This window comes from Osmerus eperlanus, chromosome 2 (assembly GCF_963692335.1).
Source record: "Osmerus eperlanus chromosome 2, fOsmEpe2.1, whole genome shotgun sequence".
NCBI lineage: Eukaryota > Metazoa > Chordata > Actinopteri > Osmeriformes > Osmeridae > Osmerus > Osmerus eperlanus.
In genome coordinates this window covers 8606818-8745219 of record NC_085019.1, presented here as the reverse complement: position 1 = coordinate 8745219, position 138402 = coordinate 8606818, and the positions used below count along the sequence as shown (strand labels likewise).

Here is a 138402-nt window from a genome sequence, read left to right as displayed (position 1 = left end):
ATTTATCTAATTATTTCGATAGTGGTTTTGAGGTTCCATGCTTTGGAGGATTCCATAAAGTCCACACTCTTCTCAGACTCTTCTCCAGTAGTCTGCTATTAGTTTTAGTGGATTAGAATATTCTGTTGTCAACGTAATTTTCACAAAATTAGCTGTAGGCCTATAATCCTGTCGTTTTGTTTCAAAGGAATAAACTACATGTGTCCCGTCGATATGTTAGTTGACTGTATCCATACAACCATGGAATGGAGTATAACCTCTTTGTAACTAGATCGTAAATAAAATGGGAGGTGGTGTTTTAGTACATGCTATGCTTACGTGTTGGATCGAGCCTGTGAAAAACAGCAGGTTATACCCAAATCATAAGATGCGCGCTGCATGATCCTATAAACAAAGTCAATTATGACGTGTTATTTATGGCATGACTAAATTGCAGGTTTTCCTCTACCAAAGAACTTATATTGATAGTATATTATAGTGCTTCTATACTCTTTGCCTCTACTCGTTGTGAAGTAAGGTCCTCCATATCAACTAGTCTGTGACATCACACATTCCCCTTTAGAGCCAATGCCACAGACAATGTTTTTACAGTTTTTCTCGATTGCTAACACACAAAAATTGTATGTGTAAGCCATCCTCATAAAACCATTTAGCCAATCCCCAGCAGAAAGACCATGTACCCCAGTCAACACAATTTATCCTTTTTGACACATTCAGGTTCATTCACACTTATTTGAAAAAGTCTAAACACAACTCTCACTTTAAGACACAATTGTCACCATTATGTCATTTAGAAAACACTGCAGTTTGATAAACTCAAACCAGCGCAATTATCCATGTGTAAGCACTAACAAGCACAAATACTCAACAAGCAATCAGGGGTTTGGAATGAATACAAAGGTAAACTCATCTGTACTTTGAAATCATGGATGCAAATATCAGAGGAAGAGGCATAATTGTCAGAATGAGAGGAGGTGGACAAAGGAGAGGAAGAGGCAGAGGAAGAGGAAGAAAAACAACAATCTCAAATGAGATCCATGCCACACTATGACAGAAATCCCTATGACAGAACAACCTTCTCCAAGCCATGTAAGAAGCTTGTGGGGACATTGCTGTGGATTCTTGTCAGGGTTGGTTCAGGCATTTAAGGGCATTTTCCCCTGCTGTTTGGCTAGACAAAACATTGCCTGATGTTGAGGAAAATCTCTGGCCTGACCCTGGTCAGAGACAGGATGCTGACCCAGAATGAACAGTACTGTAGCGTACTCAAGCCCAAATCCAGGTGAAAATGTTTTGTTTATTTCCTTGTTTTCTTAGCCTTTGTTACCCAAATTACAATTTACAGTAATAAATTTGTGTTGTTGACTAACAGTACTACTATTTGTACACTGTGACCACTATGAGAGCTCAAAATGCAATTGCTGTATAATGTTAGTAATAGAAAATAAACAGCCTGTAAGAAGGACAATTGCAATATTTGTGAGTTTTATGATTTACATCATGTCAAACTCATGAGGTGGAACATATCCAAAATTCAGGGACATGTTATTGTCAATGGTTCATGAAAACCTTTTTATAATAGTGTTTTCAATTCCTCCCAGCAGTGTGTAAAGGGTATTCAGAATGTTGAATTTATTTGAGGGCTTTGTGTGTATTTTGAATGCAAAGTTTGGTTTCTACAACAGATAATATGGTTTTGACTACAGTGTTTGATTTTCGGTCAAAAGTCAAGGGTTTGGCCAAAGTATGAAGATGTGTGTTTAGAGTTTGGAGAAAACACAGTACACATTCAAGAAATGTGTCTTAGCAATTGAGGAAAAACTGTAAAATAGATAAAAACATGATAAAGGCATGATAGAGGACGATGAATACAACAGCATAAACACTTATAAGAACAGCACATGAATAAACAAATATAGCAAAACAGCAGCCCAGATCTGCACAACTATAAGCACATTCTCAGCCTCAGTTTTCTCCGATTGCTTAGACACAAAAATGTCAAATAACACAGTTAGTGAAACCTGACACTCAAGGAGCGAACAGCAGCCCAGATCTGCACAACTATAAGCACATTCTCAGCCTCACACTATTTGCAAAATACTACACACAATGTTTTGCAAATCTCTAAACACACTTTTCTACATTAGACACAGAAATTTAAAATGATGTCACTTAATTGCCTTTTTTAGACACTGCCTTGTAAAATGCCACACATGTGAACGAATGGATCAAACACGGGCGTCAGGTGTACAAGCACTAAAGTGCTAAACTGTAAACATACCAATCAGGTGTAAGCACTATAAAAAGGCAACAGGTCAATGTACTTGTCCTCATCAAAAATGGAAGGCAATGTTGCAGGAATAGGGAGAGGTAGGATGAGAGGGGGAGCCCGTGGAGGAAGAGTTGTAGGGAGAGGGAGAGGTAGACCTGAGGCTGTGGAAGAATAGGGCAAATTTACAGTGTCTAATGACATTCAAACATTGGTTGACCATGTTGTGAACCATGGGGCAACATTGAGAGAGGCTGGACAGAGAGTTTAGCCCAACCTCAGCAGATATACTGTTGCAACAGTAATTTGGACATTTCGACAAGAGCACAGATGAAAATTACTATTCTCTCCTGTCTACAGTACAGTAACATGTAGCCTACTATATGTACTACATCAGTACTTTGTACACATTCACGGCAGTCCATGATTGAAACAATGTACTGTATTTCATTTGCTGAATACTTTCATTTGTCTCCACAAATGTATTTGCTGTGTTTACAATATGTAGCCATACAGTTTTCAATTTTAAATATGTTATGATTTTCTGCACAAAACTTTTACGTAGACAATGTGGAGAAATACAGTAAATATTTTCAACAGTGTGCAGTACTAGTCTTGTGTGTTGTGTTTGGTCAACATATTCATGTACTTGTACGTACTCTACTGGAACAATATCTCTGACAAAATCAGACATCCGCGCGATATGCACCTATCTCTACCAGAAATGACCATTAGTCTCTCGCTCGCTCGAATTACAAAATCCCTGGGCGGACCAATGAAATTGCCGCTGCAATTTCAGATCTCCAACTACCGCTGGAGATCTGGGATGTTATGATTCTGCCATCGAGTCTGTTTTAGAAGACATCGACAGCGCATTAATTTTGAAAGAGGAACAGAGAAACGCAATCAAGGCATTTGTCGATGGAAAAGATGTTTTTGCCGTCCTTCCTACGGGATTCGGTAAAAGTTTAATTTATCAGCTGGCCCCGATGGTCGCGAAGAAGATGGGACACAACTACTACGTTGCTCTGATTGGTTGTAGATCTATCCAATTGAGCTAAGAGGCATTTGTTTTCCAGGTTCGTTTGAAACACGCCCCATAGTCACAGCCCAACGGAGAGTTCTCAGACTAGAATTATGAGTATGACAACGTCAGGCTAGGCGTCAGGGAGCCGCTATTGAAATGCGGGAGACTCCCGGACCTTCCGGGAGACTTGGGATGTCTGCAAAATCAAGCAGGTTATATCATTAGAAAAGAATAGTTAGTGTAAAAGTGTTTAACATTTTTCACTACGGTGTGTAACTGATTCAAACAGAGTCCAATTTTATGAACCATGTGTGTGGCATAAGGTGACAGAAATGGGTTTTTAAACATGATTGTATAGTTTTGAACGAAGTGTTTTATTTAGCAAAAGATTGGAGGTGTTCTGCTACTTGTGTGTCTAGTTGTGTAAATCGTGTGTTGTGTTTTGACAAAGTGAGCCCTGTTTTCAAAATTGTGCTTAAGCAATTGGAAAAAACTGTAATATAGCCTATTACTTTTATAGTGTATAGGTTCTGTCGGTCTTTTTCCTCACTACGACCCTTTGATACGATGAACTGTAACACACTGAAGGAGGGGCGTGCCACGCCATTCACCATTTGTTTACACGACTCTGTGAGCATTGTGCTCCTTCCTTGTTTCGATACTTTGAAAGAGCATTGAGGGCCTGTTTATCGGATTTATCAGGTAGCCTAAATTATAGAAATAAGCCCTCCAAAATTTCGAGTGTTTTAACCACATCTGGGGCTGTCGTCGAGGCTATAGCTACTTGGATACGGAAGTAAGTAATTCAAATCCACATTCTCGAATTGACCTTGCCTTTTCGGCATTGCGATTGAAATGGTAAACAATGTCTTAATAACAATATTACATTTCAATAGAGATCCTACTCGTTGTTGTTTGACATTTAAAATGCATAGTAGCCATTAATATACAATGCATTGTTTGAAATATCTTAACCAACTTTCTATTGCACCAACTGCCTGTTTGTAGTGACACGAGTTATTCAGGATTAGTTTTCCAGAGTGTTTTAAACATATAGAATAGTAACAAAATGCTTTTACTTCTTTCAGATAACAGAATGGTGGTGTTATCCAAAGATTATGGATATGTGGCAATCACTGGTGTTGCCAGTATGATCATGATTGGTCACCTTGCCTTAAAAGTTGGTAAAGCACGCAAGAAGTACAAAGTTCACGTAAGTTGTGGGCTCATGTAGCTTCTCAATACACTGCATCAAACAAATGAAGGTGTGTCTGCTACACAAAGCAGACACCCACTCATTTGACCAAGTGGTTGTATTTTATTTACTCATTATAAGAATGGAGAGTGGAACAGCACTTTATTGATCATAGGGGAAATTGCACAATAAGGTAGGAACAGGTATTTAAATGATAATACCTGGCCTGATGCCCCTGTTGTTTTGAAACAGTCCCTTTTTAATTATATTGATAATGATCTCCTGGTTCCTATCTGACCATCCTGTGGTGTAATACTGATTATTTACCTCCCAAAATGAAATGCCAATACAGAAACACCAAATACGCTACTAATTCAGAACTTTGAAGGTCTGTGTCTTCACCATCCATTCACTTGAAAACGTGAATTCAGACTGGTCTGCACCTCTGTTTCTGGAGAAGTGGATCCCTCACTGAGCTTCACCTCCCAAGGAGTTTTTCCTTTTCTTCTTGAAGGTTTAGACTGGTTATAGGCGCCAATCTGTGGGCATCTGGGAAGCCCTCTGTGACACTGTTTCAAAGGATTTTACAAATACAATTTGATTTGATGATCCAAGCCCATTCACAAACTGTTCTGTGTTCTGTTTTGAGCAGTATCCTCAGATGTACAGTGACGACCCAGAGACTGGAAACATCTTCAACTGTATCCAACGCGCACACCTAAACACGTACGTCACCTATGGTCGTTCACTGAACGTGATAAAGAATATGGATATTTTGTCGTCCCAGTTTAGAATGATCTAGTTCTTAATCGCTCTCTACAGTTTGGAGTTGTACCCTGCCTTCCTTTTCTGCCTCGCCGTGGGTGGTCTACATAATCCTGTGAGTTGACATTTGTTCCGTCATCGTGATGTTAGATTGACTTCTCTAATAAGACAGAGATCTGTACTTGTGCTATGAATGGTGTGTTTCAGAGGCTGGTCAGTGGTCTTGGGATGGTATGGGTTATAAGCAGGGAGATCTACGCACATGGGTACTCCACTGGAGGTAAGGGCTGGCCTGGGATGCAAGACATTATCATCATTATACGGTTGTCGTATCTAGTTAATTAGAAGGCCCTTTTTCTCCACCTAATTCACCCAGATCCCAAGAAAAGGATGAGAGGCTCGTTTGGTAACCTGGCCCTTTTGGGCATGATGCTGACCACAGTCAACTTTGGCAGAACCCTTTTGGGCTGGAGTCGGCCTAGGAGATTCCCTGGGATGAGCGGCGCTCCTTTAGTGTCTGTGGCCTGAAGGTCCCAACTCAGAGAGAGTGCTACTGTCTCAACAAGACAGGAACTTCATAGAGGTGCAGAATGTCAGTTATAACCCTATTTTTTTATGTTGTGTTTTGTTGCCATTGGTAGAACTCCAGAAGGTCCAAATATTGGAAAACTGACTATTGCAGTGTAATCTTTATTTAAGTATCAATATCAATATTCATTTTAATACTGACACTTGAAAATGATTACAATTATAATAAATATATGAATGTACTACATGAGTGACATTCCATATGATACTTTGGTCTTGTTCAATCAGCTTTGACTTGGGCGGGGTGTGAGCTGGGTGGAGATGGAATGCAGACCTGTTTGAAAGGGTGTGCAGGGAGGCTTGTGTTTGTGGTATGTGAGGGTGGCTGTCCTCACCAATCCAAGCTGCATTGTCCAAAGTCCACTTTCACTTGTTTAAACACACTATGCAGGCATTATAAATATATACAAATAATCAAAATACAATAAGACAAGGAAAGATATGAATTGTGTTTATTCATAAACACAATGAACACACACATACAGAGCACTTCCATTTTATTCTGAAAAAGGAAATAATCCTGTACCCCTAAACCACAAGGAACACATTTTAAATAATGTAAGCATAATTTGTTTCAGCACGTGCATCACACAACATCTAACCAAGGAATGTGTCATAATTTCACTTCCCTGTTACTGCATGTCTACTCTTTCAAATTCAAACGAAGTAGTGAATAGCGTCATTACCGCTTACCCTCCACTAGGGGTCAATGTGACTGTGTGTCACATTAGGTGTGTTAGACTTCATGCGGCGCCGACAGCCGGCTGCAGCCGGTTGCCTTGAATCTGAGAATGCCATTGGCTTCTTCAAGTCAGCCGGGCTGCAGACGACGCCGGCGCTGCATGAAGTCGAACGCACCTATTGACTCTGCGCATTCATAAGGAGGTGATCTCACAGAATAAAACAGTTCCCCATTCAGACAAAACATCCCACTTATCGAAGGGAATGATTAGATAGCGCTAATATGGAAACCATCCAATGAAACAGGTCTCAGTATAGGTTTGAAGATCCAGGCCTCGAGCAGGAAATCAGAAATCAGTATGTATATCTGGAGAGTGGCGTGTCCTCCATCAAGGACAAACAAACAAGATAGTTAAAGACTGATTTGCCAATCTGAAACGTTTTTTCACCTGTTTTTCACATGAACACTCCTCTAAAAACGTGACAGACTCGACCAGTTACTGTCAACTCACCATGGGTAGGTCCTGCAGGCAACGGAACTCTGGGTGGTTGGTGCGTTGGCGGAACCTCAGGAAGAGGACGACCGACATGATGGCGGTGGTCACTATGAAGATTGAAACCAGCCCAGCCAGTGGAGGGCTCAGAGGAGAGCTTGGGTGATGTGACAGTTTGGCATCTGGGAGGGAGAAATTGAAACGTGATGCCGTTGTTTTCGGACTTGACACGCATATACGTCTAGCTCACACAACAGCAGCAACAGCTTGGAAACAACCTCTGCCAAGTGCATCAACTCACCTTCGTCTCCAACGTTGAGCTGAGATGGCGCCTCCTGGTGGGAGGGTCCTACGGGGGTGTGTGGCTGGATGGAGATCTGAAAACTGGTGGTCGTGGGGGGTTGGGTGGGGGCTGGGGTGAGGCCCAGCGTACTGGGAGGGGATGAGGGCTAGGCGGGTGTTACAGCATGGGATGTGGGGTTGAGGAGGTTAGCTGAAACGGATTGCATGCAAAAGAATGAAGTCTGGACGGTGTTATGTCACGTTGTGTTATTTTTGGGGCAAGTGAGGAGGCGTTGGGCAGGCACCCGCGCAGCAGTGACAGAGAAAGTTATATTGGTGTCTCCAATAAAAAGACACATTCCTCTTTACACTCTTACCACCCAAGCCCCATGTGACTTCCCCCAGGTGAGAGGGGGTTATGACATTTGACGTATACGGCAAGGCTAGGCATAATGGGGAAACTACTTGGCCCACGTTTTGGTGCAGTTCATTTTATTTAAGTTAACCAAGAGTCCCAACTTGAGACAGCTTTAGATGCCAAGCTCAGAAATCTGACAGAAACCTCAACGTATCAAACACGCCCACGATCTTCTTTGTCCAGTGCCCTGAGAGTATAACAGTACTGTAGCCTTTATCCACTGGGATACAACTCCGTTCCAGTAGACGGCGCTACTTCTCAATGTTGAAACCGTATTTCTTCAATTTCATCATGTGACCGTATTCAGATGTGCTATTTCAGAACATTGATGGCGGCGGTGGGGAGCTATTTTAATCCATCCATCCATCATCTGCCGCTTTTCCGGGGGTCGGGTCACGGGGGCAGCAACCTAAGCAGGGAGGCCCAGACTTCCCCCTCTCCCCGGCCACTTCCACCAGCTCTTCCTGGGGGACCCCGAGGCGTTCCCAGGCCAGCCAAGAGACATAGTCCCTCCAGCGTGTCCTGGGTCTTCCCCGGGGCCTCTTCCCAGTGGGACGTGCCCAGAACACCTCACCAGGGAGGCGTCCAGGAGGCATCCTTATCAGATGCCCAAGCCACCTCAACTGGCCCCTCTCGACGCGGAGGAGCAGCGGTTCTACTCTGAGCCCCTCCCGGATGACCAAGCTTCTCACCCTATCTCTAAGGGAGAGCCCGGACACCCTGCTCATTTCGGCCGCTTGTATTTGCGATCTCGTTCTTTCGGTCACTACCCACAGTTCGTGACCATAGGTGAGGGTAGAAACGTAGATCGACTGGTAAATAGAGAGCTTCGCCTTTCGACTCAGCTCCTTCTTCACCACGACGGACCGATGCAGAGCCCGCATCACTGCAGACGCCGCAACGATCCGCCTGTCGATCTCGCGCTCCATCCTTCCCTCACTCGTGAACAAGACCCCGAGATACTTGAACTCCTCCACTTGGGACAAGATCTCCTCCCCGACCCGGAGATTGCACTCCACCCTTTTCCGGTCGATAACCATGGCCTCAGATTTGGAGGTGCTGATTCTGGTCTGGGACAGTGCCAGAGCTCCTTTGGCTTGGCAAAACGCCTGGAGAGCCTTGGACAGTCTATCCTCAAGAGCCAGTTTGTTCACTTCATGATATTTTTCAGTGTCCACTAGGATGGCCTTGACCTGGACCATCTCAGTCTCAGTCCGGGTCTTGGTCTCTGCTAACTCTCTCTCCAAGTTAGTGGACCTCTCCCTCTGCAGGCGCATCCTCTGACAAAGGCGCCTGGTCTTTTGTCCAGAACGTGCGCTCTCTTTTCTCACGTTCTGCTTGAACTGCTTGTTCCGTTTAAGGAGCCTGCGCATCTTCTTCTGCATCTGGGAAGTCTTCTCCTTCTCACAATGCACCTCCCGTTCCTTCTCCATCCTGTACAGCAACTGCTCTTCTGCTGCCCACTGCTGATTCTCCTCCATCTCAAGGCTGCTCCGTGTCATCTCCAGGAGAGAGGCCTTAGCCTGGGACAGCGACTCCTCAGCCCTCCCCTCCCCAGCCACCATGCTGACCTTGGTCTGCTCCAAGAGGCTCTCCAAGCGAGAGTTGCTCTCTTCGGCTGACTGGGCTTTTGTAACTGCCTCAGTTAGCTTTTCCTGGAGAGATGGGGCCCTCTGCCTCTCTTCCTCAAGGCTCTGTTCCAATCTCTCCGTTTTGGCATAAAATGTTGTTGTGGGCAGTGTTGGTCTGATTTTCCATCCATAGGGGTGGTCGGGGTGGCACTGGACCCCCCTGATATCGGACTGGCCACCCCAGGTGCCACCCCAAAATATCATTCGATATCCCTGGCAATTGGATGCTGATTGACATTTAATTTATCGGCAGCGACCAACAACATGAGCATCATATTACAGTTATCGTTTGAAGGTTTAGCGTTGGGGATGAGGCTTCCTGAACAAGATGTTATGAAAGTTGAGTTGCTGGGCCACCGAGCCATAGAAAAAAGATGCATATTGGCAATTTGGTTCCATAACAGATTCAGATATGAGAAATGTCTCTGTTTTTGTTTAGCACTACCTTAGTAGTTAACAGCAGTGGCGGAACTAGAGTTTTATACATGGGGTGGCCAAGGCTACTTCAGGGGTCCAGAGTCTTGGGTAACTGTTTTCATTAATATATACAGTATAATCTAGGTCTGGAACATCCAAAATATTTTTGGGAAAAAAAGCTCAAGCACCAGGGACTTATAATAACATTTCTGTGTTACAGAAATAACACAGTGCATAGTTTATTTACAAAACAAAGTGAATTTACACACCCAAAAAAACACTGCAATTTGACTTGACAGGTAGCAGAAATCAAGCAGAAATTGACTTGAAAAATATAAATAACTTGGTGCCCAACAACATTACAAATTTACAGTGTAATATTTATGTTCATATATATTATGTTAACTAATAGCAAAGAAAAGTTTTGGAATTGGCCTAAACAAGACCAAATTAAATCTGTGTGATAAGAAACCTTTTGGATGTATAATTTTAGAATGTCAGTGTACAAGCTAGTACACAGTGCAGGTATTATTTATTATACCTACTAACACAGATGTAAACACAATAGGTGCGTTCGACTTCATGCGGCGCCGGCGTCGCATGCAGCCGGCTGCAGACGGCTGACTTGAAGCTGAGAATGCCATTGGCTGCTCCAAGTCAACCGGGCTGCAGGCGACTGTCGGCGCCTCCAGTGCTGCATGAAGTCGGACACAGCTAATGATAGGCTAAATTGGGAACCGATCTCTCGTCTCTTGTCTATCTGATTACCGTATTTTCGGAAAATAAACCCCATCGTGTATAAGGTGCACCCCTCCAGAATGACCACTTTGTGTTTGTAAATCAGAGTATAAACCGCACTGGAATATAAGACGCACTTTGAAAGCAAACAACGTTACTGTTGAGCGGACAAATGCTCACGATTGATTACTTGCCATCTAACTAGACAACATTCCCAATCAGGGTGAACACTCAAATGATCTAAAGACCATAGCATTACACATATCAAAACAGAACGAACACAACAATAGAACTCCAAACAATGCTTATTTAACTAAGCTAATGCCCTTAACTTACTATCTTTTCAGCTTGCCGCAGGGCATTCTGGGTCCCAAGAGCAATGCACGAGTATAGGCGATCTTACAGCATTGTGTAACACACTTCGGTTGTGGATATACTGTATGTCCAGAAATAAAGCCAAGTCACTCATTTAGTGGCAGAATCCATTGTTATGTTTACACAATTATTTTAGATATAGTATAAGTTTAGCTAGCTTGCAAATCCTGAGGATAGCCTACTGTAGCAGACCTTTCTATGTGACAACGGTGTTTTGTCCCTCGGGAGTTGCCGTAGGCTTGATGCTGAAAGCATATGTGAAATCAGTGAGGGCTGTTCGAATAGCGATGTCAAGAAGAGCAGTGGTAAAATACAAGTTTTGAAAAGAGACCGCGTCCGTGTCTTATTGTCCACACGATCATATACAATTAGATCTAAAACGAATTTACAAAGAGCTTGGTTACACTACCAAAGTTGAATTAGTAATGTTGTTAGCGATGCTAGCGTTATTTTGCTAGAGCTAGCTAGCCTATAACATTTCACTGGGTCTTGCAGCTGTTTGATTAAATTATTATGAAATGTTATGTTCTACTTTAGCAAGTCAATGTATTTCCAAGCCCTGATAGTGTAACTGAGACGACACAGTAGCCTAAATAATTCCTCTTTCAAGTAATAAGCCCCCGTTCCAGTGTTGAGCATTAGCTGCACGGTCTGTAGAGATCTTGAGAGGAAGCCACTTTTTTGTTCTAAAACCGGATTATAAACTGCTTCGAAATATAAACCGCACAAGCACAAAACTGTAAAATCGGAGTACAAGCTGCGGCTTACTTTCCGAAAATTATGGTAGCCTACTGACTGTCTCAGTTTGTCTGTTATTGGAGTCAAAGTTCTAACATTAACTTACACAGCTAGTCTAATCAACATTCGTAAAAAAATGTTCAGGAAACCTAAAGCCAATGCAAACCTTAAAACTTACTTCAAATATTATGCCTTTTTCAATCGCGAAAAGAGCTTGTGGAGCTGTGGAAATATTCTCTATTCTGCTGTCTGTTCTTCTTATTCTTCTGTATCTCGCAACAAAAGTCTCTCTTCGATTTGAATAATGCACCGCAAATAAATGCTTCTTTCAACAAGAGGTCAAATGAGATGTCAATCAGCATCAAATTTCCAGTAGCAAATTACATTTTGGGGTGGCACCCGGGGTGGCCAATCAGATGTCAGGGGTGTCAGGTGCCACCCCGGACACCCCTCTGGCTCCGCTACTGCCTAGTAGGCTATCTATACTTCTACTTGAGTAATGAATGTGAATACTTTTGACACCTCTGGCCCCCCAATTTGCTAAATCTGCCACTGAGCTCATTTGTATAAGAGGTCCTCCAACTCTACTTCAGTTACGATTCCTGCTGTATTATTGTAGGCTAGCCTACATCAGCTAGCTAGCTTCAGGATGTCTCCCTCCACCCGCAACTGCATCTTACCTGGATGCAAGAACTTCAGCTGCGCTGCAACGCTATTTAATTTCGGTAGCGATGAGGAAAGGAAAAATAGATTGATTTTGTGAAGAGCCACGCCGATGGAAAGCTTCGCATCAACTCCAACAGCCGCCTCTGCAGTGACGATTTCACGGCGGATAGTTTTAACATGGACCAGAGACGAACGGGGTTCACGGGCACACGGCTTCTCTTGCAGCGCGGAGCCGTACCGAGCATCGCCCTCCCGGCCGTTCCTCCTCCGGTCGCACCTGGATCCACCGCCGCCAGCAGTTCATCACTCAGTTCTGTGTGCTTGTTATAATTAGGATACTAGATAACTTTGAGTTGGTGCAAACCGCTAACTTGATATTAGGCTACTCGGTGTAGAATTATGGTATTTTGTTGAAATGGTAGCCTATAATGTGCTAGAAGTTGGAGAGCTCATTGTCTGCTGTCTCTGGTGTCCATTTTTACTCCAATGGAACAAGCTTCATTTATATGCATCTGTATGTTTCACTCATTGAACAAATACATTATCTGGGTAGTAGGTAGGCTGCTTTAGACAGGCGGCGCCTTCCAGCGAGGGGGCGGAGCTTCAGCTCCTTCAGGCGACACGCCCTCCCTAGTCTCAAGCAGAAAATATCGTGATTTTCTCACGATTTCAAAGCCTAATTTAACATACTTGTCGGGTTTTTTGTCATTCAAACTTGGATGGGTAGTTAACAACACATTCTTCTGTGGTGTGATGAACTTAAAACTCGTTTTCAATTCCACTTTACAGGATATTTAACAGCCCCCCCCCCCCCCTCTGTTTCTTGTGTCAAAAAAATTACCGCAAGGATGGTGTACTGGTGGTTGGTGTCCGACCGATTGTTGTGGGCCGGTCTGAGCAAAAATGCCAGGGCCATTTTTTTGTCCCAGTCCAGCCCTGTATATGTAAATTACAAAGACTGTAAAAAGGTTCCTGTTTGGGGAAAAATAAGAACCAAACCAACTCAAATGTTCCAAAAGCAGTGAAACTATTTTTTTATTGTTTCCAAAAATATATTGTTGCGATCAATAAATTGATAAATATGCCTGATGTATCAAAGTGATACAAATGAAATATCATATATGTAAATGACAATTTTGATTTTTTTAAATGTTTTGACTAAAGGTACAATAAACAATATAATAACAAAAAAACAAAATGATCTGGATATTGTTTGATATGTCAGGCTTCACAGGGTTAAGCATGCTTTTGGCTAAACGATCAATTGATACTGTATTTTTATTTTAGTCATGTAACACCTTATTAAAAAACGAAGAATTCGAATTCGAACAAATTCGTTGTTAATGCAATCGAATGTAAAAGCAAACAAATAATAGATAAGAAACGGTAGTCTCTGCAAATATTTTTTAAACATTTAACGAATGAAAAAATAAAAAAATAAAACTCTTATTCCATTATGCAAGAGTAGGAGTCGCTGTTTCGGCCCCGGAAGAGGTAGATGAAGAGGACCATTTGAGGCAAGTCTGAGATAAGAAGCATTGCTCGTTTTCATTCTTTATCCTGATAATGAAAACAATTTCAGTGTACCTACACAAATAACCACCACCACTTTCCATCGCCATTTCCTAATCACGATAGGATTATATTTCCACCGTGTGAGGCACGTCAGAAACCGGTGTGGTGAAGAGGAGGGGATGGGCTGGACTCAGGCTGCTAGCATCAACCGTCATTCACCATCTGGGCACAGCAGTACCAGGCAGTACAGCAAAGCGAGTAACCTATTTGTGACCAAGCGGGTAAGCATACCGAACAATTAATTTTCATAATTAGATTAGGTGTCTACTTGATATATTTAGCAAAAATAAAGTCAGAGACTAGTGAGTGAGAAGGGGCGATTTTCTGTAATTTACAGTACTCAGTCTCTAGCTAGGATAATTAGCTAGCTACAGTACAGTACTGTACACTGAATAGTTTGGTCTGTTGCTAAGTAGCACTAGGCTACCGTAAATGTAATACCGTATTGTAATTTTATTTTTCAACCAGACATTCATGCATGCCTTGACGTATGTGTCCACTGGTCTCAAATACATTCAAAGCTTGGCTCTCCTAAATACTCATTTACCATCATACCAAGCCATCACGCTTTAGTTTTAAGTTGTTCTGAAGCTAATGGTATGATACTTCTCTAAAGCATTCCTGGAAAAGCAACACTATTGATCAGACGTACAATTTCCTATCCACTCTGAGTGAACATGGAAATGGGAGCCTCTCACTGCCCTTGCCTCTGAGAATAGAATGGATGGAATGTGATGAGTGCGATTAAAACAGTAACTAAGGACAGACCCTCTATTGTTTGTTTCGTCTTGCTCTTCCAGTTGCTGTGTATATCTTTATGAATCGGAGGATAGATACCTAGGGCAACCGACCCACGCCTTCATACACACAAACACACACGCACGCACACCCAATATTCCACAACATTAGAGGCTTCTTGCTCACAGTAGCCAGCCTCAGCCTAAGCTCACCTGCTTTGTGAAATGCCAAGCTCAGCAGCACCATTGGTTTGGCTTTGTTGTTACTTTTGCATTTGTGTTGTGTTTGGAGGTGGGAGCCTAAGGATGGAAAGCTATGAAGAGTTCTGTCAGAGGAGTCTGGCCATACTGCAGGCGGAGGGACAGGCCATGAGGACAGTTGGTGTGCCACACCCATCCCAGGATCCCCACTCCACCATTCGCTTCCATGGAAGGGCAGTACTGCCACCTCTGGTAAGTATCTAGTCCAGAGGATCAAAAAGCTATATGATTTAATGCAGGACTGTGTTGAAATAGACAGCAGTGTCTAATTCTATTAGATATGCATACTTGTTTGGAAAATTCAAAAGCTATATTAAGTTATGGTTTAGAGTAGTTTGACGACAAGATGGATGACTGCTTTCTGATAACAACATGTTTTGTTTCCAAGGAAACTTTGCATATGTATGTGTTGTGCAGTCTTGACCAGCGACTAGTGTTTTATAACTTTCAGTTGCATGGTTACCGGAACCTAATGAGCCATCGTTTGTTTGGTTAGAGTGTATCACACAGACAACACCACCATAGAACAAAACCATTGGCTGAGATAAAAATGTGTCAAAGAGTGCTGTGGCAACTTTTTGGGGCTGAACCCTGTTGTTCCGTTTTCGAAACATGTAATTGGATGAGCAGCTGGACTGAGAGATGGGGCAGAGAGCTAGAGTGGAGGAACAACAAGAAGGATTGATTTCAGTCAGGCGGATTCATCTGCTGCTCCTGGTTGACAGCTGCCCAATTGAGTTGGCTAACTGTTAGCTGAGAAGCCAGCTGTGTTGAGGAGGATGGTGGGGGCTCACAGGCTCAATTATTTTCCAAATGGATTTAAGAAGTCATTCAATGTTTTCCACGTTCTCACTGGGAGTTCAGGCTATGAATAGACCAGGAATACAAGTGTTATAAACTTAATTTATTGGATAGATACATTTATATGATTCCAACAAATGTGTGTGTGTGTGTGTGTTCCCCCTACCCAGTTGCGCGAGGAGCAGAGGAGGGAGATGGCAGACCACAGACAGAAGGCTGTCCAGCTGGAGGTGGACAGACAGACACTCAAAAGGTCCAACCTTCTGATCCGGGTCCAGAACATACTGGACCACGTTCAGGTCAGTCTCACACCCGCCTGAACACAGATAGGTCACCAGGCGTACGTTGATATGCTTCGAAAAGTTTTACACAGTTTGTCAGAGATACAATGATCCTGTATTTCCCAGCAGATGCACAAAGTGCCTGACGTGGAGATAAAGCAGCTGCCTCCAACGCCTCAGTACTCTTCTGCCCCAAAACCTGAAACTGTGAATGGTTATACCCTGGTCACTGACCCCCCTGAGTTCCCCAGGGGGGGTGGAGCGAGAGCAGGTGTGGGTGAGAGACCCATCACCCCCCACCCGGAGCATCCGCCAATACACCTCAACGGTTACGGGGGAGAGATGGAGGTGGGGGAGAGGAATGAGCTGGATGGAAGTCTGGAGAGCCTGTTGAGGCGATCCAGGGAGTATGTGGAGAAGGAGAGGGGTCAGAAGGGGTCAAAGGTCACCGGTAGGATGGTACAGACGACCCCACCGCCTCCCCCACCCGAGAGCCTATCGGACAAGGAGAATGAGGGCCGCAGTCTGCTGGGAGAGACCAGTGTTGAGCGGGGAAGCATCCTGCGTCCTCTCAGCCCACACCAGACCCAGAACCAGACTCAAAATATGAGCCATTATCAGACCCAAACCAATGCCCAGTACCAGGCTGGGTGTGACTCCCACGACCGCCAGTCCTGCTGCCTCTCTCCAAGCCCCTCTGACCTCTTCGCCAGCCTCCCCAGCCCGGAGCCCAGCCTCAGTCCCCGCCCCCACCGACGCAGACCACGCCCCGTCTCCGCCGGCAACATCCACATCTCCTTCCCCATTGGCCCGGCTGACCTCATCCCCAGAGGGTTGGGGAGGTCTGGGGAGGGTGGAGCTATGGCAACCTGGGAGGAGGCCTCCACTGGTGGGCTGAGGATACCTGATCACTGGGGGCTGGTGGGTAGCAGTGGGGGCAGCGGGAACAGTAGCCGGCGGTCGAGTCACTGTGCTACCAGCCCGGTCAGAGAGACCAGCAGTCCTGTCAACGGCCACGTTCCTGGCGCACTGGCCCACGACATCCTCAGCTCTGGTTTCCGCCGGCGTTGCCACACCCTGGACAGTCATCTCCACAGTTCCTCCCCTCCTCCCGCCCCCGACCGCAGTCAGGAACGACTGCCGAGATTCATGGGAGGTGTGCCACGCCTGGCCCCTAGCCGCCGCCCCACCACCGCCCCTCTCAACCAGTCGTACGAAGTGGAGAACCCCGCGCCATCGCTGCCGAGGCCCCACGTCACCTCTGACCTCTCCCTGGGCCACGTGAGGATGAGGCTGGAGGCTGAGGGCACAAAGGGGCCACAAGATGGCCGACAGACTCCTGTGGCCCTCAGCCACACCCTGGAGGAGCAGGACAAGACGGGTGAGGTGGCTAGTTCACTGAGAGAGAGAGTGGACGTGTTTGTCCTGTGTATTAGTCTGTTCTACCTTAAATTCACTAAAATGGTTTCTTCTACTTGTATATAAACTGTTTGTGTGCGTGTGTGCATGTATGTGTGTGCGTGTTTGTGGGTGTGTGTGTCAGAGGAGACCCAGCGGCGCATGCAGGCTCTAGGGGACATGCAGCGGCGTCTGGAGGAGGAGCATGTCCTGCAGATGTCTCTGCTGATCGCAGAGCAGGCGAAGGAGCAACAGCGCCTCCATCAGGTGGGTACGAGGAATTACACCACAAATGTGTTCAATGTGACACCACAATTAGTTTTTTTCCGGATGGTGTGTTTGAATCAGGGCTGGATTGGGACAAAAAAATGGCCCTGGCATTTTTGTTGAAACCGGCCCACCACAATCGGTCGGACACCACCCACCAGTACACAAAAAGAGTTAAGAGATGTGATTGGGCCAGCCCAATGAACCAATGAATATAAAGCAGCTGTCCCTGCTTTATGGGCCGGTCGTTGGCCAATTTTAAGTTTATAAAAAAAAAAATTATATAAATATTTATATATACATTAAATATCATACCGGCCCCAAGTGAGTTGGCCCACCCGACATTTGCCCGGTATGCCAGATTACCAGTCCAGGCCTGGTTTGAATTGCCCCTTATACGGCCGATCCATTTGTTGCATCACTGTGGATTATGAAATGCAAGCACATTGAAGTATGACAGTTTTCATAGCTAGTAAATAATGCAAGTCTTGTGCAATGTCTCTTGAAGAAGAAAAACGTGTCACTTTTTCTCTGGTAAAAAGATGGGAGTGTACGGAGAGTTATTTGAAAGTCACAGATGGAATGTCGTGGAAAATTGATGTACTGACAAAGAATGAATATTATCTTGTCTTACTCTTTGCCTAAGGAACAAAGCTTCACATTCTTTGGATGGTCAGTAGGGAGTGTTGATATTCCTCCTTGAGGGTTTAGGTTGGTTGAGGGGCAGTTCTATGGGCGTATGTGAAGCCCTCTGTGACATTGCTTGTAAAAAGGGCTATACAAATACATTTGGATTTGATTTGATTCCTGTGTATGTGCGTGTGCATGTCCGTGTTGACAGGAGCTGGAGGTGAAGGAGAGGAGTCACAGGCAGCAGGTCTGTGACCGGAGGTCTGGGATTGACAGCTATCCTGCTGTCAGCCCTGTCTGCCCTAACTTAAGCCCTGCCCAAAGCCCTGCTGATAGGTCACCAGGACATAGTATGACAAGCATGGGTAGGGTGTCCCCATGGTTACTTGTATATCACTTACAAGCTGTTGAGCAATTGTATTTGTTACCTTTAACTGGTGACTTGAATACCTTTGTGGCCCCCCTCCCCCTCTGTCTCTATCTGTCTGTCTCTGTCTCTCTCTCTCTGTAGGTTTCCCCTCTCCTCTCAGCTCAGGTGTGTCCTCCCCCTCTCTCCAGACCCCTGTCTACTTGTGGGGGCCCACATGGGGGAGCAGCAAGGCCCGGGGAAGGCTGAGTCAGGTGTGTTTATGTGTCTCTGTATGTATGTGTGTGTCTCTGTATGTGTGTGCGTCTCACATGCGTGTCTGTGTGTGCACGTTTGCAAGTGTTTGCGTTGCAATATCTGTGTGTTTCTCTGAGCTCCCACCCACTAATTCAATATCGTCTTTGTGAGTCTGTGTGTGTGTGTGTGTGTGTGTGTGTGTGTGTGTGTGTGTGCACGCATGCGTATACAGTCTGATCTGATAGGTCTCCGTTTCCCTCCTCAGGCTATGACATCTGGACAGCAGAGGGCGCTGTTTAGACTGGCTGCCATCACACGAGGCTTCCTTACGCGCAGGCTGCTCCAAACAGAGAAGGTCAAACACCTGCGCCAGACTGTGCAGGTGATTAAACGTACTGTGTACTGAAAGTATATCTACCCATGTGTATTTATTTTACGGAATGTCCTTGTTGATTTTCTGATTCATCAGTTGCATAATTTTTGCTTGACTGTTGTGTGTGTGTGTGTCTAGGTGTCTAGGTGTGCAAGTGTTTATATTGCATAATATGTATTTCTCTGCACTCCCATCCATTAATGACTTACCTTCTTTGTGTGTGTGTGTGTCCCCAGGACACACAGGAGTTCATCCGCTCGTTCCAAACCGAAGCTCCTCAGAAGAGAGGGCCAATCACACCGCAGGACCTCTCCCTACAGGAGAGAGTTAGAGCCCAGGTACCAAACACACACACACACACACACACTCACGGACAAACGGACCAACAATAAAAGCTTGAAGAGAGTCATGGGACTGTGTGTGTGTGTGTGTCCGTCCACTCTCTCAGCTGCGCGCGGCTCGGTACGATGTCCACGACATCTTCTTTGAGATGCCCCTGGAGGAGCGTCTGGCTCTGCTGCAGCAGGACCGAGATGTCCGCACAGAGAGGAAACTACGAGAGATGGTGACCTCTTCCTCCACCTCTTAGTTGCTCTTGTGCGATTCGGTCGTAAAACATGACACAGTGAACGTGAAATAGATCTGTTCCTGTTATTCCTAGATTTAGTGAACAAGTATCTTGCATGACATGAATGTGCTAACTGTGTGTGTGTGTGTGTGTGGACTGCAGGAGAAAGCCAAGAGCCCCAAGGAGAGGATGACACTGTCCGCTGCTACGCAGAGGTCCCTGGACAGAAAAAAAAGGTGAGAGGGGGAGAGAGATGCATAGAGAGGCACCATATCCACCGAGTTGATGGAATCTAGTAGCCGGCTCCTGTGAGGTATGATGTAGCAGCTCACATCGAATGGTGTGGACGTTTCTGTTTAGCTCCTCCAGGGTTGGTGAATCTCCAGGACCAGCCAGAAAGTTGCATCAGAAGCCAAAGAGCCCCCCAGCCAACAGGTACCCAGCACTGAGGCTGTTTCTTCAGCCTTTTCTGCCCATGGCTATTTGAAGGGAGCGGTATGCCGCCAACCTCCCTACATGCCTCTCTCTCTCTTCTTTGTTCCTCTGTCTCTCTCTCCCAAGGATCCTGAAGCCAAGCCAAGGCCAAAACGCCCCTGTCCCTGGCCAGCTCAACCGCCAAGGGTGAGAACAGAGCCTTCTTTCCTCCATTTCCTACGCATTGATCAAATCACAGTTCAATACCCATACTTGTTTGCCTTTGTTTACGCTTGTTCCCCCCACCACCTGTGTGTGTGTGTGCTCCCCCCCCCCCCTGCTGTCTGTCCCTCCTGGCTGTCAGGAGCTGGTACAGGAAGACCCCCGAGGAACGCGTGAGGCGCTCAGACAGCATGAAGAAGCACCACTCTCTAGGCTAGCAGGACGAAACCCCCCATCACACCCCACTCCAGAAACGTAACCTCCAACACCTCTCCCGGCCCCTGTGCTGCTCTACCGCCAACAACCCCACTGCTGCTACCCCCCCCCCCCCCACCCCCAACTCAAAACCAACGCTGGCTAACTGCGTGGAATGCAGCAGACTTGGGCCCAATGCTATTTGCAAAGAGCTGCCTAGAACTTGGGGTGTGCTTGATTTGGGGTACAGTGAAACTGCAGTATTTCAACAGTCCCAAAGTTCCATACCGTGTACAGTAACAATTCAAATGCACCTAGGCCACTATCAAGTGGTTCATGTATTTGACGGGTATGTCTGATTTGTAGTCTAGTTAGCGCAGCACATACTACCTGAAGGATCGATAACTTTAATGCCATTGTTTCGTTTTTTAACATTGAATACCACTAAACTACATATTATGAATGTATACCAATGTACCTATATACTCTTTTGCCAAAATGATTACAATGTTTCTGCTTAGTGAGCCTTATTTGCTAGATGCCTTAGTGGAGTGTGTGAAAAGTAGTAATCTTTTAAACAATGTGTAGTTGACAGTCACCAGTGTGTATTTGTATAACAAAGTTCCAGTTCCATAAAAGTGCAGAACATATTTCACTACGGGTGTGACACATCTCAACATACACAGAGTAGGATATTAGCACACACACACACAGGTTTAAGCCTTTACAGTACATGCCTTTGTTAACTCCCGTTCAATGGTGCTAAACATTTTCAATTTGTCTGAAACCTTAAAAAAACTTGTGTGTTGTGTACACAGGTTAAAATGTTATCGTATCGTGCTGAAAGCAAGATGCCAAACCAGATGGAGATGTGCAGTAGAATCCTGTTTTGTTGTCTTACTTGTTCATGTTGCTCTGTGAAGTAAACCATGCTGCTTTACCAACTGTATCCTCTGGATGTACTTGTTTTACCTGTATTTAAATATTTAAACCTGAGTGAATAGGTCAAGGACAATGGTTGTCCAGTTCCTGAAATATAAACTGTCGGTTTATGGGGGGGATGAAATGGCAATGGGAAAAAGCTTTTTTTTTCTTATTATAAAACAAATCTTCAAGAAATTGGTGTACTTGGCCAAGCACTGGTCAGAGGTTTCTTGTAGATCACTTCAGCTCTTTGTTTCTTGTGTTGAACATTGTTAAACTTGGCAAGGAGCAGCTAATGTTGACATCCTTTCTTACTGTAATTGGAAGGGGAGACATTTTTTGACCAATGGTCAAATAGCTAGCAGGGCTGAATAAGCTTGCCAGCTGACAGTTTAACACCAAAGCATAAGTTCACAGATACATGTAAATAGGAGTTGCATGCAATCTTTTATTTAATAAAATCATCTATTACAATATACAGTATTTGTGGTAATAGTGGAAATAAAGGACAGAAAAGGTATCGTACGTGTGTATATAACATTTATTTATTGCACAGGCAATGGATTAAATGATCAACAAATTGTATATGTTGTATGCATCTCAAAATAGTTTCTGTTAACACTTACTGGAGTCATTTGTTCAACAGTGGAATGACTATTGGATTCACAGGTAAATCATCAGAACACAAGTGCAAAAATATTTGATAAATAAATAAATACCAACATGTTGCAGACAAGACACATTTAAGGAAAAAACTTTGGAATGAACACATAAAACATCCATTACCTTATAACTGAGGCCTTTCCATTTTGCTGACCATAGTGGAACTGTTTTCTTTGTATTGATTTGTTGGTCAAAGCACAACTTCACAAAATCAGTCTTTATAACAGCCGGACTATATGTCATCTAAATATCACAATATTATATAATTAGTGTTAACAAGTGGTGTTTTACACCTAAAAGAGAATAAGGAAAGGGGTTGTAAGTAACAGGTCACCTGCCCTCAAACGATGTACTGATTAACAAAAAACAAGTAACTTATTTTCATTCTTCCTCATTCAATACAATAGGAAAAAAATACATTCAGTAAGAATTTGCCTATTTAATTTATAAGGAGTTCAAGTAAGACATTTTTAACAAGACCTTAACTCAGATTAGCACAGACAGCTAACACGTGGTGGTCCCTACAACCATGGAAACACTGATGGATAGGTTCATGCAGCATCTTCTGTAAATCAAACACTTCACCACTTAATTAACAATGATTCAATTTGAAACAAAAATAGTAACATATAAGTGCTGAACAACAATATAATCTGGATATCCCTTTTATATAGGTCCTAATTCAGGATTGGTATTCACATAAATGCCTTGTTATTCCAATGGCCAGCAGTAGATTAGAAGGGTCTGTAATTCCAGAAACTGGAAAACACCGAGATCTGACAGTAACAGAAATACATGCTGTTAAATGTGACAATCCTGAGTACAGACTTAGTAAAGATTAAACTGTACATAGACAAAGTCTGTCATGTACTTTTACATGTAATATTTTTCCATCTAATGTCTTTTTTTACTGAAAGTATGATGAGTGGAACGTTTGCTTCTTCAACCTCCTTGGGGTACAAATGTTCGACATCATTTTTATCCTACAGGTTTACATTTTTCTTACTACCCACCCATTTTGTATTAACTAAATGTATAAAAATATCTCTCACACATTTGTCGAAGACAAACCAATTAGCCAGCTTATCTCTACCCACAAGCATGACTTGCTATTTACACAGGAGAGACATGTATATCCTATGAATCAGCATACCACAACTGGACCACAACAAAAATGTACACATACTGCCCTTTCTCAGGAACAATACTGGCCATTCATAAGTGTGGCAGAACATATGTTATATGACTATTATCAAAATGGCTGCCGGTGCCTATAGTGCTCAAACATGGGTATAGGAGGATATTACCCTAGCAAACATCACTTTCAGACTGGGATCACATAAGGAATAAACAATCAACTTTGAAATTACCTGAAATATCTACACTCGCTAACATTATGCCTAGTCATACTTTGCCAGAGTACCTACCTTGTCCTTGAGCTGTTGGCAGAGCTGCAGCGAGATGGTGAAGAAAACCAAGGTGTCGTTCAGCCATGGAACCACACACTCCACCTTATGCACGTGGCTCACCTCAAACCTATTGTTGTTGAGCTCACTAAGGGAGACAGGAATGGAAAGAGATGTGAGTGCTCCATGTGTTTGGGCTGGTCTTAGGAATCTACTCAGCAATGAAAACAGTCAAGATGTTGTTTTTGCAAAGAGCATGTCACTTCAGAGCACGAAACTTGGATCTTTGAGTGATGCACGGAGAAATGTTGAATATGGTCTTAAAGGGTTAAGATATAAAAATGTGAGAATTGGTAGATGCTAGTCAAATATTTAGGAAAAATTAATGGGAGTAGAGTAGAACTTACAACATAGCTCCAGGGTTGTGCAACACTGAGCTTCCCGCTGGCTTGTAATTCTGTGAAAACACATATTATTCAGACACTGTATAGAACACTCCCTTCAGTGGGTGTGTCTTTATAAAGGTAAAGTAGCATTCAGGTCTTGCCTTGGTAGTGTTGGGCTGCACCACATGAAGCTGGTATACTGTTAGACACAGCTTGCTCAGGTTGATGTAGAAGTTCACCATCACGTCCCCCGGCATCGGAGGAGTAAACATTTTCTGGGTCAAGAGGAGGGGGCAGGAAGAGTGTGAAAGAAACAGAACAGAAAGACAGAGACAATATTATGAGAAGAAATTAGTGTGGTGAAAAATGGAAATGGAAGTTGAGAGGATTAGGAACAAGAGGTTCAGAAGCCAGCTAACATTATTTTGATGCCTTTGCCTTATCTTGACTTGATCAGTACTGAGGGAGTCTTGAGGGAGTATACTATGAGTATATAGTGAGTCGGCTGTCTGATTTTACTGTGTAGAATTCTGTGGCAGACTTACCATCAGACCGCTGGTTGCTAGTTCAGGCAGGGTCATGGTTGCTGGGGTGGTGAGGCGGTTGCGTGCCCTAGTCAGCTGCAGCATCACAGCATCCATCAGCTACAAAAACAAGAAATAAACTTGAATTTAGTCATGTCAACCAGGACATGAATACAGCTTAACATATTTTCCTGTCTCAGTAAGACTTGTTGCTTGCATAAAATTCCCAGTTTAATTCGCCCTCTTGCACCTAATTACCAGCACCAGAGGTGGAACGGAATGAGTGTAGTTCTGGTAGCAATTCTCAGAAGGGGGGTGGGGGGTGGGGGGGTGGGGGGGGGGGTGTTTGGTTCTATGGTGACAGACCTTGTTAACCTCAGCGCCAGTTTTAAAGTGGTAGCTGCTGTCCCTGCTGCTCAGCAGCTGCAGAGCCTGGTTCACATGGTTCCGTGCATCCTGGATCTGAGAATGAGGCAGGCAGGTTCAGGAAAAGAAATATTGCAAGTGTATGTATATGTACAGTGTGTGTGATTGTAGGTGGTGGTATCAATTACGAACAAAAAAAATACTTATTATAATAAAACGGAATTATTAAATATCATATTATGATTTAAAAAAATATATATATAATATGAAAGAGGGAATTCCTCAAATATGCTGAAGGATGAGAATCCATTGGTATAATGACTTACCTGCTGTAATTTCCATTGCTTATCGTCCCTGAACGCAAAATGCAGTACTTGGCTGCTTTTGGGAACTTTAAGATTGATGTCCTAAAAAATAGATATTGTTTAATAGGGAAGGCCTAACGTGACCAGACATTCTGTTACGAAAGGTTCAAATATCACAGCACAAGTCACTCACAGCTTGAGTCAGAGCCTCTCCCTGGAGGGTCAGCACTCCCTTCACTTGATCCATGCTGAAAAACAGAGCCTCCATCAATACAAAATGCCAGTTGTTTTTTCAACCTAACTAAAGCTTCAACCAGGTTCAACCAAGTGTCACTAAGATAACAGACTCTGAAGTGTGTGTCTCTTTAAGGCTCAAGTGCACATGCTGGAACATACGTTGAGCTACCCAAGATGAAATTTTCCTGCTTGAGTTGACTGTCTAGACCTGACACAGGCATTGAGAAGCGTCTAGATGCCTCCTGTAGACAAGAATGCAAATGTCCATATTAGACAACGATAGGATCAGTTTTGCAAAAGAAGGAAAAGATCTATGTCACAAAAAAGTAGGAGATTCTGAAATATTGATCAATGTGTGACAAAACTATGTGGGGAATGAGAAAAGGTTAACCGTTTTGAAATGTCTAAGATAACCTCTGATGTCTAGCACACAAAGGTCAACAAAGGTCAGCCACTTAAGACAATCTAACAGTATATTGATTTTATACTGAACCCTTGGTCCAAGAGTCAATGTTTACCGAGTAGGCAGGAAGAGAGAGGGGAAGGAAACACGTCTCTGTGTAAATTATGAGTGTTTACAGAAAATGGAGGAGAGGGACAAAAGGAGATAAAAAAAAAGAGACAGTCTATGTAATAATTTGTACCTTGAGAATATCCTGGAGCTGCTTTAGAACTGCATGGACCTCCTCCTTAAGCAGCCAGTTGAACTCCTCCTCCTAAGAAGTTGTACAAACAAGACGATCAGCAATATAGGCCTACAGATGTATCGGATACAAATATACATGATTATTAAATATGGTGAGTATACCAAACACCTGATAAACCTGCATGTAATAGACAAGCATGCCGTAATGTATTTGTATTATCCAAATCGATGCAAAATATAAACAGCTTTATATAAGGACCTCGAGTTTCTTGGAAGCTGCTTCACACTCCCCGGGCAATAACAATACACACCTTCACAATTCAGGAAAGATGTGAACTGTGCAGTTGTTTTTAGCATCAGACCGGGAAAACTGAACAGGAAATTCCTAAATTAAAATTTGGTAGCCAAATTACAATAGGCAATAGGTTACCCGTCTATTAGCTTATATTAAACGATTAACAAAATAACAGCTTTTAATTATCAGTATTGAAAAACTAAAACATCCCTCCGCCTGCTTCAATCTACAAACCAGCCAGCAAACGTATTTAAAGTGTGCGAAATCAAACATAAATTTCATAGTTTAATTGCAGGCTAGCTTGTTGTGTTAGTTGACCAGTGAGCATCGTTTACTGGACCGCTATCTATGCATGGGTCAGTTATTCATTTTAGCTTGAAGAATATTCCTGCGGCACAGCTTACCAAAACAGCTCTCTCGGCTTGACTTGCAGCTGACATCTTTGGGAGTTCAGATAAAGATCGCTGTGAATTCAGCATCGCGGATGATGTAAAGATCCAAGTTATATGTAGAGTGGTACCAATCTTAGGCTTGACTGTAGGTTGCAAGAGGTTTGACACTGTGATTCTGTCTGAGCTCCTCCCACTAATCCTCTATAGAAGAGCACATCCGCTTTATCACACGTCACAGTTTGCCGCCGGATACAGTTAAAAATTCGTTGTTCGCGGCGGTTCAAACAGGGCGTTTGTGTACAAAGATTTATACGCATATTACTCCTAATTTAGCAAACATACGACATTACCAAACGTTTATTAGCCATGACAGAATTACTTTTTAATTCGTTGTTGCAAGTTCGCGTGAAGTGCAAAGACTGTGATGACAGGAAGACAGATATTCGAGTCACCGTTGAGCAGCAATTGACATTGAATCCAGTCCACAAGCGGGAGCTTCTGGTAAGACTAACAGATGACAAAGATCCCTGTTTTCTGTACAACCTTGCCATATCAGAAGAGGATTTCCAAAGTTTGAAAGTTCAACAAGGTCTACTTGTAGACTTTGTGTCCTTTCCTCAGAAGTTCATAGATCTACTTAATCTGTGCATCGCGGAACAAGACAAAGATAGCCCAAGGTTTTTGCTTGAGTTGTCATGCCTATCCCCAGTGTCAAACGGCAGTGCAGCAAACTTCAACGTTGTGGAGACCAATGTATTCAAACACTTAATGCATCTCTCTCTCAAGCTTCTTCATGGTACCGATTCAGAAATTAAAAAATTCCTGGCTGTTTCCCTTTCCTCTTTGAAGGAAGAGAAGCAGTTGTTGGAACAGAGGTTTAAGAAGGCCGAAGATGACCTCTCTAGACAGCTTAGCTACACACAACAGACCCTGTCTGAGAAGAGTACAGAGTTGGACAAACTGCGATCCGAATGGGCGTGTCAGACCACCTCACTCTCCAGTCGCCACACTCAAGACCTCACTGCAGAGAGGGAGAAGGCTCTGGAGACACAAACCAAGCTTTTGCAGCAGAGCGAACAGCTGCGCAAGGACCTGGAGAGCACTCATACGAGGAACACACAGCAGCTACAAAACCAGCTGGCCGAGGCAGAAGCCTCCAACAGGGACCTAACCGAAAAGAGATACAAGAACGAATCGACCATCCGAGACCTGAAATCCAAACTTGTGGGACTGGAAGATGAGTCACATCGAGCAAAGCAGCAGGTTCTGTCTCTGAGGAGGGAGAATAGCACACTGGACACAGAGTGCCACGAGAAGGAGCGTCTCATCAACCAGCTACAGATGCGCGTGGCTGTGCTGGAGCAGGAGGTCAAAGACAAAGAACAGCTGATGTTCCGCACCAAAGAGGTCCTTGAAGCCACCCAGCTGCAGAGGAGCAGAGCAGAGGAAACCGGAGAAAGCAGGCAACTCCAGATAGGGAAACTGGAGAGCACTGTCAAAACCCTGTCGGAAGAGCTTATTAAAGCCAACAGCATCATCAAGAAGCTGCAGGGGGATCTCAGAAGCCTAGTAGAGAAGATCAAATTGAAGAACGCGGTGACCGTGGCACAGGAGAAGGTGCTCCAGGAGACCACAGAAAAGCTGCACACGGTAGAGAGGGACCTGCTGGACACTCAGCAGCAGCTCAAACACAAAATGGAGGAGGCACTAAAGCTGAAGGAGCAGTTGGAAACGACCATTCAGAAACTAGATCAGAGCAGGGAGGTGCTGAAAACCAACGAGAATGTCATCAATTGGCTGAATAAGCAGCTGAACGAGAACCAGCTGGCCAGAAAGCCTGACAGCCCTGCCGCGTTTCAGACCCCTCCAACTGTCTCGGCTGCTGCAGGGGGACCGAGGATGGGCAGCGCTCCTCACGGCTTCGTCCAGTTTAACCCCGCGTGTCCCAAGCCTGTCCTGTCACCAGTGGGGATCCAAGATGGCCGCACCAGTGCACCACGTCCTATGCATCCGTCCAACAAGGAGAACGGGGAGCCAGTTGGATTGGAGTCCAAGTACTTTGAGAGGCGAGAAGACAGCATCCCTCTCCATGGACTGTTGGCTAATTACAATCCTCGAGAGGTCCCTAGGCCTCCACTGAAGCACTCTCTGTCCTCAGCTTACTTCACTGGCTGAGACGTGAAGAGCAAAACTTTAGTTTACTCGACCACTCCTCTTAAAGTACAAAAGCGCTTTCCTTTGGGAGTTTGGACCTCCACTTTGTGTGTTTTTCAATGTTTGTTGTCATCGTTATACATTATATATTAAAATATTGTGTTTTTAAAGGTATTCTGTTGAAGTACTGTTGTTCATCTAAAACTTTGATGTGTTCTGTATAAATAACTGAAATGGTTGTGCTATAATAATAGGCAGAGTCCACATTATCATTCCTTTTAGGTTGATTTCTTAGAAGTGTGTAAAAGTGTCAAGTTGAAGTCAGTCTGGCAAACGGAATCTCTTAGTACTTGCAGGGATTATTGCCTTGACATTGTATTAAAATCCACATGAACACATGTTCTCCATATTCCTTTACGATTATGTAATTGACTGGCTAGACGATCCAGATGTGACATTCAATGAAATATTGTGATAACATTTAGTAAATAAAATCCAAGCTTATGTCTGGTTAGTGATGCCTTCTAGGAAGGAATTATGTATTTCAGAGCATTGACATCTGTTTGGGGGACATGGATCTCATAATCATGCTTGAATTTCCTCAACCCATTCCATTATCCCAACACTCCATTTACAGACAGTTAATGTATTAAAGTCTAAATGATCACTTCAATCAGGAGAAAATTTATTAAACTGCACAAAAGCCTTGACTTTTCCACATGTACACAAAATCATAAATATCCCAAATCAAGTTTTACCCTTCCTACACAAAATGTGATTTGAATCATTGTCATTTTATCGCCATTGTAAGCCTGGTTGTATAAGCCACTTAATAAACCATTTACACTTAACAGAACAATCTACATTATTAAGACACTAGATTATAGACGGTCTGTGGAGTCTAACCAAAATTATTTTTATATTACCCCATATGCATTTATAAAGAAAACCCACACAAACAATTGGGCTATTTACATTTCATTTGAATGTTTCCTAAAAACGGTTCTGTACACTACATTGTGTACCAACGTCTATAGAACTAAAACTTCATTCACGTGTTTGGCAAAGAATGTTTATAAAATGGGAAGTGAAATAATGATTAATCAATTAACTGAAAACAGGTTTGCACAATCAAATAGATGTACAATTTTAAATCAATTCAACAATTACTCCATTATATCTGTGATTTTCTTTTGCTAGGATATAAGGCTGCATGGGATATTTTGATATTCTCTTTTATTCCCTTAAAAGTAATGCAGTTTATTATTCAAATTTTGTTTTTATTGACAAATGGTCTGTATCCATTGGTCACTGTCATTGACTATGCCTTCACAGAACCCAATTCAAGACCAACTTAAAACGGTTGCATATTAGAGTAATGGCCTTTACGAACCTCTGGGTGTCATAGTTACATAGCTCAACCGTGTCTACTTGCAACAATAAACATGGAACTGACTGAAAGAGAGCGAGTGGAAAAATGGATTTAGGTTAAAATGTATTACAACAACAACCTCTTGCCAGTATGTGAACCATTATCTTGTTGAAAATAAAAACAAGTAAAATGAACTCTGTTAAAAGTTAGCTATTGAAGGTATGATGATGACCGTAAGTCCCAATAAGAACTAAAACAAATTACTGCATATTAAGGCCTAAAAATATCCTTTTAACTATAACTTGTTACAATTTGCCTCCCCCCACCAAAAAAGACTTCTTTGAGGACAACAAACCATGTCCAACTGCACCAAAACAGACAAGAGATGTAGAGCGGAGAAAACTGAAATAAATAAATACATCCATCGTTCATAGACTCATGGATTACAATATTAAGGCAATGCAGTGGCATTTTCTTGGTGCTTTTCTAGCCTTCTGTCTGTTTTAGATAATATATCGATAGCTTTACAGTTCACGGAATTCTGGACATAAAAAAAAAAGAGGTGACATTTCACAAAGGAATTAAATAAACTAATAAGTAAAGTGTGTGATAAATAATATGCATATCAATCCATGACCAGCGCACCTTAAAATCTCCTGGGATGCAATAGAAGCAACAAGCTGCATTAATTCCCTACTCCACACCCTTCTGTACGCAATGGGGCCACATTCTAAACCCATTCAGAACACCCTGCATTTACCTTCAGAGTGACCTCCCCACAAGACGCTCTAGAACCTTCTGTTGAGCATTCTTTCAGGATATATCTATTTTCAGTCAGTGCAATGCTCAACATTGGCTAACTTGGGTTACCCATTTCGGAGGGGGAAGGGGGGGGGGGGGGGGGGGGGCGGCATCACTGGTGTGAGGTAAAACAAACACAATAATAAACTGTAAATCCAAAAGGGGGTATTGTGGTCCAGAGGATGGGTCACGTCTTCACATTTAGTGAATGTAGGCTCTGTAGACAGCCGACATGTCATTGTCTGATTGGTCCAGCGCCTTCGCCCGCTTGTAGACCTGTATACAGACAGAGGGTAATGTTCACAGGACAGCAAACGGAATGTTGCAATGAATGTCATTCAAAAAGTGTCGACATCCCTCTGACTATGACATCTGTATGGAACTTGCTTTGTTTAATATCCCTGTTTTTAGACAGGAACAAATGGTTTAATCCCTTTTCAGGGTCATCAAAAAACATTGAGTCTATTAATCCTTAATTAATTTACCTCGTTGGCTGCAGCCGCCATTGGAGTTGGGTGGTTGGCGGTATCGCCCATGGAAATGGCTAGCCTCAGGTCTTTCTGAATGTGTTTCAAATAATAGTCTGGCTTGAAGTTGCCTTGTAATATATCTAAAATGAACAGGTAAAAAAGTCAGTGTAAATCAAAAAAAGAGATTGAATCAATTACATTATGCAAAAACTGTAAACTTGAGACTGAATGTTTAAAGTGTCATTACAACTTACAAACTAATATCAACTGCTTTCATTAATGTCATACATTCAATTAGTTATGTCAAAGTTTAGCTCCAAAAGGTATACTCCTCTTACTTTGGCATTTCTGGTCCACAAAAGTGCTTGCCATTTGACCCTGGCATAGGATGTCCAAAAAGGTCTGTTGTGATTGGCCAGTGGCCTGAGCCAGGGTCAGCCCCTCAGCAATGGTTGCCATGAAGCTGCCCTGCACCATGTTGAGGATCAACATCATTCTTGCTGCATGCCCTGCCTCACCTGAGAGAAGACATACACGTCAGCTGTCCCACACACAAGTAATGTCCAGCATAACACTATGAAAGACAAGAAAAACAACCTACCTAGAAAGAAGGAGGTCTTGCCCATGGCCTGGAAGCAGCTGCTGCAGTCTTCATACACCGTCCTGTCTCCAGCCGCTACGATGACCAACATCCCGTCATTGGACAACTGCTGGCTTCCTGCCACAGGAGCCTCGAGGAAACGGCCACCCCTTGACGTGATCACCTAGTCATTTGATGGACAGAGAAAGGCGGCCAAAAGGACTAAATGAAAACAAAAATGAGACGCGTTTCGTGTGATTCCAACGTTGGGTGTGTGGCTATATCGTAGTGTGTGTAAAGAGGGCGTCAAGTACCTGAGAGAGTTCTGTGATGGTCTCTGGGTCCACGGTGGACATCTCTACATAACACTTCCCTGGCCTGATCCCCTGCAGCACACCACTGGGACCAAGCACCAACTGAATGTGTGTATGAGAGAGACAGGGAGGGAAAGGGTTAGTGAGTGATCATTCTTAAATTTTTTGTTGTAAGGATTCAATAAAGAATGCAGAATAGAACACAGATAATTCCTTCCCTGTATTCTAGAATACATTCCCAGGAAACATTCCCTAAACAGACCAAATCACAGGTCAGCGAATACCTACATCTCTGGCGGCCTTGGGGTCTGACACACAGGAGAAGGTGATGTCACACATGGAGACCACCTCAGCTGGGGTCCTCCCTAACCTGGCACCCTCCTGGATGAATAGATCACACTGCCACAGGAAGTAAAAAAAAAAAAAAAAAGAAGAAAAAAAAAGGATCACATTTACAGCTTATGCTGCACTATTGTTATGCCATAACAATGGTTTGCGCGCTTGAATAACCAAAATACAATGTCTCAGCAAATTTGACTTTAACCCTAACTCCTACAGCTTCAGAGTATGGTCTTGCAGTACCTTTTCTGCAGTGCGATTCCACACTGTGACCACATGTCCCATCTTCAACAGGTTAGACACTATTCCACTGCCCATAAGCCCCAGACCAAGGAACCCTATCCTATTGGACAAGAACAAGGCAGAAAGAGTGTGTCAATAACTTGGAAAGGATGTTTTTGACCACTTCTGAATTTTAAACATAGGAGTCTTATATTAAAGTACTACACACTGCAGATAAATAAACCAACCGTTTATCTGTGGGGATGATGCTGCCATTGATGGCTGTGCTGTCCGCTGCCTGGATAGATGTTGTTGTGTCCTGTCCCCCACAATAACAACAACATGTTAGTCACATTATTTCTAGTACACCGAGTTTAAACAACATTTTCATCAAGCAGACTGCAAGCAGTAAAAAGTTAATTTCAGCACTAGCAAACGCTCTAATTGCTATAAAGGGGGCAGAATAATTAGACTCCTTCACCTCTTCAATGATCTTCAGGCGTTTGCTGATGGGTTCCAACGATGACACAGGCTGTGGACAGAGAAGAGTTAGGTTAGATGTACGTTTATAACACAAATAACCACCACTGACATTCTCCTTTCGTCAACATACTGACTGGACAGAAATGCTAATCATTGTTCAGGCTAGCCTACCGTGAGAGCTAGCATGTCACATACTTGGTCCTCATTGGCTTCTCAATGTCAATTATTTGGTAGCAAGCATTAATTCATCTAATACCAGTCATTACTTTAGTGCATTATTGGGTCTCTCTTCAGAGTGCTACAGTTTTTAGTGTGTGACAAGTGTCTTTGGTGTCAAAGATGGGACTGTTTGGATTTGTAAAGAATTTATCATCATAACCATATGCTGTTACGGTTTAACGGTTACAGTTTCACTTGCGGGTTGTTTATCTGTACATGATAAGAGAGACAAGAGAGCGAGAGCGAGCGAGAGGTGTCTAAAATAAGTAATCTAGCTGCCAGCTGAGATTCTACCATGTTGGCTCAGGGAGAGGTGTTGTCATTAGGTATAACCTGTAGTAGCACCCAACGCTCAGAAAAGCCACATTCAGCAAGGGAAGCAAGGAAGTCTTGGAAAGTGCATGCAGAAGTGACAGAAAGGGGGTAGGCAGGAGATACAGAACATGGTGCTCCTCGAAGACATAACTTAAAACACAAATTAGACTACTAAAGCTTTCCAGCCAGTAGAACTGGAAATGTTACTAGCCTAAGGAACAATCTGAATAGTATTAAATCAAATTATTTCTAACATTACAAATAAGCAAATCGTAAGAGAGAAAGGTTAGTCTACCGCAAGCAACAGGTCTTCTTGTTTCTAAAATCTCAAGCTATGCTCCTGCAAAACACAAAAAAGCAGTGTGCAGTGGCAAATCCCAAGGAAAAACGTTCAGCAAATGTTCCCTCTTACCTTCTCAGACTGGCTGAGCAGGAAGTGGTGGAAATGTGGGTCATCCTTTACTGGCTACAATGGAAAAGAGTTCAATTGAAACTATTCCCCATGGAGACTCATTGACCTGATAGTGTGTTCATGTGCAGCTAGCAAGATTATAGAAACATATGGAATCATAAAGCCTCAGACTCCTTTTGAAACCAATCTAATATTTAAATAAAAATGTATAATCAACAAACAAAAACCTTGACTGCTTCTAGAGGCAGGTGCCCTTTTGTCAGTGCATCTTGTACAATAGTTGTCACTAATGCCAGTTTCTATAATTTTGTTAGCTGAATGACCCCCAAAAAAACGTGGCTTTCAAAGACGTTTGTTTATGACTACTGCTCTAGCGTCTCTCAGCCAAAATATGGAATTGATGCACTAGCTCAGAGAAAGATTCTGCAATTGGACTGCAGTAACGTGCAGAAGGTAAAAAGGTTCAGGTCAGTTAAGGGAAAAGCAAGGCAAGGCAGGCTGTGGGAAGTGGTTCACCTACACTGCTCTCCCACTTGAATCCTGAGCCAGGTCCTGCCCCCAGCCTCTCAACAGTGGACGGCTCAGGGTCAGAGTCAGTTAAGTCCTTCAGGGGAAAGAGAGACACATTCACCTTTGGATTCAAAGCTGAACTTACTGACCAGAACTGCCAAGGTCCTACTAGGTGGTCGGGGTGCATTCTGTGCTGTCAAGCAGTGACTGGAGATTAGCTTAAGAAGTGTGCTGTACATGACAAAAACCAATGTGATACTAAAATTTTACTTCAAATGTAGACAGCACTTTTTTTACATTGAAGGATAATATGTCTGCAATGGCACTTACGGCCATGTTACATGGCCAAGAAAAGGTTTAGTCTACTGTACCTTGACAGTGGGCCTGAAGTAGCAAATGCATACCAGTGGCACAGCATTTTTACTTCCATTTAACTATTTTAGGGCCTTCTTTTACCAGCTTTTAAAAGGAGCCCTCAACTGATCAGCCATCTAATATGTCTCATGTACTTCAATACCAGCAAAAAGTGAATGGGGCTAAAACTTGTTAGGGTTTCATTTAGAAGTATTCAGACTCATGTACAGAACATGTGGGCTTGGATACAGTATACCTTCTGAACATAGAGACCTGGGAGAACTTTACAAGTTATCAGTAGTTCCTGAGATTGAGGTCATGAACACAATTTCTATGACAAGATTGTTATTTAGGAGTTTCTTCTATTATTACGGTGATACACTGTAACCACATTCATTCCCTGCATTACAACCTCATACAGTATCATAAATTTGATTTGCTACAATTTCACAGTATGACTGACCTTCTCAGAAGGATCCTTGAGAGCACTGAGATCCTCGTCATCTTCTTCTAGAATTTTAAGAGGCTTGGTTGGAGTCTTTTTTCCTTTAGAGTCCCCTTTGCTCTCAGAGTTCTGTAAAAGTACAATTGGATGGATTTAGTCCTGTGGCTTTTGGATTATGATGGCTAAAGTCTTACACTGCTTATCCATTTTTTACCCTGTGTGCTGCTGCAGCAGTCCCTTTTCTATGAAGCAGCAGTGATTCTTCTGTGTAGAAAAGTCTGTATTTAATTGGGCTGCAAATCTCACCTGTTCTTTCCCCTTTGCCTTCTTCAGGAAATCCTCTACTGCATCCACTGCCTGTTGGAAACGCTTGCCTTTGTTTATCTTGATCATCTCCTCTTTGTGTGGGTGGTATGGCTTCAGCTGTTCCACTTTAATCCAAGCACTAAACAGATATGGAAGCACACAGTTTAGTTAAACTCACACCCAGGGTAAGAACCATGTGAGCAGATCAGTAGTGTTGTGGAGCCGTTTACTTACTGGTCTTCAGTTCCAAAGAATTTCACAAAATGGCATTTTTTGCCTCTTGGTTTTTTCAGATCCTTTGGAGGACTCACAACCTGGGTAAACAGATCATGTAACTTTGTTATACAATTTGAATTACCATGTCAAAATATTTTGTTACATTCTAATAGGGTCCTTTGGAGATTTTTTACCCCTTTAATCGTACAGTACAGAACTGTTAGCTGTTTAAACACTTCTTACCTTTCCCGGCCACGGTGGATACCGTCCAAGTTTCCCCCTAAACATGAACAAAATGATCAGACTTCTTCGGTTAGATCGTTTAGAAGTTTATGCGTCGTCCAGATAAAAAAAACTATCAAGATAGGTATTCTAGACTTTCGGTAGCAATAGATTGCACTTGATTGATAGACTAACGTCATGTTAGCTAGACAGCTAGCTACAGTCATTGCTAGCTAGGGAGCTAGCAGTACAGTACTAGTAACTTCAGAATTCTAGCAATAAGCAAAGCAGATCCAGAACCTAGTAGCTTGCTAGTTAGTGCTAGCTAGTTCATTTAGGTAACCTCGACAAACATAAATAGTTACACTGTGCAATAAAAAACATGTAAACAACGTTGCCAGTGAGTGCACTGAAAACGTTTACATGATCAAATCAAGTCGCGTCCGGTTTCCCTTCTGGGTGCGGTAAGCAGCTAGCTGGCACGGCTAGCAGCATTTGTTTGGGTTGGATCAACTGAACTACTACGTAGTTATTTAGTTATATTTTTAAGATCTCATGAAGTAAAATTGTGCAAACATAAAACACGACAGAGTTGGACGATGGATTAAACAGTGACGATGTTCCAACGTTAAAATTATTTTCTCACCAAACCAGATCCCCGATTCTCAGATGCACAGTCGCCATCTTACAACTTCACTGAAACGTCGCACTGAATCCAGTGAGAGGACTGTAGGGCTAGAGTGGAGAGCACACCCACCAGAAAACACATGCGCCACCACGACCCTCTAAAGTACCCAAACATACTTTTAATTCCCCTTAAAATGTAATGTGCTAATTGCTGATCACGAACATCCTTTGATATCTGTATCAAAATTGTATCGAACTATTTAAGCAAAATAATTCTAATTAATAGTTGGTCATTTTAATGTATCTGTATTTGAATAATTAATATTACTTTATATTAATATAATATCAGTACGGAAAGTATTTGAGGACCTCAGGTAGGTTGTTTTTTTCAGCCTATTTTTCATAGGCTACAAAAGTCTGCACTGTTTGTTTTGGTTTCACAAGAGAATGACAACTTATCTGACATAACACAAGAATACATTAACTGTCAGACAGTCGTGCAGGATCGAGCAATGTAATACAATTACTGTAAAATATATCGTGCTCAATTATTTGATGGTAATATGACCTTCATAAAATAGAGGGTAACAACAAAATGTAGGTTATTATATCTGGTAAAGATATGTAGCTGTAATCAGAGATATACATGTCACCACTGAATTGCCTCTGATGAGTAGGCCCTACAGCTAGTGTAGCCTACTACTGTACTTATTTTCAGAAAAGTAAACGAGGATGCATATCTTCCCATTAATACAAGGTTCTTTTTATTAAGTCAGACTTAATCAGTACAACAGTTAACAGAGCAAGTAGCTTAACAAGAACAATGCACATTATTCAGTATGTGTAGGCCCTATGTGTAATTCAGCAGCAAACTGGAAATATATTAAAATATTTTCTTTACCCCTGTACCCAGTAAGAAATCCAAGCTCATATTAGGGACAGAAACCCCTTCCCCCACTTAAATTCACAGTCAAAACCAGAACCACATCCGCCCTCATTTAAAAACAGAAACTTCAGGTTAGATATTTCAACTGTATTAGTAAATAAATATAACAGTGCATGACAGATACATGAAAAGAAAACACCAATTCAATGTTAGATGAATGGCAGAATCAACATATTTTCATTGAGTATACTATATATTCATTTTTTGGACCTATTTTATTGGATACAAAAATAATTGCTTTTCTGGTGCGCTTTTTCAGATTTCTCTCCTCATTTGGTCTTGCCTGACACCATAACACCAAATTCCTGAATGCTGATTTCTTTGTTTTGGTACTGCTGCAGCTGGCGGTTTGTGATGTTCCCAACTTTCAAGGCATCCTCGATTGAGAACTTCTTCCCAGACTTCCTGTCATGGAGAACAGAGGACTCTCCGCTGGGCCCCTTGAGTGTGATCTCTTCCCAGTCACACTCTTGGCTCTGCAGGTTGACAAACATCTTCCAGTCGATGAGACCAAGCTTGTAAGCCTCCTCTGGTCGCATCTCCTTGCCTGAGTCGGGGTCAATAACCACAATAGACCTACGGAGGTGACTTTCTCTCTGCTCTCTCTTGGTCTTCACAGTTGACAGACCCTTATGGAGCTTCTCAATCTCCTCGTCCTTTTGCCTGGTGATGCTCCTCAGCTCTGCCAGCTCCCTCTGTAGCGAGTCAAGCCTCAACTCTAAGTTCTTGCCATTCTCCATGGGTGCTGTCTGAGTGATTTGTCTTGTCTCCTTAGAAGTAATCTGGATCTCAGACTGAAGCTTGCGGATCTCGTTTTGCAGACGTTGATTCTCCAGCTGCAAGCGGTTGCTCTCGTCACGGATGTAATCCAGCTCCTTGGAGGACTTGGTGTTGGTGAACTCCATGTCTGTGAAGCGGGAGGTGAGCGTGGAAAGCTCCAGATCCAGATCACGCCTTCTCCTTTTTTCCTCCTCCAGAGTCCTCTTCAATCTCTCAATTTCGAGCATCGCCTCGGGATCCTGCTCCACCTGCACCTTTTCTGTGCGCACAACCTTCTCCTTCACCTCAATCTTCTCCAAGGTGACCTGCTGCTGGATCAGGATATTAAGCTCCTTCTCCAGCAGGGTGCGCTTGTGCCTTTCCTCCTCCACCTGGAGCTTGAGGATGGAGTGCTCTTTCTCCTGTTGAGGGTCCTGCTGCAGCACCACCTTCTGTTTCACTGTCACCTTCTCTCGGTTCTCCTTGTCTCGGATCTCCAGCTCATTAAGTCTGACCCTCAGTCTCTGGATCTCCAGCTCAGCATCACGTCGGGCCCTGCGTTCGCGTTCCAGCTCTTCCAGCTGAAGTTCCAGTTCAGTTTTCTGTCGCTGGAGGCGGTAGAGCTCCTCTTTGAGGCTCTCTTTCAGCCTCTGTTCGTTGTTGATGTTTTGAGTGAAGGTGTTACACTCGGCCTTCAGGACCGGATCCTCCTCCATCTTGACAACCTCCTGCTGAACAATCTTCTCCCTCACCTGAGACAAGTCAATCTTCCTCAGCCTGATCTTCTCCTCGTTGCAGGACCTCTCTCTCTCCAAGTCCAGGCGTTTCTTCTGTTCATCTCCCAGTTTTCTTTTGAGGGTCTCAATCTCCTCCTTTGTCTTGGGGTCCTCTCTGTACTGCAGCACCTCATTGACCACCTCTTTGGTCTGCACCTGAGGCTTGGTATCCTTCCATCTTTGAATCTCATCTCTAAGCTGCCTGATCTCCATTTCTGACTTCTCCGTCTGGTGGGTTTTGTCCACAATTTCATTGCGCAGTTTCTCCAATTCTCTCTCTGTTTGCGGATCAGTCTTGTACTTGATTACCTCTTTGATAGTCTCCTTGATCTCCACTTGAGGGCCTCTGTTTCTCAGCATAATAAGCTCTTCATTTAGGCTCTTCACCTGGGACTCTTCATCTCTGAAACGCCTTTGCTGCTCCACCAGGTCCATTCGGAGGGTGGCAACCTCATTTTCGGCCTTGGGGTCAGGTCGGACAATTTCACGCACCTTCTCTTGAACTATGACCTTGGACTTTTCCTCTTCCAGGCTGACAATCTTCCTCTGGAAGTCAGCCTTCTCTCTTTGAGATGACCTACGTTTGGCCATCTCATCCTCGTGCTGCCTCCTCAGGTTCTCTACCTCCCTCTCAAAGGCGATGTCCTTCTCCACCTTCAACACTTCTTTGATAGAGATCTTCTCCTCTGCCATGGCTTTCTCCTTCTCCAGCCTACGAAGCTTTTCTTGGAGGAAGCGCAGCTCATCTTCCAGCTGCTTCCTGCTCTCAACCTCCTTCTGCTTCCGGTCCAGGAGCATACGGTATTCACTCTCCAGCTGAGGGTCATTCTTGACCTTGATCACTTCCTCCTCAGTGATCACTTCCTGTTCTCTGGATTTCTCTGCAGACAAGAGGGTCACTTGTTTCTGGATTTGGATCAACTGGTTGTCCTTGTTCAGCTTTTGCCTTCTCAGCTCTTCCAGCTCCTCTCGAAGTTTGCGCACCTCCTCTTCCTGGCCTCGGTCTCTTTCAATACGCAACACTTCTTTCACAGTGTACTGCTGGGCCCCCTCTTTGATCTCTGTCTCAATACCACGGAGCTTCAATCTTAGGGACTCCAATTCGTTCTCCTGGACTCTTGTTGACCTGCGCTCCTCCATCAGCTTCTGCTGGACCTTGTGGACATCCTCATCCAGCTGAGGATCTGGAACCTTCTTTATCAGCTCCTTCTTGACAATAGTATCCTGGGGTTTTTGGCCTTCCAGAACATAAATGTCCGTTTGGATGGACTCAAGTTCTTTCTCCAGTTGCTCTCTTCTGTGGACCTCATCTGCCAGCTGCTTTTTGATTCTCCAGGGTTCCTCTCCAGGGGCTGCAGCATTCACTGATTGGACATTGACAGACTGGACCATTGTGATCTCAGGTTGCTATAGAGGAATGAGAAGATTTATATTAGACAGTGGTGCAATATTAACATTTGAGATGACTGAACATCAAACAGTTGGTCATGTTAAACTTTCACACAACAAAAACGAAATAGCTTACTTGATTCAGGAGGCTTTGAGTAAACTCCAGATTCTGCAGCCTTTGCTTGTTAACTGCATTCACCTCCGTGAATTTAGCCTCAATGGCAGTTTCCTATAAACAAAACGGCATTCTTTATTCACTCGTCATGACGATGGTAAAGCCCCAATTAATTGATGGCAGAGCAGAGGTCTTCACAATACTTAATAATAGGTTACTATTTTAAAATAACCTTTCCTTACCTCTGCCTTGACTGTCAGTGCAGGTGACTCCAGTCTGCTCATTTTGTATGTCTGAGGGACTAAACCATCTTCAAGGTCCAGAATAGCCTTGAACTTTTCAGTTTCATTCTCATAGTCCTTAAAAAGGGAAACACAAAGAGAAACTCATTCATTAACAGTATTTTAACAGTCTACTTGCATACCACTCCACTTAACAGCCTAGCCATAGTTTCAAAGTGGGATTATCAGCAACGCTTATTACTGTACCTTGACAGCTTGCTGGTAAAGCTGGGCATTTTTAGAAACATTGTTCAAGTCAGACTCCTTCCTTGCGATATCAGAGAGCAGGTTCTGTGAAAGAGGGTCATTGAAGGTTCATACAAATGATTAAACAAGTGACCTTTGAAAATAAATGATATTATATGTATATATTTTTAATTCAAAACACGTCCTTCAGATCATTAAAGACATACTCTCTGGTTCTTCAGCTTGGTTTCTACTTGTCGGACGTCATCAGTTTCACGAGGTTCATAGTTTGGAACGCGTGAGAGCCAGCTGTTCAGGTTGTCATACTCGTTACGATAGTTGTTGTGAGACATCTTGGCTCTCTGCAGGCTCTGGGACCTGAAACATAACATACCTTATATTACCTAATTGTGACAAACCACGACTAAAAAGCTTCCTCCTGAACAGGATAATCCCATCATAGCGGACAGAGTGTATTAAACACAAGCATCCCGTCTTACCGGGTGTCGATCTGCCGGTTGAGGTTGTCATAGCGCTTGCTGAGCTTCTGTACTTCGGCCTCCTGCCTCTCAATGTCGGGGCAGTGTTCCTGCAACTTGGTGGCCATGGTGTCACAGCTGCCTTTGGCTGTCCGGAGGTTCTGCTCAGCTTGTGTCACAGTGGACTTCTTGGCTTTCAGCTCTGAGGCAATATCCTGTTGGGACAAGAAACCATCGTTAGGTGATATCCTATTCGTAATATATAGAATAAAATACATTAAAAAGCCATTTTTTTTTTACTTTCGTGGGTCTTCATGACAACATATTTATGTGAGCAGGCCAATGTTACGTTATCTTTATGATAACACATTTTGTTAAACTTACAGCCAGCTCACGCTGTGTTCTCTCCAGTGAGGGGATGTCTGCTGGCGCAACCTCCTCTCTCGCCAGTTTGTTCTCATAGGTGGACAATAAACCTTTCCCATTCTGAAGAGAGTTCTCCAGGCTGTTAGAATTCTGTAGTCTGTAAAAAAAAGTCAGTCACTACAATAAATGCAAGGACGTGAAGTTGCACATCAAATAAATAAACATAACTATTTGTAACAATATATGTCCTTCATCCAAAAAAACACTTTATGATAAATAAATTAAATGTGCAATAGGTACAGCTGACAATTAATCAGGCTTGCATATTTAGTTCCATACTTTTCCTCTGAGCACTTAAGCAGCAGATCGATCTTGTCATGTTTCTTGTTGGCCTGTTCTACTTTGGCATGGAGCTGAGAAGCGCTGGCACATTTGGGATTAGAAGTCAGGAAGGTTGTCGACTCCTTCACTTTAGTGGTCTTCTCCAGCTCTATCCTACTGACAGCAGCCTTAATGTCCTGCGCATTAAGAATTCAGATAAGAATCAGGTTTCTTATAACTCCAGGGTTATTTTACTTTTTCTAGAAGAGTCTTGAAAACAATATCACAAACATCTTATTCGAAGGGTACCATGAGTAGCAGTAAAAATAGGGTTTACAGTGAAGAAAGATGGAAAGGTAGGCTGTGTGTGTGTTTCCATTATAAAAAGAGGAGCTACCTTCATATCCTGTAAGCGATCAGCACTATCCTGCAGTGGCCTGGTCTGTTCTAGAGGGGGGCGCACTCGAGTATAGATGGCTTTTTCCTGTTTGTCCAGATCACTAATAACCTTGTCCAGACCAGCCATCAGCTGGCGACACTGCTGCTCCTGCTTGTCTGAGAAGACACACACACACACATACACAGATATTACGAACATGGATATGGTTACGTATTGTATTAGGGCGTATCAGCTGGACAAATGAACAAGCTGAGCTAGCCGGCAGATCCCTTTCAGGCAATAGACAGAAGACTATGTTATGTAAATGTAAGAGTTTCTAGAGTTGTTAAGCTCCATACCACTGCCGCTCCCATCCTTCTTCTTCTGCTCCTCCAGGCTTTTCTGCAGGGTTACCTTGCTGCCAGACGCCTTCTGCTTGATGCTTTTCTGCTGGTTGACTAAACTGAAAACATAAAAGATACAGTATATTGGGATGTACTGTGGACAGGTAGGCCTCTTCAAGAATGCATCTGCAGACACGCTATTCTCTCCTACACACACACACACACACTTACTTGTCGGAGACAGACACAGCCTCTGGGTCAGTGGGAGGGATCATAAAGCAGATAGCAGGGGCAGTGAGCTTGCGCCCGGCTGCATCTTTCACATCCCACTTGGCACCGTTGTTTTTCAGCAGCGTGTACCTCTCTCCACGCAAGATCTGACCCTACGCGGGACAACCAGAACACAACAAGGTGTTAAACTGATCCCAAGTGAAACCCTCAAGACTCAGTGCTGTGGTAAAGAACAGCCAGATATCCCATCACCTTTTTAGTGTGCTCGTGGTCATCTGCATCTGCTGCATCACCTCTACAAGGTGTACTGCCTATTTGACCCCAGTGGCTAAGGGCCGTTTCTCCTAACCCTCCACTGATCCCTTGAGCAGGACAACCACACCCCGACACAGGGTTTTAATCACTGAGGCACTCTTAACTGAACAGCTCTCTCCTAGGTTTTAGGCAAAATCCACTCTTCCTATGCACTGATCCCCTAGAGGCTTAAATAAGATACAGAGCAAACGCTTGGGGTTTCTTAAAGGATTTAAATACATTAGGACACCAAACCAAAGTTAGAGAACTAGAATTAAAGGACCGGGGGAAAGAAGGGAAAACAGAGAGAGGGAAGTAGTGGCGGTGTACAGTCGAGGAGTGCTTACTCATGATAGCAGTGCTTACTTTACACTTAGGGATTACAGAAAGACTGACAGCAGAGAGAGAGAGAGAGAGAGAGAGAGAGAGAGAGAGAGAGAGAGAGAGAGAGAGAGAGAGAGAGAGAGAGAGAGAGAGCAAGACAGAAATGGAGAGAGGGGAAATGGGGAGAACCAAAGGAGAAGATGAGAATCCTCTGCACAGAGGGAGCAGGAAGAAAGGACAAAGACACCGATAGAAGGACTAAGATAAAGAAATAAGAGAAAACACAGAATGGGGTAATATGCTGCGGAGAACCGGAGGAGAAATGGGAGGGGGCTGTGTGTTTGTCTGACAGTCCCTCAAGATCTTCCAAGATAAATCCGATCAAAACAAGCTTGAAAGACAGCGGCCAAGAGGGATGTCAGGAAGTTTGTACATGTAGCCACAGCAACACCCAAAAATGACATACCACTCCAACTCGCCCCTCTTTTTTATTTTTCTCTCATAGAACTAAATAGGTAAATCTCATACTGTACTAGACATGTAACTAAATCTGCTTTAATTGTAATGAAAGACTACCCCATTCATTATCTACACCTCTCCGGATACTTAGGATCCAGTAAAAGGAGAAATGAAGGGCGATGTACGGGTGCGTTTGTGTTCAGTACCTCTTCAGTGTCGAATTCACACAGCGCTTCCACTGGGAGGAGCTTCTGGGGCGTTTCCCTGCGGAACTTGAGAGGCAACACCTGCAGGCCGCGCTTCTGTAGCGCCCTCACACGCTCCTCAAAGTGATCCATGGCCTTCGCCTGGTCCTGAATGGGCCAATGCACAGACACGCACAAAGGAGAGAAAAAAAGTGCTCACAAATTCTTGCAAGTCTCAAGTCCTTCCAAGCAGAAGTCAGATTGCGATGTCTTTAAACGATGAAAATGGGAACTACATTAGACTTGACACTATAGGTTGGCACACATCTTTTCAAACAAACAGGACATCAGGTTCCTGGTACTGTAGGACTGCTTCTTTGGGTCTCAGTCGGGGTCACTTACGTCCAGTTCTCTGATCAGCCCCTCCATCTGGTACATGTCTTTGAACTCTGGGTTGTACTTCTGGCTGACCTCTGTATCCAGCCTCTTCAGCAGATCCTGGGTGTCCCTCGCCTCCTTGTGGTACTAGACACGCGCACACACACACACACACACACACAGTCATCAAGGTCAAAGTCATCATTCTGCAGAGAGGGAGTCACATCTGGTACTCAATATGTGCACAATTTGCAGGTTAAATATGCCAACAGTAGCTGAAAAGCCACAAATAGAATTATGCCCTGTAGTTCTGGTTTTGTGAAGGCAATGACATGTTAGTGTGTGTGTCTGTGCGTGTGTGTGTGTGTCTGTGAGTGCATACACCATGAGTTCCCTGTCTCTCACCTTGTGGTACTCATCCATATGTTTGAGGTGGTTCTCCTCACAAATGAGCAGGTTGAGGTATTCCTTCCAGTCAGCATGCACAGCCTCCATGTGAGCCTGCAGGAGAGAGAGGGCACCAGGCTTAGACTACAAACATCTTTCAAGACTGCCACGGTACTGGAAAGGGATAGCTACTTTTAGACTATGCTTTACTGTATACGTTTCTGCATGGAAAACCCTATTCTAGTGACGTCTGAATATCAACATATGAACAATGACAAGTGTCAATGGGTTAAGTGGTGCAGAATTCAAATTATCTTGCGATAATATAACGAACTTAATTGCCCCTTAAAACAACAGCTGGTTTTGTCTCAGGAGAGCAACTGACAGCAAGTCCCTGAACAAACCTCAATGACGTTCTTCCCAGGGTGATCACTGGCAATCAGTTTCTCTCCGTCATCATTCAGCTTGGTGACGGTGGCCTCCTTGGACTCCAGACACTTGCTGATGAAGTTCTGTTGCGAAGGTGAAGACGCATTACAAACACATTGGACAAAGGATGGGGGAGTGAGAAAAGTTACGGAACGAGTGAAGGGGGTGAACGAGTGAGAAAGAGAGCGAGTGAACAAGTGAGTGAGCGTGTGCAGAGGTACTGATGCTGCAGGTGGTTTGTGTCCTTGCCTCGTACTGCCTCTGGCGCGCAGGGTAGTCCAGGTTGGTGTCGCTCCAGTCGTAGTGGGTCCTCTCGTCTGCCTGCTGGTCCATCCAGTACAGCTCATTGGTGCAGCGCTGCATGTAGTCCTTCAGGCTCAGCAGGTGGCGCTGACGAGCGCCGGAGTTAGCCTGGAGGGAAGCCAGGTTTAGACAAACAAAACTGCCAATTCATATTTATGGAAGCACACCCACATTTACATAAGAGCACCCACATACAGTTCTCACACATAAACATGCCCTTGTGTGGCACAGACACAGGCACTGAACAAGAGAGACTGCATTAGGAACACACAACACATCTTAATGAGGTTCACTTATTCTTACCAGGAGCTTGTTGTACTTCAACTGTTGTCCACCGACATAGTCCTACAGATGGTGACAGAGTCAGAGGCAAGAAGTAGGTGACAGACATGTTTTGACTCTGTCATAGGTCTATGTCATCCACATTATTAGTAGTAGTACTTTGTAAGTGGCTGGTGTCTCACCTTGTCTTCACTGTTGGTGATGTGTGGGGCCAAGGCCTCCACCTCGCTGTGGAAGATGTTATGCTCCTCCACCTCGTTCTCAATGGTGGGCAAGTCCTGGCCAAAGCCCTTGTTGTTCAGGTTTCTCTGGTGGGGAGAGGCAGTTAGAACTGGTTTCTGCATGGAAACGCGAAACACTTCTGTGTGCTAGGGTGTGTGTGTGTGAGCGTGTGTATAAGCGTGTTTGTGTGAGTATGAATTTCCCTCTCACCAGTTTCTCATCCATGATTTTGCCCCAGTTGACGCTGGGCATCCCTTCAGAGCGGGTCAGGTGGTAGATGTGGTCGTGGTCCTCTCTCAGCTTCATCACTCTGTCACGCAGTTGCTTCATACTGAACACACACACACCCTCAGGGTCAGACACTTCACACTGAACACACAGGTCATCGGGGTTTGGGTCATCCTGCAGTTAGATTCACGGCTACATCTAGTATGCGTCCATTGTCTATGTAATGTACATCCATGTTTGTAACGAGTATCGATATCTATATATATCCCTATATATCTATATCCAGTGGATCTCATCTAGTGCAGATCTCTTACTCCTGCTCGATCATCTCAGCCTGGGGGTGCTGCAGGCGCTTGGCGTTGACCGCGTCCTCGTCCAGGCCCTTGAGGAGCTCCAGGGAGTTGAGGATGCGCTTGTTGGTGTCATCCTGGTACAGAGGCGGCTTCCCCTCGTTGATCTTGCTCACGTCCTGCGAAACACACACACACACACAGACGTTAACGGGCAGCCGTGCTTCCCGTCGTCGTTCCCGGGGGGGGGGGGCGCTGTGTTCCAGGAACACAGGAGGGGCTGCACCCGCAGGGGGCGGCCTGTACCTTGTTGAGGTTCTGCTCCGTCTCATAGATGTTCTTCTCCACCTTGTCTGCGTTCTTCTGCAGCTTCTCGATCAGAGTGGACAGCTCCGTGCTCTGCGTACCGCTGCACAGGGGGGAGCACGAGTACAGGGGTTAGTCGCAGCCTGCTGGTAGGCATTCGCTAATGTGCGATGAGCAAGAGAGCGGTTCCTAAGCCAACGTGAAAGGAAGGTCCAAAATACGGACGAGGATCTGACTCGAAGGGCTTTTCTCGGTGCTCTTTTGTGTTGTTAACAGACTCTTTCATCCAATATGGCTTCCATTAAAGTCCATGAAGAGGATGAGAGTTTCAGGATATACTTCAACGCTAAAGAAACCAGTGTCCTTCATAGTTCCAATAACAGTATTTCACCTTTCAGTATTATATGCTTATCAGGACTATTGTTCTGCAACCAGTAATGGTACAGTACAGTACAGCTATTGTCTCTTCTTATGCATGTATGAACCTAGGAGTGTATTTGCTTAGTGTGGTTTTCATAAACCTGAGGGACCCAGACAGAAAACATGGGTTTGATGATTTTCAGTGTTCAGTATTTAATCAATATTATGAATTACTGTAAAAAAAAATCTAAAGATAAAGTGGATGCATTTCTTTGTAAAATGCTACAACATCCTCTAAGTCGGATACTGGGAATGGGATTGCATTACATCAAACTACGTGGGGAAATCACTAACAAATACACAACACATCATTTACATCTATTTTGCTGACCTGTACATTGTGTCTGCACAGTACTGTTTGCACAAGAGGCAGAACCAAAGTGATGTGAAGATTTTCAAAAAAGTGAGTCTCAGTGAAACACCTGCCAAGTTTCCACGCCATCACCCTCATTGTTTTACACTGTTCACAGAAGCGCACACACAGCAGATATTCCACTGCTCTGCTCCACACGGTTCTAAGAACTTCCCTCAGCCAGAACACTGCCATCTGAACAGAGATACTGTCCTGGCAAAGTCTTTATTTGAGTATTTTATACTTTTAACTTTCTAATTATTCACACATATTTACTATGAAGATACGCACCATACAAAACTATTTCTCATTTTCACACACTCTCCTAGTGCACTGCATGTTGGGAAAATGCTTTGTCTCTGACTCACCTCAAAATACACTCATTTACAAGTTTTGGATTTTGTTGAATGTGATCTCCAAAAATGTGTAGGCTGCACTTGACCAACTTGTACACAATTGGCCTGACCTTCCATGTCTGTATTTCATGCACCCAACATCCAATGGCATAATTATTTCTCATGTTCAAATGTTTCATGTTGCATGCAGGACAGTGCAATGTTACTGACCACCTATATTCAAATGGTACATACACCCCCCAAAAAAATATTCTTTTGTTATGAAAATGCACCATAGAAATTTCAATTTTCTCAGCTCTCATCTTTAAGGGGTGTTCCTACCCTAGAGAACAGGTCTAACAACTTTCTCTCCCAGGAGAGACATAAGCCTATCCTTTATTAACATACAGAATGTCAGTTGGCTTTCTTAGAATCACTATGCTACCCTTCAGGCATCAGACAAGACTAGAACTGTATGTTTAATTTGAAGCGTCCTAGCTTCTTAAGCTCTGCTTTTTGGCCTGCAGGTCAAAACATCAAATCTAACAGTGACACTTGCAAATGAAATATATAATAGGGCATTTACAGGTGATTGAGACAAATTGCTTTGCTGTTGAGACACTGTGTGTGCATGTGTGTGCAAGTGTGTATATTGTGTATATATGTGTGAGTGTGAACAAGTGATCCGGGATGGAGGTTGATTTTCTTTTCCTGAAACAACTTGGTGGGTGGTGTCATTCCACAGCTTTGACTACATTACGCAAACCCCTAGAATTATTCTGTAAGTGATAGTCAAGTTACATAACCTGTTTTGGATATTTAAAGCCAATGTCATGATCATATTTATATTTAAAAGTGACTTTTAAGTTCAAACCTTTACAGCATGTTGAAAGAGGAATGCATTTTAAGACACTTTTTGTCCTGGCACGTCCAATAAATCTTCAGGCACATTTTACCCCTGTCACATCATTAAATAATGATAGACAACCAGCTTACCAGATGAAAACACACACTTCACAAAACCCAAACTGAGTGCTCCTACTGCAAATTTATTTTTGCCAGATATTTTCTTCAGCAGCTGTTTTGGTATCTCCCCAGAGTTTGATATACTTGATAATGACATCACCTTGAAAGACTTTGATTGCCAAACAAGCTAGCAAGCTATACAATGTACCCTATTTGGGATTGTTGTAAACCTCACAATCCCCATGTACGTGTGTGTTTTGTTCTGGTGAAGGAACTGAAAAGTCAGAATTTGCTGGAGAAACGACAAGAACATAATGGGACAAATTGAAACCAGACATTGACAACTATGACTCATCATGGGCGTAGAGGAGCCGCACATGAGATTCAACTCAGCCATGCCCCAGATCCAGTTCTGGTCCTTGTACATCTAGTTCTAGTTCATACAGCTCATTTTCTACTCTCTGTGGTTAACTGGATAAATACCACCTCTACCTAGCTCTCAGTCTTTTAATATCTGCGACAGATACGAACCAATCTCTTGCATTTGTTGCCTTGCGCAGAAATGGTCTGGCCCCTTTGTGGCTACTTACAACACCATGCTTATCTGTTCATTAGACAAGGAGTAGTTACAAGGTCTAGGATGCCATATTGATGAGAGAACAGGGAGGGGTCCATAATGGGACTAAGAAAAGTCATGTAAAACAACTAGATCCTGCCAGTCAAACCTGCTAAGCCACCTGATACAACCTATACAGATGTGGGTTGTCATCGTCTGCAAATATAACAGCAGTCTGCAGACTCCCCATAACTCCTTCATATGTTGATAATGTAGGTTTGTTATCAGCTTATCCTACAGCAGACCCAGACTCACTGCAGGAGACACATCTAGGTCAGGAAGTCTACTGTAGTCTGTTTAGCTTGTTCTAACTTGAAGTTCTCTCCAAGATGTCACCAACCAGTTCCTTGGCATTAGTGCATAAACAGGCTTTGGCTTTAATCACATACAATGGTGAAGGTGGGGCTGCACTGGCATAGCTAGGATTCCAGCCTACTGCACCATGGTACCTCCCTCTCTGTCAGGGAATGCACTGGAGAGAGGGGAGCTGATGAGTATCACTCATGTCTTCCAATGCACTGACTTGACTGTGTGTTATAGCGTTACTAATATGTAATTGCAATCATTTGACATGCTTGGTATGATCTATTAGAGTTTCTTCCCATCCGCTGTTGGCCTCTTCAACAAGGCCAAGGGTTCACACTGACTTTAATGACAATGTCTTAAACACTTTGCATTTTGCACTGCATTACACAATTGTATCTTTTGTACCATTTGTATTTTTTGAAATATTTGTAATTTGATATTGTAAATTAGGGCAACTTTATATTTTATTTGATATTTTATTGTATATTTTATTTAAATTCTAAATCCACTTAGTATTGCTAGTTTACGTACCCTTAGTATAGTTAGACCTCATATTTAAATTTTTAAGATTCCTATATGTTTAATGTATGCACCTTCCTGCCAAAGCAAATTCCTTGTCTGTGTAAACTTTCATGCACACCCATTCTGATTCTGATTAAAGGTCAGGAATGGCTATCAATTAATAACAAATGAGACAAAGTTGTAAGAAAGTATTCTAACCGATTAGTGTATACAAGAGTGGCTGTTTCAAGGGCCTCCCAATCCCTGCTCTCCATTCACTTGTTGAGTGACAGCCTACATGCATGTCCTTATCTATGCACTTAAGGGTATACAATGTGGGCAGAAAACGTTGAGATAGACTGGGGGAATTTTAACGTGAAGAAACTGATACATGTTTGTAACGTGTCACAAGGCAGTGGCTCTGTTTTTAATTAAAAGTGTTGAAACTAGGCAAAGTATGTTCACAACAGTCGGATAGTATATTATGTACCAATTTACACATATGAGCAAAATCCAAGAGTAATGGCAATGTATTTTATATATGGCGGAGCTTGAAAATGAACCATTTATAAATGGTTGGACATATAACAGTTTGTCCCAAATATTTGTCAGCCAAAGTTATCAAACCTGTTACTGCTACTTCTTGCATATTTGCCACACCCCTAGGTAAAGTTTAAGGTCAAAGTATTGGCTTTCAATGGCATTGAAATACTATGAAATTGTGTCCTGTTTGAAAAAGATAAGTAGAGACACTTTTCTAACATAACTTTTAAGACTCACGTTTTTGGTTGCGTAATTGTCACGCTATTCTTCGATGTTTTCTTCTTAAACATTTTGACAGGTATCCCTTCCCTGTGCACCTGTCAGGTGGTTCTAACAGTAAAACAATCCCGCGGAGAATTGCGTCGTCTGCTACAAAGTTAACTCTTCTGTCTGTGCGAATTCCGCCGAGACGGTGCTCTGGCTTAGATTTTTCTAGCTTGATGCTTAAAAGCCAATTGTCGGACTGATAAGTGGCTCCCTCTCACCAGCGAAAGACTCAGCAGTCAGTAAAAACGAAGCACCCTCACCTACTCTATCTCACAAAAATATGGGTTGGACTAATCTTATTTGTGGCTCATACCTGTCGCCTATCAACTAATGGGCGTTGGCCGCTTCCCGCCCACTTCTACGTAATCTCACTCAATATTTTTTTTTAAGTTACTAACCATACCAGTTTAGGTTTTGAATTCGTTTGAAAACATTAAGCTTCAAAATGTCTACAAAATAATTACTTTGACGTACTAGGATTAAAATACAGTCCTATCTGAAACCAGCGTTGAAACGGTCTGGTTGTTTCAATCATAAACCTACACTGTCCAAATAACATTTTGTCAAAGAGTATGCAGCTTTTGTAAGATGGACAAATTCCAAAGTTCATAGGATAGGTCTCTAGCTTCTTGACATACAGAACTATTGACAGATGTCACAAATTGTATGTTTGGGATATGTTTTTCGGACAGCACTGGAAGAGCCTGTTCAACTTGCCATAAAACTCAAACGCAGTCTGTGTGTCTGGTTTTGTGTGTGTGTTTGGTTGTGTGTGTGTGTCTATATCTGTGTCTGTGGATGGACTGACAGTGAAACTACTTAAGAACATACCCATCAGTTCATTCACTTGACTTTGTCCTAGAAAGTCCGAAGGAATTTTGGGCCGGATGTGTGGCAACCCTAGGGAACACTAACTCTAACCCTAACATTCCATAGTAATACAGTCCCTCTCTACAAAGGGAAAGGTGTAGAGAGTAAAACTGAGGTAATCTGGAGTTAACTGTTCTGAGATAGTGTGCAGGGTGCCACTACTTCCTGGTCCTGAATCCACAGAGTTATGGACAGGAAACCCATTATCAGCTGTGAGGAAGAGTCAAAGGAACTGGTCGTGGTTAGAACAAATGAGTCATTGGTGTGTGTGTGTGTGTGTGTGTGTGTGTGTGTGTGTGCAAGTGCAAGTGTGTATCCACTGTGTTCTCACCACATTTAGAGGGATGGAAACCTAACAGCTTAGTGATGAGTTATCTCTCTTACTCTCTTCCCTTCTCCACCGATCATCCCAAGGCCTTTCTTTATGTCAACAAAACAGCCTTTGTATTTCTGACACAAAGTCAACAGGTGTCAAATGTTACTCATTAGGGTTGATGGAAATATATAGTACCTAACACAGAAAATACATATTCTGGAGGACTTACAGTTGGTTTGAGTGTCAAAGCATGAAAGGACAGTTTTATAAATTACGGTAACTCATTGTGTTCCTTACATATTCATACACCTGTATGCATTTATTAAGCAATTTATTATTGATTGTTAGAGAGTCAAACTACTAATACAGGAAAATGAAATCAACATTCACTTCAACATTTACTTTGGTTAAGTCAGTAGTATTGTAGTATCATGATCATCTACTGGCGTAAACCAACCTACACACTGTTCTTCTGTATCTCTATGGCCTCCCTCTAACCCCATCACTACTACATTCTTACACTGATAGCATTGGTTCACGTTGATGAAGGCTACAGTCCATTCTGTCTGTTTAAACATTAACAGCATTCCTCCCTCTCAAACATACCTAACTGATTTGGCGAGCTGGAGACTGCATCTCTAATGTCGCTCCTCCTTGTAGGTCTTGTTGTACTACAACTACACACAGTAGACAGAGCAAAGCTGAGGGTTGAGGTTTAGCTTCCAGTACGTGTTAAGGCTTAATAGGCTTAATAACTTAGGCTTAATAACTAACTAACTACTTAGTAAATTAATGAACAAAAGATTAAACAAACAAATGAATGTAGAAACAATTAAATTAATGATTGTGTGGATGAATGAATGAATTCAGGACTAGTTCAGTTTTTAAACAATCGTTCTGACGGCAACTCAAGTGAATGCCAGCAATTATTATGTGTGTGCATGTGTGCATGTGGATGTGTGTGCACTTGTGTGCACTTGTGTGTGTAATTTATTTTGTGTGTACATACATTTTGGCGATGTATAGAGTTTACCATGCAGTGAGCATTCTTCATACAGGTGGGGCTAGCTGGCTTCAAGGTGTGTCTGGTAGTCTCAGTGTGTCGACATCAGTTTTATTAAAGGGAGGAGAATGGATGGGTTCAGTGAAACATGACAAATCTGGATGTCAGAGACATAGTTCCCTGGGGTGGTGGCATTCTTGTTCCCATGATGAAGTACAGTGACCGGCAGCCCTGGTGTCTAGCCCAACAGGGTGACAGTGTGGGTATGCCATTGGTCTAGTCTAAGTCTGATATTGTGATTCAAGCAATTGCCTTTTTCTGTCTCTCTTTTTTCTGTCTTACATTTATGTCCCTCTGTCTCTCCCTTTCTATCTCTCCCTTTCATCTCCCTCTACACCCACACCCTTTTTTACATACCTATGAGGAGTGGATGGGTGTGGTGAAACAGGTGAATGTGGATACCTCTGTCACAAATCTTCGAACGTATGCCACAAATGGTTCAGTCTCTTGGGTGTGGCTCACTGTGGAGCTGCATGGTCACCATACCTGGAGAACAAGTCGTTATGACAAACAAGGAGACACCATTGATAGTCTCATTACACATTCTTAACACCTTATTACAGACACATCTTTATTCTTCAGGAGGTTTAACGTGTTGAAGAAGTGTTGAGAAAATAGCATTAGGATGTGTACAGGAAGCCCTCTTTACAGAGAACCTTCAGAGTCGAGTGTCGCCATTTGCATTGGGTGCTATATTGAACTTGGTTAGCTATTCAGTGACTCAAACAGTAAATTTAGGACACAGTTCAATTGCTAACGCATTATTAACATGGCGTTAACTTGTCACTGTTTGTTGATTAGACTGGTGTTATTAGTGTAGGGATCTTGTGGCTTAATGACTGGAGAGTCCCATTGTTTGCGGCAAAACCAACACACACATAAGTTTGTGTTTTTTTTGTCTCATGGGCGAAGGTGTGTCTCATTCCTATAAGCAAGAAACATACATACACACACACCTCAGCGGTGCTAAGCCTTTTTATGCTGAACAACTGGAAAATTCTTCTCTCGAAACCTTAAAAACCTCCACCCTCCATTCCTGCCCTTAAAAATGTGATCCATGCTGCTGTGGGTTGTGAACTGGTCTATAACGTACCTATAACAAACCTGTGTAGCAGGGCTCCGGTAGGGAGTCATTTCTGATATCCAGAGGATTTCCATTCGAGATGAGAACTCGTCTTAAAACCATAGAAGTTATCTCATCTTTTCAAAGGTTCTGACTGGAGGGAGTGTACACATGAAGTCATTGAAGATGAGCTGGTAATTACAGTAACAGCAGAGATAGGACTGTATGAACAGACATTGCTAATATGATTTTTGGTCAAACCTTTTTCAGCTAGAGAATATGGTGTAATCACCAACCATGGCCTAACACTTTTCCAGCATAAATGCAGCAACCATGGTGTTATTACCAGGAAATGTCAGGCCTCAGTTGACCTTTGTGTACCTGGAATCTACTAGATTATGAGGGCTGTCAGAGGTCTGTCAGTCTGTGGAAACAGTCATAGGGTCGTCTACAATTTGTCATTTGGTATACCGGGTTTTCTCAATAGTATTATTGGGAAACCTTTCAGAGTTCCTTTTTAAAGAAGCTCAATGGGACATAGTAGGGGATGAGCAATCCTGAATGGGCAGGACCATCCAGGGTCTGGGACAAAGGAACGTGGGCTGGAGTCCAGTTCTGCCAAAAGCCCCCCAAAACCTTCCAAACCCCCTCTGACAGTAAAAGTGCTGTCCTGTCCATCTGGACCACTGAACCGCACACCCACCAAATACATGGCCAAGCTTACATCACACTCACACAAAGACATCTATTAACATCCACCATCAGATACTAAGCCTGTCTGAGCCGTCTTCAGAGATTTTATTAGCATCGTATCGTTTTTGGTTTTGTTATATTGTGTTTTGTTGTGTAAGTTTGATATACAGTTAGTCTCTTTCTAGAATCACAATATTTCCCTTCACACGTCCTGGACTGAGGAAAACCACATGATACAAGTATATAAAATGTAGGATTTAATCTTAACCAGTAGGAGTCTCAGTTACATCTCTGTGTCCTGGCTTTAGGTCAGAGGCTTTTATCTTTCATAATTACTGTCACATTCCTTCAGCACACTTGTCACCTGTCTTGGTACCTGGTCTTTGAGCAACCATGCCTCAGAATGGAATTAGATTGTAGGAGTAGCATGTCTGTGGGTGTTGCATCTCATGCCTGTGTGTGTCTCAGTGTGTGTGTGTGTGTGTGTGTGTGTGTGTGTGTGTGTGTGTGTGTGTGTGTGTGTGTGTGTGTGTGGATGTATGAACCTGCTCTGCTGGAGTTCTGGCAGACATTCCATCCCTTTCTTCCTACCTGCTCACATTCTAAAACAAGCAGGGGTGTAGTTGTGCTCCTCCCTCCCTCCCTCCCTTTCCCACCCACTCACTACAACCACGCTATAGAGCAAAGAAAAAAAAACACAGTCCCAACAGCCCAGCAACCATTCCCCAATGAAACTGACTCACATTTTACAACCACCGAATGTGCACTCTAAAAGACAATGTTGTAAATAAGTGAAAGGGCGTGGGTGAATGAGGTTTATTTTCTGTAGAACCAAGCGTGGTGTTGGTGGTGTTCTCAACACCTGGCAATGAAGATGTATTTTTAAACAGTCGATGTCTCTTTTTTGGACCCCATCGGTAGGCCTCTTTTTTTGATACCATCTCGGAACTCCATGTCCCGTTCCCTTGTTTGTCTATTTATGTATTTGTTTCTTCTGTGTTCCTCCTGCTTCAGCCTTTTTCTTAATCCACAACGCTGATAACACTGCTCCCCAACAAAATAAGTATAGGTTGGTGCGCTCTATGCATGTGTGTGCGCGCTTGTGTGTGTGTGCCTTTCTATTTGTGTGTGTCTGACAGCAATTATGCATGTGCATTGCTAAGCATGCTGTTAATCATTTCACAAGAAAGGAATGTTACTTGCGTCTCTAATAGGCTATTGGCCTTATCAGCCTTGTTGTGATAGGAGACTGCCTTTGTAACCTGGGTGTGTTCCCTTCAAGGGAGATGGCAGAAGATTTTCTTGTATGTGAGCCAGATACAGTAGAGGAGCAATGAGATTGAACAATAGAACAAATAGAATGGACTTCATTATTGTTGATTGTAAGCTTGTACTTGAAGTGCTCTTCAGAAAATCTAATATGTAACAGACATTGTGGGCTGTCCATGTCGTTTTCTGCAGTGCAGCATTGACAATAAACTGTTGCCAACTTCAGCATGAGAAGACAATATCTCAATTCACCACCAGGGGGCACAGTTAAAGTCTAACATCTGTTAGCCATGGACGTTTCATGATACACTTGTTTAAGGTTTGCCCTTACCTTATGATTGTATCATAAAATCACTTTAAAATGTATAGCTTATTACAAGTCAAAAGTGAGATTTGTATTCTGATAAATCTTTATTTAAACATTTAACAATACGTTTCTTGGCAGTTTTTCTACCTTCTAATAGACAGAGGTGTGTGAATATGTAAATCAACAATAGATAAAACTGTCTATCAAGTCTGTTTAATCTTAGCCAATCAGATCTCATCTCCAGAGCTCCTGTATGTTACCCATATCACCACCCCCTCCCACCTCATGCTCTGTTTGGATTGTGTGTGGATAGATCCTAACTTTGTCCTCTGTTCTAGGACCAGTTTTAGCATCAACAGTTAGGGTCAGGATTTGTGTAAGCAGGTCTGGGACCTGTGCCAAAGGATCTGGCTCTTATGGATGTGACTGGCACACCTGACTGGATTAGCTTGGGAAATGGATTCTGCCTGACAGCAGGTCCAGGATCAGTAGGCCTACTGTACGAACATGACAAGACTAAATTAACCAATGGTGTATAACTATATTATCTTCCTTGCCCACAAAGTGCCATGTTTTGCAAACCACTGTTATTTAATGCGTTCAACCTATTTTATGGTTGTTTATCACTCTAACAATTGAATACAATACAACTTTGATATCTCAGTGTTAACCGGACGAACACTTTGAAACATTAGAATCCTCATTATCCTTCTCAAAATGGCATATCTACAAGGGTTATGTGGCAAGCTGACGGTGGGGCTGTCTCTCAGGCATTAGTAGACATAGCCATAGCCTACATCAGTATCGCTAGCGATAGCTAAAATCTACACCGATTAAGTAAGATTAAGGTCTGTAAACATGACCTACTCTGCGGCATCTTGAAGACAACTTGCTCATGCCAACATTTGACCTGCAGGATGTCAGAAGAGAAAACCAGTTGTGATGCTTTTAGACTTTAGCGCACGCTTTCACGTAGGAGCCTTTCTTTAATATGACAAGCGTAATTACGCTTAAAACCGAAAACAATTATAATAATCACAAGAAGGAGTGAGTTGTCCTTAGGCTACCTAAGGCTATATGGTTTATTTGTGGAGCTATATCACTGTTGTGTTCTGAGGATAGGTGGACCGGCGAATGGACATTTACCGGAGCATCACATGCCCTGCGCACATTGCACCTCGGGCAGTCTGAGAGTCGGAACAACTTCTCACAGCTCTTCTCTCCTCTTCTCCCTCTCTCCCCTACTCTGTCATCTGCGTTGGGAGCCAACGCACACACAGAAGGCGGCTGTAACAAGACAGAAGTCCAAACCTTGAGCTTCAGATAAGAAACACATCTAGATTTTATTTAACATTTGGATTGTGTCAGCATAAAACCCACGTGTCCACCAGATTAGAAACGCGCCGGTTGAGCTTCCCGCTCTCTGCTATACTGTTGCAAGATCGGTCTCATTGATTTGATGTGGAATGAGTGCTGACACATCTACATACTCAGCGAAGGGACGCGGTGTGCAGCGCGTCAACTAAATTGACATGAAGGCAGAGTGATGCGTTTTTTGAGATCATCGTGGTTGTTTTGAAACTCTGAAACCGAAGCACAGGAGCTGACGATTTCGACCCTATCAGTCCTTTGGATGCTATGTCATTTCTGAAAGAGCGTGGAAGAGAGCTTGAGCGTTTTGATGGACTCTCGCTCATCTACTGGTAAGAGATGGTATTCCAGAGTTTAAGGTTATGTATGGCACTTGCACGTTAAAGTTTTTTAAGCGTTGTAGTTAAATGCGTGTCGTTACGGGGCTAACGTTTTACAGCTTATAAACTACTCTGTCCAAGCATAATTGTTTCATATTTTTTTTATTTTACATTGTCAAATCGCTTTTTGGAACTTGTGAATGGACACATTTAGGCGTATCTGTTTTATAATCACAACGGGAATGCTGCGCAGTTTCTCTCGTGCTTGTTTCATACAGAAAATCGGTGACTGCGTGCGTCAGCAGATCTACAAAATAACGGTACGCTTTCATGTTCACAAACCTTCTATGTCACAAAAAGTTGTTGTAATGTTTGTATTGTTTTATCAGTAGCCTACTGTAGGCTATATCGGGCTATGATTCTCTCTAATAGCCAAATGCTTTCCAAATGAAGCAAAAACAGGAATCCGTTTTTATGTTCATAATTTATTTGTTTGTTGATAAGACATCATCTGTCACTAATACTAAAGAAAAAGATACGTACTAAATTGTGATGTCTGTAGAAAAGGTCTCAACTTTGTGTCTCCAACATCTGTCCCATTACTCCCTAGCTTAGCACTTTCTAACGTCTCCTGTCCAGAGTCTGTCTCTCGTTAATGACTTTTAGCCTAACTCAATCACAGTACCGATCGAATAACCAAATTGTTTATGTCCGCAACTTGCGACCAGCCCTATAAAAAGCTATCGTAAGCAATGCCCCAGGCAACGACACGCGCTTATGCGCAGACTTAAAAGGGAGAGGAAGCTAGTGGAGGTAACTTGGTGTTCATTGTCGTACCTGGGGAGGACTTCGTCTGCCCGGTGACTTGCAACTAAATTTAGGCCCTGAACAATATGGCAGGGTCAGCTTGGTCCACTTAAGGGAGGTAATTTGAGACGTTTGGCGTCCCCCGTTTGACACCACCTCTGATAGAAGCACCTGTGCCAAAGCGCACTGTAACCTAACCTCATGTATCCATCCCCCAAGTTACCTGAGCTATGGGACTACTTTTTGATTTACATCACTGGCATCCTAGAATTTAATCCAGAGGGCGGGACGCTAGAACGCATGATGTTTCCGATCCGGATGAATCCATCCAAGAAGTACAGTGCGGCGTGTCGCAGGTATTCAAGAAAGTTGTTTTTACAACCATGGGTAAATGTATTTGTTAACATTTGTCATGACTGGTTTCTGTCTGTTCTGGGGTCACCCAATATGGTTCTTGACTGTTTTGACGGTAGGCCTTTAGCACACATATGATACATAAACTGTTGACTAATTTGCCATCGGACTCTATCAGTTATCAGTTTTTTTCGTCAGAAAGGTCGCAAAGTGTTTTACATGGGTCCTAGACAGACTTTGTCACAAATGACTGTAATGTTAGGTTTATGGAAATTTGCCACTGTGCATGCATAAGAACCATAATAAAAGGATAAAATGTCAGCACAGTAAATTGCAGAAGCCAAGCTAAGCGTAAACTAAAAACATTGAGTGAGGAATTTGGTTGAAAAGTATTACTTTCTGTAATGGCAATGTTCTGCCTGTGATTTAATAGCTAATGTGAATTGATTAACAATTGACTTTATAGATTCTTAGGTCTTTTTCCTTTTGAGATGCTTTTCAGATGAAAAGCATGCCAGTATTGTATGAGGGAAGGTTGAGAAAGATTTCGTTGTACCATCATTGAGCAAAAACTAGTGTATGACCTTGTGCATTGTGAAATTGAAGCGCTATATACATTGTGCCCTTAAGATGTTTCCTTCAAATGTTGATATTGTGTTTGATGTGTTTTTAAATTTTTTACATTCTTAGTATCTTTTTTCAAAACTGTATTGTTGTCTTCTCGTGCTATCTTGTTGACATTTTGATGTAGACAGGTGTACAGATTTAGACATGAAAGGCAGGTAGTGGTCCCTGTCCATTGCGGTCACTTGTTTCACTCAGTGTTTTGGCCTTGTCCTTTAGTGTTTCTGCACATCTGTGACCGTAGGCTATACTCTTCCCGATTCTGTCATGTCATCCACAAAAGCTGACACTCCACTGATGCAAATCAAGGTCTTGTATACCCCAGAGAGGTGTGGGACATAATAAGGTGGCAGACAGGTTATTTACTGGTCACTTGTCATGTGTACTCAGCCTGTCTGCATGGTACAGTACACATACACAAACATGACGCAGTGTCCACCTCTCTCACATCCTCCCTGCCCCTGCACACCAATGAACAGGATCTTAATCAGTCACATTCTCTTGCTGTTGTTTATTACGGTAAGGAGTCTGCTAGGTTAGGTTTCTGAAAATATAATGAATAATTGAACTATTATGACACTATTCATTGCCATCAGCTGTTAAAATGTGTACCATTGTAGATGATTCGGTCGTTTGTTTATATTGAATTTAGAAAAAGATGCAAATGTCTTGCCTAGGCACATACGTTATATCCTTTTCATACTGTAGGCTTCAGACTTTAAGAAATATGGTGCACTGTAAAACGCCATATATCACATCATAAAGTAACGAGCCACTGTGGGCGTTGCATTTTCCCTCTCTTACTTTATTTATATATTATTGGATGTTATTTATAGCATCGGTATTTATCTGACCCCTTCATTGTAGAGTGGATTACTTGTGTGTCACATTGCAACTCTCCTAGTCTTTAATTCATTGCATTCATTCCATTGAGCAAAACTACACCTGGGTTTAGAGGAGAGGGTCTATTTTCTAACCTATGAATGCAGTTTAATTGTTATTTGAATGGACGTTTTTAAGTTTTTATTGAGATTCGGAACCAATTGACGTTTTTTTGCGAACTCACAAGACAAGAAATGTAATGGACAATCCTGGTGACCAGACACTCTCAATTGATAGATAATTCTAACAGTTGTTAGTTTGTCAAGAATTGTGGTCAATTGTTTCTTAGTTTCCCACCAAATATAACTTGGGTACATTAGACTATTGCATTAGCCCTGGAGTAAGTCAATATTTACGATTATTTTCAGATGTAGGCAACCTGATTTTCTGTTTGTGACTCCAGACTGGACCCTTGCATTTGCAGTCTATTTTACGAGTTTAATCAAAATTCAATATTCCTTCAGTAAGCAGCCGTTATTATCCCCACCAGTCTAAAAGCACGCATCATCACATCTTTCTTACACTATCAATATGTGTTCTTAATGTTACCATCCACTCACACATACACTGAATCAGCTTCATTTTTTCCTCATTGAGCAAAATCAATTCAGAGTAATGGGATTCCAATTCACCCTTCATCAACCCTTTCCCCCCGCCCTGCCCACATCCAACACGGTGGCTATCGATTCGTCGTGAATGACTTCATTGGTTTTGATTTTACCTCCACCAGCAATCTTTATCTGAGCAGCAAGATGCTGACTTGGTTCACCCCCAGGGAAGAACACTTGTTTCGTTTTTTATAACCTATTGACAGAACCGCGCTTCACTGATTGGTTTGACGTGTCCGTTTAGAAGTGTCCGTTGACTGTGTCAACAATCTATCGAGGCTGTTTCTGAACGGAGACGACATAAACAGGGTGCCAGTTTTAGACAGTTGTAATTAGCCAAGCTGGAGAGCGTTTCATTTGAGCTCTTCACTCAGCAGCATAGCAATCATTGGGGCAGCCCACTCATACATTCTGCTGATAGTTCAGTTTTTAATGACAATGTTTCGATATATCTTACTCTTGGCATTTTTATATTTCCATGTGTAGTTGTTGGGCATAATTGACTTTAAACCTGCGGGAGAGTTTAATTCCAGTAGGGTTATTAATGTTTTGTTCTGAGTATCAAATCTGGCTGGTTTGGGGGACAAAATACTCTGATAACCCACAAAATTAAACCGAAGGTCAAAGATCTGAAGACGGATAAGCTGTCAGGGAAGTTCAGTTACATTCACAGACTGGGTTCACTGAACTTTACATTGAGTTTTATGAGACTCCAAAAGGGTCGTCAGGAGTATAAATATGCATCTTATTTTTATGTCTCAGTTATTAGGACCTCTTGTTTCCATTTGTATTTTGCATTTCATTCTCTAGATTCCGATTTCAGTTCCAGTAAAGCATTAAGATTCCTTGGCTTGTAGACAGCTCCATATAGGTGAAATAAAACACATTCCTCTGTGTAAGACATAGAGCCCTGCTAGTGGTTGTACTGCAGCTGGGATACCAACAGCGTACCCTATAAATCCATGGTGGCATAAACTCGACAGTAGAACAGTCTTAGAGGGCACTTGGCTTAATTAAGTTTCTTATGTTTCTCAACGTAAAGCTATGAAGCTGACATAAACTATTGCAATAAACATTGTTCCTTCTGTTGATTCTGTTAGTTCTCTTGTTTCTGTTAGCACTATGCAACTTGCCAATATAAATACAGATCTCAGATAATCTCACAGCAATCAAGTGTAGAACTGACCGTACTGACCATAACCCAGAACAGGTACTAGGTGCTTCTGAATAGCCTTTAAGGGATTTCAACCCTAAATCCTTGTTTTAGTCTTGCTCACAATGTGTATGTTCTGTGTAGGGACAGTTGTAACACTTGGAAAAACCTATTAGCTATTTGGCTATGAGCACTGCAGTCAATGTTCCTGAATCTATAAACAGCAGCATGTCTAAGTCTCCCAGAGCTTCTTTGCGTTCCCCTCCTCACCTATGGAGGGCAGCCTTGCTCCCATTATCCACTTCATCGTAAACAGGTCAGACTGGTCTCTCTCTCACTCACTCTCTCTTTCATCTCCCTCCCTCTCTCTCTCTCTGTCTCTCTCTTTCGTCTCCTTCTCTCTCTTTCTCTCTCTTTTTCTTTCATCTCTCTCGTTCTCTATCTCTCTTTTTTCAAAGAACCTATTTCCTCTCTCATCTGTGCTGACAGAATCTTAAGAAAGGGAACCATAACGAAGTCATGGCGTCAGGTGCAGATCTGTGGAGTCCCCTCTCTGGGGTGCTTTGGACTACCCTTCAGGGCAGTGGTGGTTAGGGCTCTCTTTGCATGAGCTGTGTGCGTATTGTGTGCGCATGTCTGGCCCCAGGCCTTTGTGTGATTTCTCAATGTGGATGGGATAATCCCATAATCTGATAACAACCCACTGTGCAGATTTGGTGATTAAAGTTCTGATGCAAACAGTTGTTACCATGGTTTCTGCATGGAGAAGAGGAGAATAAGTCACTGTATTGTATTGTTGTATGGAACGGGTATGTGTGTATTGGCTATTGTTTGTAAGGAACGGGTGTGTCTGTTGTGGAAGGGGGGCGGTTGTGTTTATCTTTTGTTTGGTACCTTTTTCAACCTCAATAATCCCCAATGTTTGAGTTTTTTTGCTAACAACAGTAGTCAGAGTTTTCACACTGAGATTATGATTGGCTTCAAGAATATCCATGTTTACCCTGAACCATGGAGCAGCGAGCGTATGAGGTGAATAGTGGAGTGTGAAATGAAGGGGGAAGGGGGGAGAGAACTGGCTGATGTAACAGCGAGGTGTGTCGACAGTGGACAGGCAGGGCAGTCCCTCTCGGGTCCACTCCATGATGGATGGAGGGGGGAAACAGCAAGCCACACAGGATTTGATAAACTGCCCTGTGCGCAAGCCAGGTCTCTCCTACTCTTACTCACACTAGGAAAAGGACACACACACACACAAACACACACACTGACATACACTCTGTCTTTCTCTGTTGCTCTCACTCACACAGGTAACTGCGGACCCGTAAGAATGTACACACACCCTAATGGGCACATGCACCCCCTACCACTTTCACACACACACACACAAACACACACACACACATACACACAGGGAGCCTCCAGCATTAATCATGTCACACTGTGCTGGTCCAGGTATGTTGTTTTTCCTAAATCAAACTAGGATGGAATTGTTTCCTTGCTTTCCACTGTTGCTTATGAGATTGGGGAATTCCGCATTTCAGTTGTATTTTTGTTATGTAATCCTTGAAATCCAACATTTTTTATTGCAGGATTCTCACAAGAGAGGGTTGTTTTTACTTATCACTTGGACACACTGGACACCTAGCTTCCATATTAGACCACTACATCATTCCCTTTCTTCAGATAAACAAAACCACACACAGACATGCCACAAATTGATCACTTTCAATGGTTGTGCTCTCTCAGGAAGTGCCTGCATTAATCTGCAGTGGTAGCGTCATCTTAGATGCGTCAAGCTGTGCAGAGGAAAGACGAGGGGAGGAGATGGAGATTTACATCAAATTAAAGCTTAGAAAGTAGCATTAACACTGCAATCATGGATGGGCTCATCTGTTGATTTCTAACTTCCTCTAGACAGCCTTTAAAGAGAAAATTGGTTCTTTAATTATTTAGGATTGTAGTCGATGTACTATCTTCTAAACATCTGCATAGGAATTCCTAGCATTCTGTAGCCTTCCACAAATGCAATATTTCAAAATCTTCATGTGTCTTTTTTTGAGCAATCAATGGCACTATATAATTTCTTGCCCAATTATAAGTCAACATATAGTAGACTAAAACTTGTATAATATATACAGAAGAAGAATGTTAGCTATCCAGTTCTAAAGCTAGTCTTTCCACCCTGGACATGGCTACTGTATGAGGTAAGACACTGGGATCCCTTTCAGGCTCTCTGATCCAGTTGAGTTTTTACTCAACACTTAGCTTGTTGACAAGTTTTGTAATGGTGTGTTATGTAGGTACACAGTAGACACAGTGCTGTTCAAGAAGTTGGTTGGGTGGCACTGGAAAACTATTTTATATCGGCAACATTTCCCTCCATCAATTAGATCGCTTTTTATGCTATAACTGTCTGAAGCACTGTTTCTGAGAGGTGCTGAGTGGCATGTGTGTCAGAAGATCCAATCAGAACCCATAGATAAGTCAGAGAGGAAACAGTACAGATGAGTGAAACGTTGACCCCGGTGGCTTGTAACCTTCTATGATAAATAGCTATTGTTTAGCTGAATTACAGTCAACCATTAGCGGCCCATAAGTGAGCCATCAGCTGCAGCAGAAGGTAATTTACGCCACATGCCAATGGTTGGTCAGCCATGTTTTCCGGGTTACTTCCCATACAAGCCCACCTTTCCTTTGCTTGTGGCTCCATCTGTGCTACAGCTCTCTGGGTGTGTGACATGAGTGTTAGCCTGCAAATGTAGTTTAGGGCTGAGGTGTGTGTCACCTTAAATATCAATGGGAAATCATGAACAGATACTGCTGGTAGGAGTGTGTCACAAAACCATGTCCTCTCCCATGAGCCTAACTTCTCACCCTAGTGGCAGCACCCCTAAGCAAACATGACACTCCAGACTTACGTGGGACAAAGGAAAAAGGACCAGCCAGAACACACTGAGAGACTACATCACAAATGCCTATACTGTATGTAGGCTTATACTGCTGGCCCAGGATTTATATTTCATTTGCTCAGTACAATAGATAGCATAGCGTCTGCTAAATGAATAAATGTCTGCTAAATGAATAAATGTAGCACTGCTACCTCTTGTATTCATCTATTTTGTGTTCTTGTCAGAGGCCATTTTCATTCATGTTCTGTTGTCATAATAAGTGGACATATTATTTGTCCTCATACTTCAAGTAAGGTAATGGTTGTTTTACCCACATAAACGCTTCAAGGCATGGTAGTAACATAATGTGTGTGTCCACACATTATGTACATACACACAGAAAAGGAGAGACAAACACTTGTGCAAATTTGCACACACACACGTGCACATAAACACAAAGACAAGCCACACAATTTCAGTTGATAGGATTTAGATTAGAAGACTAATGACAATGCAATATAATTGCTCAGGAGATTAAATGTTTTTTTTTCAAATGGTGTAGGAATACAATGCCAACATCAGATCCTCACCTTCCAGCTCAATGTCATATACCCAAACGCATATCAAATAAGAAGACAGAACTCAATATATTTAGAGTTTAGAGTTCTTTGAATACCTTTAACCATTTGTTCATCATCATCAAACAGATGTCAGTTCAATTCTTTAAATATTGTTTTTATGTTTTATTCCCAGAGGGCAATTCTGGTGCAGCATAAAATGAGAAAAATACTGTACATACAACCCCCAAAACTATAAACAAGTAATATGAATATGAATGTAATATAAGTGGTATACATGTAGGCCAAGTTTGCAACGTGCAATGAGTAAAAAAAAGTACAAAAAATCAGAATGTGCAACAATAAGAGGTGGAGTATAGTTCATGCCAAGATGGATGGTGGCCTTCGAGACAGTTATACAGAGCGTAGAGACAGAGAGCTGGGACACCTCTGTAACCTTAAAGCAAGTGGCCACCACTCTCTGTAGCTCTGCAGTCAGTATAAGTGTTACCAACCAACTTGTTCATAGAAAACACAAAGTCTGTGTCACGTGTCATAATTTTATGTCATTTATTTATAAGAGGGTGTAATACTTGTAAGGTTTGGCATTCTCTGATCTTCAAGTCTACTAAGACTGGACGAATTGGTGGAAATGCAAACGTATACCATGAAAAGCTGCCCCAACTGTGGGACCGCAAGGGTCCAACAACCATGCGGTTTGCTTGATGAAGAAAGGATGGAGCGCTTAACCCTTGTGTTATCTTCGGGTCGTTCTGACCCATCAGTCATTGTGACCCACCGTCGTATTGCGACAACTTTACCGCATACAAAAACAAAGTGAAGCATTTTCTTTTAACCGTTGGGCTGTCTCAGACCCCCCACATTGCGAAGGTTAAAAGAAAATTATTTTTATTTGGTTTTGTATTGGGTAAAATTGGGTAAACACAACGATGGTTCGTTATGAACCTTTGGGTCATGTGACCCGAAGGCAGCACGAGGGTTAAAGGAGCTTTTCGCCTAACACCTACATCAGTCTGCCACACACTCCCCTTAAACAGAAAGACTTTAGCCACATTCAAACGAACCGACGTCAAAATGTTTCATTTCATTTCGCAGTGCACTGCGACCTCCCTTTTTGTTTGCTCGTGTTCGTTGCGTAACAGATTTAATCTGTAGTTGAAGTTGGTGATGGAGTTTTGGAGTGAATCTGTTAACTGCGCGCGGAATTAGAGGACACAGTAGGCAGATGATCATGTGGCTTGCGCAAGGAAAGACCTCCGCGCACGGGTGAAGCATTGGTGGACGTGGCAAGGGGGGAAGCGCGGACAGTCGTTGGGGGGAAAATTGAAGTGTTTCGAGTCAAAATGCCAACGTTTTCTGTCATGTATAAAGGAGCTGTCATCATTAGCAGGTAAAAGTTGCAGAGAGGTGCAGAAATCGGTTATTGTTGTGGAATGCCGTTGTTAAAGTCGCACTTTACGTAGTCCATTCTCGACTTTTTACGAGCATGTAGCGAGCGCACGCTTTCAAAACAAAGGTTAAGTGCTTGTTTCTTACATTTGTCTCTTTATAAATGTTGCTAGTTTGTCGTGCCTACTTGTTCGTCTTTGAATAATTGTAAAGACTCGTTGAGTCCATTTACCCATACAGCTCAACAACAACAGAGCATGTGGTGCTGAAGGGACAGCACAGCCGTGTAATCTCCTGCAGATGTCCAAAAGATAACATTCATTTTGCTCCAATATTTCACTTTTTAAGATCGTGTCGTAGTAGTCCCACTGACCACGTGGGTCTACTCCTGTTTGTAGTACGTGTTGAGTACGGTTTAATACAAGATGTTTATGTTTTGATGCGTAAAGGATGGATGCGCTGTAATTTCCTTTACGTTACCCTGTTTGTAGTAACCTATGTGCTTTCCCAGTGTCTTTCGGAGCCTACGCACATCCATATGATGTGCTCTAGGGTCTTAAAAAAAGACAATGTTACCACTTTACCATTATGTTTCCTCTAATACAACAAAAATCTACCTTCTTTGTATAGGGGTGCGGGTAAATAAGCTTTAGCTTTGACATTCCTTCACTTTAAAGACTGTATCCCACCCATATCTAGCCACTGGTAAACGTACAAACCCTAAAACCAACCCAGACAGCAAACTGGCTTTTAGGCTTAGCCAGAAATCTTTAAAATGGTTGATTGAATAGACAGCTTTGGCAGTCCAGTGTGTTTACAGTGCTGGTGCCAATCTTTACTGACTAAATGAAGAAAATTGAGGGTCTGTGTTCTGTCAGCGGGTGGCATCTGGGTTGTCTTAAGACTGCTGTAGCATTTGGGTTGATCCAAGGATAAATATCGATTTTATTTGTTTTTAATTGACTATGCATATACAATTCATGCTACTTCAAATGAGAAATGATTTACAACGTTTAATAAACTTATTTTTGGTTAAACCTTTGTATTTACTAGATACTTAACATGTATAATGTTTACATAATGCAGCTTTGCTTACCATTGCTGATGCCTTAACCAGACCTTTATGTATTTCAGTGATGAGAAACATGTCGACCTTGTTAAATTGACCTATCTGAGCCACTCACTCTTAAATATTGATACATTTCATACCCCAGGGGCTGAATCAGAATCTAAAGTCCAATGCTCTGGATAGTTCACATCCTGACGATTTCTTGCCACGTTTAAATGGGGAAGCCAAGGTTACGGGCCATTTTTGCCCGGGATCCCGGTCGAGTCCTTTGTGTTGGTTCCACACAGCTAATCTGGTGGTTCAAAACCGCTGACCGCAGAGAAACCAGGGGAGGTGGGGGTGCACACTGGCCCAACCAGCACCATGTTAAAACCACCCTAATGATGCTGTGGGCCAGCATCCTCAGGGGGATCACTTAGGATTCCAAGGGAATTGTATGAATACATTTGAATATGTGATATTTTATGTTGTCCCCGAGGTACTCGTCCTGTTGTGTAACGATTGTAGTCATTTATTAGAAATATTTATGTAGACATAATGTAATGTGGGAATCCTTTTTGGGGGGAGATGGGGGGGGGGGGGTGGTAATTGGACACTACTTCAGAATGTGATGTTTGTGATCAACTCTTCTTTCTGTGACACTCTCCAATATTCTCCCCCATTCCTCTCACCTTCTTACCCTTTCTACTTCTCCTTCCCTTACCCCACAGGACACTAATGGGTCCATATGGAGTAGATCGCGCTGTGCATTCCATTGAATTTAAGGATTGTGAGAATGGTCTGGGTAAGTCTATTCCTTGTATTATTCTGTTTTCAATTTCCATTTGGGAGACACTTAAAGATGGATGTACATCTAATGGCAAAACATACTTGAAGGTTAACCATAACAGATTATATTAAATATTATTTTGGGGAAATCAATTAATTATGAATCAATGCACTAATTATTATTATAATAAACATGTCTGATTTGGAAAGATTTCAACTCCATCGTTCTTTTGGTGTAACCAGTTACATATGCCAGCTAGACCACTTAAACATGGAGGTTTGCAAAGTGAACATGTAGGCTCGCACTACATTGAATAGATTACCGTTCACTTTTGTCTGCTAGTGGGTTTATTTTGTGGGATGGCAATCAAAATAATGGGTAGCAATGAGCAGCTCTTTGTCACGTGTCAACACATGTTGATTTGTGCAGTTGGCAAAATGCATGTGTGTGTGTTTGTGTGTGAGGGAGAAGGGCCATGTATGAGCTGCAACCCCTGAGCTCAAGCTGAGATCATTTCACACAGCGGAGTGTTCTGTAGTCCTCTGGTCACCCCACAAACTCTTGCACACTATTAGGACTTTACGCAAACACACATGTAACGCAGGGTAACTTTTTACACGTTTAACATTAACCCATTATAATGGGTTAATGTTAAACGGATGTTAGTCTTAATAACTGACTGCGGAGATAACCTATCAGATTCAGATGGTTCGGTGGTTTGGGCCAATTAAATGACATCTAGATATTGAGGGTCGGCTTTAGAAAAGAGCGGGGGGAAACCATAGGAGTAAAACCAGAGATTTCCTTGGAAGAGCTTGATGTAAGGAAAAAGAGAACGATTATAAAGAAAATCAAAGTGCTAAAACTAGTAAAGTAATAATAACAAAAATATTATTATTAGAGACTGTTCTTTTAGAGCCTGGAACCATCGGTATTTGGAAACGCCAGTTGCACATTTTTGACCGTCTTGGTAAGCTTCACTCGTTGAACTACGATGCTAGCATGAATATCACAATGCACGCACAAGTTTTGAAGTTTGACCCTTATATAACAGTCTGAACTGACCTACCACATTTCACAACTAAACCTTGTAATACATTTTAATAAAGAACAAACATCAAACTTGTGCGTGCATTGTGATATTTATGCTAGCATCGTAGTTCAACGAGTGAAGCTTACCAAGACGGTCAAAAATGTGCAACTGGCGTTTCCAAATACCGATGGTTCCAGGCTCTAAAAGAACAGTCTCTAATAATAATATTTTTGTTATTATTTCTTTACTAGTTTTAGCACTTTGATTTTCTTTATAATCGTTCTATTTTTCCTTACATCAAGCTCTTCCAAGGAAATCTGGTTTTACTCCTATGGTTTTCCCCCGCTCTTTTCTAAAGCCGACCCTCAATATCTAGATGTCATTTAATTGGCCCAAACCACCGAACCATCTTAATCTGATAGGTTATCTCCACAGTCAGTTAAGACTAACATCCGTTTAACATTAACCCATTAGTTACCCTGCGTTACACACAGATGACACATGTTGCACATGTAGAAACACACATAAGTACACATACTATTCATAGGACTGCATACAAGGTAACACAGGGGTAGCATGAACAAACCACATACTCATGCCGACCTGGGCACATTGTACATAACACACCGGCGAACTATACAGTTTTAAGCTGCGTCACAAACTCAGCTTGTACGGAACTCTGTTCCTTCTCAATTGACTGTCATGGTGAAAAGAAGGGAATAGTTTTTACTGCATATGCAGAACATCAGGGTAGAAATATGTTACTTCCTTGGAAAAAAGCTTCTGGCATTGATGTGTGTGTGTCGGTGTTTTTGAGAATCTTAGTCAGAATATAGAATCTGTTCTATTGGAAGTCCATCCAGGTTCGATGCTTTCAAATATATCCAGAAGCATGGGTCAGTCTCAACCAGTCATCTTCTAAATAAAAGACCATAGTCAATGTATTTTGTTTTGTAGAACTAAAATAGATGCATCTTTCAGTAACACACAGGTTTTACACTACATTCATGCGGCTTTGCTACCTCTGCGTACAAGGCAATGCTCACTAATCTCATTGTTGTAGCATTCTGCCACCCAATTCAGTGTGTGGGAGGGGAGTGTGTGTATTTTCCAGAATAATCTGTGTTTGGGTATCCTATTCTCACTTCAATAGCCCAGTTTGAATTATTTAAAGAAGCAATAAACTAAAGTTTATTGTCAAAGCATAGACAACACAGCAAATATGTTCTAGAGTTACATGTACAAAATGGTTTTTTTTAATTATCATGGGTGTTATGTATCAACAATATTTCAGTAGCTACTTTTTAAAAATCTGTTTTAGTTCTATGATCTTTGCAAGGACTCTCTGCAAACTGTTTCATCTCCTGACTTGTATTCTATCCTTAGGAGGAATAAATGCCCTTGACTCTGCGTGAGCATGGAATAATGATCCACAATTTCTTTTTTTTTACTGAGCAGTAACAAAAAACACATCTCTAAAGTCTTCTGATGTCCTTAGTGAATACATAAAAAGAATGACTGTGCTTAGCTGGAGATGGACAGTGCTTTGGGCTAGTGGTTCCAGAAGCTGCTATCATACTGCTGTCCTCAGAAGGTAGCCTGTGGAAAGAGGGGAGGAACTCACCAAAGATACCAGATAATTAACATGCCCCCTCTCGCTCAGAACCCAATTAGTGCTAACATATTGTCTGCCTGGTAACAGCAGAGCAGCCTGAAGCTAAAGAGGTCCTGTTCTGCTAGATAAATGAGACTGAATATGCTGGGGTCTGGTCGCTGTGTTCTAGCCTACAAGAACAACAAATGGACATTTGTACTGCGAATGTCCTGTTAATGACTGCTGTGAATCGACTGAATGGGTGATTTATACAGACTCCTACCAGAAGTACAGTAGTACACTGTTGCCATGAAAAGTTTGTTAATCTGTAAATCAGGCAGCAAACTTTAAATAATGTGCAATATGACATTATTATTATAATAGGACCATTACATCAATTGCATTCTGTATTACCTACATCAGCATCCTAGCCTGATGCTAGCTCTTCATTAATTCCTTTTTTCTGACCCCTAGTTTGCTTTGTGCCATCTCTCTTAGTCATTGGCATTAATTGATGTTGATGTTGTCATAATTAGCTTTCATTCCAGTCTGACGCAACTCAATTCAAGCACCGTAATCCTAGTGAGAGGACTCTCTCTACCCGATCCTAGACCAGGGAAATCGACATTGTACTTGGTGCATGTTCTACAACTGCTCTGGCATGTTTGGATATCTTCACAGTCAAATAAGATTTATTTTTAAGGCAGAGGGAATTTTCTACCCAGCTATATGAACCACAGAAAGATGATGTCTGAAATGGCAGAAGGAAAACAAGTTTAACAGGATGTGTGTTATTTAAAGCTGCAGCAGGTAAACATTTAGAGAAACAGCGCCCCCCAATTCTTGTCTGAACTTCTGTGTTTTCCTCCAGCTTGACAGTGATTGACAGTGGCTTCACAAAATAACACAAGGAGGCGATTTGCTGGATCAGGTTGGCTGGAACATAATTGTCTGAAAAGTAGCGGGTCGCTCCAAAATTAGAAATTGACATTCCACTGGCATTGAGCTGTCTGTGTGAGAGAAGATCTCTTTAGCTTGCACAACATGTTTACAGGTGACAAAAGTTGAAATAAATCAAACCTATTGCACCTTTAAAATTGTACATTGCCCAAGTGAACAATGTCTTCAATCTTTTGAGAACCTTATAGTTAGCTCTAATCGTACTCTAAAATCACTTCCACATTGAAGCACAAAGGTTTTGCAGTGGTGATTATTTAGTGCATGTCAAGAACATACAGTACAGTCAAACTCCCTGTTACCCTTATGCTCTGGATTGTCTACTTGCCGAGAGTCGTCATCCGACCTTGTCTCATTAGCCGTCACCATGGTGATAGAGCGTCTAGTAGGGGGTCTGGGCTGCTGATCTGGGCATCGTGTGTGTATGCCCTTGGGACCAGGACAGACCTCCTGGGGCTCTGGTTGGCCCAAAGGTGCCTGCTAAGATGCCTGCTTAAAATCCAACCCCACCCCAGCTCATTGCACCCTCCACTTCATCTACCTCAATCCTTTTCTTCATCCGACGGTTAATAAGCTTTAGGTGGAGCAGCCAAACAGGATTGTGTTGTATAGGTGTGTTATTGTTCATGGAACACATTCATTCATCTGCCGTTACTCATCTGTGACAACTATTCTTTTCAACACTGTAGGAAGGCACAGATACCAAAGAACATTTCTGTGGTGGAGGTCAAGTCTTTGGGGTGCTACTGCAGCACACAAACACCACCGTGCGCTCTCTCTTATTCAACATCACATTTTCTCCTCCTTCACAAATATATCTAATCTAATCTAAAACTGGAGCCGGTGCCAAAACAACTGTAGAGCCCTATGAGCCCTGTTCCTTCATGTGTGTGCAAGCTGTACCCTGCTGAGTATTAGCCTCTCTGTTCCCCGAGCCTGTTTAAATCCTCACTTTAGTAAGACTCATAGCTATTCACCAGTGAGTACATAAGCTGGTTATGGCTTCTTTTATCTTGTTTAATGTTCAGGAGAGAATGAGAACATGAACACTGTGCAGATCAAGTAGCCCTCTGGTTACTCTAGTTAAAGTGTGTGTGTGTGTGTTTACATTAACGTGTGTGTATGCTGTGTGTGTTATATTGGTGTTATACTGGGGTTTAGTAGGGGCTATTTGAACTCCACACCCACTTTCACAGAATGCTGATGATAGCAGTTGTACATTCATTGAGGGGTACTGTTTTAGTATGGTGGCTCGGTTGCGTAATGTGCTCATTAAAAGATGAAGAAAATTCACTCACCCACAATTAATATGGAATTATTACAATTAATCAAATCATTGATGGTGTAATCACTCAGACAACTTGGAAAAGGCACATAGGGCGGTCTGACTTAAGCCTTTTAAAAAACCTTTCAGGTTTGATGGCATTACCATTAGGGAATGAACATGTGTTTACACACTGTTGTAGCACAAGGGTGTGTATGATTTGACGTGACTTGACCTTCCTGAAGTTACAAACAACACTACAACAGGAATGCAAGAGGTTAATATTTTGGTTTTGTTTGCCATCAGGAATCAAAGTCATCGGGGGAGTGAAGGAGCAGACAGGAGAAGAGTTTGGCGTCTATGTCAAAAGGATATTACCTGGTGGCCTTGCTTCGCTTGATGGTAAGGGACCTTTCTTTTGTTTAATTCTTGTTATGTATGTTCTTTTCTCTGTTGAAATCAGTAGGGGGCACGTCTGTCCACTAATCTTTTGGTTGTACTGTTATGTTCCAAAATAAGCAAATAATCGCTCTTGTGCCTTTTGGACGAGGTTCTTGGTTTGAGACCTCCTGTGAAGGATTTTAGGGATGGCAACCACTGATCAATTTCTACCAAATCTGCCAGACCAAGCCTTGTTTAATAAAATGACCCCATGATTTGGACAGCTTTTGCTAATGAACAAAGATGAGCAATCTCATTATTGTGGATGAGAGCTTCTGAAATGCCCAATTGGTATTGGGCCTGCACTCCCGAATTACAACCTTGAATGGTTTAATTGGAGAAGTGATGAGGTGCTCTAATAAACAGTTTGTAGGGTTACCAAGGTGATATCCTTGGTCTGCTTTCCTAGTCCTCACCCATTTTCATAGATCCCCTTGAACAGCCCTAATTATAAATGCAGCACCTTCCAAAACCCACTTCAACTATAATCCAACACATAAACAATAAAGGTACACTTTACACACTTTATATAATTATAAAAAAGAACAAAATAAGATTTAACTTCATCTGGTAGCAGTATGTCCTTAGTTGTCTAACTCCTAGTGTTTTTGGTTAAGAAGTGGCATGCCAAAGCTCACTGTAAATGCTAATGCCCGTGTCAGGCTGGATTTAGTTGCTGTCTCATACTCTGCTGCAGCCTCACAGTGGAGTGCCATAGTATTTTGCGGCTCCAAGTACGCTTGCCTTATGGACTGTAAATGTGACAGGATTTGCATGGTATGGGACCCCTGTTTAACATCCTCTGTGGAAGAAATACCTGTCTCCACCAGCTCACTCAATTCAGTCCCTGGAATTTGAATACATGGAATGAGTGTACATTCCGTTGTCTGGTGATTCAATCAATTGTTTTGGGTGGAAAGATATAAATACACCCCCTGCTGTTCCTGTTATAACATATTCCTCTCTTGTGTTTATCACAAGCCTAATGAGCCCATTTGAGACTATAAAACTCTGTGTGGGATCCAGTTCATGTAGTTAACAAGGCTAGTTTCTGTTGTGGTGAATCTTAATAGGCAGGTTAGTATAGTTTCAATTAAATTACATTGTCTTCTAAATCATGATACAAAGGCATGTAAAATGTGTCGGTTTTAATGTTTGTGTATACTACCATCAAGACCTAACAATACAGCAGGTGAATCGAGGCATGTTAGAGATTCATTTTAAACATGCCCTACAGGAGACACATTCAACTACAGGGTCTGTAAGACTGTACTTGATGTTCAGTACAGTACTGTGGGGGTTTTAATTACTTCTAACCAACATGAATATATTACTGTGGGGACTGCTTCGGAGAGGAGAGATTAGAGCTATTATAATATGGCTGTATTATACTGTATGTATGGAGGATGGATTAATTTGGCCCATGCTGTAGCTTATGTATTTTCCTACAGACGTGAATGGAGCAAGCAGCAGCAAACGCTACGTGGTCTCGGTGGAAGGATATGTCATATTTAAACTAGCCTGAGGCGTTGTCTAAAGGAGACTGGAATAGAACCAGAAAAAGCAGGGAATTGGTGTCTTTGTGGTTTCATCAGCAGCAAACTGCAGTGCCTTGTGTCTGGGCGGCTGTCAGCCACTTTCACCTCTGCTCCACCTCCTACTGTCTAAACAGCCAAATATACAGTATAATCCAAACACTGTATTGGTTGGACAGCCCAGTGCCCACACTGCCACAGTGTCCTGGAATCAACTGTACATCGCTACTAGGGTAGGCTTGATACTGTAGACTATATACAGTATTTCCTCTTTCTGTCAAGTTCAAAGAGCTGTGAGTGGCAGGAGAGGATTTTATGAGACATTGGTTCTCTCACTAGGGCATGAATTCATTAATAAAACACCCTGAAAACATGGCCTACTTTCAGCGCTCCTAAAAATGTCATCTGAAATGTTGCGTAGGGACAGTCCATTCGGAAGTTTAGATAAGAAAAGATCTTGGCTGTGGTTTTGACCTTCCACAGCGTGTTTAGCATATGTATTTTAGTTAACAAACCATTCAAAGGACATATGGTAATCTTCGGATGCACACACATGTATGCACGCTCCTCAGACAGCCTTGGTAGGATAGGGATGTCTGTGAAAATACACATGTATTGCTGTTTGAGTAAGTGTCCTTCACAGGTCAACGTCTCTCTCCACAGTTTAGACGACTTGTTTACAAATACTAGGAATTATGAGCTTATGGTCTTACCACACACTCTCTTTAAGTGTACCACCACTTCATCTGCTATTATCTGATAGAAACCTAATTGCCAATACGAGGATTAGAATATTTAGCTTGTTCTCAGATCAGTTGAGTGGGGTATTATGTTCCAAAATAGAGAGGGGGAGCCTACTGTATGAAAGATCTCGTAACTGAGATAAAGTAGACCCACATGTTGAGCAGTCTTCTTAAGGTTTTACATCTACGGTTACCTATGTTGTTTAGTCCACATATGCTTAAGAGCAACATCTGATGTACTAAATACCTTTAACACACTGTGATATCTTTATCTGACCTCACCTGACCTTGTGTGGCCATCCCACAGGGAACCTCCAACCGGGGGATCAGATCTTGGAGGTGAACGGAGATAGTCTGATACAAGTCACAAGTGAAAGGTACGTTTCCAAAAAAGGAAGTTAGACTCTCTTTCATGTAGGATCCAAATTCACTACATTTTGGCGATGTAAAAAGTTTATGTGTGTGTGTTTGTTTTATGTTTACCAGTGCTGTGGATATCCTGAGGTCAGCGTCCTCTTCCAATCGCATGCGCCTTCTGATCGCTAGAGATGAAGAAGCAAAGTAGGTTGTGATTTGAGAACTATAGTTCGGAAACTCAATATCTAAATCTTCAATCAAGACAAATGTGGTTGTGTGTGTTCATGGAAGCCGGAAGTGCTGCCAAAGCTTTCAAATATTTGTCTCCACTAACAAGTTCAATTGAAAAGTTCAGTTGCTATCCTTATCTGTTCATACAAAAGGAACAACCTTTTCATTTTGTCCCGCTTGTCATTCTCTCCAATGTGTGATTATCAAAAAGAAGGCGTTTTTATTGGGTGTGCTTTGCCTTCGGGAAGGGCACAACCTTTGTTCTCTCACATATATATTTATTTATTTATTATTGTTTATTTTCGCCCCCCTAAGGATCAGTCAATATTTGGACTACATACACAACGGCGGTGTCAAAAGGTTCGTCTTGTTAGCGATTGCGTTGGTTGTATTTTTATTTACGTTCCGTTGCATGGTTTAAGTAGAAATTGCGTTTTTGTGGTGAAAAGTGAAGCTAACGGTGGCTAATTTGCTGGCCACAGTCACTGACGTTACTAACGTCACTACGTCACTAACGTCACGAAAACACGCGTGACTACCTTTGGCAGAACATTCGTTTCGCATCTGTTAACTTGGGGGATAGCTAGGCTAACTATAGCTTTACTGCAAGGCAGCTGCAGAAACGCCACAAGCAAAGAGGCCAGGGTGATAACTATTTACTCATTTTACTTTGTGATGTGAAACACAATTATGAAATGTACTGTACAATATTAGCTGATATTATTAAGGAAGTAGGCCCACATCTACTTTCGGAAACGGTAGTCTACTATTTCACTGAAGCATTAGCATGACATTAGCCTCTGTTGCCCGGGCAACACATACCACAGTGGTCTATGATGCATCTGTTTTCAATCGTTAAAATAAACATTCCTCACAAATACATTTTCTTTGTAGGATTTATTATGACATGACATTACAAGTAAACGATTTGTTGGTGAAATTATCATTACCTGTAGTTTCAAACCAGTGTTGCTCATTGCAACGCTGTAGCCTACGCGAGACACACGACAAAAACATCTAACTTACACAGCTGTTTAGGAAGTCAAACGGCAACAGAACATGTTCGGCACTCCCCTTACTTAAATCAAAAGTCTTTCAATAGGTGAAACTATCTGACTACTAACCTGAACTTCATTGCCACAGCCTAAACTCTAGTACTGTACTGTAGTAGTAGAATTTACCGGGGCAGCTTCTCCACACAGGGCTATATCGCATTTTGCGTTGTTACTGACAATGATCGCTACCAGTGAGCTTTTTATGAATGAGCGATTTGCCACTAAATAAATGTCAAGCTTATTTACGTTTTTGGGGACATATTTTCAGTTAGCAGATGGTACTGTTTGAATCGCGATTCTATCTTCTGCCGGTAACGTCGTAGAATAATCTTCAAAGGGGGTTCTTTATTAATGAATGAATGCAATATGAGTAGGCTAAATGCCTGAAAATATCACGAGAAGGGAAAACTTAAAAGGACGTTTAAGTCATAGAGATTAGGTCCATTTTTACACCGGTCTGCCAAATGTATTCGTTTTGATTCAGCTATGAGGCTGCCTCTTGCAGGGGAAATGAGAAGACATCATATTTCATTCTACACTTCACTCGTATTTTGAGTTGTAAATGAGCAGCAAAAAAAAGATGCTTTTAAATCTATGTAATATTTATACATAATAAGTAGGCCCTATGCATTTTTATATAAAATATACAGGAATATCAGTTGTAAAAATGGCATTAAAATCCCTGTACAACAGACGCAAGCAAGCACACCCTACAATTTACCCAGAAATTGTACCCTCTCTAGTTTATTATTGATAGACAAAATGAATAATTTTGTTGGTAAACTAGATCGGCACTCGTGTTGGCCAGCCCCTGTGAACTTTTTGGCTTCCTCTTCAAAGTGGGACCCTGGAAACATGGCGTACATTTTGGGCAAGTTTTTGGGCAGATAGGGGCCTTACCCCCTCCAGCACTTCCTTTCCTTGTGTTAGCAATGCTTAGCAACAAGACAACATTAGCGGAAAAACAAGCAACACAGTCATCACAAGCTGCTGTACTAGTGACCTTAAAACTTTTGAAGGCATAGTCATGAAAGGGACTTTTAATAATGTGATATGAAGCACAATTCATCTTTAGGATGATTCTCGTCAGAAAAAGGCTTATGCTGTGTGTGAAAATAAAAACAAACAAAATAAAAAACCTCTACTCATGTGTAACCAAGTCACTGGTTAAACTAACCCCTCAGTGTAAATACCACCCACCTTAGCTTCTCTGTGATGAAGCTTCTGAAGCGATGTTTGTGAGAGGTGGTTGTTGCATGAGTCAGAGGACCCTCAGATCCAGCGCTGGTCTCTGCTAGTGAAGAAGGAAGCGACACCGCTGAACGATGCAGACGACACCTGTAACACATAGTTTCAGCTTCCAGGCCCGTAGGTTTCTATATTTAGCATGAAGCCGTGGTTGCAAATCTAAACATGATGCTTGGCGACTGCACAGATAGACGAATGCTGAGGGAAAACAAAGTGAAAGCAAATAACTAGGTCACATTGTTGGTGTGACGAGACACACTCATTCACACCTGCCATAAAATGGGATAGTCTGCCATGGCTTGCTTTAGTCCAGACAATAAACTTTTGTATTGTGTGTCACTATTTTAATATTTAAAGATATGTCTAGGCATGCATATGGTTACTATTGGCCAAGATAGAGACTTCTTCAATATTTGACTTACGAAGGGATTTTATGTGATATAATAGGATTCCTTACAATCTCTCAGTCATGTTATTGGGTGCTAGCCAGTACAAATGTTTCCAGATGTTTCCAGGATATTCTCTGTAGTTACTGTACAACAGAAGAGAGACAATAACCTAGTGAAACATTTGATGGCTGTTTATGCGCCGTAGTGGCATGTGGCGTGTGATTAACTCATTTAGTGGAGCCAGATTACAAGAGGCTGAGGTACGTCGGTAGGTCGGATCACCCCAGTGAAGGAGACAGAAATAGACGTGTAGTAATTAGTTAGATACCCCCCAGTCACAGATCCTATAATAGCTGGCATTTCAGTCCACAACATGTAATAAATAGATGAGTAAGGAGGAGTCTCTCTCTCTCTCTGTCTCATACTCTCTCACTCTCTCTCTCTGTCTCCTACTCTCTCTCTCTCTCCTACTCTCTCTGTTTCTCTCTGTTTCTCTCTGTTTCTCTCTGTATCTAGGGGAATGTGAGCAGACTAAGGGGTAGAGGCAGGCAGGCAGGAGGGCTAAGCCAGTGACTGTGGCTCCTGATGAGATGAGCCTGTACGTCTCACAGCTCTAATCTGCACTCTGCACTCTTCCACACAGTGGCCAGGGCAGGGGGGGGGGATGGAGGAGAGGAGGGGGGAGAAAGAGGGGAGAGGAAGGAGGGGGCTGGAGGGATTATGCCTCAATCTCAGTATCCCCCGTCTCTCTCTCCTCTCTCTCTCTCTCTCTAGCCGTTTGCGATGCCCGCCCATAATAAAGGTGTAGCTAGTGTAATACACAGGTACGCTGGTGACCAGAAAACCTCTCCCCCTGGACTGTGGTTGTATAACAACAGTGTGGTCCATTAGTTTGATCTTTTTCGTCATACTCAGAGAGCTAGGGATTCACTCCATGTTCTTAACCCCCCGTTGCCACTTGACCTAGCTTGACTTCTGACACTGATTCTTCCAGAGAAACCATTCCAATGTGGGAGACGAGCCGTCCCACATGCTCATAGCCTCCCAATCCGTTCGATTAAGTGGGTTTAGAATGGACTGCGTGACCAGCATTGGCGTCAGGTAGGCTGACGCCATGCCCTCTCACCCGTCCTGATTAGATCGTTCTCACGCGGTCACACCTGAAGTAAGGTGTTCTTGTCCTTGACGTAAGGAGGATGAAGTGCTTTTTAGACTGGCGAGGCAGGAAAGATACTGCTGACCCACATCTGACAGTCAGAACCGTCTGGGGAGGGGGGGATGAAGCAGGTGGGGGGGGGGGGGGGGGCGGGAGGGGGAGAAACAGAGTGAGAGGGCCAATAAGGACACAGAGACAGAGGGAGAGAGACACGGTCAATGGAAACTAAGGTCATGTCCCGATGTACTGAAGGTAAAGCAAAGACAAACACATACTCCTTTACCTCTCACCCTGCACACCCACCTCTCAACAGATCAGAAAGGTCCATGCTACATGCGGCACCGCTCAATCGCTACAGTAGAGGTATTTGTGTAATGTTGTACATGCCCAGGGTTACAGAGATAGTGACATTATGAAGAAGAAAATAATACTTGTGAAAACCTTGAATGAAACGGTGCCTACTGAAAGTATTACACAGCGCCATCGGGTGAAAATGAGACATTTTCTGTCATTCCTTCTTGTTCTTACATAACGGTACCTGGGGTCATCCTGTGGGTGTCTAGACAGGAGATACTCTCTCTCCCAAGGTCGTAAACACATCGAGGGAATGCCAGGAAAAGATTATTGTCATAATGTACTGAGTGAAAAAATACGCATCTCTCATTTCCTGTGTCATCGGCTTGAGGTTGAGCCTTTGTTGGCAACTCGATTTTTATCGGTTATTTTGAGTGTTCTATGAACTTCACCCATCAGTGGATGTTCTCTAACCCCTAATGGAATTAGCACCCACAATATAATTTTTGTCATGCAATATGCAATGTCATTGATTTAAGATGACTCCATTGTGGTATTGTGGTATCCAAGGTATTAGACCAGGCAATGTTGCTGAGAGGTATTCAGAGAGTGTGAAAGTGGCTGGTTATCCTGGTTAACCAGACTGATCTCACAGCCTTACATTCTGTCTCTCCTCAGATAATAACCTAATCAGATAATACCTTTTGTCTAAAGGAGAGATGCTAGTATACTAGCATCTCTCCTTTAGACAAAAGTTGAGCTTCACTATTGTTCATGGATTGTTTTTAGATATGTAAGGAATACTATGGTTCGTGTAATGTGTGATGGTAGTAATAATGAATACATAATGATTAATAATTCATAATATTGTGATGTATGTATTGCTCAGTGGTAGAGCATTTGACCAAGAGGTCCCAGATTCAAATCCCTCCTGTACCTGGCTTTGGATAAATTGTGTGCTATACAAATACATTACATTACATAATTTGACCGGAAGATGTGATCTATTGCTCTGATTGATCCTTTTGCCTGTGAATCAATATGCAAGCGCCCATTTGGAACACACCTATCATTGTCTGTATTTGCTCTAAGGTACCATTGAATACCAATGAGTATATTTTGTTGAAAGCCTGCTTTATGCACGTAGTATATGTGCTTGGAATGTATTTCAAGAGTGTGTGTGTGTGTGTGTGTGTGTTTTTGTCTGAACTATGAATGCATATTAATCCCAAGCCTTGTGTGAAAGCATACCTCAGTTACCTCATGTGCTCGGGTGGTAATGATTTCTTCTTCTTTCTTTCTTAAGGAGAGAATTTGCAGAGCTGCTGGAGAAGTATGGATCCAATAGCAGCACAGGGTCAACACGCAACTCTCCTATTCAGCAGGGTATAACACACACTCCTACCCCTTCCTCCTCCCCCAAGTCCAGATGGTACGATCCATCTCTTCCAGAAGTACAACGTGGTATGACCCTCACTCGTCTCCACCTCAGCCAACAATTCAGTTTAACCCTCATCAGTACTTTCCTTTTTCGAGCAGCGCTTTGTCATTTCAGCCGCTTTTGCCAAACCACTTGCAAAGACAGCAGCAGCTCTGCCAACAGAAAGACCTGTTTGTGTAGTGGAAATGAACATAACCGTTTTGGGAGAAATGTTGTAATCCTTCAACATTAGTGTGTGTCTATGGCATGCGTGTGTTCTGTTCGGTATGGAGAATAAGTGGGGCCTTTGTAAATAGCTTATGACAGTGAACTTGTGCATTATGCAATTGCAAACATCTGTTTCTGCTGGGGGAGCTTGTCCAGTCTGGGCAGACTTGTCTATAAATGGGGTTGGAGTGCACGTGAGCGCTTAGAGAAGCAGTGTTCTCTTTTCACAAGAGAATCCAAATGATGGAATGAAACAGCATGTTTAGGATGAAGCACCCCCAACCTTTAAAATACACTTGGCGTCTGTATCAGCAAAACCCATCCTTGATTTAATTTTCTTAATCTTGAGAACAGCAATGGGAATCTCTCTTTATTGATTTTGATCATGTTTTTTGATTAGTATTATGTTATCTTTCATTGGTTACCAATTGTCACGAGCGGTGTATATTTTTGAATCCCTTCCTTCATGCCTTCAGTATTTTTTTCCTAAGTATCGTTGACAACCTAAAACAGTCAGATGTCCCCGTCTAGAAGCAACATGTCTGTATCAAAACTCATGTTCGTTTCATCTGGGATTTTATGCTCCTCTGGCACCCCCTCCTTCCTGGTCAGCAAGATGGGTATTATTTAGTGCTTAGAGCAGATCAAGCTTACTAAACACTTGTCAGGGAATGTGTTTCTGTATCCAAGCGGGGCAGTTGGTGCGTGAAATGGTCTCTGTGAAAAATTCCCCTCCAAGACGTTTCATAGCATATCTGTAGCTGTGCAGAGGGGGCTCTCATGCTTCATCCACGACCTAATCCGACTGCCCCCTGGTGGAGCTAGTCGACCCTGTCCCTGTGGGAGCGTTTCGAGTCTGCCATCTTGGGCACTGACAGGGTGCATCTCAACAGTCTCAAGTGGCTTCCTTCTGTCCTCGTCACCTTTTCCTCCACCGACACGTTGTAGGAAGACAATAGGTGAAAGTGGAGGATCCTCACTGGTCCTTTCTTTTTTATTTTTTTTATTAGTGTTCAGAATCTCACATATACATATTTCAATGTTTCAGATTCTATGTATACGGCAAACAGTATACTTATTTTCTTACTATTCAAGTATAGAAATGAGAACAAACGAACACATATACAAATAGACAAACAAAAACAAAACAAAAACAGGGAGAAATCATTTTCCATAGAGTAAAGAAATACAGTCAGGCCATTTATCTGTGACATAGTTGTACCATTTTTGCCAGTGCTTAAGACATTTTTCCATTCTCTGGTTAACATGAGCTGTAATCTGCTCCATTCTGTAGATTTCCATTACAATGTCTCTCCATGATGTAATTGTAGGACACTCTGGTAATAACCATTTTCTAGTAATATTCTTCTTACAGGCCACCAGCATTGCATTCATCAAGTGTTTGTCCCCTTTCAGCCAACTCTGAGGTAAAATTCCAAGGTACAGGATCTTAAAGTCCAAAGGAATGTCCTCGTGAAAGATGCTAACTGGTCCTTTCATACCACTTGTGCTCAGAAATGTGCAGAGGATGGAGAGGAAACAAAGAAAGGATGCTACTTTAGACGTTTGTGACGTACCCTCTAACTGAGGGATGTACAGCTCTAGGTGCAGTCCAACCATATTCCTTGACTTAGAGACCAGAAAGTATCTTTGTGGGTTTTATGTTGGTTTAGGTGCAGTTATATGGGCACATGTAGCCCTATTTGACATTGCTTGTGAAATGGGCCACACAAATTAAACATCATTGGATTTGAATGCAATTGATTCATAGAACGGAAGACTTAAAGGAGTGAACCCCGTCTGAATATTTCCTCCCTCTGTCCTCTGTGAAAAAGCTGGCAGATACCTGGACAGCACATCGTCTGGGTCCTCGTCCCGTTCCCAGAGTCCCCTGCCGCTCAGTCCTGCAGGGTCCCAGAGCATGTACAACAACACCGGCCCTCTAATGCGTTCTCTCAGGTACGGAGTGCATGCGAGCACAGCCTCAGAAACACATTCTGTTTGTTCAAACGTGCGCGCCGCTTCTCAAGTGGAATACTTGACGAAGGGCTATGTGTGCCTCTGTCTGTGTGTGTTTCCTTCGACCAGTCACCCGGGTGAGGGGGTCATCCAGTTGATCTCAGTGTCTCGCTCCAGCAGCCTGGGCATCGCCATCGGAGGAGGCTCCAACAGACCCGACGGCCCCGCTGTCTTCATCCAGGAGGTCCTGTCAGGAGGGGACTGTCACAAGGTGAGGAAGGGAGGGAGGGAGGGAGGACATGGGGCTTCAGAGGAAAGGAACAACCCAAAAATCATTGTGTATCTGCACATGATTTAGTGTGAGCATCAACACACAATACACACTTGGCAGCGTGTGTTGACAGCCCCCGACAGTGACCTGTCACAGGTCAAGCAGGGGCTCTACTTGTCGTATTGGTGCGTCAGATTCACATTTCTCCATATACCACTGAGCCAACAGGCTGGCCAATGAAATCTCTTCACTTGTCAGATTTCCCGACGGGGGTCAGGAAATCTCACGATTAAGAGCCTAATCGCCACATTGGAGCTCAATTGCCCTTGGTTTACTTTATTTGTGAGATCTGATCTGGATTAATTAGTAACACAACGCAACTAACTACCACCTACTGGGTAAGCTTGATTGGAAGGTTGCGTCTTTAACAGTTCATGGGAAGTAGCACATGCAAAGAGTTCTAGCTTCGTTTAGCCCCAGTCACAATGTTACTTGGTCAAAAATCAATGTAAATTTTCTGGGATTTACTTTATGCTTTAAGATTTAAAGTAATTGCGTAAATGAATCAGTTCATTGATTAATTGTTGGATTATTCTTTTCTTACCACAGTCAAAGACATGCTGTAGATGCAAATGTTATTCCCCAAAAGTTCTATAAAACATTTATCAGACAGTAAATATAATAACTCTGTATATGACAGACCAGTAGTCATTATACAGTTAACAACAGTTACAATTTGGCGTTCTCAAATATAAAACATATACCATGTCTCAAAAAATATTGTCAATTGCTTTGTAATGTAACACACACATATCCCAGTGACATGCTCATTAATCAAATTGGTTATTGCAATTCATTGATCACCCCTCAATCACCTACTACTACGTAATCAAACAAATATTTCTCCAACCGTTCTCACGCTCATATGTTCACCGTCTCCCTGGAAAATGTAAAGAGTTACCGTAAAGAAAAGGAGTTAGTCAGGTGTCTCATAGACGGAATACGGGTGAGCGTGCTGGGTTCCTGGCTGTGGAAGGATGGACTAGTTGCCGAGTCGGTGTGTGGTTAATCCCACTTTTGGGCTTTCTCCAAAACCCCATCAACTCATGAAGGCCTAGCAGGCCAGACACCTAGTAAAAATCCCCAGGGATTTGGATCCATAGGTTGGGGCAGAGATGAAGTAGTAGTGGAGTGTGCATGGCCATGATTGGTTTTAAGGTTAAACAGGGATTAGGAGTTGAAAAGGGGTTAAGTACGGTGCTATATGGTGGAGTGTTATTTGGTTGTTGTTTTTGTCTTCATGCCAAGAGGATGTCCTTGAGCAATAAGTCGTATACTTAGTTAGCAGGATTCAAACCGAGTTCTGGAACTGTTCAAGACGGTCCCTTGGGATGGAGGGCTGAAAAGAAAAGGAAAAGGGGAGTGGATGGAAGGATGGATGGAGGGTCGGGGTTATAGCTGTAGACTGCTGTAGTAGCAGCTCCAGGGAAGAGAGAGAGGGGGAGGAAAAGATAGAACGAGAGGGAGAAAGAGTGTGAGGTAGGGAGAAAGAGAGAGAGAGTATGAGACAGAGAGAGAGAGAATAAGAGAGAGAAAGTATACGAGAGAGAGAGAATACGAGAGAGAGAGAATAAGAGAGAAGGGGTAGAGGGATAAAGGCTACAGACTGCTGCCCCAGCAGCCCTGCCGCGGAGGTGCCTCGGTCCCCAGTGTCCCCGGCCAGCACAGACACACAGGCACATGATGAAGGTCAGCCCTCTAGGACTCTGCTGAGGGCATCACCCTTCCCTGTGCCCAACCCCCCACCCTCTCCATTTCCATCTCCCCACCCCCTCACCTCTCCTAGCCCAGCTGGCGTGCTCTGTCAGCCCACAAACACAAACCTAGAGGAAAGGGGTGATGGCAGGTACAGGAAAGGGGACTCCCGGGAGGCAGGGATTATCTTTGTCATCCGAAATCCTTTCCCTCACCGTCCACCCACACACTGGAGTCTACAAACACGACTCTGAAGGGGGGGGGGGGGGGGGGGAGACGGGACCAGAGAGAAGAGAAAGAAAGAAGAGGGGGGATGAGATGAGGGGCTCTGGGGTTTTTCCAAACCTCTCTCCTGCCGTGATACCATGCTGAAAAGACCCATGTCATGGTTCATGTTTCATGTCTCTTGTCAGGCAGCCAGTAAAACAGTGGGGATGCAGTGGTATCAGTGATGTGTTCCAGCCAGCAGGACTAGCCTACTGTCTGCTTTATCACTCTCAGCTAGCTAGATGTCAGCACACTGATCAGTATCACTGTGATAAGGGCTGAATACTTTTTTTTCCAAATATAGAGAAACTGCAAAGTAAGGGATTTGGGTATGAGGATTTTATAATAACATTTGGGGAACTAAAATTCCAAAAGACAACCAACCGATTGTACTGTAAAACAAGTTTATAAATATGCTTCTCAGTCCATATTTTAAAGTGAACAGATTAAAGGGCTACAAGGTATTATCTCATATACTCCCATCAAAACAACAGGATAACAAGCTCCACGCAAACCCTACTGCAGTTTGTGAATTATCCGCCCCTTTGTCGTCATCACCAAAATCCAAGATTGATAAATAATAATGCTCAGCTTCAGAAGGAAAATGTAGCTTTAAATGTGCGACTGCCAACTTGAGAGACCTCATATGGAGTCTCTCATCTGCGCTAATACCAAGTTCTCGTGTGACAAGCATGAACACACGCTCTCCCTTGCTTATATGGAAGCAGTCTGCCCATTCCCATCCTGAGTCTTAAGCCTTAGTGTCATGTATATACTCCAAAGGGATTTAATTGGATATGCAGGGATCAGAGTCTCTCTGACACAGCTTTATGTTGACTTTTTTCCCTCTCTTTGTGCACAAAATCTGTTGTCCCTAGAACATGTTACTTTGTTGATTGTGTTTAGGATAGAGTTGACCTAGCAAGTCAGCCCTTTATTGCACCACTGATATCTAGGTGCAAACAAACCAGTCTGGACAAGCTTTTCCTAGATGGCCTATTTTGACAAGTCAAAAGCATACGTACTACAGCCAACTATTTTATCAGCATTGGTTCTCAGTGTACTGTAGTTTCACAGTACATTTATCACATGCCCCTATCCAGGGCCTCTCACTGTCAGTGTATTCAAGTTTAGCAGGGAAGTAATCATTCCCCTAACACCTATTTTCTAGGTGTCAGCGCTCTGTGTTTCAGTCCTGCTTGGGACCTGACACAGAAAGAGAATTCCTTTTATAAGAACACCTACACCCTTCCCAACTATTAATCCCTAATCTCTCTCTGATCATGCTGCATCTGAGTAGCTGATCGGATAAATCCAGGGGGTTAGATTTGAAATTTAAAACGACACACAAACACACAGGTGTCAAAGCTGCTGAAACCATTTTACAGTTGTAATTTCGGCCAGTGAATGTTAGCTTGTGTACATACAGTACCAGTCAAAAGTTTGTCCAAACTTTTGACTGGTACTGTATGTTCCAGAAACCTGCAAGGTTTTCTGTCGATAGACCTTCTTCATCTCCACATATGCCTAGTTCAGTCAAAACATTTGTGTATTCATGTGACCATTTATTGATAACCATAGACATGGAAACAGGTTTGACTTTGGCAGAGTGGATGTACATGAGGGATTAAGGGAAGCTCTCATATTTCTGCTGATGTGATTGGACCTGGAGATGTTGTTTGGACTTCTCTGTAATAATAATGCAGTATGCTCTCATGTAGAGCGGGACCTGATTCGTCTGGTCTAGTTTGGCTCATCGTGCATCATTTGCTCATGCCTTGTTCTTCCTTTATTGTGCAGGATGGCCGTCTGAGACCTGGAGATCAGCTGATTGCCATCAACAAGGAATCTTTGATAGGTGTGACCCACGAGGAGGCCAAGACATTGCTCAACAAGGTCAAGTTCAGGTGAGCCATGTCCGCTTGTGAAAAAAATGAGATTACACTAAATACGTCCAGAACATTCATTCTCCATCAGTGTAGTTGTTCCAGTGTCTCTTTCTTAAGATGATCCAGAGGCTGAAGTCTTTCTGCTTGTGTGTGTGTGTGCTTGTGTGTGCATGCGTGTGTATGTGTGTATATGTGCGTATGTGTGCGTCTTCAGTCAGGAGGCTGTGGTGGAGATAGCCTTCATCCCAGGTAAAGGCCCGCTACCCAGCAGCACATCTCTACACAACGGAGTCCAGAGAGGCGTGGGCAATGGCTTCAGCTCTGGACGCTTAAAAGTCCACGTCAGGTCACCAGAGGTCAGTTTCTCCCTAACTCTCCCTGTTTTCTTCCCACACTTCCCCTTATTTTCTCTTACTTTCTCTTGTCTCTCTCTCTCCCTCTCTCTCTCTCTCTCTCTCTCTCTCTCTCTCTCTCTCTCTCTCTCTCTTTCTCTCTCTCTCTCTCTGTCCCTTTACTCCACTGCCAAGAAATTGTAAGAAGTTTTGTTAAAACCTCCTTCTCCCCCTACCTCCCTCTCTCTCTCTCTAGATCCGGACAGAGGAGACTGCCCCAGTGCCTTCACCCTCCCCTGACATCTGCCCTCCAGACATCCACATTTCAGGTACACAACTCCTCTGTTGCCCCGCTGTCGGCCTCAACCCCTCTCCTCCCCGTCCTCCTCTTCTCAGATGCCCGACTGCCAGCCTTGCCCCATTTCCCACAAACAACACAGGGTTGAGGATGGAACTCATGACAGGGTACAGTGAACTGTTAGAGGTCATACAGAACAGAACAGACAGAGACAGAGTACCGCTTCAGACTGTTGGTGTGAGAGACTAGCCCTCCAGCACTCGTACAGTATCTCACAAGCAAGGGATTGGTGTTGTAACCCGTGGTAAATGAACCGAGGTGAACTAAAAAAACACGGATAATATTCTCTCTTTTTGGGATTGGGGATTAGAGGGGAAGGGAGTTGTTGGAGTTTAATCAGAGCTCCGGGCTGCATCAGAAGCACAGTGGGGGGCCCAGGGGCCAGGGAAGATGGAGGTGTTAGAGACGTCACATTTCCACTCTCAATAGTAGAGAACTGAACATGAACCGCAGGCTTTTTCGTGCTAGCTTTTGTGTGTGTGAGTGCCAGTGTGATTGTGTGGTTAGTGTGTGTCATGGTGTGGAGAGACACACCATGAACAGAATGGTTGTTTTTGGTAAAAAATAAATAAAATAAAAACCTTTTTAATCATGGATCTGGATGTTGTTGATTTCTCCCAGATGTCAGGTTCATTTTATTCATCCTGAAAATGAGTTTGCATCGAGTTGTCATGGTAACCAGTTGCAAAAAATCAAATTATTGGTGTCTTCTCCCATGGGTACACTGCTTTTGGATTTTGTTTTTGTTTTGTTAAAAATATAAATTTGACAAGCAGTTACAAATAGCAATAAAGTGTAGCAATTACAAATATGAAAACATGTATATGTCTGAATAAAAAGAGAGGTATAGGAATAGTTTAGTACCTGAGGAATAGTTTATGCTGGACAGCTGTGATGTAACAGGCAGCGTAAGGCCATGTACAGTGATGGGCTGTATGTCATTAAGTAATGCACCCTACAGGGGAACTGTGTGTGTGTGTGTGTGTTTGTGTGTGTATGCTCAGAGCGAGAATGGAGGGGGAGAGTGGACCTCAAGGGCATTTCAGGGGAATCAGTTAATCCAGATGGGAGAGGAAGTAAACCCGTTTGAAGCTGCTACGGCAGCAGAGATCGCCACCTGTCTGTCACCAGCCTCCTATGTTTAGCTGGTTCTGATCATGGCATCACACCTCCAAGCTCGTGGAATCACCCTATCTGAATGGCCTCGTGAGAACCTTCCAGCTCTCAGGACATTAGGCTCCGTCTACATCCTCCTCAACCCATCTCACACACCAGTGACCAGACACACCATAATCCTATTCTCCTGGATTAAATCACTCAAGGTCACTTCCTGATACCACTACAAAACTCGGATTGGCTAAAATGGGGGCGGTTGGGAGGCGGTTGCCTTTGGTGACAGATGTTACTGTAGGTGTGATGAAGAGAGCGTAGATATGCAGGGTTCATTTTTGTGGTTTTTCTTTGACAAACAAGTATCCTGGTCCCATGAACTGAATAAACTGGCATAAACTGTAGGTCAGCATCACATCAAAAAATCATATGTCAGACAGCTTGTTATGTGGTTGTAAGATAAAAAAAAAAAGAAGCTACTTAATTGTACAACCAGTAGTCAGGCGAACTCTAACAAACCTTGTTGATCTTTATCTCCTTCTGGTAGATGCATGTGACCGGATTAAAGCTTGTGCTATCGTGGTATTTCCCTCGTAGGATATTAATATTACACCCACACACACACAGACACACACAGTTCTCTCCTGGATTGTAGTGACATATAGGGCAAGGGACAGGGCAGGACAGGCCAGGGAAGGACAGGGGGTCTGGTCTTGGAACAAGATGATGCAGAGAGAATATCCATTTGGTCAGGAGATTATCTGGGTCGGGCAGATGAGGAGGGGCGGAGGAGATGAGAGACCAGAGGAGAGGATACTGAGAACCCTGGCGGCAGCATGGCACCTGTTTAATACACCAAAACACAAACTTGTTGGGCGTCAGACCTGTGGCTACAGGACAGAGAGAGGGATGGGGCAGGGTGGGTAGAAAAAGATTGAGGGCCACGCAGGAGAGAGGTGGTGGATAGCGAGGACAGCGGAAGGAGTGGTGGTGTTGATGGCGTCTGCGCGATGGCTGAGCTTAACGTTCCTCTGAACCGCCCCTCAGCTGTTGTCACGGAAGCTGGCCTGTCAATCATCTCTGTCGCTGGGGAGGCAGTTTAAATCCGTAGGTGGGGCATGGGAGGCAAGGGAAGGGGGGAAGCAATCATCTCATACTCGCACCAGCAGGGGGTCGCCCCGCCCTTGGAGTTGCACACTCACACACACACACACACACATTCACTCACACAAACACACCATTCTGGGCAGAGAACTCCACCTCTTTTCATCTCCCTCTCTCCTCTTCTCCCTCTGCCTCTTTCTTTCTTAATCTCTCTTTCTACCCCTTTGTGTTTTGTACTGTGTATAGCTCTCTCTATCCTCGCTCACCCTCCCTTCAGAAGTATGTCTATCTTTCTATTGGTTCTCTCCTCATGTGACTGGTCCACTCCCTCTCCAACAATAACAACTTCGTTTGCAATGGGTTTAGTGAATGATTCAGTACCTGAACACCTCTAGTGTCCTCACACATATGTATACATCTCCGCCTGTAGTACCTACCCTAACATACAGTATTTTCTCTGCCTACACATCCTATCCTTGGTCCAGGTTCATCCTCCAGCATATGTTCCGATGCAATGTAGCACCTGGCATGAAGCTGCTGAATACACATGCTCACAGTATTTGTTTGTTTGCGTGTATCTCCTGCTCCTAAAGGCTCAGCCCCCACCCTGAGAGCAGCATCAGGAACCAAACCCAAGATCACCCTTGACCCCCATATACGGCTCAGATCGGAAAAACTTGATCTGGTGAGTGCCTGTTTTACCTGGATGTGTGTCTACTTGGGTCCCTGCTAGTGGATGTGTCTGTCAGTCAGTGTACTGGCTATCTGTATATGTATCTGTCTGTCTGTTTGTCTGTGGAAGCATTTGTCTTTGTTTTAACTTCCGACCTTGTGCCCTCCACCCGATCAGATTAACCATTTCCGAAAGGATACCTTCTGGTGAATTACATCAAGGGGTTAATCCAGCTCTGACCATCTCCCCTACAGGGGTGCCACACAGCCAGCACACCCCCTAGTACTGGAGATACCTAGCACCTGTCTCTCTCTCCTGTCTCTTTTTGTTGTCTCTTGTTGTCTCTTATACCCCCCACACTCTCTCTGCGCACTAACTTCAATCTTTTCCCCATTCTTCCTCTCTTGTATATTTCTTTTTTGTCCTGGTGCAGTTGTCTAGCAGTGATTTTAATCTACTCCCAATCCCGCTCAGTCTGTGGTTGACCCTAATCTACCCATTCATTAATAGGATTACGGTGGAGGAGAGACAGAGAGAGAAAGAGAGCACTTTAATGTTGCACACAGACACAATGCCATCTATATTTGTCCGCTTGCTACTAAACATGCAGAGAGAGAGAGCTTTGCTTTTATGAGAGGATTGACGTACAGTTTGAGAGATTACCCATTGAAGAACAGTATGCCTGACACAGATCTGAAATGATTACTGTAAAAAGTACAATTGAGTTAAATGTTGTTTATTGGTGGTTTACTTCTGAAGCCCATTCATTGCAGGGAAGAAACCATGGATAGGGATGGAATGACAGGGAATGGAGACACAGAAAAGAGATAAAGAAATAGAGGGGTTGAAGTGTAGAGGTCAAAAATGTATCTAAACATTCGACATATAAAACACAAATGGGCCGTTGCATCACATCAGCATATACTGTGGCGGAGAGGGGATTGTGTGTGCTACTTAGTGTACTTTCTACACTGCTGATATTAATAGAATACCAGGTGGGTGTGTAGGTATGGGTGTGTGTGTGTGTGTGTGTGTGTGTGCAGATGGTTGTAAAGATTAGCAGCTATGTGGTGAGTTTGTCCGGTGACGGGTGAACGGTGTTGTTGCACTGCCCTCTTATGGTCATTGTACCTCATGTGTTTAAACATATACAGACTAGATGTACCAACCTGAAGAATTCTCCTCAAGTTATCTCCAGAGCCTCAATTTCTCTCTCCCTCTCTCTCCCTCTCTCTCTCTCCCCCCCTCTCCCCCTCTCTCTCCCCCTCTATCTCTCTCCCCCTCTATATCTCTCCCCCTCTATCTCTCTCCCCCCCCTCTCTCTCTCCCTCTCTCTCCACTCTGCCCCCCCCCCCCCCCCCCCCGCCAGGCACTGTCCTACCTGGGCCTGGACATCACAGATGAGACGAAGAGGAGACTGAGGCAGAGTCTGACCACAGACCCCCAGGGCACCGTGTCCTACGGAGGTACACTTCACCTCACCAATGCCTCCTGGCTGTGGCTGTTGTTGTCAGTAATATCATACATTCATACAATATCAGACATGTTCATACATGTTTGTAACGTACCTTTGTGTTTTGTTCCCCGGCAGATTTTGTAGAAGCCACTCGGAACATCTACCAGGAGAAGCTTGAGGAGGTGGGGCTAGCGCAGGGCCCCTTCATGTTCTCCTATCATGAAGCGGCCAGCTTGATGGACACCTCCGCCTTCCACTCTCCTGTAAGCTCCCGCCCTATCGGGGATTAGAAAAACTGCTGGGATTGCAATGCATATTTCAAAACCAAAGTGTAACCTTTGTGTTTGGGCGTCCTCTGGGAACCTCCTGACTTGGAGACTTTGTGTTGTCTTATACTTTGGTTTGGAGTCAGTGGAGGGGGATTTAGAATGTGTGTTCCTTATAGAGACGATTTCTTGCAAGCACAAGAGATCTGGGACTGCCAAGCAGTCATTTAAATGCTTTTAAAGCCTCCATTGTACAGGGCCTTGTCAGACGCCAGTTTGTCGAGGGATGTGCGTCTCCTATCTGTATGAGTGTGTGTGAGCGTGTGGGTTTGTATTCAAGCGAGTGCTGAACAGAGGGGAATAATCACACAAACACACACCCTGCCATTCTTCTAACAGCCTTGCTCATTGGCTGCAAAATGCCACACGCACACTAAAATGTCCAGATAAACATATTTCGCCTGGTACACCTTCACCTACACACACCTACACACACACACTCTCACCCTGTATGACCTCCCTGTGGTGTGCATGAAGACGTACGAGTCGGAGTGCAGCTACAGCAGCGAGGAGCTGGAGCAGTTCCAGACCGAGGTCAAGCACCTGCAGATCCAGATGAAGCAGCTGAAGGTGAACATATCCCCCTCCCCCCCTTCCCCTCTCCCCCGACCAGTGTTGCACGGTAAACCGGTACTGGTACCATACCGAGGTACAGTTTTTTTTAGCAGCTGTACTACACTGGCATCTAGAAGGGGGGGGGGTACGATACTCTTATGTGTCTTTGAGACAAGCAGGCCCGGGCGCGAAGTCACACCCTCGTGGCCACAGAAAAAGGCTTAAACCCCCTTTTTTTCTACAAATCATTCGAATCGCTTCAACATCAGGTGCCGTGATACTTTACTTAGTATCAGTATCGGAGGCCAATTTCTACCGTGCCAACACTAGCGCCCCCCACCCATCCCCCCCATCACTGTCTCATCACATCACTGGAATACAGCGTTCAATCCAGACTTTTACTCACAGCCAGTTTAGCATTCTCATGTCCACACGCCACAGGTCCTGCTGAAGGACACGGAGCACAGCAAGAAAAGCCTGGAGGACGAGCTCCAGAAGACCTCAGAGGTGAGGGACCATCACGCTCGAACTGGAGGACCTCCCATTTCAGTCTGTCTATCTTCCCGGGAACAGAAACGTGTGCTCTGTGGGTTCATAGCAGACGACTACTGGAGTCAGGTGGCTGAGCGGTGAAGGAATCGGGCTAGTAACCCAAAGGTTGCCAGTTCGATTCCCGGTCATGCCAACTGACGTTGTGTCCTTGGGCAAGGCACTTCACCCTACTTGCCTCGGGGGAATGTCCCTGTACTTACTGTAAGTCGCTCTGGATAAGAGCGTCTGCTAAATGACTAAAATGTAAATGTAGTGTTTACGGTTGTTTACATGCAATAATATGACTACTCAGTGTTTGACGGCGTGTCCTCCTCCATGTCGACTCATCTTGCCCTCCACCCCGTCTCCCCCCCCCCCCCCACCCGTCTCCCCCTCCAGATAGCGTCGGCGACGGTGGAGGAGAACAGCCGCCTGAAGGGCCGCCTGCAGGTGGCCGAGGCGGCGCGGCAACAGACCAACAGCGCCGAGCAGGACTACGAGGAGGTGATCCAGCTGCTGGAGGCTGAGATCCGAGACCTGAAGAGCCAGCTGCCTGGAAAGAAGCCCCGCAGCCTGGAGGCCACCAAGGTAAGAGACACGGGGGGCCCCCGCCGTCCCCATCCCGCCCTTTATCAGCCTCAGCCGCCCCGCTTTGGGTTTGAGGCTGGTCCCTCTCGACGGACGACGTGTAGGGTAGCGTGTTACAGACTGACTGTGGATGTTGTCGCCGCGACAGGAGGACGTGATGGAGCTGACCAGGAGGATGACGGCCGTCGACTGTCAGCTGAGGAAGTCGGAGCTGAGCAGGAAACACCTGGAGATCTCCAACAAGAAGCTGCTGGGGTTTGCACAGGTAGGCGAGTCGCTCGTTACCTCTCGTCCGTCTCCCGTCACGCACCGCTGCCCTCGAGGGGCCTTCCTTAGCAAACCGACTGTCTCACCTTGAACAACGCTAATCGGCCGGTTGTCCTTCGTTTCCTCAGAATGTTCACAAAGTGCTCACCACGCCCCGCTTGTTTGGGACTGATAATGGGTAAGAGAAGTTTTCGACACACTGTATTATCCTGTAGCCATTATGGAATCTTCCTTCTGCTCTATAGGAACACTAAACACAATGTAAAGTGACTACAGTCAGGTTCATGCTGGTATGTGTGTGTGTTTCTGTGTGTTTTCCTACAGGAGTAACAGGACTTCTCCAGCCACTGACAGTCCTGACACTCCGTCGCCCATCCCAGACCCAGCCTTCCAGCTCGCCACCGAGGCCAAAGAACTGGTGGAGGGAGTACAGGCTCTCACTGAAGACCCAGGTGAGGAAGAGAGAGGACCGCTACCGAAATATCTCTGACCACATTGGGATTCTGTCACACAGAAATAACTTAGAAGGGGTCCCCTGGTAGCTCACTGGATAAGAGTGTGTACCATTTAGGCAAGGGCCTTACTGCAGCTGCCTGGGTTTGAATCCAGCCTGGGTCCTTTGCAGCATGTCATCCCTTCTCTCTCTCCCCTACATGTCCTGCCTCTCTACGAAAAATAACACAGGTATTAATGTCCACCAAAAAAAATGTATATATTAAAAATAGAAACAACTAAGTGCAGTTTTACCTTTCCCACGCTGCAGAGTTGCTGAGTGATTCGGAGAGACTCGTCGCTGATGAGAGTGTGGCTGCAGGTGCAGAGTGAGTATTCACACCCAGGATAAGCTACCGGCTGTGTCAGCATTCTGTGATGGCTATTCTGCAGCTGTACACTGTGTACAAAACATTCAGAGTTCTGGATGGTTGTACTGGTCACCTATTTCAGTACTGACCATGTCAACTTTACATGGCTCTGGTACTGACCAGTGTTCCTTTTCCTTAAATCTCTTCAGTTCACGGGCTAGGACGACCCTGTCCGGCGCTACAGCCAAAGATAAGCGCCATGTGTAGACCAGGAGAACATTGGGAGAACGTCGGGAGAACTTGGGAGAACACCGTGGCTGGGGGACTGGGTCCATGAACACTGTTGCTTGACTGACTGAACTTCAAACTCGAATCCTTTAGACAGACAGACAAACTGTGAAGCTATCCAGCGCGCTTTTAGAAATGATTAACATCAACTCTTCCAACATATGTATTGGTGGCCTGGGTGTGGGAACTGCTTCACCGATTAACCACATAAGTGTTATCAAAGTCCTTTTCTGTTTTCTATTACAGCTGTGTATGTATTTACATTTCTGTTTCGATGTTTTGCATTTGGCTGAACAGCAGAGGAAAGGTGGAATGATGGTCAGGCAGACATCTAGACACAGTGCAGCATGGCACTAAGGTCTTGCTGTAGAACAAAAGCTTGTAGTGTGATGCATATACAACACTCCTAACGTGACCTCCTTCTCTTGTCTCCTGAGTGTTTCTCGACCACTCCATTTTGATCAGTGGTTTTCAAGGATACAAGGAGGCAAGACAAAGAAGCCATGGTAGAGTATTGGAGCTTAGCCTTGCTGTCTGTAGCGCTACAGCTATTTTGCTGCATTTGTGTATGAGAACTTCAGGGTGATTAGGAAGATGTGCCCTCATCCAAGCGTCTCATCATTTGATATGGTGTGCATTTGTACAGATGTCCCTACAAGAAGTGCTCTGACTAAAATATTTTGAAGATTTTGTACTGGAAACACATTTTTTTCTTTCATTTGAGACAGAAAAAAGCTGTAGGACATGCACCATGACGAGATGTTTGCAGTTGCTGTTATAAACCTTGTAAATCTTGCAGACCGAAACCCTCTTGTTCTACATCCTCTGTCCAAATTTGCTTTTTGGACCAACACAGACACACCCACTCCAGGCAGACAAAAACTAGTTTCTTTGACAGATACTGTACCCAGCAGGACAAACTGTAGAGTTCTGTGAATATTCACTCATTTCTGTTCCATCATGGCTCATCTTCATGAAGATTGTACACATGATTGAAGGGTTGTAAGAAATAAAGCATAGGAAAGAAAGAAAATTATGAACTATTTTTGTGTGGAAATGTCCATGTCAGAACCATTTAGTGGTTATGAAAAAGGGGTGAAGGAAATGAAGTAGCCGACAGGAGGGATACTGCTAGCTAGTGCTTGTCAATCATCCTTATCTGTGGCAAACTGTCCCTGCATGGTTCTGGTTTTCACCTTGTCTTCCACATCCTAGGATGAGAGGGGATTTGATGAGATTTGGTTTACTGGAATAAAAATAAACAAAGCAATACTTATGTGTAAACAAGGCTGTAAGATACATGTTTGAAAGAATTGAGAAAGGTCAGAGATCCATCTAACATAACAATGTAGACTAAATGTGTAAGATTTATTTTGTTTATATTGATAACTGCACATGCTTTCAAGAAATACTGACTTGTAGCCCTGTAATTGAACTAGATTGCATCTTATGTGTGGCCTCATTATCTTGATTTTATTGTTTTTATTAAAGGAATAACCTAATTATTTGCCTCTTCGCCTTCTTGTGTGGTCTTGAGAACATAACTGGGTTTTAAAGGTCAACGTAGGCCAAGGAGGTTGATGTAGGCTGAAGGCTTGTGTAAAACAGCAGAAGACCAGCAGCTTGCATTGTTCTTTTTTTAGCTCATCATAACAACACACATCTGTGAGGTTTTTTCTTGGTTCATGCTCATCGCATCATAGAGGAAATAAAGGAAACAGGATTTGGAAAGAAAATAACTGTTTAATACAGTAATAATTAAACAATTATTTTTCAAAATATAATTCCATTGTAAAAACTAGGGATGGGATTATAAATAACTTGCCTGGTTCACAAAATAACTTGTATTCACGGCCCTGCAAGTACATTGTTAGTGGAAATACAAATGTTTTTCTGTCAACCTACATCAGAGAAGCCTACCAAAACCACAAAAAAATAGTCAAAGAACAGTAAATAGTTAACCTTATTCAAGACAACATATCTTAAAGTTTACCCACTGAGGCTAGCACTTTTTTTAAATTATTATTAAAGTGACTTTCCTTGATTGAAAAGTGATCAATGCTGTATAACAGGTTTCCAAAATTCCAAAAACCTCAACTATTGACTGAGAAGACTGATCACTGTACAGTCTCCTGCAGGTGGTGCACCACACAAGAGGTTTCAGAGCATGACAACACAACAATGCCTCTAAAACATGTCTTTGACAGATAATTCCATACTCATTTAACAGTGGGACACAATTCTTTTGGGTCCTACAGTAAAAAGAGACCTTGCAGACATTTTTCTGTCTGACGTGGGGTCCATCAGTTCTGTTTAGGTGGTTTGAAAATAATACAAACCGAGAAGAGGATTTCCAATATAATTCTGTAATCTTGGGCACAAAGGATAGCTGTGGGAGGTATGGGAAAGGTCTGCTTGTAGGAGTCTTTGTAGGAAGCAAATGAGAGGTAATGGAATTGCTCATTTCTAAGACAGGAGGGGTGAGGAGTGTAATAGTCCATATCCAAGGTGGATAGAGGGGTGGACTCAGAAAGGTCTCTGGAGGAAGGCGATGGGGGGCGAGCCCACACTGCTAGGGCTGCGGAGGTGGGATTCATAGGAGCCAGGAGTCATACCAACAACCCCCTCCATCTGCGGAGTCTCCCCATGCAGGAAGTCATCCTCATCCTCAGCTGAGCACTAAGACCAAAAAACAAAACAATGAATGGATATAATATGCAATACACAATCGATTTGTATGTAATACAGAATCTAATAGTAATTACTTAATAATATAAAAATATAAATTAATAGTTCATGTAATCTATTCCATCTAAGATGGTGTTTTACCCGTTGGACCCTCTTGGTAGAGTGCACCTCTGTCTCAGCTGGCTCCTCCCACACTTGGTAGAGCGGCGCAATAAGAGAGCCAGACCTGGGGAGGAGGGAACACACACGGCCAATCACTACACCCCATCATATTTACAGCCAATCACCACACCCCAACAGATTTACAGACAATCACTACACCATCTCAGATATCTTTTCTTCCCCAACAAACACTGACTCACAGCTACCGTACACAAACACAGACAGGTACATTCACAAAAGTTTTTTTTCAGTGAGCTCCGAAGCTGAAGCGGTCTCTACTCTGTTGTACCTCTTCAGCATGTAGGGATCGAAAGGGAAGACGCTGTCCAGGGGGTTGGTGTTGGTGGACACGCAGTCGCCGCCTATCGAGCTGCGGACCACAGGCAGGACTTGCCGGTTGTTCCTCTCGATGATGGTGTAACAGAAAACCAGCTGGTATTTCCTGGAAACACAGAAAACAACTTCCGGTTCAAACCGCAGCTAACGGCTATGTCCCATTATGGCATTATGGGCGGAGCTAGTTCTGGCATGCCACTCGGGCAGCGCGTCATGTCATCAGCTGATATCACTCACGCAATCAACTACAGGTGTGCTCATTGAAGGTCCAGGCCTTCCCTTTCAGAGGACTCGGACACACATGCTCACACATCATCCATTGCCATGTAACTGCATTTTGTGCAATTGCTGCTACCCTCCACCATCTCCAGATCCTCCATACTCTCTTCTGTATCATCACTACAAGATGTTGTTAATGCTCTGTGAAGCTTTCAGTTGCTTGTTTAAAATTCGACTTAAAGTTTGAAATGATTCCTGTCCACTGGGGGATCTTTTATTCAAATCTCCCTGCCTTGTTATGTGTTATGTACTTGTGCTATGCTAGCTATGCTCCAAGGTAGGGAGTTCCCCCTAGATTTAACCAAACCCCCAAAGACACACCAATAAACGCAATAAATTGTTAAATCTGTGACTGTGACAGAACTGAACCAATTCAATTAGGGACTCAACAGCCTTTGAACAATGAATGTTAATATGAAAACATGATTTAAACAGTTCTTGCAATAGAAGATGTATTTAGTAGTTCAGATGGCTGAGCGGTTAGGGAATCGGTCTATTAATCATAAGGTTGCCTGTTTTCTATTCCCGATTGTGCTAAATGATGTTGTGTCCTTGGGCAAGGCACTTCACCTTACTTGCCTCAGGGGAATGTCCCTGTACTTACTGTAAGTCGCTCTGGATAAGAGCGTCTGCTAAATGACTAAATGTAAATGTAATGTAAAAGAATCATGCAGACCTAGGACATGTTAAGGAAATTGAGTTCTCACTTTAGAGGTAGGATCATTAATGGAAGCTCTGACATAACAGCCACCCTAGCGTTTTCCTCTAGTCTTGCAATATTATCTCAGTATACCTGGTGATTGCAGCAAACATGTTGGTGACTGCAGGCAGGCAGACCTTCAGAGGGTTGAGCTGGCACATCACCACCCGCTCCAGGTTCAGGCTCTGGAGGTACGCCAGCCCTGGAAGACACACACACACAGGTGTAAAGACTGGCAGACTTAACAGTGAACGCCTTTCTGTGTGAGGCCGAGTACCCATCACCCCCCTGGTCTCCAGTACCATGCTTCCCAGACCTACCTTTCTTCATGTTACCCTCCAGGATGCTCTTGTGTCTGAAGATGAGAGTGTAGAAAACCGCCTGGCAGATGGTGTAGAATGGCCCGTGCAGGCTGATGTCACAGTAGGCCCGAGTCCCAGAGTCCTGGCTGTCGATGTACAGGTGCATCCACGGCAACAGCAGGTCCAGACATGCTCGCACAGTGCTGTAGGGAGAGGGCAGACAGATCCGACAGGTCAGGGCGTGTCGCAGTGGTCTACAGTGGACTCATGTCTCCTCTCCTACGTCCGCTAAATAAGATTAAGCCTCGTTTGAGGGCCTGGGGCTAACAAGAGAGACACACTCACGCCACAGGGAGGAATTTGGCTCGTGCCAGGAAGCTGCCCATGTAGCCAGCGGCGGCCTGGCGCAGGACAGGAGGCTGGGTTGGGCTCTGGATAATCTTCCACAGGTGCTCCAGGAAGGCCTCCGCCAGCGCCTGACACGGAGGGAACGACGATCCGTTACTTGACAAAAAAACACTGCAAGGATGTCTGACTCACATCTTCACAAATGCAAGGATAATAAGAAAAGAGGATAACAAATGCAAGGATCCCAGGGGATACAAAGAAAAAAAACAAGTTTTGTTGAGACTCCTCACTGTACAGAAAGGTGCGCTCGGTTTACTGACCAGTCTGAAGCTGCAGAGGTAGAAGAGGGAATACTGCACATGACAGGAGGCGTGTGTGGGCAGGATGAGCTTGTCAAACACGCACACCAGGTCTTTGTAGAACTCCTTAGTCCTCTCCACTTCCAGAATACCTGCCAGGAAAAAGGAGTGTGTCATCTATGGGATGCTGAATGTCCTGAGGCAGACTTGTGTGTGCCCATGTGTGCTTGTCGGCTCACCATTGCTGTGGCAAATGTCCTTGATGTAGGCCAGCAGCACAGTCATGAGTGTGTCCAGCCTATCAGCCACTGGATGGGCCATTACACATGCCCCTACTGGCGCTGAAGACTTAGGGTCTGACACGTCCTCATCCTGAGACAAAGAGAGTCAGAGGGAGGGAGACACAGAGAGACAGAAATAGAGACAGGGAGGCAGAGAGTGAGAAAGAGTAAGACAGAGAGAGAGATGGATGGAAATAGACAGACAGACACAAGGAGAGACAGAGAGAGAGAGATAGAGAGAGAAAGAGAGAGAGATAGACAGAGAAATTAATGGAAAGAAATGATATAATGTGTTGGTCCAAGATCCCTCTTATTGACCTAGCACTGAATGGCACGTAGCTCCTGAAGTTTCAAGACACAAGGAGCCACGTGTTGGGTGTTTCTTAACAACGTACCATATCAAACAGTCCCTCCTCCAGCTGCTCTCCTCCCTTCACCTCCTGGTGTAGAGCGTTCTCCTCCATCTCCTCTATCTCCTCCCGCGGGGCGCTCACCTAGACACCCGGCAGGTTCAATCAGACATGCACACAAACTCCCTCTCCTCCAAATGGTTACGCACCCAAGTGTTAAAAACGTCCAGAGACACGAAGCTCGATATAGCGACTCACGTCTAGTTTGAGCATTTTGCTGAAGATGAGCTCCAGGACATCTCGTCGGAGAGCAGGGATGTACACGCTCATCCTCAGGAGGTTATGGACGTAACATTCCTGCGGGGGGAAGCACACTCGACTGTTGGACTCGTTGGACGCATTGTGACACTACGCACAAAGAATTGACAACATCCAAGTCTGTAGCCATAGATGTAATACATAGCTATGGCTAGTCCTACTGACGTACCAGTGTTCTTGATGACTTCTGCACAAAGGGGAAATGTTCAGTCAGAATAGGCGTCAGGAAACGGCTGGTGCTGAAATAAGAGAGAATCTCATATTGCCGTGAAACGTTTACCATAACCGAATCAAACATGAGTCCAGGTTCTCCACCAACAGTGGTGAAACACTTTGCTGTTTATTTGGTAGGATATTAGGATTGATATGCACAAAATTGATATTACTGGACTTGTGTGTGTATGTGTGTGTGTGTGTTCTGAGGGATACTTACGATGGGACATATTTGGCTATGACCTGCAAGGCCTGATGACACTGATCAAAGGTCCTGGGAAGGTCTATGCAAACCAAGATGGGAAGAAATACTCTGAATATTTATTTTAAAATATGATACAGTCTCCATAAAGGCTCATAACAGAGACATCCACAACAGGAACCGGACAGCTGGTCGGTCTTGCACCAACTAACAACAAGAACAAACATGATTAGGGTCGACTTCCTGTGCTGGTGGTTTGTCACCAGTGCTAGAGTGCCCCCCTTCAGTCCTTATCTACACCTCACCTCCCATCTCATAATCCTCAATCTTCAACCACTTTAGAAGCACGTTAACTCTACCTTTCCCTAAAAAGGGTGAGCAAGCCTTGTATTACAATGCACATTGTCATGTCACGAACAAAGACAGCACAGGTCTAAATGTTGATGAACCGTGTCCTGATATTGTATTGACGGGAGATTGCCATAAGATCTGTACCTACTTTCGTTTTCATCATCTGAATCTGAGAAATCCACGCCACCTTCACAGATCTTCACTCTCTCTAAAAAAAAAAAAAAACAGATCACAGAAAGAACATTACAGCCATTCACCATTCAATGATAACGACGGTTTGGCGAGCATATGAAACACTAAACAAGACAGCCATAGTACTAAAGATCAATCTAACAATACACACTTCAACTAGAATATGTGCCTTTCCTTTAAGAGCTGGGTTTCCTGTGGTTAAAGAAGCACACACACCACAACAGTTACTCACTGGGGATGAAGTTAGAGACCACCATCTTGAGGCAGGCACGGAGGTAGACCGTCTGGGCTGAGACCAGGTTGCTGAGGAAGGCCAGGTACTCCTCCACCACGGCCGGGCTCCGGCCCAACCAAGGCAGCCTCTGGACCAGACAAACAGGAAAGGGATGGTAATGGCCTACTGTACATAGATGACTTTAACGAGTAAAACATATTCCGCTACAGGTTGAAACTAAAAGTCTTTCTCAACTCAATCCCAAACATGACACAAGATAGCTGTGTACCATTTGGTAAATATGTAGCTGCATAATGCATCCTGCATTTTGAGTGTCTCAGTTGCACACATTAAAATCAGCAATTTAGAACACAGATGACTGCATGACAGTTTAGACTAATGGCATTTGGTGGACGTCCCATACTCACCAAAACTGTATAGATCAGCTGTTCATGGTCTTTACTGAGTTGGGTTACACAATTCCGAAATTCCTGCAGCCAATTGATAATTTGAGCATCCTGTCACGAAAAAAGAAATTAATTTCATATACTTTTTTTTCGTAATGCTGGTTCCCAGTAATGGACATTTCCTTGATCGTTGATCAGCGTCTCTCTTACTTTTATATCTGGATCTGCCAGCTGATGTTTCAGCAACTCGTAGTCACTCGTGTCTCCCTGTTAAATACAGTGTCAAGAGAATATGCTACATAACCCATTAAGCGCTTTCGATTTTAGTTTTTTTTATTGTTATAAATATCCGACAAACTAAACGAGACTTTTGAGACTCACCTTTTTAAACTTGGCTAAAGTGTCCACAACATTGCCCCCAAACCTCACCGTCTTCATTGGGGGACTGTTCATAAAATCACGGCCCTCTATCTCCATGATTTATGTGCTGTGATTGAAAAATTACACAACGTAGGCTGGATGTAGCGTTAGTGTATAAAATGATCGATGTGGCTAACGCTATCCAATTGGCACTGCTAGTGTTCATAGCTAATGCAGCGACAATAGCAATGATTCGAGTTATCTTGCTACAAGCTATCTAACGCTACTTTGAGTGTCTTAGAATAGATCATTTAAGGGTCGGTATTGTAAAGATGTGTTCTTACCTATCAAGAAAAACAGTGGGGCACGAATGCACTTCAATAGATGATGTATTATTATCTTTATTTGAGAAGACATGAAACATGTGCATTCCCAATGCTGTCACATTTCACAACAGGAAGAGAAAATGGAGCTCGAGGGTATTTACGGAAGTGAATGGGATTATTCTCTTCTTCGCTAGGATAAATCTGGATTGAACAAATTGACACACTGCCATCTACAGCCACAACGCCAAACGAGAGTCTTCCAGAGCTGTCTGAAGGAGCCAGAAATACGAAACGTTGAAATGAACACATTTGGAACACAGAAGCTTGGACACCAGCCTCGGAAAGGGATTTGTTTTCCCCTAGAAATAAAAATAGGTCTAATCCAAGACTTGTCTAAAATCATATTAATGTAAAAATTACACATCGTGCTTTAATTGAAAAATAATAAACATTTAGTGAACACACTATGTGACACACGAGTGCAGGGATTGGCCACACCAGAACACACACACACATAGGCTATGCTGGAGAAATGGTTTCTCTGCTTTTCCCCATCCTGCTGTCCTACCTCCAAGGGCAGCCAGAAGCACAGAGCAGCCATATCAACTGTGACCTGGGGCCAAGTCCAGACCTGACCAAGGACATGGGCAGGATAGCAATCTGTTCTGCAAGTTTTTATTTGGGGTTTTTTTTGCAAAGGAAACCCATGTGAGCACTGAGAGAACATGCAAACTCCACACAAAAAGGCCTAGAAGACATCTGAGCAGAACAGTGCTGAAGGAATCCCAGGACCATTTTGCTGTGAGGCGATGTAATCTCATTGGCTAGTGTGATTCATTTCAGCAGATATAGGCAGCAGTTTATGTGCTTACCATTTTGATTACACATTTTTGCCCATGTTGCTAAACCAATCAAATATAGGCAAATTGGAGCATATTCATCTATAGTCCTATCAGTTGTGGCTGTTGAATTGTATGGGGTAGCAAAACCTGCATGTAATGTGATGAATGATTTATTTTACACAAGCACAATGTGGTCTAAAAATCCAGTTTAATTATACTCCTTCAACTTCAGTCACGGAATGTTGATGAACACAGAAAGCAGTAATCTATGTAAAAAAGAAAATGTGTGTGTGTATGCGCGAGCGAGCGATCTTAAGACAGAAGCATTTGATCCCATTTTGGAGACACAGAAGTGAGAAACAGGAAGTCAGAATAATAAAATGGGTTTAAAGGTCGTTGAGGTGTGGTTCTTATCAAAGGGTGTCCCTGGGAGCATTAAGCACACAAGAAGTGAACACAAAAATAACATATTTCCTCAAGCCTTTAAGGTCCTTTTAAACTGAGACAGGCAGCATCAATAAACAGAAAAACTATTTCAATTCAATACAATTATTTACATTTAATTATACAAATAAAAACAATCGTTACAAATTGTATAAAAAAAGATACATTTTGCATAAGAACACTTGAGGAGGCTTGTAAACATCGAGATATGTAATCTTCCATCGAATCTTCCATCTATTGGAAAGAATGAGACATCAAATTAGTTAAATATGTTTTTTGTTTTTGTCTTTTTTACTTCATTGTATAAGTCATTGCTTCAGTACCAGGTCTAACCACCAATCTCGCACACTTTTATTGTAATAGCAGGGCTTGGTGTAGCCATTCTGAGGTTAATCGTTAACAAAATGATAAGATGTCATGTTAGGGACTATTGTAGGCCAAAATCTTTTCCTCAGTGGAAAGTAGTTAAAACACAAGAAAACCTGAAAACTGTAATACATTTGTAAAATAAATCGATTACTGTTTAGATCCATAAAAAATACTACTTTAAATTAAAGTTATTTATAGCTTTTTGTGTTACAATTAGTAGCCTAGGTTTAGGGTTAGGCCCACATGCTGTTTTTTGTAAAACTGTATTAACTAGGATACTAAAACAAATGAGTTCCTAACAGACTCACTATTAAAGCCTACAACATCATATGGCCCCAGTCTCGGTGGTTGTGTCAGAGACATGTTTGTCGTTATCCACGGCTTCAGACACAGTTTGCACGTTCTCATCTTGCCCCATAGCCAGGGTGACTGGTGGCGGCTCCGGTTGGGCATCCTTCGTGCGTAATGACATCCCGATTCCTGTCCTATTTGCTGCCGTGCCTCGTCCACGAGGGGGGCCTCCGGTGCGACGCAGCGAATTCCTGATGCCGCTGGAGAAACGGCTGGAAAGACGCCTCACCGCACCTGCGATACCCCGGTTCTTTTTCAACAACCCGACGTCATCTTCCAACTCCTCGGGGGGCACTTCGATGTTGCCCGTGTACCAAAACACCCACCAGATGAGGCTCAGGAAAATTATTATGGCACCGGCATAAATTAAAAAGTCATAGAAGAACACATCAGCAAACACGCCGATTAAAAGAATAAGCAATCCGAATATGTCGAAAGCCACCGCCAACCAAAAGGCGCATGAACAGCGCCCCAGACCACGATAAGTCGGTTCCATGATACCAAGTTTCTTGGAGTTAACAATATTCAGTTTACCTAACGTAAAATCATTTGCGGTTCGTTTCCTGGTAGTATGCGATGGTTGGCTAGTGTTTCAAAGTGTGGCGTTCGTAGGTAAGGTGAGACAGGTGAGGAAACTCACCGCTATTCTGCTACCTGCCACATGGCGCAAAAAGGAGTGGCGTGGTTACCAGGTGAAGGGGAAAGAGGGGGGGTCATTTACAGGGTAGACTACAGTTAGACAGCAGAGACATAAGGAAGAGGTTGAACAAACCAAAACAACATGCTTGTATAGGTTTGTTTATAGGTATAATGCTAACAAAGTCAATATTTGAATGTTTCATTCACGTTGCTTGGTAGTTGCTGTTGGTGCAGTCAAAAATGTCCCAATTTGACCTACGAAGGCAACACTAGGGTTATACTGTTATACATGGCAGAGCGAAGTCACATCCCACACACCTGTGCATAGTACGACTGTTAGAACAGTTAACAGTCACAAGACAAGTTGTGTGAATATCATATTGTGCTTCTCTAATCTGAACATATTTAATTATACACAATAGTTACAGGTCGTTGCATGACATGTAAAGTCATGAAGAAAGACATGAAGATAGACTTGAACACAATTGAAGCCAGAATTGCATTTGACTCACAAAGTTGATCAGAGAAATTCATGTCACCACTTAAGGAAAAGGGAGATTAAGTTCAATTTAAAATAAACCTCATTTTCACAGTTGACGTAAGATACATTAATAAATAAACAGTAATTTAAACAGACTAGGATTTTACAGTAAACTGAAAAATGCAACACTAAAATATGTTGAACTATTGAAAACAAACAAAAGGACGTTGACAAATCAACCAGATCAACATATTATGTTAGGTTTGTGAAATGTTTGGACACACTTAATAACTGAATTCTAATTTGGCTGTATATTTGATTGCATTTTAAACACGGGCAGATGGGAACACAATAATTCTGACCTAGAAACATAAAAGGGTAGATAATTCCCATCCTGAATTTCTTAGATAGGAACATGGATGCCCATGTGTCCATCATAACCTCAGCAATCAAGTCCAGTCATGTCCAGTTGCATTTCTCTGCCCCCTAATCCTATTTATGAGGATTTACAAATCCACCACAGAACAGCAGCTACAATGAAAACAGCAGATTATGGTAGAAAATAAAACAGGGCAAACCCTTATAGATCACAATCAAACAGATGGGAAGCAGAAAATGATGTTAATACTCCAACAGAACAATCACGGAATGTTCCCTTGTTTTAGGGAGGAGATTGTACTTGCCCATATTAAGAAAATAAGATTCTCTACGCTATTTACAATGAATAAAGAGTACATTCTATTCATGTAGACTACAGAAACAATCTAGACAGATGTGATGGTAGATACTGAATAACGACCACTTCTGTCAGCATTATATCCACTCAGCTTGTTGCATATTGAGAGGCCCAATTTACTTAACTCATTTGGTATGAAACCCACAAATGCACACACACTTGCACACACACTGACATGATCGACTTCAGTCCAGTCAGAGGCTATAAGTGCTGTTGCTGCTCCAGCTGGCTCCCCTTGCCATCGTTGACCTTAGTCAGTGCCTTGTGTTCCAGACTCTGCTTCACCACGGGCACCCACACGAGCCCCGTCACCAAGAACATGAGACCCACCGACAGCAGGAGAGGCCCTAGCAGATAGGGTACGTTTCCCATCTGAGTGAAGTATAGCAGGGACAGAGCCGTGCCTGAACCAAACAGCAGCCCCCCAATCAGGATGGCCAAGATGGGCTTATGGAAGTGGGACCAGCACTGTAGGTTAGGTGCATGGGGCTGGAGGGTGAGCCCAGCAGGGTTGGGGTTCAGCGGGGAAGATGCCTCTGCATCCTGCCCGGAGTGCTCCATTTCGGAAATGATGACCACTGTGGAGAGCATCCTGAGCTTTGAGTGCTATGGACAAATCAAGTGATAGAAGAGTACACTCACACGTCACTTGAGTAGTAGACACATAATAAGTACACCAACTTCGACATCAATTGGTTCTATCAACCCATTTGTCATGTAACTCAAATCAATAATGTGATTCAAGAAAGATGAAGAAAGATTTCTCATAAAGATGATTCTGTCTTTTCTTACCTTTTCTCAGTAATCTGAAGGCTGCTCTTTTTCGTCTCTTTACCCGCTGTTAATCAGTGGCGGTCCTGTGCTCAGATAAGTGATATTTGGATTCTCTGCCCTACTGCTGCCAAACCCACTGCTCTGGCCAAAGCCACGCCCACACGAGTCAGTGGCCCCACCCAATAGTTTTCTGTCCAACATCATCCAACAAATCAGTATCCTGCTCTACTTTGCACCCTCATGACACACATTTTAACAGGAATTTCATGTAATCTAGTTATGGCCATTCCAATACTCTAAATACAGATAATGATGGAATATTGATGTATTACAGCCCAGTACGCTGACAACAGATTATATTAGAACCAATGGATTACACTATGATTAAATGAGAGGCATCGATTCGTTTAACACAATAATCCTCACGGAATCTGTCTAATTAAGAGTGCGACTATACAGTGTGTCACTGTACAACTCCAGTGAGTAATAACTGGTGAAATGTAGATTTACACATTAGATGCTCTGATCACTGAGTGGAAAAAATATCAGCTTTAATAAAAAAAACAAATACAATATAAATTTTTATTCTTTAAAAATGTACTTGCAAAGCAACTCAATAATAAAACGTATGTAATGAAATCGTATGTCATTGAGCCGTCGTGAATTAGCTTCATGTGCAGATGTCTGCCTGACTACACAAACATTTAGCCACTGCAGTCACATACATTTTATCATTTTTCATCACATTTTAGCCATACCACAGCAAGTATACATACTTTTTTTAGGAATCATCTATGCAAGGTACTATCCTTTCTTTCATCGCAATTGTATTAATGTCATGAAAGCATACGCACGACTGTTTCCCCAATTTAATATTTTATTGTCATAGTAGTTGCTTTAATAACATGTGAACACGCTCAAGCACACTGCCAGAACGTTCTATGAGAAACCAAAAGGTGGGTAAAACCAATGGGAGACATGTACAACCAATATATCAACGTTTTGGTTTCAACTAGTTAAATTCTCTCAAACATTTTTTGTTGTTCTTTTGTAAATAACTTTTGTATTCCAAGCAATTACTGGTCCACATCTGTTTACAGATACAACTGCTGCCATTTTTCATTTTCATCAATGGAAGCAAAAACAAAATAAAAAATAAACAATTGGAGGAAGAAAAAAATTATCTGCTTTTAATAATCATGAGTAGACCAGCATAGGTGGATGGGAAAAGGGTGGGGGGGACCTGACCCAAAAATGGCATAGCTGAGCTCTCAATATGAGAAAGCTGACTCGTGTGGACTTGATCTTGTTTTTCGCTTGCTTAAAAACAGGTTTCTTTTTCACAGAAGTTTTTTTTAAGCTGATCTTCGACTGTGAGAGGGGGAGAAAAGAGAGGCGCAAGAAGGGTCTTCGTTGCCACCGACAACGCTGACGGACATCTAGACCAACTCCAGCTCCCCCACCCCCCACTTCGTCTCTCGCCAGTCTGCGCAGGGACTCCCATGCAACAGCTTCAGTCCCTCTCGGCAACAAGCTTCAAAACCTTACCGATGGCAATGGTCTTACCTGGAGGGAGGACACACAGAAGGGAAGTTGACAAACCAAACATCTGATATCTAAATGCAAATAACTAGACAAACTAGTAAGGTGTGTTCATGTGACACAGGTCAAATAACACTGGACAATGCCCAATAACAACTTATGCTGGCTTGCAGCTACTTCACGACCCCCACCAATCCCCTAACCAGAACGGTCCCCATACCTTCATCCCGCAGGGTGAATCGTCCCATCTGGGGGAAGTCTTTGAAGGTCTCAAGGCAGATGGTTCCAGCGGTGCGCAGGCGGGCGATGCACACTTGGTCCTGTTTGACGAAACGCGGTCGCGTCTTACTCTTTTCTCCCGTCTTTTTGTCTACCAGACAGATTAAGGCCTGTGACAGACGAGACATGTTAATACGAAGTCCTATCCAGACAATGCCAGAGCCTGCTGCCAACAGCCACTGCACTGTTGGTATGACATGTTAAGCACTATTTAGATGCATATACATTTGTTTTATTGTCAAGCCCATGTCAGTTCATTAGACATTTAGGATGTTTGTAGGACTAATAGAATAAAGATGTATCCATAAGATAATAACTGGGCATAAAAGTGGTGGGTAGATTTACCGTGATTTGCACTTCCTCGATGCAAGTGTGGATGTGAAGGACTGCGTTGTAACCCGGGCAGATTATTGACTTGTGTTCAATGATGACTATCTATGAGAAACACAAACCAGAAACATTGTTTAAAAAGTAACACCATCCATCCACCTGGAAGTGACAACCCTGGAAAGAATCATAAAAACGAAATCCTCATCTTCATTGTACCACAATAAGTACATTGTGTGTAGAGACAGAATGAAAATGGTTTTAGAACAGCAGTCATTTGTATTCTTGCCACCTACTGTTATCACACATTTTTTTATAGGCACCACTACTCCCCCCACAGCATTTGTCTTGTTCCCAATTGCATTGTTCTTGTTTTGTGGAAGGTTTGGTTGCACTGTTTATTAAATACGCAAGTTTTTCTGCCAAAATATCGACCACCAGCATGCTAGCTAGCTAGTCACAGCTATAGTTTGTTCAAATAAAGCTATTTGTTTGTTCAAGGCAAAGCTATTGCCTTGTTCACGCTCCACCTAGCGAGTGATCTTCTGACATCTCCAGCTGTGATGTTGCAAGAAAACAACAATTCATGGAGAACATAGGAGTTAGCTAGCTAGTGTGCGTTTCGGTAAAAGGCATTAGCTAGCTAGTTGCATCAGCAGTTTCCACCTCAGTTTGGCAGTTGATATCAGTCCACAGCTGGAGACTACGAACAGCTGGGGCGGCCCTAAGCACCCGTCACAATTACCCAAGCCATTATGCGGTTTCTCGTCCATAAATAACAAATCGTAGAAGGACTCGGTTGGGTGGTGTGGGTCAAACGTGCAGGTGCAAGCATGCCGTGGGGACTAACCTGGGCGTCAAAGGTGCGCCCTGAGTGACAGAGGTTCTCGGCGTTGCAGAGGATGAAGCCAGGCAGGATCTCCTCCTCCTCGATGCCCTTCAGCCTCAGCTTGAGGTTCTCCCCTGGGGATGCGTCATCCGTCTCCACGTCGTCTGACAGTAGGCTCAGCACCTCCACCGTGTGCTGGGGGGGACAAAGGAGAGGGAGGAAGAAGGGACCCATAAGTTGACATGGGAACACCGAGAAAGGTATAGAAAGTTTAAGGGTCTTCTATAATAGTTTCTTACAGACCTGTGAAAACGAATTGTACAGACAAAAATATACTGTAACCTACCGGACAGTATATAAACGTGCTCTAATTTGTTATAGTTAAATAACTTGAAACTGGTAAACGTAACTGGCATCCACCATTGATTATTCCATATTTAATAGAAATCAGACATTGCTTTAGATTTTGTTTTCCAACAGCAGTAGGTTTAATAAGAGGCCATAGGCGTGGCTTCATGGCAGAGGTCTGGGAAATCTCTTACCCTGTTTGGCATCATGACGAGTTGCTGTGCTTTGCTGATGCAGCCCGACTCCAGTTTGCCCAGGATCACGGTGCCCATGTCCTGAACAGGAGAGCAGAAGCAGGGAGGACAAATGTGATGTCAGCACGAGTAAAATAACATTGGTCAGAACCTAGAAATCTAAATATTTTACGTGCACCCTTTTTGGGGCTGTGTCAAACCCGTAGTGTCAAACCCGATACAGTCAGTTGCCCACCACAGGGGAGGACTTGTCCTGGTGCTCACCTTATATTTGTCTACAATGGGTAATCTGACTGGGCCGCCGCTCGATCTTTTGAAGTTTGGCAAACTGTCCAGATGTGGAATGAATGGTAACCCTCTGCAACAGCAAGGACAAGTGATGTGAGTTTAGATCGAACACTCAATTGATCTGACAGTAGCATTCTCTATAACAGTGGTTCTCAACTGGTCTTTCCGAAACATTCTAATGTATTTCACAAAACAATTTGTGCAGTAATCATTTGTGTTCTAGAATCTGAGCAGCACGGTGTGACCCTAGGTACCTTTCAAAATAAAAGCGCACCATCGGAAGTTCGATGGTTCAAGTTTGGCGGAGCCGAAGCACACGTCCACGGCGACCAGCTCACGACCCACTTTTGGGTCGGGACCCACCAGTTGAGAAACACGGCTCTAGAATGTCCTTTTATGTGGCTAAATAGATTCTACTAGTAATCATAATGCAGTAAGATCCAGTGAGATAGCTTCTAGTTTGAGTTCTAGGGCTACAACCTATTTTGATGTTGCGCCTCAGAAAGAAAAAGATACTCACGTATACCAAGTGCACAGTTCTATGGGCTCCTTGAGGTTGGCTCCTGTTAGCCCAGAGCAAGGCATGAAATGAATGTCTTTCTTGGGGTTGAAGCCAACTTTCTTCAAAAATGGCACTAGTTTCTCCTTACATTCTTCGTACCTGAAGACAAGGGCGACAGTGATGCTACTGATGAGTTGGGACGTCAAAGGAGGGTATGTGCTACTACATTAGCCTGCTTATCTATAAACTACCATCACCAGGGTTTATTTTAATTGTTTTACTATTTACTATGTACTTAAGAGATCAGTCTACTGACCTAATCTCAGATCTTGTGTGACAGCTGCTAAACAACCCACCTCTCTAGGCTCCAGTTTACTGTGGGGTCATCCATTTTGTTGACGAGGACGATGAGATGCTTAACCCCGGCTGTTTTGGCCAGCATGGCGTGCTCCCGTGTCTGCCCCCCCTTCTCGAAGCCCGTCTCAAACTCGCCTTTCCTGGCTGAGATGACCTGGGGAAGAGCAAAGATTGTGGAGAGGATTTAGTACTTGAAGCATTTTTTGGTGTTGAAATACATCACTGATGCAAACCCTTATTTGTACAAAATCCCCCAGTGTGTATTAAACCCGTCTCAATGTGCTTGGATTCTAAATGACATGAAACTGTTAAATAAGAGCGAGCAAGCACAACTGTCATTGTGATATTGTGTGCCAAACAGATCTTTGTTTATGAACAGTAACAACACCGGAATTCATGGAGGTTTGGTCTAAATGGGTCTAACAGGTTCAACCTAAATTGAAATGTAGCTGGTACAACACTGGTGGTTAGTGTGGGGGAGGTATTCAGAGTTGGTCTGATGACTGCCCAGGGGCCATTACAGCCGGACTCACCAGTACGGCCAGGTCAGCTTGCGACGCGCCCCCGATCATGTTGGGTACGAAGCTTTTGTGGCCTGGGGCATCCAGAATGGTAAAGTGCTTTTTCTCTGTCTCAAAGTATGCTCGGCCCACCTCCACAGTCTTGCCCTTGTCTCTCTCCTCCTGGTTGGTGTCGAGGGCCCAGGACAGGTACCTAGGAGAGGGGGAGGAGAAAAAATTGCAGAGTAAAACATAAGGGTACAGTCACTATACAAGGTTCCATATGACATACTAAATGTATTGACATGATAAATAATCAGCTTTTAAATGCATAATCAATTCCGGAAGCACAAGGTAAAAGCCCATCTTCAGAACAACAAGCTGATGTGTTTTCTTCCCACAATACATTTTACATTTACATTTAGCAGACGCTCTTATCCAGAATCGAACTGGCAACCTTCAGATTACTAGCCCGATTCCCTAACCGCTCAGCCATCTGACTCCCTCTCTGACACTACCCATCTCAGGGCCCTGGTTAAGGACCATGAGTACCATATTTTTTGGAAATAAAGCCGCAACTTGTACCCCGATTTTACAGTTTTCTTGTGGTTGTACGGCTTATATTTCGAAGCGGCTTTTAGCCCGGTTTTGAAACAAAAAAGTGGCTTCGTCCCAAGATCTCTACAGACCGTGCAGCTAATTTAATGCTCAACGCTTGAACGGGGGCTTATTACTTGAAAGAGGAATTATTTCTACCGTGTCGTCTCAGTTACACTATCAGGGCTTGAAAATACAGTGACTGGCCAAAGTAGGCAAATGGCTAGTAGAACATAACATTAGATAATTTCAGTAAATCAAACAGCTGCAAGACCAAGTGAAATGTTATATACAGCTAGCAAACTAACGCTAGCATTGCTAACGACATTGGCTAATTCAACTTCGGTAGTGTAACCAAGCTCTTTGTAGGTTCGCTTTAGATATAATTTTATATGGTCGTGTGCACAATAGGACACGGACGTGGTCTTTTTTCACAACTTGTATTTTCCCACTGCTCTTCTTGACATTGCCAATCAAACAGCCCTCACTGACTTCACGTAATGCTTACGTCAGCATCAAGCCTACGGCAACTCTGAAGGGACAAAACACCCTTGTCCGTTGAACATACAAAGGTCTATTACAGTAGGCTATCACCAGGATTTGCAAGCTAGCTAAACTTATACTATATCCAAAATTATTTTGTAGACATAACAGTGGATTTTGCCACTAAATGAGTGACTTGGCTTTATTTCTGGACATACTATCCACAACAGCAGTGTGTTACACAATGCTGTAAGATTGCCTATACTCGTATTGTAGCAACAATGTAGCCTGGTCCTAACCAGACCCTCGTACATTTCATTTGTACAGAGGGTCTGGGATCGCTCCATTGACAAGCGTTAACTTCCTTGAAGGCGGTTACTCTGTTGAAGTTTAAAACTATTGGATCTGCCCAGAGCCAATCTGATCTGCCATAACCAATCGCTAGAGTTCGCCTTAGCCAACGCCTTCACCACTACTGTAACAGAGCTACCTGCCGTAGCTGGAAAATCAAACTTTTCCCGAACCCCGTGGGGAGGAGGGCCACAACATCATGGCCACCAACAAAACTCAGCAAGGATTGTTCTCGCTCCGGCTTTAACTTATGGATATTCTGCAGCGTTGCCACAACCGACCGAATTGCTTTGCTCGCATCTTTCTCCGCCACCATTACTGAACTACAACTCAAACTAGTGCGCAACATCAACGTCATCGTTCTCGGCCACTCACTCTGTTCGCTGATTAGACCTACAAAAAAATTGTTAAGCTGAAAAGCTATGAAGTTAAGTGCATTAGCTTAGTTAGATAAGCATTGTTCGGAGTTCTATTGTTGTGTGTTTTCCGTTTTGATAATGTGTAATGCTATGGTCTGTAGTTTAGATAATTTGTGTTCACCCTTATTGGGAATTTTGTCTAGTTAGATGGCTATCCAAGCTGTTCAATGGAAAAGTGCGAAATAAACAGTTGTGAGCATTGTTCCACTCAATGCTAGCCAGCGCTACGGTACGGTTGTTTCCTTTTAAAGTGCGGCCTATATTCCAGTGCGGCCTGTACTCCGATTTACAAACACAAATCTCCCATTCTGATGGGGTGCGGCTTATAGAAACTTATTTTCCGAAAAATACAGTACATCTGAAAGTATACGATAGTAGGAGATCCGAACTCACCAGGTTTCCCTGTTCTTTTCCTTGGCCTCTCTCTCATACTTCTCCAGAGTTCTCTTCTCCACCATGCCTGTTAGGTACCTGTGAGGCAGGGCAGAGCAGGGGGGAGGCAGGGGCGTACAGGGGAGAGAATAGAGGAGGATATGAAATGCAACAGGTGTTAAAAGTTGGACTCCATGCATCTCAAATAACTCGAGAAAACAATTGAGAGCGCTGCCACTCACATGATTTGTCCTCCGATAGTCGATTTTCCAGCGTCTAGAGGAAATAGAATTAAGAATCACGAGGGAGCAATACGTTTTCATTAACCTGAGAGTGAACATCAGCCACTTGACATTTAATGAATATAAATGAGTAATTATTCATAATAACACTGACAGGTTGTGTTGTTTATTAGTCATCTGAAAGATTATTATTTAAAAAAAATATATATATACACTTTATTGAACAGTTTGCAGGTGAAGTGTGACATGAAAGGCAGGGAAAGGGGAAGACATGCAGCAAAAGACCACGGCCATCTTTAAACCCAGGCCGCAACGGTAAGGCCTCAGCCTACGTGGTGTGCACTTATCCGGTGAGCAACCAGGGCACCCCCGTTTATGAACCATCTTAACAAAACAGAGGTGACATTTGAAGAGGTTTCAACAGGTGACCACGGGGACACTCACCGACATGGCCAATGAACACCACGTTCACATGCTCCTTCTTGGGAGCGTCTGGCTGGGCGGGCGCCATCTTAGGCGTTGGCACTTCCTCGTCCTCCTCCATCATTATTTCTTGCTGGATCTCTTCCACCACTGGTCCCTCGTCGCCACCTGGGCCGCCTCCTGGCTCCGCCTCGTTAAGCTCAGTGCCTTTCTGGTCCCACGTCTCTTCTGTGGTCATTTCAGAGTCACCGTTCTCCAGTGGGGCTGCAGAGGGACAAACGGTACAGAGCCATCTTTCACTGAAGGTAGTTTGTTTTCTTGGAACTCTCGTCAGTGAAAGTGTCATTTCAAAACATTAAACAAGTCTACACTACACAATATATTTAAGGGCGACTGGGTGACTTAATGGATGTGTCTGGTTCAATTTGGGCTGCTGTGACAACGACTGACAATGCAGGCAGTCGCAGAGCAGGGGTTGTCATTCAAACAATGAGACAGTGAAAATGTGCAATGGAATATAGGTTAGAGGGGAGAGCTCTATGGCTATGCCTTGGGCCGGTATTTTTGGCTAGGCATCAAGGCCTTTTCCGCTGTCTTGCACATTCAAAACTTTTAATGTAAATGAAATACGCCTGTGTTTTGTAGAGAGCTGAAGTCACCATTTTACAGTAATGGTAAATCAATCCAAAGATGAGTCGAATGTCTCCCTGACATCTATATGCAAATAGAAACTAATAGCATTGGTACATTGACTACCAGTTTCAACTCGTTACCTAGAATGGTTAGTATTCAAAACTTTTCTCTTTAGATTAATGAGTTCAGAGTTTTTGACAAACGCTACTCACTTCCTCGGTAGACATGGTTCAACTTCATCTGATAAAACACATTATGTTTCTTTACTAGACCTTAGGTTTGCTATGGGTACAGACAGGTGAACTGTTTATTATGATAAGGTAGAAATCACACTCAGGCTTTACTGCTGGCATGACGCCATAGAGAGAGGGCGAGAAAGAGGGGTGCGGGAGGCTAAGGGGAAGCATAGCAAAGACTGCATAATGCGTCATCAGATGACGGTATCTACAAATATCTCCATGACATCACTGGTTAATTACTAATTCTAGGAAACAACACAGGGAATATAAGTCATCCAATGCTGCACTAAACTCCCAGTCTCTAGTCAACAACAACTGACATTTTTCATTGTTGTAAATAATAGAACAAAAAGAAAAAACTTTTAATGAGCAAATTATTTTCTACCTCATGACATGGCAGCATTGCTGGTCATTGTTATAGAGTCAATGGATTGTGAGGCCACCTATTTGAGGACAATACCAAGCAATGGTGCCCCCCAAAACGCAACAGTCTATTTAGTGAGAAACATTCACGAGAGAGGGGGAATTAGGGAGACAAGCACATATGTGCGAGCACAGACACACACCAAACAGAGCTAGCATGCAAGACATACCTGCAGTTTCGGAGACTTCCATGGTGGCGACTGTTTCAACATCAACTGAAAGAAGGACAAAGTTATCTCTAAGTGTATCATTCAACCAAAAACTTTTGTAGGCCCCTGAAATCCAAGGTCATTGTAGATCAGAACATAGGTTGACCACAACACTACTCCGGTGTGCCAGATCTCACATAACCTATTAAGAGAGTTTAGGTGTTGCTGCTCCTTCAGTATATCCTATACCAGATGTAGCTACAGTAAGTGATCAAACCAGGTCCATGAGCTAACGGATAAACTTGAGTAAAAGACCAAACAATGTTTATACCATTCTAGCTCAACAGATTGAACCATGGATACATGTGTGTATGAACATTAGGAAATACGGTTTTGACAGATGAGTTTTTGGGTGCCAGTAGGCTATGTCGACTTTGGTCCTGCCAATGGCAGATACAAAAAAACTGAAAGCAAAACACGATGTAAGAACTTTGCATTAACATCCCGAATAATTGGTGTCCAGAATAATGTAATTAGCTTAATTTCTATTAATGTACTTTTCTGCAGTGTATCTGGTGCCGTTTTAGTGTTCTGGGACAGGGTTGTAGGTGCTTAACTACGTTAACACCACGTCACCCCAAATATGACACTAGACTAGTTCCGACCTCAACAAGTTATTATCTAGCCAGCTACGTTGACTACTATGGATAGACAAGCTATGTCGTGAAAATAAAAGTATCAAATTGTGACAGGCTGGTTGTTAAATTAACCATCGCACCCGCCTCAACTAACTAGCCACGCCAAACTACAATAAGTATAGCCTAGCTAGTTTAGCTATGTAGCTGGCATGTGTTTAAGCAGAGGCAGAGATGCTGTATTAAACTTCCCAGAACTTCGCAAGTATGTGAACTAGTACTGTACAACCAAGTATGTTGCTTTGTTATACTGCAGGTGGCTATACTAGCCTTTTAAGTAATGATAGTTAGCTAGCTAGCAATAATTATGTCACACGATGCTAGTAATTTTAAACTTCACTCACAGCTGACAACCAGGCGCTGACCGGCGAGTGTGATTAGCTAACTGTTGGCTAATGTTAGCCACTTCTGTGCCGGCTAGTAATGATTCACTACTAGCTAATTAGCTAGCAGGCTAACGTTACCCAACTGAGCACAGGTGTCAAGATGATAACTTGGTAGCTATCTGATCAGAAATAATATAGCAAGTTGGCATAATATTACGTTGGCTAGCACAAGGTTTCCACTTTGGCTAGGAGTAGGAAACCGATGTGGTGAACAAACAAGTTTACGGACCAGTTAGAGCTAGCTGGACGAACATCATGCCTTACGTTTGAGCGGTTCAAATGTATGCATGCGTGTCTTGTGCGTATGGTCAGACAGCCTACAACTAGATGGGAAGCTAGCTAGCTAGCAGGCTAAATGCAAACGTGACTGCGAACTTACCACCGGAATCAGGATTTTCCGAGGGCCCTTTCATAAAGAAGGCCGGGACGAATTCGGCGGCGTTTACGTTGGGTACAAATGGTCTGGCCTTCACGTTGAGGGCTTTTAATGCTGGTCCAAGTTCTCCGTCGATCGTGGCCTCCACATCGTCCTCTTGTTCCCAGGAATCCGGGGCAGTGTCTCTTGGGTCCATCGTGTCTTTTGCTAGATTTTCACAACTATGGTGAAGACTTGCGTTACGCAGTTGATCTACGTGTCCACCCCTTGCGAACCCGATGTTGAGGTCACCCCTAAAAAATGATAAAACTACCCCCCTCTATTGTCTTATATGTGCCCAATTTACTTGAAATAAAACTGCCGGTTTCTCTCGGTGGGGAGACTCGAAAAAGAGGTATTCGACTCAGCACTCCAGTGAGTCCTCGTGTGTGCTGCTGACTCTCCCCAACCGATGGGAGCCACATCCTGGTGTGTACTGGGATATGATGTGCGACTCAAACGTTGCCTTCGTTCGAACACGCACACTGTTGGCATAAAGAAAACTACATTTCCATACACGTTAGGAACTGAGTTTTACGTCAGAGTTCCTGACTCCTTTTCAATAACCGCACATTCAACATTTTTGTTGACTAACAGATGAAGAGCAAAGTTAAGCGATTTACAGGTCCCGGTTGTAACCTAATGTCGCGAGCTGCATTACGTCACGTTCTGAATTATATTAATACGCCTAAAATGTTGTATCTATTCTGTAGCGTTCATGCATGGCAGATACAGGCACAGTCGGCACTGGCAGCAGTAGTCTAGTTTCGATGTTCGATTCTTGTTTTTAAACAGTTTTGAAAAACTTTTCATTTAAATCACACGGGGTTTATCAAAGCCGAGCCTGTGTCATTTTGTTACAGAATTAATTAAAACTCAGTGTGCTCAGATTATTATGCATGTACGTTTGTCTTCCACACGAGGGAGACATTGTGTTGTGAGAGATCAGCATGGTAATTGAGGCATACACTACATTGTGGAATAATGTCCTTGTATTGCAACCAGAGGGTCTACAAGGGTCCATGGAAGGATAACACCCCAAAAATAATTATCGCTCGTGTTTTAATAAATGTGATTGGAGTCCAATACAACTACCCCCTTTCCACTTTGAATTGAACTTCACAGAAAAAAGACAGGCATCAGTAATCATGTTTTTTTTGTATGCATACCACTTTTTTTGCGGACAGCACTGTTAATAGTGAACTATATCAGCCTAACACTACACCTAAAAAAATTAAATATACAGCATTTAAAAAAGAACGTTCCCAGATTAGGAACATACTATGTTAAATAGTATAAATTATTTTTATGCTGATACATTTTAATGGATTATTGCACCAGAACAAGTAATTAAAAAAGAGCTTTGGAACAGAATAAAAGCCTTTGTGCACATTTATCACATTTGAATGACAACATAAATAAAGTGAGAAAATATGATTTAGTGTATTCCTGACAGAATATGCCATACATACAAATTAGATATTCAACATTTAAACAGAATAAATTTAGGATGCACAAAACGAATTAATTGATTAAAAAATGACACAGGTAAGGGCACAACCATAATATTTAAGACATTGAGAACAGTATACCCAGTCTTTTGCCTTGGATAAACAACATGTCAATGGCACAGTGTTACAGACAAAGTCAGTGTTTCATAGAAGACAATGGTAAATAAATGTCAAAAACCTGCTTGGTACTAATAACTTTTCCCTTTTGAACATAACACAGAAAATGGAGTAAATGAACTGAGAAGTTTCTTACGGAGGCAGGACGGATATAAACGTGTCAGGAGTAATTGTAAATCTTCATCAAAGCAGTTATTGCAATAAAAGTTAATGATTTGTTTTAACTTGTAATATGACACTACAAATAAATTAATCACGAAAAGATTGATTAAATCAATACAAGGTATACAAAATTAAATAAGGTAGTTTAGTAGTCATATACTTCAGAACATGTGCAATAAAGCTAAACAGTTTTGCATTCATTCAGTAATGTTTGCAACAGACAGTTATATAACGACTGTTCCATATCGTAAACTAATGACACAGCACATTGAAGGAACTATCTTTTTTTTTGGTAAAGAACAAATGTTTCACCAATGTGAATGCTAAGCAGTTCTTTGCTAGTGGATAAAAGGCCACTGTTTCTCCAATTTTTAAAATCAACATAATTAGCATAATCTATGCCCAAAATAATGTGCAAATATTGACAGTGGTTGGTATATTAATTACATATGATGTGAAGGGATATTTGGGGTAGTGCACACACTGGGAGTTTTTTTGTGCCTAATTCAAGTCAAATACCAGTTAGGTTTCTATTCTGATTACAATCCCTTCTCTAAAAAAAAATATACGGTGTAGTTGTGTACAGTATTTACAGTAGATACAGAATTATATTATAATAATGTATTTCCAGTGTTAGGTAAGTTACCTTACTTGCATATTTTATAGCCGCTTCGTTTCTAAACCATAACACGTTGGTGACGGAGGTGGTGGACAAGATGTCCACCAAGAAACGGAGGTTATGGTTACAATCCTCATCTAATCCTTCATGTTTACCACATTTGCTGTTCCCATGTCCAGGTCCTACTAGGTGGTTAGAACCATCGTCCCCCCACCCATGTTTTATTATTCATCACCATACAGTCATTGTATTGCAGTGTTATACAACCCCACAGACCAATGCTACTACTCTGAAATCTTCCTCCTTACAACCTCTTCCCTTCACACGGCCCTTACATTTTCAAAAGATTGGAAGCTAAAGGAGAAACGGATACGACAATAGCACGATCAAGCTATGCTTCTCTCTCCCATTTACATCTATTGAGAAACAGCACTGCAAAGGAAAACGAGGCAAGAAAGGATAGATTTACAGATTCTAAAACAGGATGAGGCCCTTTTAAACAACTCCTGGTACTGGTGCAATTTGAGAGCCTGTACCAAGACACCCCTCCACCAGGAGCTTTCCTATCTGCTGGTCTCCTCTGCCTCCTGACCCTCAGGCTGCCTGTCCTCCTCGGTAGCTGCCAGGGCTACCTTCTCTGTGGGCGCAGGCTCAGCGAGGCCGTGGGCGGTCTCCATCGGTGGTCCAGGGGCTTCAAGGACCTCCTCCTCGGGGGTTGGGAGAGGGGGGGTTGGGGAGGGGGTGGGTACCGGTGTGGGTGTGGCAGCCCCATCCCTAATTGGCACATCAGCATGTCCCACGGAACTGGTCTCGCTGTGGGAGTCATAGCCCGCCCCCGAGCGACGGAACAACTTCTGGCCTGTGGGAGAAGACGTGGGGAAAAAAGTATAGGAGGGGTTAAATAATGAAATTATAATATGCAAATTTGACATCATAATATAGAAAAAGCAAAACATTTGTAGAATTAAGAATGACTTAAGGTAATTATTCAAATTGAATGGAGTACTGAAATGCAAGTGGCGCTTCTGTCTGGTCTAACCTGGTAGTCTTTTGCCAGATGAGGGTGTGTCTTGTGGGTCCAATCTGTCAGCTTGTGCTTTCATGGCATAGGTGGGCTCTGTGGAATCTAGGGAACCTGAGACGGATGTAAACAATTATTATAATTTAATTATAATAATTATATATATAAATAAAAACTGCTGAATTATTTCTGGCTATTAATGAGTATGTTCATATACAGTAGACAATGTGCACACACACACACACACCACACAAAGGTGACTTTTATTTTCCAGTTGAGTACCTGCAGCCAGGTTAAAAGTCCTCCCCTTCACAGAGCTCTGGACTGGAGAAAACCAGTTCAACACAGATCCAACTAAAGGAATCTGCCTCAATACACCCTGGTAGAGAGAAAGAGAAACTGAGAATGAAATCTATCCATGACCATGTGCCAAAAACATGTATACTGACACAAACACACATGCCTGTACCTCTTCCATGAGTTTCTCATCACTGTCTTTCTGTAGCTGCAGCTCAGCTTCTAGAATACCTTTCCGGACTACTTCTGTCATGTTCTCCAACAGCTGCAGAAAAGAAACAAGAATACAGACTTTTAGCACAGTAAACTAAAGAGGAGCTGGTGGAGTTCTTCTGAACCGTGTCTTATTTCGACCTACCCTGGTCTGTATATTGTCTTCAAATGATTATGGTGTAAAAGTAAAGCATATCAGTCAGTAGGTAAAGCATTTCTGTGAGCGACAGATTATGTTATTACCCTCCCGCTCTCCTCGATATCTCTCCCCAGCGCAGCAATGGTATCCACCAGTTCTGACACATCCAGGTCTTCTGTTGCCATGCCAACGAATATAATGTCCCTCTCCTGGTCAAACTCTGGGCCTGGGGACAGGAAAAGAATGGAGAGATGAGTGAGAACTGGGAATGGGCATTTTAACTGCACTTCTCTTCCCAGAAACCCTGGGTCATGAGCATGTACTAACCAGCAGTGAAGCTGAGGTCAGCATCCAAGTCTTGAAGCTTTTTCAGCAATTCACTGTTGATCTTCTCCACCTCCTGCTGTCTTTTGCTGTCGTCCATGCCTTCACTCCTGGGTTCGTACCTTAGTGTACACAAACACACAACACAGAAATATTTAAGGAGGGTCGTGATGATGAGAAACACTTCCTAGACGCACATGCACTTTCTACATTGCATGAAGATAAAGTACATCCATGCAGCGTGGACAATAAGGTTTTCCAAATTTGATTCCCTCCTCACCTCACAGCCCCTAGTCCGGGCCAGCTGAGGTTGTCTATGTAGGAGAGAGAGGGATGGCGGTTGACCTCTTCTCTGAAGTCTTGTCTAAGACACAGGGTGCTGCTCAGCACAGGAACTGTCTCGGCCAGCCTCTCCACAAGGGCCTCCACGTCCACACACTGGGTCCCCAGGGCTGGGGCGGTCAGGGAACACCAGGGGTTCAGAAGAACAGTCTTTGGTGGCTCAGCGGAAATACGCAGTCCACTTTTACTTTTACTGCCAATGAAACTGTACACAAAAAGTGTGTGTGTGTATCTCACCTGCAGCAGTCATGAGAGGAGTGAATCGAACACAGATACCCTCGTCTTCCAGCTCCACCACATCCACTCCACTGGCAGGCACCAGCTTGGCCAGCCTCTCACCCAGCTACTCATGTCGACATCCCACCAATCAGCCAATCAATTATCAATAAATCAGTTAACCAATCAAACAATATGTGAATGACTTCATTAACTCACCCATCGGTTGAGGGTATCCAGCACTTCCTGTTCCCCTGGGAAATAGCCCTCCAGAGACCCCCCACTGGATGCTTGGTATGGGGCGGAGCAGAAAAAACAGAAACATGACATTACTCAAAGCCACTTTTTACATTCTGTGGTATTTTGGCTTTAAAATATGAGACTGTTACCAATCGCTCACCTGCACTGGTCTCCTGAGCGAACCTGAACACCACAACAGGTGAGTTCAGCTCATCCTCCACCTGAAGCACACAAACGGCCTCACATAAATGTCACAGAACACACACACATTTGACCTTGAGAGCATGCAGATGTGTGTGTGACCGTGCTGCTACCAGGTGAAGGGGGGTGGAAGTGTGAGAACAGGCCTGGTTAGACAAAGCTGTGTGTGATGTGATGCAATGGGACATGCCCAAGGACTGTGACATACCATTTTTGTTTGAGTATTCAAACTAACCTGCATGAGCTATTTCTACATAGTCCATGCATCTCTAATGCTGCAGAGTGCTCCAATTCCAAACCTAGCCTGAGTACCTACAGTCTACCTGGAAGTCTGAGAGGAAGGGAGACATCAACCTTTACGTCATCCCCTCATTGTTAAGCATCTATGTATATGCATATATACAGTACATATATATCGATTATATTCTCTCTCTCTCTCTCTCTATATATATATATATATATATATATATATAGAGAGAGAGAGAGAGAGAGAGAATATAATGGTATATATATATATATATATATATATATATATATATATATATATAGACAGAGAGAGAGAGAGAGAGAGAGAGAGAGAGAGACAGAGAGAGAGAGTAGATCACATTTAAATGTAATAGCACTATCAAGGTTTTAAAGTCCTTTGACTACCAGTAACTGGTATTCAAGTTTGTTTACCTTCATAAAAATCCCATTATATCAAACAACTAGGTTCTCAGAATTGTATTTGCAGCATTCACATTCCCAGAATTCTAAGCATGATGGACAATTCTGTGTTTTCCACTTCATGGAACTACTTACAATATACAGTATACTCCATTTATGACTTGTAGGCCTGTCAGAGGCGTGTACCAAAGTGTGTGTGTGTCTCTACATATGTATGTGTATGTATGTATGTATGTATGTATGTGCTTGCATTTTATGACACAATAAGATAAGGATCAACACACATAGTTGTGCCAACACAGTCAGGTCCATCATCGATTTACATCAGGGTCAAAATGGAACCTGTGAGTCATCATGCTGTGTGAAGTGGATGGCTTTGTGTGACATCATACTCTGAGGCTCCTTGCACATGCCTGTGGCGGTGACCCCTCTAGAGGAACAGGCATGAGAACCATCTGACCAGCCAGTCAGGAAGCCAATGAAGAGGGGCCCTCCATTTGAGCATGACCTCAAATACAGTGACACTCCTCTTATGGGTGAACAAACATGGTCAGGGATAGAGAGAAAGACCGGAAAGGATAGCGGCAAGAAAAAATATACAAATAAAAAGGACAAAAGAAAGAAAGAACAGAGAAAAAGCAGGAGGAGCGGAAGGAGGGAGCAGGCAGAGGGTCGGTCCCACCTACAATAGAGAGAATGAGAGAGCCCAGCACGTCCCGCAGAGAGCCCCCAGATATGGGGGGGATCCGAACATGTGACACCGCGCCCTGCAACCAAGGCAACCCACAACTCTAACTACACACAGTCGGCCAGTCACACCACACCCAACAACAAATATACTCAAAAGGTACTCAAAGTCACGCCCCATTCCCCTCGTGTATTCAGTGGTACGAGTTCCTGGTAACAGGCTGCGGCGGCATTCTGATAAGGGTTGCTGAATGCTTGTTTACATTTCCAAAGTTCTCTGAAATGTGTGACCGTAGTTTCTGAACTTTCAAGAAATTCAGAAAATGTTTGCCTAATTGTCTCTTTTCACAGTATTGTAGTTTAAAAGCTATCTATCCATCCTGTATAGAAACAAGACTGACAACAACAGAAACCTAACAGAGACTTTTATTCAATTTCTGTGTTTCTTAACTTCAAGCAACCCCATCATTGAGATCTCTATTACAGTACACTACAGTATTACAGTACTTTAATTCACTGATTGACCTACGACGATGTTGCCAAATGAAAAAGCTTAAATTTCTACTCAGGCGACTAAGAAGGAGAACTTTCGAGCTGAGTTTGAAAACCCTTTGCACCACACGACACTGTAAGCGACCATCCCCACGCACACGTTTGGCGCTTGTTCACTCGCTCAGCGGGTCTGCGGAACAACTCCACTGATCTCTACACAGCACGTCAGCTATCGTGTTGAGGTGTGGGCGTTCAAGGTGTTATGGAGATCTGGGATGTTGAGCAGTGACTGCCCTGAGCTGACGCCAGTGAACAGGCCCCTTGTTTGCGTTTCGTGCTCTTTGAGGGGCTGAGTGCTTGTTACCATGGTGAGAGCCTCGAGGAGAGAGATCTCAGTGTCAAGCACATCCTAAAACAGAGACAATCCTCATCTTTACATAATCTTGGTGATATGTTTTTTTTCCACATAATATGTCACTGGGAACACAACATTTCAATGAGTCTTTTTCTAAAGCTTTTGTAAAGCTACACCCCACAACATCCCCGTTTGGAAAGACTTTTGGTGCCCGTTCCAATACATATCATTTACATAAAGTATAAGGTACAAGCTCAAAGGAGTTTGCAGAGGGAGTGTTCCAAAAGGGTTTAGATTGGACAGAAGAAGAAAAGTGCTTTAATGACCTACCGATGTCTTGATGGAAGCAAGGGTCTTCAGTCTCGTCAGGAGCAGCTGGCTCTACAGATAGACAATGAGGGGTAGAGGGTAAAAGAAAATACAATTTTACCAAAAAAAATACAAATACAAAATACAAAAAATTCTATTATATAATTTATACATTTTATAATGAAAGTTTTGCATGCAATAGAAATGGATAAAAAGCAGGTTTCTAAGCCCCATCAAGGCTTTGGTAGCTGCCACGGGACATTTAGGATATTTTGGTAATAATACAGTTTGAACCACAATGGTACATTTAAAACATGTAATATACATTTAAAACCTATATCGGCTGCTAGTATTAGTATAAAAGTATGTAGCTAGAACTGAAGTGCACTGGTATGGATGTCAAGTATTAAAGAAGGCTACACACGAGTGCAGTGGCGTGACGGATCCTCTCCACTATCCCATCATGCCCCAGGTACTGCAGGGAGAGCCAGAGGGGCAGAGCCTGCAGCCTCTCCACAGGCTGACTGGACGTCAGCCCCGCTGCCAGGGACTACGGTGAGGAGAGACCACAAGGGAGACGGGGTTTATGAGAGACCAGAAAGGCCACTGGGAGACAGATCACACAGGAAAACAGGGACCGGGGACAGATCAAGCGAGAGACAGAAAAAGTTGGAGAAATCGAGAAAAAGAATGACAAAACGGACCAGAGCTGGGTCTTCATGTCTGTAGAGGGTGACAGCGGGCACAGCAGGAAGACCCAGCCACGGGCCCAGGGTCAGTGTCATGCTGTCACTCCTGGTTGCCGCCTGCAGGGGGCACCACACAGATATTATCCACTGACAACAGTTACAATGACAAGCAGTCACCAAAGTCATAATATGTTATAGGGTGGTTGCATGCATCCCGGGACTATATTGGTATAAGACATATTTATAAATATGAAATATGTCTGGGGAATGTCATGTTCATGTTTACCATTACAGCTGATGTGGCCTGGCCCAGAGCCAGGGTTGCCAAGTTGACCCTAAAAAGAAAATAAAAAAACACATAAATTATACAATATTTGTATTATATGGACAACTCTTTATTCAAGCACCTTAACAAAGAGTATATGTGTGAGTGTGTATTACCCACCCCTCTACATGGAGCCACATGCTGTACTGGTCACACAGATCTTTCAGACGGCCCAGCTTGTCTGTGTGACCTGCCCCAGGGGTCCCTTAGAGTGAAAGAACAAAGTCACTCTACGAAATGTTTCATAAAAAAAAAAAAAACATATCAACCCCTTCGTATTCTGACGGATCTTTCTAGATTTCACACTGACCTGCATTGGCAATCAGCAGCAGAGGAAGCTTCCCTGTGTCCACATCCTCTTTGATCAGCCTGTCCAGCAAGGCAACGTCCTGCAGAAGATTAACAACGGTGAGAAATGGACAAAAAGATGGATGGATGGCAGTAATGGAGCACTCATATCAAAACGAGTATATGGATAGACAGAGCTGAAGTTCCTACCAGCTGGTGTTGAGAGCCAAACATGGTGTTACATGGGACAGTACAGAGGCTGGAGAGCGGCAGTCCCAGCTGGAGTCAAAACACAAACATCCAATCTCAACTACACACTATATTAAACGACATCTGACACAAAAATGTGTTGTTACGAGCATGTGCGTCTGTATAAAAGAGTGTGTGAGTGACTGTGTGTCGAGTTAGGTATATTATACTATTATGCTCCAGTCAGTGTACATAAATGTATGTTTATGTCAATAGCAGCATGTGTGTGTGTCCACCATCACAGCTACCTGGCTACAGAGATGCTGACCCAGGCCTGGCCTACAGGAGGTGCTCAGGTAGATGACAGGCTGTCTGGAGGTGAGAGCTGAGTAGCCCTCTGTGGAGTAGTCTTCGTAGCGTGCGTTTATGACCAGACGACACACTTTCAGAAGCCCTTCTCTGTCATCCTCGTGGAAGTACGCTGAGCCATTCTCATACCTGACCCAAAGGGACAAGGTAGACCTTATGAGAAGTTGCGTGTGTGTGGGTGTGTGCAAGTGTGTGAACGTGTGTATGTGAATAGTGAATTTGGGGAAAAGTAAATGACAGGGGGCTCTAGTGAGGTAGATATATGGCACATACCCACACAAACAGGCTAAAATTTAATAAACACACACATACACGCACACACACAAACCTGAACAGGCGGCAGAGCCAGAGGGTAGTGTCCGACAGTATGCGTGTGGTCAGCTTCCTGTGTCTCTCCCTGTCCAGCACAGACATGTAAGCCGCCAGGCTGTGTCCTAGCAACGCCATGTGACCCTGCTCCCCGAAGTTCTGCATCTTGCTGGAGGAGGAGCCACACACTGGAGGTTAAGGTCCCAAAAAGAAGACTCTGCAATTTCAACATTCCAGTGTACTCAAGACTACTCAAGTCCTGTTAGCACACTAACAGCTGTTTCAAGCACATTATGTGGCAATGTTGACATAAACACTGTTTTCACACCCACGCAGAGCCTATGTGTACAAAGGTACTGTATCTGAATGGACTAGACAGATAGGGGACAGTTTCTATTGTATATGGTGACAATCCTCCACAGGTGTGTCTGGAGGTAGAATGCAGATTAAACCTACCGGTGGCTTGGTCTGTCATTCTCCTCCTCCTCGTCTTCATGCAGGAGATTCTGCACCAGCTGGAGTATACTGGCAACATCCTGGCCACTGGAGAAGTGGGGCAAATGCACAAACAGACAAGAACAAACAAGAACTAAGTGACTAAGTCTCTGTGCAAGAATTGTTTGTTTAACAGTGTGAGGAAATCGATCTTGGCACAGATGCTGAGATGATAGTTTCCTCCAGAGCTTCCTTAAGAGCAGGAAAGTACTGATTTTACACTGTGTTGGTCAGAGTCGGTGGTCCGACTCACTGATTCTCCAATGAGAAATACCACTCAAATGTGTGTTTCACAGTGTGAAGTCAAGAGTGTGTGTGTGTGTGTTTGTGTTGAATCAGCGGCTGGAGGAGTGTGTGCCGTCTCACTTACTCTCCCTGTAAGGGTCCAGGAATACTGCTCCTGTTGAACCATCTTCTCTCTTTGCCTGGCTCTGACCACCTAGGTAGAGGAGGGACCAACAGAATAAACACACGCAAACTATACATCCCTTCCTGTATATTACGCAAGTTCACCAGGTGGCAGGGTATGTGTGTGTGTGTGAGGGAAGGTGGGCTCATATTCTCAAAAACACAAACACAGTGTCGCATTTACCTTCGGCCATCCTCCAGAATCTTCACGGCCTCGTTGAGATTCTTTCCCATTTCAGCGAGCGTAGGGTCCACCATCATCTGGGGTGGAAGATTCGAGGTTAAGGACACGACAGAGCAGCATCCTGCCTGCAGGAGTGGAGGTCTAGAGGGGCAGCATTCTGAAGAGAAACCTGGTGTGTTGACTCTTTAATAGACTCAAATAAGATTGGCCTCTGCCTCTACATCCTGCCTGATTGTTTTACATATTACAAATACTGACTTTGGCAGTCAGGCTTGCCACTCTCTAGAACACAACATGCCAACCCTACAGCCTTTTAAAAATCTACTGTAGCCATTGATGGACACTTGTGGCATCTGTGATGGAGTTTGAATACCAGTCTTGTTCATGTAACCAGATTTTTCACTAAAGAGCCCTGGCTTTTTGTCTAGGTAGACTGGCTGGCTATGGAGGAGTCACTGTAGTGCCAATATAACTGGAACTGCAAGTTTGGGACAATGGACAATGGGAAACCGAATCCTGGCCTACATGGAAATTCTGGAGTGGCTTTCATGTGTGGCAGCCCTAAAGCCCCTTTTTCCTCTTGTCCATAGCTGCTCAGATTTTGACTCTGGAGTTTTGGAAGTTCCCCCACAAGATCATCAATATGATGTGAAATTATCAAACAAATGTATTGGGAAGACTAATTCCCATACATAGACGTAATAAATGCATCCCAAGAATTAAGTGGTTATGGCTTGAGTGTATTTGATCTTTTTTTAGGTTAATCTTTCTTTAATGGTGTGACAGTAACAATATTCGCAATCTGAACTGGGAATCTCTCTGTCAATGCACGTCTGTAAAGCTAGCTAGCTGTTAGCTAAGTCAGCTGGCTGCAGCATCTTCGATTTCGATTATATAGCTTTGGTTGGAATGAATGACATTCTCCCCACCACCACCTACCTACAGATATTCACGAGAGAATAGCCTATTATCATTTTCAGAAGAAGACACCTATTATTCCAGCATCTACTGCGTGATTCTTGATGTCAACCAATCCAATCTAACTAGCTGGTGCTAAGCTAGCACTGCGTAGCACTTACTGGCGTTACCTTGGGTGCACTCAAATGACAGCTCGTGCTTACCTTCTGATGCTGATGACTCCGTTTCGAAAAAAATCTTGAAGCAGGGCTACGCCACCTATCCCCTGTGAACAGGCCAGGTGACTGAGAGAGGAATATGAATATATACGATTTTCACGCGTCGTTATATTAGATATCTATTTCCTTCGCACAACTGTCAGTTTACTTCCTGGACTTGCGCTCTGTATTCCACGCTGGCAGGGCTGACGTAGCTGCTTCATCATCACCCATCACCAGTGCGGCGCGGTGTGCATTTCTATTGGCCAAGCGCACTGGAAAAGACGGACCACAAATTCACGAAGCTGATGAACTGGCAACTGCTCTTGAAAGACGAATTTTTCAGGATGCAGATTTCTTAACGTCACAAGTCCGGGCACTTCTTTTTTTTTATCAAATATTTATTTTCCTTTTCAAGTTTTCAGCAACAAACAAAACAATACAAAACACACAACACATAACACATCCGGGCACTTCTAATGTTTTTATTATTATAACAATCCCATATCTATGGAGGACTAAACCTGTGCCATATTTAAAAATGAATCAATCAATAAATAAATGTCCACATCCATGCATAAATACAGAAATACATAAATAAAATGAATATACATCAATTTAAACCAAAGTAATGTAAGGAATACATTTTTGAGTAAGGAAATGTAAAAAAGTTCACTTTAACACGAATATTTCTATATTTTATATTTATTTATTTTTGCATTTAGTCATTTATTTATTCATTTATACATTCATTCATTTCTGTATTTCTTCATCTTAATATGTTAATGAGATGTGTCAATCAAAAATAGGAATCGTTTTCAACGCGTTGTATATCCGATTATGTTAGCCTTGCTGTCATGGACGATATAAATAGAGCAAATGCCAGAGACTTGGCCAGGCTGGCCGACCTCGTTGAAAACGAAGATTTATGTCCCGACTTCCTACTGTTCCGTGTAGAGGCTATAATGGCAAATATGCCTTAGCTGCTGAAATTGGACTTTAGCCTCAAGCCGTTCCACTAACGTTCCGTTCCACTAACAAGCAACGCTAATTCAAGCTAGACCTCAATAATATGGAAGCAAATCAGTGACATAATGTTTTGAATTTTAAAAAGCATTGAACACTTAATATTGAAATTTAAACAACACCAAATTCTCATATTAATATATTTCAATGTAAAATAGAATTCATGAATTCTATTGATCTGTTTTTTTTTTCAGAAAGTCTCAGATCATATCGCTGTATGTCTTACTAGAACATCGTATCTATGCGTCGTTGCTAACGTGTGATGACTTTAGGCTAGCACTGAGTTCCCTTGTGCCACACAAGGCACTTTTTGCGACAAAAACATAATTCAAGCCTAAACCGTCAAACTGAACGTTTGCGCGAATACAAGCAACTCTGGACCAAGACGAACATTTTGACACCAACGTTGTCTATGTAGTGCAAATATTCAAAAAATAATTGGGAAAATAATACAAAATATTAAGCAATAAATAGAGAACAATGGTTGTGCTCGCCGAAGGCTTGATTGATTATTATTGATTTATTATTATTCAATAATAAATGTATATGAATTTAACTATGCATCTTGTTATTATTGTTAACATCACTTGCCTAAACACAGGAAAGGTATTTTCCAGGTATTCATTTAGAGTGAACTGCATTTATAATGTTTTGGAAACCTCCTACAATCTTGTAATAAATAATGAACCAATACAATTTTGAAAGTTTTTATTTTTGATAAGGAAAACATACATCAACTACATCACACACATGTGCAACATGTGAACATGTTGCATTTACCATTTAAAAGTGTAGTTTACAGCAGTGCACATTTCATCCAAATCCAATAATGACTTCTCTGCCTGACAGTGTGTGGAGTGGACCGCTGCCCCAGTATATAGCCTATCTGTACATCTGGGCTGTGGATAGATTTCACCTTAACAAAGTCTGCCTCCACAGGTCCAGATGGATACACACATGGGGACATTGCACCTATAGCATTGGGGAAGCCTGAAGGAGAGGATTAAGTAATACAGAGGCTTGTCAACATGGAGGCTACTTAAAAACTACTGTCACATACCTGTAATTTAAGAAAAGGTATCCTTGATTCTTTATGTTTCAAGATGACCTGGAAAACTGAAGAAAATATTCAGGTACTGCTTTAGTGCAAGGTATATCCTTCTTATTTTCCGTCATACAGTTGCCCTGGCAACACCTTTCTGCGTCACCAACACTATAATGTAGCCTACCACAAGCATCAGACTGAAAAAAAATTAAAAAAATAAAATCGAGACCCTAGACCCTATATAGAGTTGTAGCCTACCATGTGTTCACGTCTGATATGGCAGAGCCTCGGGAAGCGTGTTAGTGTCCAAAGGATCCCACTGAGTAAAGGTTTTTGACACAATGGCAATAAATAATACAGGGAGTCAGGTGGCTGAGCGGTTAGGGAATCGGGCTAGTAATCTGAAGGTTGCCAGTTCGATTCCCGGCCGTGCAAAATGACGTTGTGTCCTTGGGCAAGGCACTTCACCCTATTTGCCTCGGGGGAACGTCCCTGTACTTACTGTAAGTCGCTCTGGATAAGAGCCTCTGCTAAATGACTAAATGTAAATGTGTAAATGTAAATCAATCATCACTTGTGTGAAAAAAAACAAAACAAGCATCAGACTGAACAGTGATCAAGACTTGGCTGTGTCTTCCTTATGTGGTTCCAGCAGAAAACAATTAAAGAGGTCAGATATGATTTATTAACTTGTTTATGATCATTGCGTTCTTTGGAGATAAAGTAAATACGCAAATTCATGCTGGGTCACATAGGCAGAATTATTTTGTCAATAAAGGTAGCCTACAAGGATGTCCCTGTGTGTGATCGCGTTCAAAGCGACCAATCATAAGAGGGTCAGTGCCTCCATAGGTTTCAGATTTCAGCCCCCAATCTGGCAAAATTCATGTAAGACTCGCGCGAGCAGAAATTTACTCCGCGAGCAGAAATTCACTTCGCGAGTAGAATTTCACTGCGCGGAAACAGATTTTATGAGTGCGTGCTAGGCGCTTGCATCTACCTGTACAACTCTCGGTTATTAGATTATTATAGTGAAATGCACATGTGTAAGAATATATACGCCCGCGACTTTTGACCCAAATCTGACGCCATACGGGTGGATATGTGCCCTTTCGCTCAATCTACAGTTGTTTATCATGCCA

General features: G+C 43.2%; 13 protein-coding genes across 26 annotated transcripts in view; 4 read left to right on the top strand and 9 right to left on the bottom strand.

Moving 5' to 3' along the window:
* Positions 1-266, bottom strand: part of LOC134037719 (leucine-rich repeat-containing protein 38-like) — a 1687-nt gene extending 1421 nt beyond the window's left edge. The window contains exon 1 of the mRNA XM_062483200.1: positions 1-266. This exon is cut by the window's left edge and continues 5 nt beyond it. The gene's annotated coding sequence lies outside the window, so the exon portion shown is untranslated.
* A 3580-nt stretch (positions 267-3846) lies between these two features.
* On the top strand, positions 3847-6029 carry LOC134011777 (glutathione S-transferase 3, mitochondrial-like). Its single transcript, XM_062451224.1, has 6 exons — positions 3847-4092; positions 4385-4509; positions 5144-5217; positions 5314-5371; positions 5464-5536; positions 5633-6029. The coding sequence occupies exons 2-6, from the start codon at positions 4393-4395 to the stop codon at positions 5782-5784; spliced, it is 474 nt and encodes a 157-aa protein (XP_062307208.1). The 5' UTR covers positions 3847-4092; positions 4385-4392; the 3' UTR covers positions 5785-6029.
* Positions 6030-14679: 8650 nt separating this feature from the next.
* Positions 14680-22061, top strand: LOC134011677 (centriolar coiled-coil protein of 110 kDa-like). Of its 2 annotated transcripts, none has more exons than XM_062451058.1 (13): positions 14680-15049; positions 15829-15957; positions 16069-17320; positions 17483-17604; positions 18446-18584; positions 18746-18855; positions 19104-19220; positions 19448-19549; positions 19660-19776; positions 19942-20015; positions 20140-20214; positions 20341-20400; positions 20558-22061. In XM_062451058.1, exons 1-13 carry the CDS (start codon positions 14822-14824, stop codon positions 20631-20633), a joined length of 2601 nt encoding a protein of 866 aa, XP_062307042.1. In that variant the 5' UTR covers positions 14680-14821; the 3' UTR covers positions 20634-22061. The 2 variants fall into 2 exon arrangements, with proteins under 2 accessions (XP_062307042.1, XP_062307034.1); XM_062451050.1 differs by having other exon boundaries at positions 14683-15049; positions 18446-18599; positions 20558-22060.
* rogdi (rogdi atypical leucine zipper) lies at positions 21885-26962 on the bottom strand. Its single transcript, XM_062451188.1, has 11 exons — positions 26767-26962; positions 26066-26137; positions 25581-25663; positions 25378-25432; positions 25206-25286; positions 24880-24975; positions 24535-24633; positions 24151-24264; positions 24011-24060; positions 23625-23751; positions 21885-22973 (listed from the first exon to the last, which is right to left on the bottom strand). Exons 1-11 carry the CDS (start codon positions 26839-26841, stop codon positions 22932-22934), a joined length of 894 nt encoding a protein of 297 aa, XP_062307172.1. The 5' UTR covers positions 26842-26962; the 3' UTR covers positions 21885-22931.
* A 23-nt stretch (positions 26963-26985) lies between these two features.
* Positions 26986-29082, top strand: sass6 (SAS-6 centriolar assembly protein). Its single transcript, XM_062451071.1, has one exon. The coding sequence runs from the start codon at positions 27121-27123 to the stop codon at positions 28927-28929; it is 1809 nt and encodes a 602-aa protein (XP_062307055.1). The 5' UTR covers positions 26986-27120; the 3' UTR covers positions 28930-29082.
* Positions 29083-29580: 498 nt separating this feature from the next.
* Positions 29581-37258, bottom strand: glyr1 (glyoxylate reductase 1 homolog (Arabidopsis)). Of its 5 annotated transcripts, none has more exons than XM_062451113.1 (16): positions 37135-37256; positions 36510-36546; positions 36285-36364; positions 36051-36189; positions 35763-35873; positions 34956-35039; positions 34436-34489; positions 33488-33538; positions 33255-33325; positions 33028-33127; positions 32734-32844; positions 32446-32547; positions 32153-32315; positions 31890-32069; positions 31567-31691; positions 29581-31357 (listed from the first exon to the last, which is right to left on the bottom strand). In XM_062451113.1, exons 1-16 carry the CDS (start codon positions 37170-37172, stop codon positions 31283-31285), a joined length of 1521 nt encoding a protein of 506 aa, XP_062307097.1. In that variant the 5' UTR covers positions 37173-37256; the 3' UTR covers positions 29581-31282. The 5 variants fall into 5 exon arrangements, with proteins under 5 accessions (XP_062307097.1, XP_062307088.1, XP_062307106.1 ...); XM_062451104.1 differs by having other exon boundaries at positions 32734-32848; positions 33029-33127; XM_062451122.1 differs by lacking the exon at positions 34436-34489 and having other exon boundaries at positions 32734-32848; positions 33029-33127; positions 37135-37257.
* A 598-nt stretch (positions 37259-37856) lies between these two features.
* ppl (periplakin) lies at positions 37857-52350 on the bottom strand. Its single transcript, XM_062451048.1, has 22 exons — positions 52051-52350; positions 47775-47877; positions 47493-47647; positions 47161-47281; positions 46911-47036; positions 46750-46791; positions 46393-46554; positions 46119-46226; positions 45733-45828; positions 45352-45474; positions 44971-45117; positions 43688-43839; positions 43472-43575; positions 43131-43288; positions 42752-42930; positions 42431-42569; positions 42068-42261; positions 41795-41945; positions 41589-41672; positions 41343-41459; positions 41122-41214; positions 37857-41003 (listed from the first exon to the last, which is right to left on the bottom strand). Exons 1-22 carry the CDS (start codon positions 52101-52103, stop codon positions 38331-38333), a joined length of 5280 nt encoding a protein of 1759 aa, XP_062307032.1. The 5' UTR covers positions 52104-52350; the 3' UTR covers positions 37857-38330.
* A 6481-nt stretch (positions 52351-58831) lies between these two features.
* Positions 58832-100453, top strand: si:dkeyp-72e1.9 (syntaxin-binding protein 4). Of its 8 annotated transcripts, none has more exons than XM_062451042.1 (22): positions 58835-59364; positions 70415-70488; positions 75628-75723; positions 78348-78417; positions 78527-78601; positions 84077-84156; positions 86254-86377; positions 86507-86648; positions 90471-90577; positions 90774-90915; positions 91148-91220; positions 94057-94148; positions 95506-95602; positions 95728-95855; positions 96396-96488; positions 96891-96980; positions 97404-97592; positions 97741-97857; positions 97988-98037; positions 98184-98311; positions 98623-98680; positions 98872-100453. In XM_062451042.1, exons 1-22 carry the CDS (start codon positions 59300-59302, stop codon positions 98927-98929), a joined length of 2148 nt encoding a protein of 715 aa, XP_062307026.1. In that variant the 5' UTR covers positions 58835-59299; the 3' UTR covers positions 98930-100453. The 8 variants fall into 8 exon arrangements, with proteins under 8 accessions (XP_062307027.1, XP_062307026.1, XP_062307025.1 ...); XM_062451041.1 differs by having other exon boundaries at positions 84077-84234; positions 96915-96980; XM_062451039.1 differs by having other exon boundaries at positions 84077-84234.
* Positions 100454-100673: 220 nt separating this feature from the next.
* rrn3 (RRN3 homolog, RNA polymerase I transcription factor) lies at positions 100674-107468 on the bottom strand. The gene is made up of 18 exons (XM_062451047.1): positions 107297-107468; positions 106974-107079; positions 106803-106859; positions 106614-106703; positions 106204-106333; positions 105928-105987; positions 105447-105510; positions 105183-105252; positions 104954-105052; positions 104741-104839; positions 104304-104436; positions 104086-104216; positions 103763-103893; positions 103436-103620; positions 103209-103317; positions 102090-102242; positions 101780-101864; positions 100674-101629 (listed from the first exon to the last, which is right to left on the bottom strand). The coding sequence occupies exons 2-18, from the start codon at positions 107067-107069 to the stop codon at positions 101477-101479; spliced, it is 1845 nt and encodes a 614-aa protein (XP_062307031.1). The 5' UTR covers positions 107070-107079; positions 107297-107468; the 3' UTR covers positions 100674-101476.
* Positions 107469-108300: 832 nt separating this feature from the next.
* On the bottom strand, positions 108301-110054 carry si:dkeyp-72e1.6 (transmembrane protein 238-like). The gene is made up of 2 exons (XM_062451037.1): positions 109242-110054; positions 108301-108798 (listed from the first exon to the last, which is right to left on the bottom strand). The coding sequence occupies exon 1, from the start codon at positions 109778-109780 to the stop codon at positions 109259-109261; it is 522 nt and encodes a 173-aa protein (XP_062307021.1). The 5' UTR covers positions 109781-110054; the 3' UTR covers positions 108301-108798; positions 109242-109258.
* Positions 110055-110184: 130 nt separating this feature from the next.
* On the bottom strand, positions 110185-112019 carry LOC134011542 (phosphoinositide-interacting protein-like). Its single transcript, XM_062451038.1, has 2 exons — positions 111933-112019; positions 110185-111746 (listed from the first exon to the last, which is right to left on the bottom strand). The coding sequence occupies exon 2, from the start codon at positions 111729-111731 to the stop codon at positions 111342-111344; it is 390 nt and encodes a 129-aa protein (XP_062307022.1). The 5' UTR covers positions 111732-111746; positions 111933-112019; the 3' UTR covers positions 110185-111341.
* A 424-nt stretch (positions 112020-112443) lies between these two features.
* Positions 112444-123336, bottom strand: gspt1l (G1 to S phase transition 1, like). Its single transcript, XM_062451036.1, has 14 exons — positions 122872-123336; positions 121433-121477; positions 119989-120231; positions 119545-119578; positions 119324-119401; positions 117114-117294; positions 116580-116734; positions 116242-116382; positions 115698-115791; positions 115434-115514; positions 114913-115086; positions 114081-114170; positions 113677-113845; positions 112444-113480 (listed from the first exon to the last, which is right to left on the bottom strand). Exons 1-14 carry the CDS (start codon positions 123062-123064, stop codon positions 113428-113430), a joined length of 1731 nt encoding a protein of 576 aa, XP_062307020.1. The 5' UTR covers positions 123065-123336; the 3' UTR covers positions 112444-113427.
* Positions 123337-124283: 947 nt separating this feature from the next.
* Positions 124284-135403, bottom strand: pdxdc1 (pyridoxal-dependent decarboxylase domain containing 1). 2 transcript variants are annotated; one of them, XM_062451034.1, is made up of 24 exons: positions 135196-135403; positions 134075-134151; positions 133853-133921; positions 133444-133530; positions 133007-133156; positions 132618-132807; positions 132331-132399; positions 132143-132221; positions 131953-132037; positions 131794-131842; positions 131523-131624; positions 131243-131368; positions 130840-130890; positions 130519-130563; positions 128269-128329; positions 128088-128158; positions 127890-127995; positions 127591-127762; positions 127314-127432; positions 127091-127212; positions 126807-126899; positions 126620-126716; positions 126356-126451; positions 124284-126175 (listed from the first exon to the last, which is right to left on the bottom strand). In XM_062451034.1, exons 2-24 carry the CDS (start codon positions 134149-134151, stop codon positions 125880-125882), a joined length of 2412 nt encoding a protein of 803 aa, XP_062307018.1. In that variant the 5' UTR covers positions 135196-135403; the 3' UTR covers positions 124284-125879. The 2 variants fall into 2 exon arrangements, with proteins under 2 accessions (XP_062307018.1, XP_062307019.1); XM_062451035.1 differs by lacking the exon at positions 130519-130563 and having other exon boundaries at positions 135196-135402.
* Between the last annotated feature and the right edge of the window lie 2999 nt (positions 135404-138402).

What these genes read in the sequence shown, in the direction of transcription:
- LOC134011777 (XM_062451224.1), top strand. Translation starts at nt 4,393, where the DNA reads ATGGTGGTGTTATCCAAAGATTATGGATATGTGGCAATCACTGGTGTT. An exon ending in TGGGTGGTCTACATAATCCT is followed by an intron (nt 5,372 to 5,463) that starts GTGAGTTGACAT and finishes GGTGTGTTTCAG; the next exon opens with AGGCTGGTCAGTGGTCTTGG. An exon ending in ACATGGGTACTCCACTGGAG is followed by an intron (nt 5,537 to 5,632) that starts GTAAGGGCTGGC and finishes TAATTCACCCAG; the next exon opens with ATCCCAAGAAAAGGATGAGA.
- si:dkeyp-72e1.9 (XM_062451039.1), top strand. Translation starts at nt 59,300, where the DNA reads ATGTCATTTCTGAAAGAGCGTGGAAGAGAGCTTGAGCGTTTTGATGGA. An exon ending in GGACTCTCGCTCATCTACTG is followed by an intron (nt 59,365 to 70,414) that starts GTAAGAGATGGT and finishes CTTACCCCACAG; the next exon opens with GACACTAATGGGTCCATATG. An exon ending in GGATTGTGAGAATGGTCTGG is followed by an intron (nt 70,489 to 75,627) that starts GTAAGTCTATTC and finishes GTTTGCCATCAG; the next exon opens with GAATCAAAGTCATCGGGGGA.
- rrn3 (XM_062451047.1), bottom strand. Translation starts at nt 107,069, where the DNA reads ATGGAGATAGAGGGCCGTGATTTTATGAACAGTCCCCCAATGAAGACG. An exon ending in GGACATTTGCCACAGCAATG is followed by an intron (nt 104,217 to 104,303) that starts GTGAGCCGACAA and finishes TTTTCCTGGCAG; the next exon opens with GTATTCTGGAAGTGGAGAGG. An exon ending in CTACCAAGAGGGTCCAACGG is followed by an intron (nt 101,630 to 101,779) that starts GTAAAACACCAT and finishes TTTTGGTCTTAG; the next exon opens with TGCTCAGCTGAGGATGAGGA.
- LOC134011542 (XM_062451038.1), bottom strand. Translation starts at nt 111,731, where the DNA reads ATGCTCTCCACAGTGGTCATCATTTCCGAAATGGAGCACTCCGGGCAG.
- sass6 (XM_062451071.1), top strand. Translation starts at nt 27,121, where the DNA reads ATGACAGAATTACTTTTTAATTCGTTGTTGCAAGTTCGCGTGAAGTGC.
- pdxdc1 (XM_062451034.1), bottom strand. Translation starts at nt 134,151, where the DNA reads ATGATGGTGGACCCTACGCTCGCTGAAATGGGAAAGAATCTCAACGAG. An exon ending in TCCGTCACGCCACTGCACTC is followed by an intron (nt 130,891 to 131,242) that starts GTGTGTAGCCTT and finishes GTCTATCTGTAG; the next exon opens with AGCCAGCTGCTCCTGACGAG. An exon ending in ATGAGAAACTCATGGAAGAG is followed by an intron (nt 126,717 to 126,806) that starts GTACAGGCATGT and finishes TCTCTCTACCAG; the next exon opens with GGTGTATTGAGGCAGATTCC.
- glyr1 (XM_062451104.1), bottom strand. Translation starts at nt 37,172, where the DNA reads ATGGCGACTGTGCATCTGAGAATCGGGGATCTGGTTTG. An exon ending in CAAGACCTCCTTCTTTCTAG is followed by an intron (nt 32,070 to 32,152) that starts GTAGGTTGTTTT and finishes GTCTTCTCTCAG; the next exon opens with GTGAGGCAGGGCATGCAGCA. An exon ending in TGTGGACCAGAAATGCCAAA is followed by an intron (nt 31,692 to 31,889) that starts GTAAGAGGAGTA and finishes TGTTCATTTTAG; the next exon opens with ATATATTACAAGGCAACTTC.
- LOC134011677 (XM_062451050.1), top strand. Translation starts at nt 14,822, where the DNA reads ATGCCAAGCTCAGCAGCACCATTGGTTTGGCTTTGTTGTTACTTTTGC. An exon ending in GGGCAGTACTGCCACCTCTG is followed by an intron (nt 15,050 to 15,828) that starts GTAAGTATCTAG and finishes CCCCCTACCCAG; the next exon opens with TTGCGCGAGGAGCAGAGGAG. An exon ending in ACATAGTATGACAAGCATGG is followed by an intron (nt 18,600 to 18,745) that starts GTAGGGTGTCCC and finishes CTCTCTCTGTAG; the next exon opens with GTTTCCCCTCTCCTCTCAGC.
- ppl (XM_062451048.1), bottom strand. Translation starts at nt 52,103, where the DNA reads ATGTTTAAGAAGAAAACATCGAAGAATAGCGTGACAATTACGCAACCA. An exon ending in AAATCATGGATGAGAAACTG is followed by an intron (nt 47,037 to 47,160) that starts GTGAGAGGGAAA and finishes TCTCCCCACCAG; the next exon opens with AGAAACCTGAACAACAAGGG. An exon ending in GGCTGATCAGAGAACTGGAC is followed by an intron (nt 45,118 to 45,351) that starts GTAAGTGACCCC and finishes TGGCCCATTCAG; the next exon opens with GACCAGGCGAAGGCCATGGA.
- rogdi (XM_062451188.1), bottom strand. Translation starts at nt 26,841, where the DNA reads ATGCTGAATTCACAGCGATCTTTATCTGAACTCCCAAAGATGTCAGCT. An exon ending in AAGCCGAGAGAGCTGTTTTG is followed by an intron (nt 26,138 to 26,766) that starts GTAAGCTGTGCC and finishes ACAACTTCTTAG; the next exon opens with GAGGAGGAGTTCAACTGGCT. An exon ending in GAGAGGCTCTGACTCAAGCT is followed by an intron (nt 25,287 to 25,377) that starts GTGAGTGACTTG and finishes TCTATTTTTTAG; the next exon opens with GACATCAATCTTAAAGTTCC.
- si:dkeyp-72e1.6 (XM_062451037.1), bottom strand. Translation starts at nt 109,780, where the DNA reads ATGGAACCGACTTATCGTGGTCTGGGGCGCTGTTCATGCGCCTTTTGG.
- gspt1l (XM_062451036.1), bottom strand. Translation starts at nt 123,064, where the DNA reads ATGGACCCAAGAGACACTGCCCCGGATTCCTGGGAACAAGAGGACGAT. An exon ending in GGAAAATCCTGATTCCGGTG is followed by an intron (nt 121,478 to 122,871) that starts GTAAGTTCGCAG and finishes TCCTTCTTTCAG; the next exon opens with TTGATGTTGAAACAGTCGCC. An exon ending in ATTCACCCTGCGGGATGAAG is followed by an intron (nt 113,481 to 113,676) that starts GTATGGGGACCG and finishes TCCTCCCTCCAG; the next exon opens with GTAAGACCATTGCCATCGGT.